Below are 144179 nucleotides of genomic sequence, written 5' to 3'. Positions count from 1 at the left end.
TGGAACAAAAGTTACAGCACATTTGAACAAAGTTGAAAATTAGCCTTCTTTCAGTGAGAGCTGCAGAAAGAAGCAATAAAATTTCACTGAAAGCTGATGATAAAATTTACTTAATATTTCAATGCAAATACTATATATAACTAGTTTAGCATGCTGAGTTCTGCTTGGCAAGCCATGAAAGACTCTTGAAAACCATTTGGAACAAAAGTTACAGCACATTTGAACAAAGTTGAAAATTAGCCTTATTTCAGTGAGAGCTGCAGAAAGAAGCAATAAAACTTCACTGAAAGCTGAAAAAAAGTTTGAGCAAAATTTTTCTTTTTGGTGGAAGATTATATTTTGAGAGGAAGATTTCTTTTATCACAGGAAGATTTTTTTTATCGACATTGGTTTTTTTTGGAGGAAGAATTTTTTTTCGGTTGACAGTGGGAATTCTTTTTTTGAAGGCAAATGAAAACTGCTTCTGAAATCTGCTTTATATTTCAATGCAAATAATTGAAAGTACAACTTGTTTGGAATCCTGAGTTCAGCTTGGCAAGCTGTGAAATACTCTTGAAAACCATTTGGAAAAAAAGTTTTAGCAACACTTTTCTTTTTGGTGGAAGATTATATTTTGAGATGAAGATTTTTTTTAACATAGGAAGAATTTTTTTACAAATTTTTTTTTTTCTGAAGGAAGAATTTTTTTGACGTAACTTTTGTGGGGAACTTTTTTCTTTTCAATGGCATATGTGTTCTTAATATTTCAATACAAACACTATGTACAACTTGTTTGGCATCCTGAGTTCAGCTTGGCAATCTGTGAAAGACTCTTGAAAACCGTTTGGAAAAAAAGTTTGGGCAACATTTTTCTTTTTGGTGGAAGATTATATTTTTAGAGGAAGATTTTTTTTAACATAGGAAGAATTTTTTTACAATTTTTTTTTTTCTGAAGGAAGAATTTTTTTGAGGTGACTTGTGGGGAACTTTTTTTTTTTTTCAATGGCATATGAAAACTGCTACCGAAACGTTCTTCTTATTGCAATGTTTGGCATCCTGAGTTCAGCTTGGCAAGCTGTGAAACACTCTTGAAAACCATTTGGAAAAAAAGTTTGGGCAAAATTTTCCTTTTTGGTGGAAGATTATATTTTGAGAGGAACATTTTTTTTAACATAGGAAGAATTTTTTTACGATTTTTTTTTTTCTGAAGGAAGAATTGTTTTGATGTGACTTTTGTGGTGAACTTTTTTTTTTTTCAATGGCATATGAAAACTGCTACCGAAATGTTCTTCTTATTGCAATGTTTGGCATCCTGAGTTCAGCTTGGCAAGCTGTGAAACACTCTTGAAAACCATTTGGAAAAAAAGTTTGTGCAAAATTTTCCTTTTTGGTGGAAGATTATATTTTGAGAGGAACATTTTTTTTAACATAGGAAGAATTTTTTTACGATTTTTTTTTTTTCTGAAGGAAGAATTTTTTTGAGGTGACTTTTGTGGTGAACTTTTTTTTTTTTCAATGGCATATGAAAACTGCTACCGAAATGTTCTTCTTATTGCAATGTTTGGCATCCTGAGTTCAGCTTGGCAAGCTGTGAAACACTCTTGAAAACTATTTGGAAAAAAAGTTTTAGCAACATTTTTCTTTTTGGTGTAAGATTATATTTTGAGAGGAACATTTTTTTTAACATAGGAAGAATTTTATTACGATTTTTTTTTTTCTGAAGGAAGAATTTTTTTGAGGTGACTGTTGTGGTGAACTTTTTTTTTTTTCAATAGCATATGAAAACTGCTACCGAAATGTTCTTCTTATTGCAATGTTTGGCATCCTGAGTTCAGCTTGGCAAGCTGTGAAAGACTCTTGAAAACCATTTGGAAAAAAAATTTGAGCAAAATTTTTCTTTTTGGTGGAAGATTATACTTTGAGATGAAGATTTTTTTTAACATAGGAAGAATTTTTTTTACTAATTTTTTTTTTTCTGAAGGAAGAATTTTTTTGAGGTGACTGTTGTGGGGAACTTTTTTCTTTTCAATGGCATATGTGTTCTTAATATTTCAATACAAACACTATGTACAACTTGTTTGGCATCCTGAGTTCAGCTTGGCAATCTGTGAAAGACTCTTGAAAACCATTTGGAAAAAAAGTTTGGGCAAAATTTTCCTTTTTGGTGGAAGATTATATTTTGAGAGGAACATTTTTTTTAACATAGGAAGAATTTTTTTACGATTTTTTTTTTCTGAAGGAAGAATTTTTTTGAGGTGACTGTTGTGGTGATTTTTTTTTTTTTTCAATGGCATATGAAAACTGCTACCGAAATGTTCTTCTTATTGCAATGTTTGGCATCCTGAGTTCAGCTTGGCAAGCTGTGAAACACTCTTGAAAACTATTTGGAAAAAAAGTTTTAGCAACATTTTTCTTTTTGGTGTAAGATTATATTTTGAGAGGAACATTTTTTTTAACATAGGAAGAATTTTATTACGATTTTTTTTTTTCTGAAGGAAGAATTTTTTTGAGGTGACTGTTGTGGTGAACTTTTTTTTTTTTCAATAGCATATGAAAACTGCTACCGAAATGTTCTTCTTATTGCAATGTTTGGCATCCTGAGTTCAGCTTGGCAAGCTGTGAAAGACTCTTGAAAACCATTTGGAAAAAAAATTTGAGCAAAATTTTTCTTTTTGGTGGAAGATTATACTTTGAGATGAAGATTTTTTTTAACATAGGAAGAATTTTTTTTACTAATTTTTTTTTTTCTGAAGGAAGAATTTTTTTGAGGTGACTGTTGTGGGGAACTTTTTTCTTTTCAATGGCATATGTGTTCTTAATATTTCAATACAAACACTATGTACAACTTGTTTGGCATCCTGAGTTCAGCTTGGCAATCTGTGAAAGACTCTTGAAAACCATTTGGAAAAAAAGTTTGGGCAAAATTTTCCTTTTTGGTGGAAGATTATATTTTGAGAGGAACATTTTTTTTAACATAGGAAGAATTTTTTTACGATTTTTTTTTTCTGAAGGAAGAATTTTTTTGAGGTGACTGTTGTGGTGATTTTTTTTTTTTTTCAATGGCATATGAAAACTGCTACCGAAATGTTCTTCTTATTGCAATGTTTGGCATCCTGAGTTCAGCTTGGCAAGCTGTGAAACACTCTTGAAAACCATTTGGAAAAAAAGTTTGGGCAAAATTTTCCTTTTTGGTGGAAGATTATATTTTGAGAGGAAGATTTTTTTTAACATAGGAAGAATTTTTTTACGATTTTTTTTTTCTGAAGGAAGAATTTTTTTGAGGTGACTGTTGTGGTGATTTTTTTTTTTTTTCAATGGCATATGAAAACTGCTACCGAAATGTTCTTCTTATTGCAATGTTTGGCATCCTGAGTTCAGCTTGGCAAGCTGTGAAACACTCTTGAAAACCATTTGGAAAAAAAGTTTGGGCAAAATTTTCCTTTTTGGTGGAAGATTATATTTTGAGAGGAAGATTTTTTTTAACATAGGAAGAATTTTTTTACGATTTTTTTTTTTCTGAAAGAAGAATTTTTTTGAGGTGACTGTTGTGGTGAACTTTTTTTTTTTTCAATGGCATATGAAAACTGCTACCGAAATGTTCTTCTTATTGCAATGTTTGGCATCCTGAGTTCAGCTTGGCAAGCTGTGAAAGACTATTGAAAACCATTTGGAAAAAAAGTTTGAGCAAAATTTTTCTTTTTGGTGGAAGATTATATTTTGAGAGGAAGATTTTTTTTAACATAGGAAGAATTTTTTTACGAATTTTTTTTTTTCTGAAGGAAGAATTTTTTTGAGGTGACTGTTGTGGGGAACTTTTTTCTTTTCAATGGCATATGAAAACTGCTACCGAAATGTTCTTCTTATTGCAATGTTTGGCATCCTGAGTTCAGCTTGGCAAGCTGTGTAAGACTCTAGAAAACCATTTGGAAAAAAAGTTTGGGCAACATTTTTCTTTTTGGTGGAAGATTATATTTTGAGAGGAAGATTTTTTTTAACATAAAAAGAATTTTTTTTACGAATTTTTTTTTTTCTGAAGGAAGAATTTTTTTGAGGTGACTGTTGTGGGGAACTTTTTTCTTTTCAATGGCATATGTGTTCTTAATATTTCAATACAAACACTATGTACAACTTGTTTGGCATCCTGAGTTCAGCTTGGCAATCTGTGAAAGACTCTTGAAAACCGTTTGGAAAAAAAGTTTGGGCAACATTTTTCTTTTTGGTGGAAGATTATATTTTTAGAGGAAGATTTTTTTTAACATAGGAAGAATTTTTTTACAATTTTTTTTTTTCTGAAGGAAGAATTTTTTTGAGGTGACTTGTGGGGAACTTTTTTTTTTTTTCAATGGCATATGAAAACTGCTACCGAAACGTTCTTCTTATTGCAATGTTTGGCATCCTGAGTTCAGCTTGGCAAGCTGTGAAACACTCTTGAAAACCATTTGGAAAAAAAGTTTGGGCAAAATTTTCCTTTTTGGTGGAAGATTATATTTTGAGAGGAACATTTTTTTTAACATAGGAAGAATTTTTTTACGATTTTTTTTTTTCTGAAGGAAGAATTGTTTTGATGTGACTTTTGTGGTGAACTTTTTTTTTTTTCAATGGCATATGAAAACTGCTACCGAAATGTTCTTCTTATTGCAATGTTTGGCATCCTGAGTTCAGCTTGGCAAGCTGTGAAACACTCTTGAAAACCATTTGGAAAAAAAGTTTGTGCAAAATTTTCCTTTTTGGTGGAAGATTATATTTTGAGAGGAACATTTTTTTTAACATAGGAAGAATTTTTTTACGATTTTTTTTTTTTCTGAAGGAAGAATTTTTTTGAGGTGACTTTTGTGGTGAACTTTTTTTTTTTTCAATGGCATATGAAAACTGCTACCGAAATGTTCTTCTTATTGCAATGTTTGGCATCCTGAGTTCAGCTTGGCAAGCTGTGAAACACTCTTGAAAACTATTTGGAAAAAAAGTTTTAGCAACATTTTTCTTTTTGGTGTAAGATTATATTTTGAGAGGAACATTTTTTTTAACATAGGAAGAATTTTATTACGATTTTTTTTTTTCTGAAGGAAGAATTTTTTTGAGGTGACTGTTGTGGTGAACTTTTTTTTTTTTCAATAGCATATGAAAACTGCTACCGAAATGTTCTTCTTATTGCAATGTTTGGCATCCTGAGTTCAGCTTGGCAAGCTGTGAAAGACTCTTGAAAACCATTTGGAAAAAAAATTTGAGCAAAATTTTTCTTTTTGGTGGAAGATTATACTTTGAGATGAAGATTTTTTTTAACATAGGAAGAATTTTTTTTACTAATTTTTTTTTTTCTGAAGGAAGAATTTTTTTGAGGTGACTGTTGTGGGGAACTTTTTTCTTTTCAATGGCATATGTGTTCTTAATATTTCAATACAAACACTATGTACAACTTGTTTGGCATCCTGAGTTCAGCTTGGCAATCTGTGAAAGACTCTTGAAAACCATTTGGAAAAAAAGTTTGGGCAAAATTTTCCTTTTTGGTGGAAGATTATATTTTGAGAGGAACATTTTTTTTAACATAGGAAGAATTTTTTTACGATTTTTTTTTTCTGAAGGAAGAATTTTTTTGAGGTGACTGTTGTGGTGATTTTTTTTTTTTTTCAATGGCATATGAAAACTGCTACCGAAATGTTCTTCTTATTGCAATGTTTGGCATCCTGAGTTCAGCTTGGCAAGCTGTGAAACACTCTTGAAAACCATTTGGAAAAAAAGTTTGGGCAAAATTTTCCTTTTTGGTGGAAGATTATATTTTGAGAGGAAGATTTTTTTTAACATAGGAAGAATTTTTTTACGATTTTTTTTTTTCTGAAAGAAGAATTTTTTTGAGGTGACTGTTGTGGTGAACTTTTTTTTTTTTCAATGGCATATGAAAACTGCTACCGAAATGTTCTTCTTATTGCAATGTTTGGCATCCTGAGTTCAGCTTGGCAAGCTGTGAAAGACTATTGAAAACCATTTGGAAAAAAAGTTTGAGCAAAATTTTTCTTTTTGGTGGAAGATTATATTTTGAGAGGAAGATTTTTTTTAACATAGGAAGAATTTTTTTACGAATTTTTTTTTTTCTGAAGGAAGAATTTTTTTGAGGTGACTGTTGTGGGGAACTTTTTTCTTTTCAATGGCATATGAAAACTGCTACCGAAATGTTCTTCTTATTGCAATGTTTGGCATCCTGAGTTCAGCTTGGCAAGCTGTGTAAGACTCTAGAAAACCATTTGGAAAAAAAGTTTGGGCAACATTTTTCTTTTTGGTGGAAGATTATATTTTGAGAGGAAGATTTTTTTTAACATAAAAAGAATTTTTTTTACGAATTTTTTTTTTTCTGAAGGAAGAATTTTTTTGAGGTGACTGTTGTGGGGAACTTTTTTCTTTTCAATGGCATATGTGTTCTTAATATTTCAATACAAACACTATGTACAACTTGTTTAGCATCCTGAGTTCAGCTTGGCAATCTGTGAAAGACTCTTGAAAACCATTTGGAAAAAAAGTTTGGGCAACATTTTTCTGTTTGGTGGAAGATTATATTTTGAGAGGAAGATTTTTTTTAACATAGGAAGAATTTTTTTACAATTTTTTTTTTTTCTGAAGGAAGAATTTTTTTGAGGTGACTGTTGTGGGGAACTTTTTTTTTTTTCAATGGCATATGAAAACTGCTACCGAAATGTTCTTCTTATTGCAATGTTTGGCATCCTCAGTTCAGCTTGGCAAGCTGTGAAACACTCTTGAAAACCATTTGGAAAAAAAGTTTGGGCAAAATTTTCCTTTTTGGTGGAAGATTATATTTTGAGAGGAACATTTTTTTTAACATAGGAAGAATTTTTTTACGATTTTTTTTTTTCTGAAGGAAGAATTTTTTTGAGGTGACTGTTGTGGTGAACTTTTTTTTTTTTCTATGGCATATGAAAACTGCTACCGAAATGTTCTTCTTATTGCAATGTTTGGCATCCTGAGTTCAGCTTGGCAAGCTGTGAAACACTCTTGAAAACCATTTGGAAAAAAAGTTTGGGCAAAATTTTCCTTTTTGGTGGAAGATTATATTTTGAGAGGAAGATTTTTTTTAACATAGGAAGAATTTTTTTACGAATTTTTTTTTTCTGAAAGAAGAATTTTTTTGAGGCGACTGTTGTGGGGAACTTTTTTTTTTCAATGGCATTTGAAAACTGCTACCGAAATGTTCTTCTTATTGCAATGTTTGGAATCCTGAGTTCAGCTTGGCAAGCTGTGAAATACTCTTGAAAACCATTTGGAAAAGAAATTTGAGCAAAATTTTTCTTTTTGGTGGAAGATTATATTTTGAGAGGAAGATTTTTTTTAACATAGGAAGAATTTTTTTACGAATTTTTTTTTTTCTGAAGGAAGAATTTTTTTGAGGTGACTGTTGTGGGGAACTTTTTTCTTTTCAATGGCATATTAAAACTGCTACCGAAATGTTCTTCTTATTGCAATGTTTGGCATCCTGAGTTCAGCTTGGCAAGCTGTGTAAGACTCTAGAAAACCATTTGGAAAAAAAGTTTGGGCAACATTTTTCTTTTTGGTGGAAGATTATATTTTGAGAGGAAGATTTTTTTAACATAAAAAGAATTTTTTTACGAATTTTTTTTTTCTGAAGGAAGACATTTTTTGAGATGAATGTGGGGAACTTTTTTTTTTCAAAGGCAAATGAAAACTGCTTCCAAAATGTTCTTAATATTTCAATACAAACACTATGTACAAGTGTACAAGTGTTTCAATTTCACTGAAAGCTGATGATACAATTGACTTAAGATTTCAATGCAAATACTATATATAACTAGTTTAGCATGCTGAGTTCTGCTTGGCAAGCCATGAAAGACTCTTGAAAACCATTTGGAACAAAAGTTACAGCACATTTGAACAAAGTTGAAAAATTAGCCTTATTTCAGTGAGAGCTGCAGAAAGAAGCAATAAAATTTCACTGAAAGCTGATGATAAAATTGACTTAAGATTTCAATGCAAATACTATATATAACTAGTTTAGCATGCTGAGTTCTGCTTGGCAAGCCATGAAAGACTCTTGAAAACCATTTGGAACAAAAGTTACAGCACATTTGAACAAAGTTGAAAATTAGCCTTATTTCAGTGAGAGCTGCAGAAAGAAGCAATAAAATTTCACTGAAAGCTGATGATAAAATGTACTTAATATTTCAATGCAAATACTATATATAACTAGTTTAGCATGCTGAGTTCTGCTTGCCAAGCCATGAAAGACTCTTGAAAACCATTTGGAACAAAAGTTACAGCACATTTGAACAAAGTTGAAAATTAGCCTTATTTCAGTGAGAGCTGCAGAAAGAAGCAATAAAATTTCACTGAAAGCTGATGATAAAATTGACTTAAGATTTCAATGCAAATACTATATATAACTAGTTTAGCATGCTGAGTTCTGCTTGGCAAGCCATGAAAGACTCTTGAAAACCATTTGGAACAAAAGTTACAGCACATTTGAACAAAGTTGAAAATTAGCCTTATTTCAGTGAGGGCTGCAGAAAGAAGCAATAAAATTTCACTGAAAGCTGATGATAAAATTGACTTAATATTTCAATGCAAATACTATATATAACTAGTTTAGCATGCTGAGTTCTGCTTGGCAAGCCATGAAAGACTCTTGAAAACCATTTGGAACAAAAGTTACAGCACATTTGAACAAAGTTGAAAATTAGCCTTATTTCAGTGAGAGCTGCAGAAAGAAGCAATAAAATTTCACTGAAAGCTGATGATAAAATTGACTTAAGATTTCAATGCAAATACTATATATAACTAGTTTAGCATGCTGAGTTCTGCTTGGCAAGCCATGAAAGACTCTTGAAAACCATTTGGAACAAAAGTTACAGCACATTTGAACAAAGTTGAAAATTAGCCTTATTTCAGTGAGAGCTGCAGAAAGAAGCAATAAAATTTCACTGAAAGCTGATGATAAAATTTACTTAATATTTCAATGCAAATACTATATATAACTAGTTTAGCATGCTGAGTTCTGCTTAGTAAGCCATGAAAGACTCTTGAAAACCATTTGGAACAAAAGTTACAGCACATTTGAACAAAGTTGAAAATTAGCCTTATTTCAGTGAGAGCTGCAGAAAGAAGCAATAAAATTTCACTGAAAGCTGATGATAAAATTTACTTAAGATTTCAATGCAAATACTATATATAACTAGTTTAGCATGCTGAGTTCTGCTTGGCAAGCCATGAAAGACTCTTGAAAACCATTTGGAACAAAAGTTACAGCACATTTGAACAAAGTTGAAAATTAGCCTTATTTCAGTGAGAGCTGCAGAAAGAAGCAATAAAACTTCACTGAAAGCTGATGATAAAATTGACTTAAGATTTCAATGCAAATACTATATATAACTAGTTTAGCATGCTGAGTTCTGCTTGGCAAGCCATGAAAGACTCTTGAAAACCATTTGGAACAAAAGTTACAGCACATTTGAACAAAGTTGAAAATTAGCCTTATTTCAGTGAGAGCTGCAGAAAGAAGCAATAAAATTTCACTGAAAGCTGATGATAAAATTGACTTAATATTTCAATGCAAATACTATATATAACTTGTTTGGCATGTTGAGTTCTGCTTGGCAAGCCATGAAAGACTCTTGAAAACCATTTGGAACAAAAGTTACAGCACATTTGAACAAAGTTGAAAATTAGCCTTATTTCAGTGAGAGCTGCAGAAAGAAGCAATAAAATTTCACTGAAAGCTGATGATAAAATTGACTTAAGATTTCAATGCAAATACTATATATAACTAGTTTAGCATGCTGAGTTCTGCTTGGCAAGCCATGAAAGACTCTTGAAAACCATTTGGAACAAAAGTTACAGCACATTTGAACAAAGTTGAAAATTAGCCTTATTTCAGTGAGCGCTGAACTTAATGAACTTCACTGAAAGCTGAAAAAAAGTTTGAGCAAAATTTTTCTTTTTGGTGGAAGATTATATTTTGAGAGGAAGATTTCTTTTATCACAGGAAGATTTTTTTTATCGACATTGGTTTTTTTTGGAGGAAGAATTTTTTTTCGGTTGACAGTGGGAATTCTTTTTTTGAAGGCAAATGAAAACTGCTTCTGAAATCTGCTTTATATTTCAATGCAAATAATTGAAAGTACAACTTGTTTGGAATCCTGAGTTCAGCTTGGCAAGCTGTGAAATACTCTTGAAAACCATTTGGAAAAAAAGTTTTAGCAACACTTTTCTTTTTGGTGGAAGATTATATTTTGAGAGGAAGATTTTTTTTAACATAGGAAGAATTTTTTTACGATTTTTTTTTTTCTGAAGGAAGAATTTTTTTGAGGCGACTGTTGTGGTGAACTTTTTTTTTTTTTCAATGGCATATGAAAACTGCTACCGAAATGTTCTTCTTATTGCAATGTTCGGCATCCTGAGTTCAGCTTGGCAAGCTGTGAAAGACTCTTGAGAACCATTTGGAAAAAAAGTTTGAGTAAAATTTTTCTTTTTTGTGGAAGATTATATTTTGAGATGAAGATTTTTTTTAACATAGGAAGAATTTTTTTACAAATTTTTTTTTTCTGAAGGAAGAATTTTTTTGACGTGACTTTTGTGGGGAACTTTTTTCTTTTCAATGGCATATGTGTTCTTAATATTTCAATACAAACACTATGTACAACTTGTTTGGCATCCTGAGTTCAGCTTGGCAATCTGTGAAAGACTCTTGAAAACCATTTGGAAAAAAAGTTTGGGCAAAATTTTTCTTTTTGGTGGAAGATTATATTTTGAGAGGAAGATTTTTTTTAACATAGGAAGAATTTTTTTACAATTTTTTTTTTTCTGAAGGAAGAATTTTTTTGAGGTGACTGTTGTGGGGAACTTTTTTTTTTTTTCAATGGCATATGAAAACTGCTACCGAAACGTTCTTCTTATTGCAATGTTTGGCATCCTGAGTTCAGCTTGGCAAGCTGTGAAACACTCTTGAAAACCATTTGGAAAAAAAGTTTGGGCAAAATTTTCCTTTTTGGTGGAAGATTATATTTTGAGAGGAACATTTTTTTTAACATAGGAAGAATTTTTTTACGATTTTTTTTTTCTGAAGGAAGAATTTTTTTGAGGTGACTTTTGTGGTGAACTTTTTTTTTTTTCAATGGCATATGAAAACTGCTACCGAAATGTTCTTCTTATTGCAATGTTTGGCATCCTGAGTTCAGCTTGGCAAGCTGTGAAACACTCTTGAAAACTATTTGGAAAAAAAGTTTTAGCAACATTTTTCTTTTTGGTGTAAGATTATATTTTGAGAGGAAGATTTTTTTTAACATAGGAAGAATTTTATTACGATTTTTTTTTTTCTGAAGGAAGAATTTTTTTGAGGTGACTGTTGTGGTGAACTTTTTTTTTTTTTAATGGCATATGAAAACTGCTACCGAAATGTTCTTCTTATTGCAATGTTTGGCATCCTGAGTTCAGCTTGGAAAGCTGTGAAAGACTCTTGAAAACCATTTGGAAAAAAAATTTGAGCAAAATTTTTCTTTTTGGTGGAAGATTATATTTTGAGATGAAGATTTTTTTTAAAATAGGAAGAATTTTTTTTACGAATTTTTTTTTTTCTGAAGGAAGAATTTTTTTGAGGTGACTGTTGTGGGGAACTTTTTTCTTTTCAATGGCATATGTGTTATTAATATTTCAATACAAACACTATGTACAACTTGTTTGGCATCCTGAGTTCAGCTTGGCAATCTGTGAAAGACTCTTGAAAACCATTTGGAAAAAAAATTTGAGCAAAATTTTTCTTTTTGGTGGAAGATTATATTTTGAGAGGAACATTTTTTTTAACATAGGAAGAATTTTTTTACGATTTTTTTTTTTCTGAAGGAAGAATTTTTTGAGGTGACTGTTGTGGGGAACTTTTTTTTTTTTTCAATGGCATATGAAAACTGCTACCGAAACGTTCTTCTTATTGCAATGTTTGGCATCCTGAGTTCAGCTTGGCAAGCTGTGAAACACTCTTGAAAACCATTTGGAAAAAAAGTTTGGGCAAAATTTTCCTTTTTGGTGGAAGATTATATTTTGAGAGGAACATTTTTTTTAACATAGGAAGAATTTTTTTACGATTTTTTTTTTTCTGAAGGAAGAATTTCTTTGAGGTGACTTTTGTGGTGAACTTTTTTTTTTTTCAATGGCATATGAAAACTGCTACCGAAATGTTCTTCTTATTGCAATGTTTGGCATCCTGAGTTCAGCTTGGCAAGCTGTGAAACACTCTTGAAAACTATTTGGAAAAAAAGTTTTAGCAACATTTTTCTTTTTGGTGTAAGATTATATTTTGAGAGGAACATTTTTTTTAACATAGGAAGAATTTTATTACGATTTTTTTTTTTCTGAAGGAAGAATTTTTTTGAGGTGACTGTTGTGGTGAACTTTTTTTTTTTCAATGGCATATGAAAACTGCTACCGAAATGTTCTTCTTATTGCAATGTTTGGCATCCTGAGTTCAGCTTGGCAAGCTGTGAAAGACTCTTGAAAACCATTTGGAAAAAAAGTTTGAGCAAAATTTTTCTTTTTGGTGGAAGATTATATTTTGAGATGAAGATTTTTTTTAACATAGGAAGAATTTTTTTTACTAATTTTTTTTTTTCTGAAGGAAGAATTTTTTTGAGGTGACTGTTGTGGGGAACTTTTTTCTTTTCAATGGCATATGTGTTCTTAATATTTCAATACAAACACTATGTACAACTTGTTTGGCATCCTGAGTTCAGCTTGGCAAGCTGTGAAACACTCTTGAAAACCATTTGGAAAAAAAGTTTGGGCAAAATTTTCCTTTTTGGTGGAAGATTATATTTTGAGAGGAAGATTTTTTTTAACATAGGAAGAATTTTTTTACGATTTTTTTTTTTCTGAAAGAAGAATTTTTTTGAGGCGACTGTTGTGGGGAACTTTTTTTTTTCAATGGCATATGAAAACTGCTACCGAAATGTTCTTCTTATTGCAATGTTTGGAATCCTGAGTTCAGCTTGGCAAGATGTGAAATACTCTTGAAAACCATTTGGAAAAGAAATTTGAGCAAAATTTTTCTTTTTGGTGGAAGATTATATTTTGAGATGAAGATTTTTTTTAACATAGGAAGAATTTTTTTACGAATTTTTTTTTTTCTGAAGGAAGAATTTTTTTGAGGTGACTTTTGTGGGGAACTTTTTTCTTTTCAATGGCATATTAAAACTGCTACCGAAATGTTCTTCTTATTGCAATGTTTGGCATCCTGAGTTCAGCTTGGCAAGCTGTGAAACACTCTTGAAAACTATTTGGAAAAAAAGTTTTAGCAACATTTTTCTTTTTGGTGGAAGATTATATTTTGAGAGGAAGATTTTTTTTAACATAGGAAGAATTTTATTACGATTTTTTTTTTTCTGAAGGAAGAATTTTTTTGAGGTGACTGTTGTGGTGAACTTTTTTTTTTTCAATGGCATATGAAAACTGCTACCGAAATGTTCTTCTTATTGCAATGTTTGGCATCCTGAGTTCAGCTTGGCAAGCTGTGAAAGACTCTTGAGAACCATTTGGAAAAAAAGTTTGAGTAAAATTTTTCTTTTTTGTGGAAGATTATATTTTGAGATGAAGATTTTTTTTAACATAGGAAGAATTTTTTTACAAATTTTTTTTTTCTGAAGGAAGAATTTTTTTGACGTGACTTTTGTGGGGAACTTTTTTCTTTTCAATGGCATATGTGTTCTTAATATTTCAATACAAACACTATGTACAACTTGTTTGGCATCCTGAGTTCAGCTTGGCAATCTGTGAAAGACTCTTGAAAACCATTTGGAAAAAAAGTTTGGGCAAAATTTTTCTTTTTGGTGGAAGATTATATTTTGAGAGGAAGATTTTTTTTAACATAGGAAGAATTTTTTTACAATTTTTTTTTTTCTGAAGGAAGAATTTTTTTGAGGTGACTGTTGTGGGGAACTTTTTTTTTTTTTCAATGGCATATGAAAACTGCTACCGAAACGTTCTTCTTATTGCAATGTTTGGCATCCTGAGTTCAGCTTGGCAAGCTGTGAAACACTCTTGAAAACCATTTGGAAAAAAAGTTTGGGCAAAATTTTCCTTTTTGGTGGAAGATTATATTTTGAGAGGAACATTTTTTTTAACATAGGAAGAATTTTTTTACGATTTTTTTTTTCTGAAGGAAGAATTTTTTTGAGGTGACTTTTGTGGTGAACTTTTTTTTTTTTCAATGGCATATGAAAACTGCTACCGAAATGTTCTTCTTATTGCAATGTTTGGCATCCTGAGTTCAGCTTGGCAAGCTGTGAAACACTCTTGAAAACTATTTGGAAAAAAAGTTTTAGCAACATTTTTCTTTTTGGTGTAAGATTATATTTTGAGAGGAAGATTTTTTTTAACATAGGAAGAATTTTATTACGATTTTTTTTTTTCTGAAGGAAGAATTTTTTTGAGGTGACTGTTGTGGTGAACTTTTTTTTTTTTTAATGGCATATGAAAACTGCTACCGAAATGTTCTTCTTATTGCAATGTTTGGCATCCTGAGTTCAGCTTGGAAAGCTGTGAAAGACTCTTGAGAACCATTTGGAAAAAAAGTTTGAGTAAAATTTTTCTTTTTTGTGGAAGATTATATTTTGAGATGAAGATTTTTTTTAACATAGGAAGAATTTTTTTACAAATTTTTTTTTTCTGAAGGAAGAATTTTTTTGACGTGACTTTTGTGGGGAACTTTTTTCTTTTCAATGGCATATGTGTTCTTAATATTTCAATACAAACACTATGTACAACTTGTTTGGCATCCTGAGTTCAGCTTGGCAATCTGTGAAAGACTCTTGAAAACCATTTGGAAAAAAAGTTTGGGCAAAATTTTTCTTTTTGGTGGAAGATTATATTTTGAGAGGAAGATTTTTTTTAACATAGGAAGAATTTTTTTACAATTTTTTTTTTTCTGAAGGAAGAATTTTTTTGAGGTGACTGTTGTGGGGAACTTTTTTTTTTTTTCAATGGCATATGAAAACTGCTACCGAAACGTTCTTCTTATTGCAATGTTTGGCATCCTGAGTTCAGCTTGGCAAGCTGTGAAACACTCTTGAAAACCATTTGGAAAAAAAGTTTGGGCAAAATTTTCCTTTTTGGTGGAAGATTATATTTTGAGAGGAACATTTTTTTTAACATAGGAAGAATTTTTTTACGATTTTTTTTTTCTGAAGGAAGAATTTTTTTGAGGTGACTTTTGTGGTGAACTTTTTTTTTTTTCAATGGCATATGAAAACTGCTACCGAAATGTTCTTCTTATTGCAATGTTTGGCATCCTGAGTTCAGCTTGGCAAGCTGTGAAACACTCTTGAAAACTATTTGGAAAAAAAGTTTTAGCAACATTTTTCTTTTTGGTGTAAGATTATATTTTGAGAGGAAGATTTTTTTTAACATAGGAAGAATTTTATTACGATTTTTTTTTTTCTGAAGGAAGAATTTTTTTGAGGTGACTGTTGTGGTGAACTTTTTTTTTTTTTAATGGCATATGAAAACTGCTACCGAAATGTTCTTCTTATTGCAATGTTTGGCATCCTGAGTTCAGCTTGGAAAGCTGTGAAAGACTCTTGAAAACCATTTGGAAAAAAAATTTGAGCAAAATTTTTCTTTTTGGTGGAAGATTATATTTTGAGATGAAGATTTTTTTTAACATAGGAAGAATTTTTTTTACGAATTTTTTTTTTTCTGAAGGAAGAATTTTTTTGAGGTGACTGTTGTGGGGAACTTTTTTCTTTTCAATGGCATATGTGTTATTAATATTTCAATACAAACACTATGTACAACTTGTTTGGCATCCTGAGTTCAGCTTGGCAATCTGTGAAAGACTCTTGAAAACCATTTGGAAAAAAAATTTGAGCAAAATTTTTCTTTTTGGTGGAAGATTATATTTTGAGAGGAACATTTTTTTTAACATAGGAAGAATTTTTTTACGATTTTTTTTTTTCTGAAGGAAGAATTTTTTGAGGTGACTGTTGTGGGGAACTTTTTTTTTTTTTCAATGGCATATGAAAACTGCTACCGAAACGTTCTTCTTATTGCAATGTTTGGCATCCTGAGTTCAGCTTGGCAAGCTGTGAAACACTCTTGAAAACCATTTGGAAAAAAAGTTTGGGCAAAATTTTCCTTTTTGGTGGAAGATTATATTTTGAGAGGAACATTTTTTTTAACATAGGAAGAATTTTTTTACGATTTTTTTTTTTCTGAAGGAAGAATTTCTTTGAGGTGACTTTTGTGGTGAACTTTTTTTTTTTTCAATGGCATATGAAAACTGCTACCGAAATGTTCTTCTTATTGCAATGTTTGGCATCCTGAGTTCAGCTTGGCAAGCTGTGAAACACTCTTGAAAACTATTTGGAAAAAAAGTTTTAGCAAAATTTTCCTTTTTGGTGGAAGATTATATTTTGAGAGGAAGATTTTTTTTAACATAGGAAGAATTTTTTTACGATTTTTTTTTTTCTGAAAGAAGAATTTTTTTGAGGCGACTGTTGTGGGGAACTTTTTTTTTTCAATGGCATATGAAAACTGCTACCGAAATGTTCTTCTTATTGCAATGTTTGGAATCCTGAGTTCAGCTTGGCAAGATGTGAAATACTCTTGAAAACCATTTGGAAAAGAAATTTGAGCAAAATTTTTCTTTTTGGTGGAAGATTATATTTTGAGATGAAGATTTTTTTTAACATAGGAAGAATTTTTTTACGAATTTTTTTTTTTCTGAAGGAAGAATTTTTTTGAGGTGACTTTTGTGGGGAACTTTTTTCTTTTCAATGGCATATTAAAACTGCTACCGAAATGTTCTTCTTATTGCAATGTTTGGCATCCTGAGTTCAGCTTGGCAAGCTGTGAAACACTCTTGAAAACTATTTGGAAAAAAAGTTTTAGCAACATTTTTCTTTTTGGTGGAAGATTATATTTTGAGAGGAAGATTTTTTTTAACATAGGAAGAATTTTATTACGATTTTTTTTTTTCTGAAGGAAGAATTTTTTTGAGGTGACTGTTGTGGTGAACTTTTTTTTTTTCAATGGCATATGAAAACTGCTACCGAAATGTTCTTCTTATTGCAATGTTTGGCATCCTGAGTTCAGCTTGGCAAGCTGTGAAAGACTCTTGAAAACCATTTGGAAAAAAAGTTTGAGCAAAATTTTTCTTTTTGGTGGAAGATTATATTTTGAGATGAAGATTTTTTTTAACATAGGAAGAATTTTTTTTACTAATTTTTTTTTTCTGAAGGAAGAATTTTTTTGAGGTGACTGTTGTGGGGAACTTTTTTCTTTTCAATGGCATATGTGTTCTTAATATTTCAATACAAACACTATGTACAACTTGTTTGGCATCCTGAGTTCAGCTTGGCAAGCTGTGAAACACTCTTGAAAACCATTTGGAAAAAAAGTTTGGGCAAAATTTTCCTTTTTGGTGGAAGATTATATTTTGAGAGGAAGATTTTTTTTAACATAGGAAGAATTTTTTTACGATTTTTTTTTTTCTGAAAGAAGAATTTTTTTGAGGCGACTGTTGTGGGGAACTTTTTTTTTTCAATGGCATATGAAAACTGCTACCGAAATGTTCTTCTTATTGCAATGTTTGGAATCCTGAGTTCAGCTTGGCAAGATGTGAAATACTCTTGAAAACCATTTGGAAAAGAAATTTGAGCAAAATTTTTCTTTTTGGTGGAAGATTATATTTTGAGATGAAGATTTTTTTTAACATAGGAAGAATTTTTTTACGAATTTTTTTTTTTCTGAAGGAAGAATTTTTTTGAGGTGACTTTTGTGGGGAACTTTTTTCTTTTCAATGGCATATTAAAACTGCTACCGAAATGTTCTTCTTATTGCAATGTTTGGCATCCTGAGTTCAGCTTGGCAAGCTGTGAAACACTCTTGAAAACTATTTGGAAAAAAAGTTTTAGCAACATTTTTCTTTTTGGTGGAAGATTATATTTTGAGAGGAAGATTTTTTTTAACATAGGAAGAATTTTATTACGATTTTTTTTTTTCTGAAGGAAGAATTTTTTTGAGGTGACTGTTGTGGTGAACTTTTTTTTTTTCAATGGCATATGAAAACTGCTACCGAAATGTTCTTCTTATTGCAATGTTTGGCATCCTGAGTTCAGCTTGGCAAGCTGTGAAAGACTCTTGAAAACCATTTGGAAAAAAAGTTTGAGCAAAATTTTTCTTTTTGGTGGAAGATTATATTTTGAGATGAAGATTTTTTTTAACATAGGAAGAATTTTTTTTACTAATTTTTTTTTTCTGAAGGAAGAATTTTTTTGAGGTGACTGTTGTGGGGAACTTTTTTCTTTTCAATGGCATATGTGTTCTTAATATTTCAATACAAACACTATGTACAACTTGTTTGGCATCCTGAGTTCAGCTTGGCAAGCTGTGAAACACTCTTGAAAACCATTTGGAAAAAAAGTTTGGGCAAAATTTTCCTTTTTGGTGGAAGATTATATTTTGAGAGGAAGATTTTTTTTAACATAGGAAGAATTTTTTTACGATTTTTTTTTTTCTGAAAGAAGAATTTTTTTGAGGCGACTGTTGTGGGGAACTTTTTTTTTTCAATGGCATATGAAAACTGCTACCGAAATGTTCTTCTTATTGCAATGTTTGGAATCCTGAGTTCAGCTTGGCAAGATGTGAAATACTCTTGAAAACCATTTGGAAAAGAAATTTGAGCAAAATTTTTCTTTTTGGTGGAAGATTATATTTTGAGATGAAGATTTTTTTTAACATAGGAAGAATTTTTTTACGAATTTTTTTTTTTCTGAAGGAAGAATTTTTTTGAGGTGACTTTTGTGGGGAACTTTTTTCTTTTCAATGGCATATTAAAACTGCTACCGAAATGTTCTTCTTATTGCAATGTTTGGCATCCTGAGTTCAGCTTGGCAAGCTGTGTAAGACTCTAGAAAACCATTTGGAAAAAAAGTTTGGGCAACATTTTTCTTTTTGGTGGAAGATTATATTTTGAGAGGAAGATTTTTTTTAACATAAAAAGAATTTTTTTACGAATTTTTTTTTTCTGAAGGAAGACATTTTTTGAGATGAATGTGGGGAACTTTTTTTTTTCAAAGGCAAATGAAAACTGCTTCCAAAATGTTCTTAATATTTCAATACAAACACTATGTACAAGTGTACAAGTGTTTCAATTTCACTGAAAGCTGATGATAAAATTGACTTAAGATTTCAATGCAAATACTATATATAACTAGTTTAGCATGCTGAGTTCTGCTTGGCAAGCCATGAAAGACTCTTGAAAACCATTTGGAACAAAAGTTACAGCACATTTGAACAAAGTTGAAAATTAGCCTTATTTCAGTGGGAGCTGCAGAAAGAAGCAATAAAATTTCACTGAAAGCTGATGATAAAATTGACTTAAGATTTCAATGCAAATACTATATATAACTAGTTTAGCATGCTGAGTTCTGCTTGGCAAGCCATGAAAGACTCTTGAAAACCATTTGGAACAAAAGTTACAGCACATTTGAACAAAGTTGAAAATTAGCCTTATTTCAGTGAGAGCTGCAGAAAGAAGCAATAAAATTTCACTGAAAGCTGATGATAAAATTGACTTAATATTTCAATGCAAATACTATATATAACTAGTTTAGCATGCTGAGTTCTGCTTGGCAAGCCATGAAAGACTCTTGAAAACCATTTGGAACAAAAGTTACAGAACATTTGAACAAAGTTGAAAATTAGCCTTATTTCAGTGGGAGCTGCAGAAAGAAGCAATAAAATTTCACTGAAAGCTGATGATAAAATTGACTTAAGATTTCAATGCAAATACTATATATAACTAGTTTAGCATGCTGAGTTCTGCTTGGCAAGCCATGAAAGACTCTTGAAAACCATTTGGAACAAAAGTTACAGCACATTTGAACAAAGTTGAAAATTAGCCTTATTTCAGTGAGAGCTGCAGAAAGAAGCAATAAAATTTCACTGAAAGCTGATGATAAAATTTACTTAATATTTCAATGCAAATACTATATATAACTAGTTTAGCATGCTGAGTTCTGCTTGGCAAGCCATGAAAGACTCTTGAAAACCATTTGGAACAAAAGTTACAGCACATTTGAACAAAGTTGAAAATTAGCCTTATTTCAGTGAGAGCTGCAGAAAGAAGCAATAAAATTTCACTGAAAGCTGATGATAAAATTGACTTAAGATTTCAATGCAAATACTATATATAACTAGTTTAGCATGCTGAGTTCTGCTTGGCAAGCCATGAAAGACTCTTGAAAACCATTTGGAACAAAAGTTACAGCACATTTGAACAAAGTTGAAAATTAGCCTTATTTCAGTGAGAGCTGCAGAAAGAAGCAATAAAATTTCACTGAAAGCTGATGATAAAATTGACTTAAGATTTCAATGCAAATACTATATATAACTAGTTTAGCATGCTGAGTTCTGCTTGGCAAGCCATGAAAGACTCTTGAAAACCATTTGGAACAAAAGTTACAGCACATTTGAACTAAGTTGAAAATTTGCCTTATTTCAGTGAGAGCTGCAGAAAGAAGCAATAAAATTTCACTGAAAGCTGATGATAAAATTGACTTAAGATTTCAATGCAAATACTATATATAACTAGTTTAGCATGCTGAGTTCTGCTTGGCAAGCCATGAAAGACTCTTGAAAACCATTTGGAACAAAAGTTACAGCACATTTGAACAAAGTTGAAAATTAGCCTTATTTCAGTGAGAGCTGCAGAAAGAAGCAATAAAATTTCACTGAAAGCTGATGATAAAATTGACTTAAGATTTCAATGCAAATACTATATATAACTAGTTTAGCATGCTGAGTTCTGCTTGGCAAGCCATGAAAGACTCTTGAAAACCATTTGGAACAAAAGTTACAGCACATTTGAACAAAGTTGAAAATTAGCCTTATTTCAGTGAGAGCTGCAGAAAGAAGCAATAAAATTTCACTGAAAGCTGATGATAAAATTGACTTAAGATTTCAATGCAAATACTATATATAACTAGTTTAGCATGCTGAGTTCTGCTTGGCAAGCCATGAAAGACTCTTGAAAACCATTTGGAACAAAAGTTACAGCACATTTGAACAAAGTTGAAAATTAGCCTTATTTCAGTGAGAGCTGCAGAAAGAAGCAATAAAATTTCACTGAAAGCTGATGATAAAATTGACTTAATATTTCAATGCAAATACTATATATAACTAGTTTAGCATGCTGAGTTCTGCTTGGCAAGCCATGAAAGACTCTTGAAAACCATTTGGAACAAAAGTTACAGCACATTTGAACAAAGTTGAAAATTAGCCTTATTTCAGTGAGAGCTGCAGAAAGAAGCAATAAAATTTCACTGAAAGCTGATGATAAAATTGACTTAATATTTCAATGCAAATACTATATATAACTAGTTTAGCATGTTGAGTTCTGCTTGGCAAGCCATGAAAGACTCTTGAAAACCATTTGGAACAAAAGTTACAGCACATTTGAACAAAGTTGAAAATTAGCCTTATTTCAGTGAGAGCTGCAGAAAGAAGCAATAAAATTTCACTGAAAGCTGATGATAAAATTGACTTAATATTTCAATGCAAATACTATATATAACTAGTTTAGCATGCTGAGTTCTGCTTGGCAAGCCATGAAAGACTCTTGAAAACCATTTGGAACAAAAGTTACAGCACATTTGAACAAAGTTGAAAATTAGCCTTATTTCAGTGAGAGCTGCAGAAAGAAGCAATAAAATTTCACTGAAAGCTGATGATAAAATTGACTTAAGATTTCAATGCAAATACTATATATAACTAGTTTAGCATGCTGAGTTCTGCTTGGCAAGCCATGAAAGACTCTTGAAAACCATTTGGAACAAAAGTTACAGCACATTTGAACAAAGTTGAAAATTAGCCTTATTTCAGTGAGAGCTGCAGAAAGAAGCAATAAAATTTCACTGAAAGCTGATGATAAAATTGACTTAATATTTCAATGCAAATACTATATATAACTAGTTTAGCATGCTGAGTTCTGCTTGGCAAGCCATGAAAGACTCTTGAAAACCATTTGGAACAAAAGTTACAGCACATTTGAACAAAGTTGAAAATTAGCCTTATTTCAGTGAGAGCTGCAGAAAGAAGCAATAAAATTTCACTGAAAGCTGATGATAAAATTGACTTAATATTTCAATGCAAATACTATATATAACTAGTTTAGCATGCTGAGTTCTGCTTGGCAAGCCATGAAAGACTCTTGAAAACCATTTGGAACAAAAGTTACAGCACATTTGAACAAAGTTGAAAATTAGCCTTATTTCAGTGAGAGCTGCAGAAAGAAGCAATAAAATTTCACTGAAAGCTGATGATAAAATTGACTTAATATTTCAATGCAAATACTATATATAACTAGTTTAGCATGCTGAGTTCTGCTTGGCAAGCCATGAAAGACTCTTGAAAACCATTTGGAACAAAAGTTACAGCACATTTGAACAAAGTTGAAAATTAGCCTTATTTCAGTGAGAGCTGCAGAAAGAAGCAATAAAATTTCACTGAAAGCTGATGATAAAATTTACTTAATATTTCAATGCAAATACTATATATAACTAGTTTAGCATGCTGAGTTCTGCTTGGCAAGCCATGAAAGACTCTTGAAAACCATTTGGAACAAAAGTTACAGCACATTTGAACAAAGTTGAAAATTAGCCTTATTTCAGTGAGAGCTGCAGAAAGAAGCAATAAAATTTCACTGAAAGCTGATGATAAAATTGACTTAATATTTCAATGCAAATACTATATATAACTAGTTTAGCATGCCGAGTTCTGCTTGGCAAGCCATGAAAGACTCTTGAAAACCATTTGGAACAAAAGTTACAGCACATTTGAACAAAGTTGAAAATTAGCCTTATTTCAGTGAGAGCTGCAGAAAGAAGCAATAAAATTTCACTGAAAGCTGATGATAAAATTGACTTAATATTTCAATGCAAATACTATATATAACTAGTTTAGCATGCTGAGTTCTGCTTGGCAAGCCATGAAAGACTCTTGAAAACCATTTGGAACAAAAGTTACAGCACATTTGAACAAAGTTGAAAATTAGCCTTATTTCAGTGAGAGCTGCAGAAAGAAGCAATAAAATTTCACTGAAAGCTGATGATAAAATTGACTTAATATTTCAATGCAAATACTATATATAACTAGTTTAGCATGCTGAGTTCTGCTTGGCAAGCCATGAAAGACTCTTGAAAACCATTTGGAACAAAAGTTACAGCACATTTGAACAAAGTTGAAAATTAGCCTTATTTCAGTGAGAGCTGCAGAAAGAAGCAATAAAATTTCACTGAAAGCTGATGATAAAATTGACTTAATATTTCAATGCAAATACTATATATAACTAGTTTAGCATGTTGAGTTCTGCTTGGCAAGCCATGAAAGACTCTTGAAAACCATTTGGAACAAAAGTTACAGCACATTTGAACAAAGTTGAAAATTAGCCTTATTTCAGTGAGAGCTGCAGAAAGAAGCAATAAAATTTCACTGAAAGCTGATGATAAAATTGACTTAATATTTCAATGCAAATACTATATATAACTAGTTTAGCATGCTGAGTTCTGCTTGGCAAGCCATGAAAGACTCTTGAAAACCATTTGGAACAAAAGTTACAGCACATTTGAACAAAGTTGAAAATTAGCCTTATTTCAGTGAGAGCTGCAGAAAGAAGCAATAAAATTTCACTGAAAGCTGATGATAAAATTGACTTAATATTTCAATGCAAATACTATATATAACTAGTTTAGCATGCTGAGTTCTGCTTGGCAAGCCATGAAAGACTCTTGAAAACCATTTGGAACAAAAGTTACAGCACATTTGAACAAAGTTGAAAATTAGCCTTATTTCAGTGAGAGCTGCAGAAAGAAGCAATAAAATTTCACTGAAAGCTGATGATAAAATTGACTTAATATTTCAATGCAAATACTATATATAACTAGTTTAGCATGCTGAGTTCTGCTTGGCAAGCCATGAAAGACTCTTGAAAACCATTTGGAACAAAAGTTACAGCACATTTGAACAAAGTTGAAAATTAGCCTTATTTCAGTGAGAGCTGCAGAAAGAAGCAATAAAATTTCACTGAAAGCTGATGATAAAATTGACTTAATATTTCAATGCAAATACTATATATAACTAGTTTAGCATGCCGAGTTCTGCTTGGCAAGCCATGAAAGACTCTTGAAAACCATTTGGAACAAAAGTTACAGCACATTTGAACAAAGTTGAAAATTAGCCTTATTTCAGTGAGAGCTGCAGAAAGAAGCAATAAAATTTCACTGAAAGCTGATGATAAAATTTACTTAATATTTCAATGCAAATACTATATATAACTAGTTTAGCATGCTGAGTTCTGCTTGGCAAGCCATGAAAGACTCTTGAAAACCATTTGGAAAAAAAGTTTTAGCAACACTTTTCTTTTTGGTGGAAGATTATATTTTGAGAGGAAGATTTTTTTTAACATAGGAAGAATTTTTTTACGATTTTTTTTTTTCTGAAGGAAGAATTTTTTTGAGGTGACTGTTGTGGTGAACTTTTTTTTTTTTTCAATGGCATATGAAAACTGCTACCGAAATGTTCTTCTTATTGCAATGTTTGGCATCCTGAGTTCAGCTTGGCAAGCTGTGTAACACTCTTGAAAACTATTTGGAAAAAAAGTTTTAGCAACATTTTTCTTTTTGGTGTAAGATTATATTTTGAGAGGAAGATTTTTTTTAACATAGGAAGAATTTTATTACGATTTTTTTTTTTCTGAAGGAAGAATTTTTTTGAGGTGACTGTTGTGGTGAACTTTTTTTTTTTTCAATGGCATATGAAAACTGCTACCGAAATGTTCTTCTTATTGCAATGTTTGGCATCCTGAGTTCAGCTTGGCAAGCTGTGAAAGACTCTTGAAAACCATTTGGAAAAAAAATTTGAGCAAAATTTTTCTTTTTGGTGGAAGATTATATTTTGAGATGAAGATTTTTTTTAACATAGGAAGAATTTTTTTTACGAATTTTTTTTTTTTTCTGAAGGAAGAATTTTTTTGAGGTGACTGTTGTGGGGAACTTTTTTCTTTTCAATGGGATATGTGTTCTTAATATTTCAATACAAACACTATGTACAACTTGTTTGGCATCCTGAGTTCAGCTTGGCAAGCTGTGAAAGACTCTTGAAAACCATTTGGAAAAAAAGTTTGGGCAACATTTTTCTTTTTGGTGGAAGATTATATTTTGAGAGGAAGATTTTTTTTAACATAGGAAGAATTTTTTTACAATTTTTTTTTTTTCTGAAGGAAGAATTTTTTTGAGGTGACGTGAACTTTTTTTTTTTTCAATGGCATATGAAAACTGCTACCGAAATGTTCTTCTTATTGCAATGTTTGGCATCCTGAGTTCAGCTTGGCAAGCTGTGAAACACTCTTGAAAACCATTTGGAAAAAAAGTTTGGGCAAAATTTTCCTTTTTGGTGGAAGATTATATTTTGAGAGGAACATTTTTTTTAACATAGGAAGAATTTTTTTACGAATTTTTTTTTTCTGAAAGAAGAATTTTTTTGAGGCGACTGTTGTGGGGAACTTTTTTTTTTCAATGGCATATGAAAACTGCTACCGAAATGTTCTTCTTATTGCAATGTTTGGAATCCTGAGTTCAGCTTGGCAAGCTGTGTAAGACTCTGGAAAACCATTTGGAAAAGAAATTTGAGCAAAATTTTTCTTTTTGGTGGAAGATTATATTTTGAGATGAAGATTTTTTTTAACATAGGAAGAATTTTTTTACGAATTTTTTTTTTTCTGAAGGAAGAATTTTTTTGAGGTGACTGTTGTGGGGAACTTTTTTCTTTTCAATGGCATATTAAAACTGCTACCGAAATGTTCTTCTTATTGCAATGTTTGGCATCCTGAGTTCAGCTTGGCAAGCTGTGTAAGACTCTAGAAAACCATTTGGAAAAAAAGTTTGGGCAACATTTTTCTTTTTGGTGGAAGATTATATTTTGAGAGGAAGATTTTTTTTAACATAAAAAGAATTTTTTTACGAATTTTTTTTTTCTGAAGGAAGACATTTTTTGAGATGAATGTGGGGAACTTTTTTTTTTCAAAGGCAAATGAAAACTGCTTCCAAAATTTTCTTAATATTTCAATGCAAATACTATATATAACTAGTTTAGTATGCTGAGTTCTGCTTGGCAAGCCATGAAAGACTCTTGAAAACCATTTGGAACAAAAGTTACAGCACATTTGAACAAAGTTGAAAATTAGCCTTATTTCAGTGAGAGCTGCAGAAAGAAGCAATAAAATTTCACTGAAAGCTGATGATAAAATTGACTTAATATTTCAATGCAAATACTATATATAACTAGTTTAGCATGCTGAGTTCTGCTTGGCAAGCCATGAAAGACTCTTGAAAACCATTTGGAACAAAAGTTACAGCACATTTGAACAAAGTTGAAAATTAGCCTTATTTCAGTGAGAGCTGCAGAAAGAAGCAATAAAATTTCACTGAAAGCTGATGATAAAATTGACTTAATATTTCAATGCAAATACTATATATAACTAGTTTAGCATGCTGAGTTCTACTTGGCAAGCTATGAAAGACTCTTGAAAACCATTTGGAACAAAAGTTACAGCACATTTGAACAAAGTTGAAAATTAGCCTTATTTCAGTGAGAGCTGCAGAAAGAAGCAATAAAATTTCACTGAAAGCTGATGATAAAATTGACTTAATATTTCAATGCAAATACTATATATAACTAGTTTAGCATGCTGAGTTCTGCTTGGCAAGCCATGAAAGACTCTTGAAAACCATTTGGAACAAAAGTTACAGAACATTTGAACAAAGTTGAAAATTAGCCTTATTTCAGTGGGAGCTGCAGAAAGAAGCAATAAAATTTCACTGAAAGCTGATGATAAAATTGACTTAAGATTTCAATGCAAATACTATATATAACTAGTTTAGCATGCTGAGTTCTGCTTGGCAAGCCATGAAAGACTCTTGAAAACCATTTGGAACAAAAGTTACAGCACATTTGAACAAAGTTGAAAATTAGCCTTATTTCAGTGAGAGCTGCAGAAAGAAGCAATAAAATTTCACTGAAAGCTGATGATAAAATTTACTTAATATTTCAATGCAAATACTATATATAACTAGTTTAGCATGCTGAGTTCTGCTTGGCAAGCCATGAAAGACTCTTGAAAACCATTTGGAACAAAAGTTACAGCACATTTGAACAAAGTTGAAAATTAGCCTTATTTCAGTGAGAGCTGCAGAAAGAAGCAATAAAATTTCACTGAAAGCTGATGATAAAATTGACTTAAGATTTCAATGCAAATACTATATATAACTAGTTTAGCATGCTGAGTTCTGCTTGGCAAGCCATGAAAGACTCTTGAAAACCATTTGGAACAAAAGTTACAGCACATTTGAACAAAGTTGAAAATTAGCCTTATTTCAGTGAGAGCTGCAGAAAGAAGCAATAAAATTTCACTGAAAGCTGATGATAAAATTGACTTAAGATTTCAATGCAAATACTATATATAACTAGTTTAGCATGCTGAGTTCTGCTTGGCAAGCCATGAAAGACTCTTGAAAACCATTTGGAACAAAAGTTACAGCACATTTGAACTAAGTTGAAAATTTGCCTTATTTCAGTGAGAGCTGCAGAAAGAAGCAATAAAATTTCACTGAAAGCTGATGATAAAATTGACTTAAGATTTCAATGCAAATACTATATATAACTAGTTTAGCATGCTGAGTTCTGCTTGGCAAGCCATGAAAGACTCTTGAAAACCATTTGGAACAAAAGTTACAGCACATTTGAACAAAGTTGAAAATTAGCCTTATTTCAGTGAGAGCTGCAGAAAGAAGCAATAAAATTTCACTGAAAGCTGATGATAAAATTGACTTAAGATTTCAATGCAAATACTATATATAACTAGTTTAGCATGCTGAGTTCTGCTTGGCAAGCCATGAAAGACTCTTGAAAACCATTTGGAACAAAAGTTACAGCACATTTGAACAAAGTTGAAAATTAGCCTTATTTCAGTGAGAGCTGCAGAAAGAAGCAATAAAATTTCACTGAAAGCTGATGATAAAATTGACTTAAGATTTCAATGCAAATACTATATATAACTAGTTTAGCATGCTGAGTTCTGCTTGGCAAGCCATGAAAGACTCTTGAAAACCATTTGGAACAAAAGTTACAGCACATTTGAACAAAGTTGAAAATTAGCCTTATTTCAGTGAGAGCTGCAGAAAGAAGCAATAAAATTTCACTGAAAGCTGATGATAAAATTGACTTAATATTTCAATGCAAATACTATATATAACTAGTTTAGCATGCTGAGTTCTGCTTGGCAAGCCATGAAAGACTCTTGAAAACCATTTGGAACAAAAGTTACAGCACATTTGAACAAAGTTGAAAATTAGCCTTATTTCAGTGAGAGCTGCAGAAAGAAGCAATAAAATTTCACTGAAAGCTGATGATAAAATTGACTTAATATTTCAATGCAAATACTATATATAACTAGTTTAGCATGTTGAGTTCTGCTTGGCAAGCCATGAAAGACTCTTGAAAACCATTTGGAACAAAAGTTACAGCACATTTGAACAAAGTTGAAAATTAGCCTTATTTCAGTGAGAGCTGCAGAAAGAAGCAATAAAATTTCACTGAAAGCTGATGATAAAATTGACTTAATATTTCAATGCAAATACTATATATAACTAGTTTAGCATGCTGAGTTCTGCTTGGCAAGCCATGAAAGACTCTTGAAAACCATTTGGAACAAAAGTTACAGCACATTTGAACAAAGTTGAAAATTAGCCTTATTTCAGTGAGAGCTGCAGAAAGAAGCAATAAAATTTCACTGAAAGCTGATGATAAAATTGACTTAAGATTTCAATGCAAATACTATATATAACTAGTTTAGCATGCTGAGTTCTGCTTGGCAAGCCATGAAAGACTCTTGAAAACCATTTGGAACAAAAGTTACAGCACATTTGAACAAAGTTGAAAATTAGCCTTATTTCAGTGAGAGCTGCAGAAAGAAGCAATAAAATTTCACTGAAAGCTGATGATAAAATTGACTTAATATTTCAATGCAAATACTATATATAACTAGTTTAGCATGCTGAGTTCTGCTTGGCAAGCCATGAAAGACTCTTGAAAACCATTTGGAACAAAAGTTACAGCACATTTGAACAAAGTTGAAAATTAGCCTTATTTCAGTGAGAGCTGCAGAAAGAAGCAATAAAATTTCACTGAAAGCTGATGATAAAATTGACTTAATATTTCAATGCAAATACTATATATAACTAGTTTAGCATGCTGAGTTCTGCTTGGCAAGCCATGAAAGACTCTTGAAAACCATTTGGAACAAAAGTTACAGCACATTTGAACAAAGTTGAAAATTAGCCTTATTTCAGTGAGAGCTGCAGAAAGAAGCAATAAAATTTCACTGAAAGCTGATGATAAAATTGACTTAATATTTCAATGCAAATACTATATATAACTAGTTTAGCATGCTGAGTTCTGCTTGGCAAGCCATGAAAGACTCTTGAAAACCATTTGGAACAAAAGTTACAGCACATTTGAACAAAGTTGAAAATTAGCCTTATTTCAGTGAGAGCTGCAGAAAGAAGCAATAAAATTTCACTGAAAGCTGATGATAAAATTTACTTAATATTTCAATGCAAATACTATATATAACTAGTTTAGCATGCTGAGTTCTGCTTGGCAAGCCATGAAAGACTCTTGAAAACCATTTGGAACAAAAGTTACAGCACATTTGAACAAAGTTGAAAATTAGCCTTATTTCAGTGAGAGCTGCAGAAAGAAGCAATAAAATTTCACTGAAAGCTGATGATAAAATTGACTTAATATTTCAATGCAAATACTATATATAACTAGTTTAGCATGCCGAGTTCTGCTTGGCAAGCCATGAAAGACTCTTGAAAACCATTTGGAACAAAAGTTACAGCACATTTGAACAAAGTTGAAAATTAGCCTTATTTCAGTGAGAGCTGCAGAAAGAAGCAATAAAATTTCACTGAAAGCTGATGATAAAATTGACTTAATATTTCAATGCAAATACTATATATAACTAGTTTAGCATGCTGAGTTCTGCTTGGCAAGCCATGAAAGACTCTTGAAAACCATTTGGAACAAAAGTTACAGCACATTTGAACAAAGTTGAAAATTAGCCTTATTTCAGTGAGAGCTGCAGAAAGAAGCAATAAAATTTCACTGAAAGCTGATGATAAAATTGACTTAATATTTCAATGCAAATACTATATATAACTAGTTTAGCATGCTGAGTTCTGCTTGGCAAGCCATGAAAGACTCTTGAAAACCATTTGGAACAAAAGTTACAGCACATTTGAACAAAGTTGAAAATTAGCCTTATTTCAGTGAGAGCTGCAGAAAGAAGCAATAAAATTTCACTGAAAGCTGATGATAAAATTGACTTAATATTTCAATGCAAATACTATATATAACTAGTTTAGCATGTTGAGTTCTGCTTGGCAAGCCATGAAAGACTCTTGAAAACCATTTGGAACAAAAGTTACAGCACATTTGAACAAAGTTGAAAATTAGCCTTATTTCAGTGAGAGCTGCAGAAAGAAGCAATAAAATTTCACTGAAAGCTGATGATAAAATTGACTTAATATTTCAATGCAAATACTATATATAACTAGTTTAGCATGCTGAGTTCTGCTTGGCAAGCCATGAAAGACTCTTGAAAACCATTTGGAACAAAAGTTACAGCACATTTGAACAAAGTTGAAAATTAGCCTTATTTCAGTGAGAGCTGCAGAAAGAAGCAATAAAATTTCACTGAAAGCTGATGATAAAATTGACTTAATATTTCAATGCAAATACTATATATAACTAGTTTAGCATGCTGAGTTCTGCTTGGCAAGCCATGAAAGACTCTTGAAAACCATTTGGAACAAAAGTTACAGCACATTTGAACAAAGTTGAAAATTAGCCTTATTTCAGTGAGAGCTGCAGAAAGAAGCAATAAAATTTCACTGAAAGCTGATGATAAAATTGACTTAATATTTCAATGCAAATACTATATATAACTAGTTTAGCATGCTGAGTTCTGCTTGGCAAGCCATGAAAGACTCTTGAAAACCATTTGGAACAAAAGTTACAGCACATTTGAACAAAGTTGAAAATTAGCCTTATTTCAGTGAGAGCTGCAGAAAGAAGCAATAAAATTTCACTGAAAGCTGATGATAAAATTGACTTAATATTTCAATGCAAATACTATATATAACTAGTTTAGCATGCCGAGTTCTGCTTGGCAAGCCATGAAAGACTCTTGAAAACCATTTGGAACAAAAGTTACAGCACATTTGAACAAAGTTGAAAATTAGCCTTATTTCAGTGAGAGCTGCAGAAAGAAGCAATAAAATTTCACTGAAAGCTGATGATAAAATTTACTTAATATTTCAATGCAAATACTATATATAACTAGTTTAGCATGCTGAGTTCTGCTTGGCAAGCCATGAAAGACTCTTGAAAACCATTTGGAAAAAAAGTTTTAGCAACACTTTTCTTTTTGGTGGAAGATTATATTTTGAGAGGAAGATTTTTTTTAACATAGGAAGAATTTTTTTACGATTTTTTTTTTTCTGAAGGAAGAATTTTTTTGAGGTGACTGTTGTGGTGAACTTTTTTTTTTTTTCAATGGCATATGAAAACTGCTACCGAAATGTTCTTCTTATTGCAATGTTTGGCATCCTGAGTTCAGCTTGGCAAGCTGTGTAACACTCTTGAAAACTATTTGGAAAAAAAGTTTTAGCAACATTTTTCTTTTTGGTGTAAGATTATATTTTGAGAGGAAGATTTTTTTTAACATAGGAAGAATTTTATTACGATTTTTTTTTTTCTGAAGGAAGAATTTTTTTGAGGTGACTGTTGTGGTGAACTTTTTTTTTTTTCAATGGCATATGAAAACTGCTACCGAAATGTTCTTCTTATTGCAATGTTTGGCATCCTGAGTTCAGCTTGGCAAGCTGTGAAAGACTCTTGAAAACCATTTGGAAAAAAAATTTGAGCAAAATTTTTCTTTTTGGTGGAAGATTATATTTTGAGATGAAGATTTTTTTTAACATAGGAAGAATTTTTTTTACGAATTTTTTTTTTTTTCTGAAGGAAGAATTTTTTTGAGGTGACTGTTGTGGGGAACTTTTTTCTTTTCAATGGGATATGTGTTCTTAATATTTCAATACAAACACTATGTACAACTTGTTTGGCATCCTGAGTTCAGCTTGGCAAGCTGTGAAAGACTCTTGAAAACCATTTGGAAAAAAAGTTTGGGCAACATTTTTCTTTTTGGTGGAAGATTATATTTTGAGAGGAAGATTTTTTTTAACATAGGAAGAATTTTTTTACAATTTTTTTTTTTTCTGAAGGAAGAATTTTTTTGAGGTGACGTGAACTTTTTTTTTTTTCAATGGCATATGAAAACTGCTACCGAAATGTTCTTCTTATTGCAATGTTTGGCATCCTGAGTTCAGCTTGGCAAGCTGTGAAACACTCTTGAAAACCATTTGGAAAAAAAGTTTGGGCAAAATTTTCCTTTTTGGTGGAAGATTATATTTTGAGAGGAACATTTTTTTTAACATAGGAAGAATTTTTTTACGAATTTTTTTTTTCTGAAAGAAGAATTTTTTTGAGGCGACTGTTGTGGGGAACTTTTTTTTTTCAATGGCATATGAAAACTGCTACCGAAATGTTCTTCTTATTGCAATGTTTGGAATCCTGAGTTCAGCTTGGCAAGCTGTGTAAGACTCTGGAAAACCATTTGGAAAAGAAATTTGAGCAAAATTTTTCTTTTTGGTGGAAGATTATATTTTGAGATGAAGATTTTTTTTAACATAGGAAGAATTTTTTTACGAATTTTTTTTTTTCTGAAGGAAGAATTTTTTTGAGGTGACTGTTGTGGGGAACTTTTTTCTTTTCAATGGCATATTAAAACTGCTACCGAAATGTTCTTCTTATTGCAATGTTTGGCATCCTGAGTTCAGCTTGGCAAGCTGTGTAAGACTCTAGAAAACCATTTGGAAAAAAAGTTTGGGCAACATTTTTCTTTTTGGTGGAAGATTATATTTTGAGAGGAAGATTTTTTTTAACATAAAAAGAATTTTTTTACGAATTTTTTTTTTCTGAAGGAAGACATTTTTTGAGATGAATGTGGGGAACTTTTTTTTTTCAAAGGCAAATGAAAACTGCTTCCAAAATTTTCTTAATATTTCAATGCAAATACTATATATAACTAGTTTAGTATGCTGAGTTCTGCTTGGCAAGCCATGAAAGACTCTTGAAAACCATTTGGAACAAAAGTTACAGCACATTTGAACAAAGTTGAAAATTAGCCTTATTTCAGTGAGAGCTGCAGAAAGAAGCAATAAAATTTCACTGAAAGCTGATGATAAAATTGACTTAATATTTCAATGCAAATACTATATATAACTAGTTTAGCATGCTGAGTTCTGCTTGGCAAGCCATGAAAGACTCTTGAAAACCATTTGGAACAAAAGTTACAGCACATTTGAACAAAGTTGAAAATTAGCCTTATTTCAGTGAGAGCTGCAGAAAGAAGCAATAAAATTTCACTGAAAGCTGATGATAAAATTGACTTAATATTTCAATGCAAATACTATATATAACTAGTTTAGCATGCTGAGTTCTACTTGGCAAGCTATGAAAGACTCTTGAAAACCATTTGGAACAAAAGTTACAGCACATTTGAACAAAGTTGAAAATTAGCCTTATTTCAGTGAGAGCTGCAGAAAGAAGCAATAAAATTTCACTGAAAGCTGATGATAAAATTGACTTAATATTTCAATGCAAATACTATATATAACTTGTTTGGCATGTTGAGTTCTGCTTGGCAAGCCATGAAAGACTCTTGAAAACCATTTGGAACAAAAGTTACAGCACATTTGAACAAAGTTGAAAATTAGCCTTATTTCAGTGAGAGCTGCAGAAAGAAGCAATAAAATTTCACTGAAAGCTGATGATAAAATTGACTTAATATTTCAATGCAAATACTATATATAACTAGTTTAGCATGCCGAGTTCTGCTTGGCAAGCCATGAAAGACTCTTGAAAACCATTTGGAACAAAAGTTACAGCACATTTGAACAAAGTTGAAAATTAGCCTTATTTCAGTGAGAGCTGCAGAAAGAAGCAATAAAATTTCACTGAAAGCTGATGATAAAATTGACTTAATATTTCAATGCAAATACTATATATAACTAGTTTAGCATGCTGAGTTCTGCTTGGCAAACCATGAAAGACTCTTGAAAACCATTTGGAACAAAAGTTACAGCACATTTGAACAAAGTTGAAAATTAGCCTTATTTCAGTGAGAGCTGCAGAAAGAAGCAATAAAATTTCACTGAAAGCTGATGATAAAATGTACTTAATATTTCAATGCAAATACTATATATAACTAGTTTAGCATGCTGAGTTCTGCTTGGCAAGCCATGAAAGACTCTTGAAAACCATTTGGAACAAAAGTTACAGCACATTTGAACAAAGTTGAAAATTAGCCTTATTTCAGTGAGAGCTGCAGAAAGAAGCAATAAAATTTCACTGAAAGCTGATGATAAAATTTACTTAATATTTCAATGCAAATACTATATATAACTAGTTTAGCATGCCGAGTTCTGCTTGGCAAGCCATGAAAGACTCTTGAAAACCATTTGGAACAAAAGTTACAGCACATTTGAACAAAGTTGAAAATTAGCCTTATTTCAGTGAGAGCTGCAGAAAGAAGCAATAAAATTTCACTGAAAGCTGATGATAAAATTGACTTAATATTTCAATGCAAATACTATATATAACTAGTTTAGTATGCTGAGTTCTGCTTGGCAAGCCATGAAAGACTCTTGAAAACCATTTGGAACAAAAGTTACAGCACATTTGAACAAAGTTGAAAATTAGCCTTATTTCAGTGAGAGCTGCAGAAAGAAGCAATAAAATTTCACTGAAAGCTGATGATAAAATTGACTTAATATTTCAATGCAAATACTATATATAACTAGTTTAGCATGCTGAGTTCTGCTTGGCAAGCCATGAAAGACTCTTGAAAACCATTTGGAACAAAAGTTACAGCACATTTGAACAAAGTTGAAAATTAGCCTTATTTCAGTGAGAGCTGCAGAAAGAAGCAATAAAATTTCACTGAAAGCTGATGATAAAATTGACTTAATATTTCAATGCAAATACTATATATAACTTGTTTGGCATGTTGAGTTCTGCTTGGCAAGCCATGAAAGACTCTTGAAAACCATTTGGAACAAAAGTTACAGCACATTTGAACAAAGTTGAAAATTAGCCTTATTTCAGTGAGAGCTGCAGAAAGAAGCAATAAAATTTCACTGAAAGCTGATGATAAAATTTACTTAATATTTCAATGCAAATACTATATATAACTAGTTTAGCATGCCGAGTTTTGCTTGGCAAGCCATGAAAGACTCTTGAAAACCATTTGGAACAAAAGTTACAGCACATTTGAACAAAGTTGAAAATTAGCCTTATTTCAGTGAGAGCTGCAGAAAGAAGCAATAAAATTTCACTGAAAGCTGATGATAAAATGTACTTAATATTTCAATGCAAATACTATATATAACTAGTTTAGCATGCTGAGTTCTGCTTGGCAAGCCATGAAAGACTCTTGAAAACCATTTGGAACAAAAGTTACAGCACATTTGAACAAAGTTGAAAATTAGCCTTATTTCAGTGAGAGCTGCAGAAAGAAGCAATAAAACTTCACTGAAAGCTGAAAAAAAGTTTGAGCAAAATTTTTCTTTTTGGTGGAAGATTATATTTTGAGAGGAAGATTTCTTTTATCACAGGAAGATTTTTTTTATCGACATTGGTTTTTTTTGGAGGAAGAATTTTTTTTCGGTTGACAGTGGGAATTCTTTTTTTGAAGGCAAATGAAAACTGCTTCTGAAATCTGCTTTATATTTCAATGCAAATAATTGAAAGTACAACTTGTTTGGAATCCTGAGTTCAGCTTGGCAAGCTGTGAAATACTCTTGAAAACCATTTGGAAAAAAAGTTTTAGCAACACTTTTCTTTTTGGTGGAAGATTATATTTTGAGAGGAAGATTTTTTTTAACATAGGAAGAATTTTTTTACGATTTTTTTTTTCTGAAGGAAGAATTTTTTTGAGGTGACTGTTGTGGTGAACTTTTTTTTTTTTTCAATGGCATATGAAAACTGCTACCGAAATGTTCTTCTTATTGCAATGTTCGGCATCCTGAGTTCAGCTTGGCAAGCTGTGAAAGACTCTTGAGAACCATTTGGAAAAAAAGTTTGAGTAAAATTTTTCTTTTTTGTGGAAGATTATATTTTGAGATGAAGATTTTTTTTAACAGGAAGAATTTTTTTACAAATTTTTTTTTTTCTGAAGGAAGAATTTTTTTGACGTGACTTTTGTGGGGAACTTTTTTCTTTTCAATGGCATATGTGTTCTTAATATTTCAATACAAACACTATGTACAACTTGTTTGGCATCCTGAGTTCAGCTTGGCAATCTGTGAAAGACTCTTGAAAACCATTTGGAAAAAAAGTTTGGGCAAAATTTTTCTTTTTGGTGGAAGATTATATTTTGAGAGGAAGATTTTTTTTAACATAGGAAGAATTTTTTTACAATTTTTTTTTTTCTGAAGGAAGAATTTTTTTGAGGTGACTGTTGTGGTGAACTTTTTTTTTTTTTCAATGGCATATGAAAACTGCTACCGAAACGTTCTTCTTATTGCAATGTTTGGCATCCTGAGTTCAGCTTGGCAAGCTGTGAAACACTCTTGAAAACCATTTGGAAAAAAAGTTTGGGCAAAATTTTCCTTTTTGGTGGAAGATTATATTTTGAGAGGAACATTTTTTTTAACATAGGAAGAATTTTTTTCCGATTTTTTTTTTTCTGAAGGAAGAATTTTTTTGAGGTGACTTTTGTGGTGAACTTTTTTTTTTTTCAATGGCATATGAAAACTGCTACCGAAATGTTCTTCTTATTGCAATGTTTGGCATCCTGAGTTCAGCTTGGCAAGCTGTGAAACACTCTTGAAAACTATTTGGAAAAAATTTTTTAGCAACATTTTTCTTTTTGGTGTAAGATTATATTTTGAGAGGAAGATTTTTTTTAACATAGGAAGAATTTTATTACGATTTTTTTTTTTCTGAAGGAAGAATTTTTTTGAGGTGACTGTTGTGGTGAACTTTTTTTTTTTTCAATGGCATATGAAAACTGCTACCGAAATGTTCTTCTTATTGCAATGTTTGGCATCCTGAGTTCAGCTTGGCAAGCTGTGAAAGACTCTTGAAAACCACTTGGAAAAAAAATTTTAGCAAAATTTTTCTTTTTGGTGGAAGATTATATTTTGAGATGAAGATTTTTTTTAACATAGGAAGAATTTTTTTTACGAATTTTTTTTTTTTTCTGAAGGAAGAATTTTTTTGAGGTGACTGTTGTGGGGAACTTTTTTCTTTTCAATGGGATATGTGTTCTTAATATTTCAATACAAACACTATGTACAACTTGTTTGGCATCCTGAGTTCAGCTTGGCAAGCTGTGAAAGACTCTTGAAAACCATTTGGAAAAAAAGTTTGGGCAACATTTTTCTTTTCGGTGGAAGATTATATTTTGAGAGGAAGATTTTTTTTAACATAGGAAGAATTTTTTTACAATTTTTTTTTTTTCTGAAGGAAGAATTTTTTGAGGTGACTGTTGTGGGGAACTTTTTTTTTTTTTCAATGGCATATGAAAACTGCTACCGAAACGTTCTTCTTATTGCAATGTTTGGCATCCTGAGTTCAGCTTGGCAAGCTGTGAAACACTCTTGAAAACCATTTGGAAAAAAAGTTTGGGCAAAATTTTCCTTTTTGGTGGAAGATTATATTTTGAGAGGAACATTTTTTTTAACATAGGAAGAAATTTTTTACGATTTTTTTTTTTCTGAAGGAAGAATTTTTTTGAGGTGACTGTTGTGGTGAACTTTTTTTTTTTTCAATGGCATATGAAAACTGCTACCGAAATGTTCTTCTTATTGCAATGTTTGGCATCCTGAGTTCAGCTTGGCAAGCTGTGAAAGACTCTTGAAAACCATTTGGAAAAAAAATTTGAGCAAAATTTTTCTTTTTGGTGGAAGATTATATTTTGAGATGAAGATTTTTTTTAACATAGAAAGAATTTTTGTTAAGAATTTTTTTTTTTCTGAAGGAAGAATTTTTTTGAGGTGACTGTTGTGGGGAACTTTTTTCTTTTCAATGGCATATGTGTTCTTAATATTTCAATACAAACACTATGTACAACTTGTTTGGCATCCTGAGTTCAGCTTGGCAATCTGTGAAAGACTCTTGAAAACCATTTGGAAAAAAAGTTTGGGCAACATTTTTCTTTTTGGTGGAAGATTATATTTTGAGAGGAAGATTTTTTTTAACATAGGAAGAATTTTTTTACAATTTTTTTGTTTTCTGAAGGAAGAATTTTTTTGAGGTGACTTGTGGTGAACTTTTTTTTTTTTCAATGGCATATGAAAACTGCTACCGAAATGTTCTTCTTATTGCAATGTTTGGCATCCTGAGTTCAGCTTGGCAAGCTGTGAAACACTCTTGAAAACCATTTGGAAAAAAAGTTTGGGCAAAATTTTCCTTTTTGGTGGAAGATTATATTTTGAGAGGAAGATTTTTTTTAACATAGGAAGAATTTTTTTACGAATTTTTTTTTTCTGAAAGAAGAATTTTTTTGAGGCGACTGTTGTGGGGAACTTTTTTTTTTCAATGGCATATGAAAACTGCTACCGAAATGTTCTTCTTATTGCAATGTTTGGAATCCTGAGTTCAGCTTGGCAAGCTGTGAAATACTCTTGAAAACCATTTGGAAAAGAAATTTGAGCAAAATTTTTCTTTTTGGTGGAAGATTATATTTTGAGATGAAGATTTTTTTTAACATAGGAAGAATTTTTTTACGAATTTTTTTTTTTCTGAAGGAAGAATTTTTTTGAGGTGACTGTTGTGGGGAACTTTTTTCTTTTCAATGGCATATTAAAACTGCTACCGAAATGTTCTTCTTATTGCAATGTTTGGCATCCTGAGTTCAGCTTGGCAAGCTGTGTAAGACTCTAGAAAACCATTTGGAAAAAAAGTTTGGGCAACATTTTTCTTTTTGGTGGAAGATTATATTTTGAGAGGAAGATTTTTTTTAACATAAAAAGAATTTTTTTACGATTTTTTTTTTTCTGAAGGAAGACATTTTTTGAGATGAATGTGGGGAACTTTTTTTTTTCAAAGGCAAATGAAAACTGCTTCCAAAATGTTCTTAATATTTCAATACAAACACTATGTACAAGTGTACATGTGTTTCAATTTCACTGAAAGCTGATGATAAAATTGACTTAAGATTTCAATGCAAATACTATATATAACTAGTTTAGCATGCTGAGTTCTGCTTGGCAAGCCATGAAAGACTCTTGAAAACCATTTGGAACAAAAGTTACAGCACATTTGAACAAAGTTGAAAATTAGCCTTATTTCAGTGAGAGCTGCAGAAAGAAGCAATAAAATTTCACTGAAAGCAATAAAATTTCACTGAAAGCTGATGATAAAATTGACTTAAGATTTCAATGCAAATACTATATATAACTAGTTTAGCATGCTGAGTTCTGCTTGGCAAGCCATGAAAGACTCTTGAAAACCATTTGGAACAAAAGTTACAGCACATTTGAACAAAGTTGAAAATTAGCCTTATTTCAGTGAGAGCTGCAGAAAGAAGCAATAAAATTTCACTGAAAGCTGATGATAAAATTGACTTAAGATTTCAATGCAAATACTATATATAACTAGTTTAGCATGCTGAGTTCTGCTTGGCAAGCCATGAAAGACTCTTGAAAACCATTTGGAACAAAAGTTACAGAAAATTTGAACAAAGTTGAAAATTAGCCTTATTTCAGTGAGAGCTGCAGAAAGAAGCAATAAAATTTCACTGAAAGCTGATGATAAAATTGACTTAAGATTTCAATGCAAATACTATATATAACTAGTTTAGCATGCTGAGTTCTGCTTGGCAAGCCATGAAAGACTCTTGAAAACCATTTGGAACAAAAGTTACAGCACATTTGAACAAAGTTGAAAATTAGGCTTATTTCAGTGAGAGCTGCAGAAAGAAGCAATAAAATTTCACTGAAAGCTGATGATAAAATTGACTTAATATTTCAATGCAAATACTATATATAACTAGTTTAGCATGCTGAGTTCTGCTTGGCAAGCCATGAAAGACTCTTGAAAACCATTTGGAACAAAAGTTACAGAACATTTGAACAAAGTTGAAAATTAGCCTTATTTCAGTGAGAGCTGCAGAAAGAAGCAATAAAATTTCACTGAAAGCTGATGATAAAATGTACTTAATATTTCAATGCAAATACTATATATAACTAGTTTAGCATGCTGAGTTCTGCTTGGCAAGCCATGAAAGACTCTTGAAAACCATTTGGAACAAAAGTTACAGCACATTTGAACAAAGTTGAAAATTAGCCTTATTTCAGTGAGAGCTGCAGAAAGAAGCAATAAAATTTCACTGAAAGCTGATGATAAAATTGACTTAATATTTCAATGCAAATACTATATATAACTAGTTTAGCATGCTGAGTTCTGCTTGGCAAGCCATGAAAGACTCTTGAAAACCATTTGGAACAAAAGTTACAGCACATTTGAACAAAGTTGAAAATTAGGCTTATTTCAGTGAGAGCTGCAGAAAGAAGCAATAAAATTTCACTGAAAGCTGATGATAAAATTGACTTAATATTTCAATGCAAATACTATATATAACTAGTTTAGCATGCTGAGTTCTGCTTGGCAAGCCATGAAAGACTCTTGAAAACCATTTGGAACAAAAGTTACAGCACATTTGAACAAAGTTGAAAATTAGCCTTATTTCAGTGAGAGCTGCAGAAAGAAGCAATAAAATTTCACTGAAAGCTGATGATAAAATTGACTTAATATTTCAATGCAAATACTATATATAACTTGTTTGGCATGTTGAGTTCTGCTTGGCAAGCCATGAAAGACTCTTGAAAACCATTTGGAACAAAAGTTACAGCACATTTGAACAAAGTTGAAAATTAGGCTTATTTCAGTGAGAGCTGCAGAAAGAAGCAATAAAATTTCACTGAAAGCTGATGATAAAATGTACTTAATATTTCAATGCAAATACTATATATAACTAGTTTAGCATGCTGAGTTCTGAGACTTGGCAAGCCATGAAAGACTCTTGAAAACCATTTGGAACAAAAGTTACAGCACATTTGAACAAAGTTGAAAATTAGGCTTATTTCAGTGAGAGCTGCAGAAAGAAGCAATAAAATTTCACTGAAAGCTGATGATAAAATTGACTTAATATTTCAATGCAAATACTATATATAACTTGTTTGGCATGTTGAGTTCTGCTTGGCAAGCCATGAAAGACTCTTGAAAACCATTTGGAACAAAAGTTACAGCACATTTGAACAAAGTTGAAAATTAGCCTTATTTCAGTGAGAGCTGCAGAAAGAAGCAATAAAACTTCACTGAAAGATGAAAAAAAGTTTGAAAAAAATTTTTCTTTTTGGTGGAAGATTATATTTTGAGAGGAAGATTTCTTTTATCACAGGAAGATTTTTTTTATCGACATTGGTTTTTTTTGGAGGAAGAATTTTTTTTCGGTTGACAGTGGGAATTCTTTTTTTGAAGGCAAATAAAAACTGCTTCTGAAATCTGCTTTATATTTCAATGCAAATAATTGAAAGTACAACTTGTTTGGAATCCTGAGTTCAGCTTGGCAAGCTGTGAAATACTCTTGAAAACCATTTGGAAAAAAAGTTTTAGCAACACTTTTCTTTTTGGTGGAAGATTATATTTTGAGAGGAAGATTTTTTTTAACATAGGAAGAATTTTTTTACGATTTTTTTTTTTCTGAAGGAAGAATTTTTTTGAGGCGACTGTTTGGTGAACTTTTTTTTTTTTCAATGGCATATGAAAACTGCTACCGAAATGTTCTTCTTATTGCAATGTTCGGCATCCTGAGTTCAGCTTGGCAAGCTGTGAAAGACTCTTGAGAACCATTTGGAAAAAAAGTTTGAGTAAAATTTTTCTTTTTTGTGGAAGATTATATTTTGAGATGAAGATTTTTTTTAACATAGGAAGAATTTTTTTACAAATTTTTTTTTTTCTGAAGGAAGAATTTTTTTGACGTGACTTTTGTGGGGAACTTTTTTCTTTTCAATGGCATATGTGTTCTTAATATTTCAATACAAACACTATGTACAACTTGTTTGGCATCCTGAGTTCAGCTTGGCAATCTGTGAAAGAGTCTTGAAAACCATTTGGAAAAAAAGTTTGGGCAAAATTTTTCTTTTTGGTGGAAGATTATATTTTGAGAGGAAGATTTTTTTTGACATAGGAAGAATTTTTTTACAATTTTTTTTTTTTTCTGAAGGAAGATTTTTTTTGAGGTGACTGTTGTGGGGAACTTTTTTTTTTTTTCAATGGCATATGAAAACTGCTACCGAAACGTTCTTCTTATGCAATGTTTGGCATCCTGAGTTCAGCTTGGCAAGCTGTGAAACACTCTTGAAAACCATTTGGAAAAAAAGTTTGGGCAAAATTTTCCTTTTTGGTGGAAGATTATATTTTGAGAGGAACATTTTTTTTAACATAGGAAGAATTTTTTTAAGATTTTTTTTTTTCTGAAGGAAGAATTTTTTAGAGGTGACTGTTGTGGTGAACTTTTTTTTTTTTCAATGGCATATGAAAACTGCTACCGAAATGTTCTTCTTATTGCAATGTTTGGCATCCTGAGTTCAGCTTGGCAAGCTGTGAAACACTCTTGAAAACTATTTGGAAAAAAAGTTTTAGCAACATTTTTCTTTTTGGTGTAAGATTATATTTTGAGAGGAAGATTTTTTTTAACATAGGAAGAATTTTATTACGATTTTTTTTTTTTCTGAAGGAAGAATTTTTTTGAGGTGACTTTTGTGGTGAACTTTTTTTTTTTTCAATGGCATATGAAAACTGCTACCGAAATGTTTTTCTTATTGCAATGTTTGGCATCCTGAGTTCAGCTTGGCAAGCTGTGAAAGACTCTTGAAAACCATTTGGAAAAAAAATTTGAGCAAAATTTTTCTTTTTGGTGGAAGATTATATTTTGAGATGAAGACTTTTTTTAACATAGGAAGAATTTTTTTTACGAATTTTTTTTTTTCTGAAGGAAGAATTTTTTTGAGGTGACTTTTGTGGGGAACTTTTTTCTTTTCAATGGCATATGTGTTCTTAATATTTCAATACAAACACTATGTACAACTTGTTTGGCATCCTGAGTTCAGCTTGGCAATCTGTGAAAGACTCTTGAAAACCATTTGGAAAAAAAGTTTGGGCAACATTTTTCTTTTTGGTCGAAGATTATATTTTGAGAGGAAGATTTCTTTTATCACAGGAAGATTTTTTTTATCGACATTGGTTTTTTTTGGAGGAAGAATTTTTTTTCGGTTGACAGTGGGAATTCTTTTTTTGAAGGCAAATAAAAACTGCTTCTGAAATCTGCTTTATATTTCAATGCAAATAATTGAAAGTACAACTTGTTTGGAATCCTGAGTTCAGCTTGGCAAGCTGTGAAATACTCTTGAAAACCATTTGGAAAAAAAGTTTTAGCAACACTTTTCTTTTTGGTGGAAGATTATATTTTGAGAGGAAGATTTTTTTTAACATAGGAAGAATTTTTTTACGATTTTTTTTTTTCTGAAGGAAGAATTTTTTTGAGGCGACTGTTTGGTGAACTTTTTTTTTTTTCAATGGCATATGAAAACTGCTACCGAAATGTTCTTCTTATTGCAATGTTCGGCATCCTGAGTTCAGCTTGGCAAGCTGTGAAAGACTCTTGAGAACCATTTGGAAAAAAAGTTTGAGTAAAATTTTTCTTTTTTGTGGAAGATTATATTTTGAGATGAAGATTTTTTTTAACATAGGAAGAATTTTTTTACAAATTTTTTTTTTTCTGAAGGAAGAATTTTTTTGACGTGACTTTTGTGGGGAACTTTTTTCTTTTCAATGGCATATGTGTTCTTAATATTTCAATACAAACACTATGTACAACTTGTTTGGCATCCTGAGTTCAGCTTGGCAATCTGTGAAAGAGTCTTGAAAACCATTTGGAAAAAAAGTTTGGGCAAAATTTTTCTTTTTGGTGGAAGATTATATTTTGAGAGGAAGATTTTTTTTGACATAGGAAGAATTTTTTTACAATTTATTTTTTTTTCTGAAGGAAGATTTTTTTTGAGGTGACTGTTGTGGGGAACTTTTTTTTTTTTTCAATGGCATATGAAAACTGCTACCGAAACGTTCTTCTTATGCAATGTTTGGCATCCTGAGTTCAGCTTGGCAAGCTGTGAAACACTCTTGAAAACCATTTGGAAAAAAAGTTTGGGCAAAATTTTCCTTTTTGGTGGAAGATTATATTTTGAGAGGAACATTTTTTTTAACATAGGAAGAATTTTTTTAAGATTTTTTTTTTTCTGAAGGAAGAATTTTTTAGAGGTGACTGTTGTGGTGAACTTTTTTTTTTTTCAATGGCATATGAAAACTGCTACCGAAATGTTCTTCTTATTGCAATGTTTGGCATCCTGAGTTCAGCTTGGCAAGCTGTGAAACACTCTTGAAAACTATTTGGAAAAAAAGTTTTAGCAACATTTTTCTTTTTGGTGTAAGATTATATTTTGAGAGGAAGATTTTTTTTAACATAGGAAGAATTTTATTACGATTTTTTTTTTTTCTGAAGGAAGAATTTTTTTGAGGTGACTTTTGTGGTGAACTTTTTTTTTTTTCAATGGCATATGAAAACTGCTACCGAAATGTTTTTCTTATTGCAATGTTTGGCATCCTGAGTTCAGCTTGGCAAGCTGTGAAAGACTCTTGAAAACCATTTGGAAAAAAAATTTGAGCAAAATTTTTCTTTTTGGTGGAAGATTATATTTTGAGATGAAGATTTTTTTTAACATAGAAAGAATTTTTGTTAAGAATTTTTTTTTTTCTGAAGGAAGAATTTTTTTGAGGTGACTTTTGTGGGGAACTTTTTTCTTTTCAATGGCATATGTGTTCTTAATATTTCAATACAAACACTATGTACAACTTGTTTGGCATCCTGAGTTCAGCTTGGCAATCTGTGAAAGACTCTTGAAAACCATTTGGAAAAAAAGTTTGGGCAACATTTTTCTTTTTGGTGGAAGATTATATTTTGAGAGGAAGATTTTTTTTAACATAGGAAGAATTTTTTTACAATTTTTTTTTTTCTGAAGGAAGAATTTTTTTGAGGTGACTTGTGGGGAACTTTTTTTTTTTTTCAATGGCATATGAAAACTGCTACCGAAACGTTCTTCTTATTGCAATGTTTGGCATCCTGAGTTCAGCTTGGCAAGCTGTGAAACACTCTTGAAAACCATTTGGAAAAAAAGTTTGGGCAAAATTTTCCTTTTTTGTGGAAGATTATATTTTGAGAGGAACATTTTTTTTAACATAGGAAGAATTTTTTTACGATTTTTTTTTTTCTGAAGGAAGAATTTTTTTGAGGTGACTGTTGTGGTGAACTTTTTTTTTTTTCAATGGCATATGAAAACTGCTACCGAAATGTTCTTCTTATTGCAATGTTTGGCATCCTGAGTTCAGCTTGGCAAGCTGTGAAACACTCTTGACAACCATTTGGAAAAAAAGTTTGGGCAAAATTTTCCTTTTTGGTGGAAGATTATATTTTGAGAGGAAGATTTTAATTAACATAGGAAGAATTTTTTTATGAATTTTTTTTTTCTGAAAGAAGAATTTTTTTGAGGCGACTGTTGTGGGGAACTTTTTTTTTTCAATGGCATATGAAAACTGCTACCGAAATGTTCTTCTTATTGCAATGTTTGGCATCCTGAGTTCAGCTTGGCAAGCTGTGTAAGACTCTGGAAAACCATTTGGAAAAAAAGTTTGGGCAACATTTTTCTTTTTGGTGGAAGATTATATTTTGAGAGGAAGATTTTTTTTAACATAAAAATACTTTTTTTACGAATTTTTTTTTTCTGAAGGAAGAAATTTTTTGAGATGAATGTGGGGAACTTTTTTTTTTCAAAGGCAAATGAAAACTACTTCCAAAATGTTCTTAATATTTCAATACAAACACTATGTACAAGTGTACAAGTGTTTCAATTTCACTGAAAGCTGATGCTAAAATTGACTTAAGATTTCAATGCAAATACTATATATAACTAGTTTAGCATGCTGAGTTCTGCTTGGCAAGCCATGAAAGACTCTTGAAAACCATTTGGAACAAAAGTTACAGCACATTTGAACAAAGTTGAAAATTAGGCTTATTTCAGTGAGAGCTGCAGAAAGAAGCAATAAAATTTCACTGAAAGCTGATGATAAAATTGACTTAATATTTCAATGCAAATACTATATATAACTAGTTTAGCATGCTGAGTTCTGCTTGGCAAGCCATGAAAGACTCTTGAAAACCATTTGGAACAAAAGTTACAGCACATTTGAACAAAGTTGAAAATTAGCCTTATTTCAGTGAGAGCTGCAGAAAGAAGCAATAAAATTTCACTGAAAGCTGATGCTAAAATTGACTTAAGATTTCAATGCAAATACTATATATAACTAGTTTAGCATGCTGAGTTCTGCTTGGCAAGCCATGAAAGACTCTTGAAAACCATTTGGAACAAAAGTTACAGCACATTTGAACAAAGTTGCAAATTAGCCTTATTTCAGTGAGAGCTGCAGAAAGAAGCAATAAAATTTCACTGAAAGCTGATGATAAAATGTACTTAATATTTCAATGGAAATACTATATATAACTAGTTTAGCATGCTGAGTTCTGCTTAGTAAGCCATGAAAGACTCTTGAAAACCATTTGGAACAAAAGTTACAGCACATTAGAACAAAGTTGAAAATTAGCCTTATATCAGTGAGAGCTGCAGAAAGAAGCAATAAAATTTCACTGAAAGCTGATGATAAAATTGACTTAAGATTTCAATGCAAATACTATATATAACTAGTTTAGCATGCTGAGTTCTGCTTGGCAAGCCATGAAAGACTCTTGAAAACCATTTGGAACAAAAGTTACAGCACATTTGAACAAAGTTGAAAATTAGCCTTATTTCAGTGAGAGCTGCAGAAAGATGCAATAAAATTTCACTGAAAGCTGATGATAAAATTGACTTAATATTTCAATGCAAATACTATATATAACTAGTTTAGCATGCTGAGTTCTGCTTGGCAAGCCATGAAAGACTCTTGAAAACCATTTGGAACAAAAGTTACAGCACATTTGAACAAAGTTGAAAATTAGGCTTATTTCAGTGAGAGCTGCAGAAAGAAGCAATAAAATTTCACTGAAAGCTGATGATAAAATTGACTTAATATTTCAATGCAAATACTATATATAACTAGTTTAGCATGCTGAGTTCTGCTTGGCAAGCCATGAAAGACTCTTGAAAACCATTTGGAACAAAAGTTACAGCACATTTGAACAAAGTTGAAAATTAGCCTTATTTCAGTGAGAGCTGCAGAAAGAAGCAATAAAATTTCACTGAAAGCTGATGATAAAATTGACTTAATATTTCAATTTAAATACTATATATAACTTGTTTGGCATGTTGAGTTCTGCTTGGCAAGCCATGAAAGACTCTTGAAAACCATTTGGAACAAAAGTTACAGCACATTTGAACAAAGTTGAAAATTAGGCTTATTTCAGTGAGAGCTGCAGAAAGAAGCAATAAAATTTCACTGAAAGCTGATGATAAAATTGACTTAATATTTCAATGCAAATACTATATATAACTAGTTTAGCATGCTGAGTTCTGCTTGGCAAGCCATGAAAGACTCTTGAAAACCATTTGGAACAAAAGTTACAGCACATTTGAACAAAGTTGAAAATTAGGCTTATTTCAGTGAGAGCTGCAGAAAGAAGCAATAAAATTTCACTGAAAGCTGATGATAAAATTGACTTAATCTTTCAATGCAAATACTATATATAACTTGTTTGGCATGTTGAGTTCTGCTTGGCAAGCCATGAAAGACTCTTGAAAACCATTTGGAACAAAAGTTACAGCACATTTGAACAAAGTTGAAAATTAGCCTTATTTCAGTGAGAGCTGCAGAAAGAAGCAATAAAACTTCACTGAAAGCTGAAAAAAAGTTTGAAAAATTTTTTTCTTTTTGGTGGAAGATTATATTTTGAGAGGAAGATTTCTTTTATCACAGGAAGATTTTTTTTATCGACATTGGTTTTTTTTGGAGGAAGAATTTTTTTTCGGTTGACAATGGGAATTCTTTTTTTGAAGGCAAATAAAAACTGCTTCTGAAATCTGCTTTATATTTCAATGCAAATAATTGAAAGTACAACTTGTTTGGAATCCTGAGTTCAGCTTGGCAAGCTGTGAAATACTCTTGAAAACCATTTGGAAAAAAAGTTTTAGCGACACTTTTCTTTTTGGTGGAAGATTATATTTTGAGAGGAAGATTTTTTTTAACATAGGAAGAATTTTTTTACGATTTTTTTTTTTCTGAAGGAAGAATTTTTTTGAGGCGACTGTTTGGTGAACTTTTTTTTTTTTCAATGGCATATGAAAACTGCTACCGAAATGTTCTTCTTATTGCAATGTTCGGCATCCTGAGTTCAGCTTGGCAAGCTGTGAAAGACTCTTGAGAACCATTTGGAAAAAAAGTTTGAGTAAAATTTTTCTTTTTTGTGGAAGATTATATTTTGAGATGAAGATTTTTTTTAACATAGGAAGAATTTTTTTACAAATTTTTTTTTTTCTGAAGGAAGAATTTTTTTGACGTGACTTTTGTGGGGAACTTTTTTCTTTTCAATGGCATATGTGTTCTTAATATTTCAATACAAACACTATGTACAACTTGTTTGGCATCCTGAGTTCAGCTTGGCAATCTGTGAAAGAGTCTTGAAAACCATTTGGAAAAAAAGTTTGGGCAAAATTTTTCTTTTTGGTGGAAGATTATATTTTGAGAGGAAGATTTTTTTTGACATAGGAAGAATTTTTTTACAATTTATTTTTTTTTCTGAAGGAAGATTTTTTTTGAGGTGACTGTTGTGGGGAACTTTTTTTTTTTTTCAATGGCATATGAAAACTGCTACCGAAACGTTCTTCTTATGCAATGTTTGGCATCCTGAGTTCAGCTTGGCAAGCTGTGAAACACTCTTGAAAACCATTTGGAAAAAAAGTTTGGGCAAAATTTTCCCTTTTGGTGGAAGATTATATTTTGAGAGGAACATTTTTTTTAACATAGGAAGAATTTTTTTAAGATTTTTTTTTTTCTGAAGGAAGAATTTTTTAGAGGTGACTGTTGTGGTGAACTTTTTTTTTTTTCAATGGCATATGAAAACTGCTACCGAAATGTTCTTCTTATTGCAATGTTTGGCATCCTGAGTTCAGCTTGGCAAGCTGTGAAACACTCTTGAAAACTATTTGGAAAAAAAGTTTTAGCAACATTTTTCTTTTTGGTGTAAGATTATATTTTGAGAGGAAGATTTTTTTTAACATAGGAAGAATTTTATTACGATTTTTTTTTTTTCTGAAGGAAGAATTTTTTTGAGGTGACTTTTGTGGTGAACTTTTTTTTTTCAATGGCATATGAAAACTGCTACCGAAATGTTTTTCTTATTGCAATGTTTGGCATCCTGAGTTCAGCTTGGCAAGCTGTGAAAGACTCTTGAAAACCATTTGGAAAAAAAATTTGAGCAAAATTTTTCTTTTTGGTGGAAGATTATATTTTGAGATGAAGACTTTTTTTAACATAGGAAGAATTTTTTTTACGAATTTTTTTTTTTCTGAAGGAAGAATTTTTTTGAGGTGACTTTTGTGGGGAACTTTTTTCTTTTCAATGGCATATGTGTTCTTAATATTTCAATACAAACACTATGTACAACTTGTTTGGCATCCTGAGTTCAGCTTGGCAATCTGTGAAAGACTCTTGAAAACCATTTGGAAAAAAAGTTTGGGCAACATTTTTCTTTTTGGTGGAAGATTATATTTTGAGAGGAAGATTTTTTTTAACATAGGAAGAATTTTTTTACAATTTTTTTTTTTCTGAAGGAAGAATTTTTTTGAGGTGACTTCTGGGGAACTTTTTTTTTTTTTCAATGGCATATGAAAACTGCTACCGAAACGTTCTTCTTATTGCAATGTTTGGCATCCTGAGTTCAGCTTGGCAAGCTGTGAAACACTCTTGAAAACCATTTGGAAAAAAAGTTTGGGCAAAATTTTCCTTTTTTGTGGAAGATTATATTTTGAGAGGAACATTTTTTTTAACATAGGAAGAATTTTTTTACGATTTTTTTTTTTCTGAAGGAAGAATTTTTTGAGGTGACTGTTGTGGTGAACTTTTTTTTTTTTCAATGGCATATGAAAACTGCTACCGAAATGTTCTTCTTATTGCAATGTTTGGCATCCTGAGTTCAGCTTGGCAAGCTGTGAAACACTCTTGACAACCATTTGGAAAAAAAGTTTGGGCAAAATTTTCCTTTTTGGTGGAAGATTATATTTTGAGAGGAAGATTTTAATTAACATAGGAAGAATTTTTTTATGAATTTTTTTTTTCTGAAAGAAGAATTTTTTTGAGGCGACTGTTGTGGGGAACTTTTTTTTTTCAATGGCATATGAAAACTGCTACCGAAATGTTCTTCTTATTGCAATGTTTGGCATCCTGAGTTCAGCTTGGCAAGCTGTGTAAGACTCTGGAAAACCATTTGGAAAAAAAGTTTGGGCAACATTTTTCTTTTTGGTGGAAGATTATATTTTGAGAGGAAGATTTTTTTTAACATAAAAATACTTTTTTTACGAATTTTTTTTTTCTGAAGGAAGAAATTTTTTGAGATGAATGTGGGGAACTTTTTTTTTTCAAAGGCAAATGAAAACTACTTCCAAAATGTTCTTAATATTTCAATACAAACACTATGTACAAGTGTACAAGTGTTTCAATTTCACTGAAAGCTGATGCTAAAATTGACTTAAGATTTCAATGCAAATACTATATATAACTAGTTTAGCATGCTGAGTTCTGCTTGGCAAGCCATGAAAGACTCTTGAAAACCATTTGGAACAAAAGTTACAGCACATTTGAACAAAGTTGAAAATTAGCCTTATTTCAGTGAGAGCTGCAGAAAGAAGCAATAAAATTTCACTGAAAGCTGATGATAAAATTGACTTAATATTTCAATGCAAATACTATATATAACTAGTTTAGCATGCTGAGTTCTGCTTGGCAAGCCATGAAAGACTCTTGAAAACCATTTGGAACAAAAGTTACAGCACATTTGAACAAAGTTGAAAATTAGCCTTATTTCTGTGAGAGCTGCAGAAAGAAGCAATAAAATTTCACTGAAAGCTGATGATAAAATTGACTTAAGATTTCAATGCAAATACTATATATAACTAGTTTAGCATGCTGAGTTCTGCTTGGCAAGCCATGAAAGACTCTTTAAAACCATTTGGAACGAAAGTTACAGCACATTTGAACAAAGTTGAAAATTAGCCTTATTTCAGTGAGAGCTGCAGAAAGAAGCAATAAAATTTTACTGAAAGCTGATGATAAAATTGACTTAATATTTCAATGCAAATACTATATATAACTTGTTTGGCATGTTGAGTTCTGCTTGGCAAGCCATGAAAGACTCTTGAAAACCATTTGGAACAAAAGTTACAGCACATTTGAACAAAGTTGAAAATTAGCCTTATTTCAGTGAGAGCTGCAGAAAGAAGCAATAAAATTTCACTGAAAGCTGATGATAAAATTGACTTAATATTTCAATGCAAACACTATATATAACTAGTTTAGCATGCTGAGTTCTGCTTGGCAAGCCATGAAAGACTCTTGAAAACCATTTGGAACAAAAGTTACAGCACATTTGAACAAAGTTGAAAATTAGCCTTATTTCAGTGAGAGCTGCAGAAAGAAGCAATAAAATTTCACTGAAAGCTGATGATAAAATTGACTTAATATTTCAATGCAAATACTATATATAACTTGTTTGGCATGTTGAGTTCTGCTTGGCAAGCCATGAAATACTCTTGAAAACCATTTGGAACAAAAGTTACAGCACATTTGAACAAAGTTGAAAATTAGCCTTATTTCAGTGAGAGCTGCAGAAAGAAGCAATAAAATTTCACTGAAAGCTGATGATAAAATTGACTTAATATTTCAATGCAAATACTATATATAACTAGTTTAGCATGCTGAGTTCTGCTTGGCAAGCCATGAAAGACTCTTGAAAACCATTTGGAACAAAAGTTACAGCACATTTGAACAAAGTTGAAAATTAGCCTTATTTCAGTGAGAGCTGCAGAAAGAAGCAATAAAATTTCACTGAAAGCTGATGATAAAATTGACTTAATATTTCAATGCAAATACTATATATAACTAGTTTAGCATGCCGAGTTCTGCTTGGCAAGCCATGAAAGACTCTTGAAAACCATTTGGAACAAAAGTTACAGCACATTTGAACAAAGTTGAAAATTAGCCTTATTTCAGTGAGAGCTGCAGAAAGAAGCAATAAAATTTCACTGAAAGCTGATGATAAAATTGACTTAATATTTCAATGCAAATACTATATATAACTAGTTTAGCATGCTGAGTTCTGCTTGGCAAGCCATGAAAGACTCTTGAAAACCATTTGGAACAAAAGTTACAGCACATTTGAACAAAGTTGAAAATTAGCCTTATTTCAGTGAGAGCTGCAGAAAGAAGCAATAAAATTTCACTGAAAGCTGATGATAAAATTGACTTAATATTTCAATGCAAATACTATATATAACTTGTTTGGCATGTTGAGTTCTGCTTGGCAAGCCATGAAAGACTCTTGAAAACCATTTGGAACAAAAGTTACAGCACATTTGAACAAAGTTGAAAATTAGCCTTATTTCAGTGAGAGCTGCAGAAAGAAGCAATAAAATTTCACTGAAAGCTGATGATAAAATTGACTTAATATTTCAATGCAAATACTATATATAACTTGTTTGGCATGTTGAGTTCTGCTTGGCAAGCCACGAAAGACTCTTGAAAACCATTTGGAACAAAAGTTACAGCACATTTGAACAAAGTTGAAAATTAGCCTTATTTCAGTGAGAGCTGCAGAAAGAAGCAATAAAATTTCACTGAAAGCTGATGATAAAATTGACTTAATATTTCAATGCAAATACTATATATAACTAGTTTAGCATGCTGAGTTCTGCTTGGCAAGCCATGAAAGACTCTTGAAAACCATTTGGAACAAAAGTTACAGCACATTTGAACAAAGTTGAAAATTAGCCTTATTTCAGTGAGAGCTGCAGAAAGAAGCAATAAAATTTCACTGAAAGCTGATGATAAAATTGACTTAATATTTCAATGCAAATACTATATATAACTTGTTTGGCATGTTGAGTTCTGCTTGGCAAGCCATGAAAGATTCTTGAAAACCATTTGGAACAAAAGTTACAGCACATTTGAACAAAGTTGAAAATTAGCCTTATTTCAGTGAGAGCTGCAGAAAGAAGCAATAAAATTTCACTGAAAGCTGATGATAAAATTGACTTAATATTTCAATGCAAATACTATATATAACTAGTTTAGCATGCTGAGTTCTGCTTGGCAAGCCATGAAAGACTCTTGAAAACCATTTGGAACAAAAGTTACAGCATATTTGAACAAAGTTGAAAATTAGCCTTATTTCAGTGAGAGCTGCAGAAAGAAGCAATAAAACTTCACTGAAAGCTGAAAAAAAGTTTGAGCAAAATTTTTCTTTTTGGTGGAAGATTATATTTTGAGAGTAAGATATCTTTTATCACAGGAAGATTTTTTTTATCGACATTGGTTTTTTTTGGAGGAAGAATTTTTTTTCGGTTGACAGTGGGAATTCTTTTTTTGAAGGCAAATGAAAACTGCTTCTGAAATCTGCTTTATATTTCAATGCAAATAATTGAAAGTACAACTTGTTTGGAATCCTGAGTTCAGCTTGGCAAGCTGTGAAATACTCTTGAAAACCATTTGGAAAAAAAGTTTTAGCAACACTTTTCTTTTTGGTGGAAGATTATATTTTGAGAGGAAGATTTTTTTTAACATAGGAAGAATTTTTTTACGATTTTTTTTTTTCTGAAGGAAGAATTTTTTTGAGGTGACTGTTGTGGTGAACTTTTTTTTTTTTTCAATGGCATATGAAAACTGCTACCGAAATGTTCTTCTTATTGCAATGTTCGGCATCCTGAGTTCAGCTTGGCAAGCTGTGAAAGACTCTTGAGAACCATTTGGAAAAAAAGTTTGAGTAAAATCTTTCTTTTTTGTGGAAGATTATATTTTGAGATGAAGATTTTTTTTAACAGGAAGAATTTTTTTACAAATTTTTTTTTTTCTGAAGGAAGAATTTTTTTGACGTGACTTTTGTGGGGAACTTTTTTCTTTTCAATGGCATATGTGTTCTTAATATTTCAATACAAACACTATGTACAACTTGTTTGGCATCCTGAGTTCAGCTTGGCAATCTGTGAAAGACTCTTGAAAACCATTTGGAAAAAAAGTTTGGGCAAAATTTTTCTTTTTGGTGGAAGATTATATTTTGAGAGGAAGATTTTTTTTAACATAGGAAGAATTTTTTTACAATTTTTTTTTTCTGAAGGAAGAATTTTTTTGAGGTGACTGTTGTGGGGAACTTTCTTTTTTTTTCAATGGCATATGAAAACTGCTACCGAAACGTTCTTCTTATTGCAATGTTTGGCATCCTGAGTTCAGCTTGGCAAGCTGTGAAACACTCTTGAAAACCATTTGGAAAAAAAGTTTGGGCAAAATTTTCCTTTTTGGTGGAAGATTATATTTTGAGAGGAAAATGTTTTTTAACATAGGAAGAATTTTTTTACGATTTTTTTTTTTCTGAAGGAAGAATTTTTTTGAGGTGACTTTTGTGGTGAACTTTTTTTTTTTTCAATGGCATATGAAAACTGCTACCGAAATGTTCTTCTTATTGCAATGTTTGGCATCCTGAGTTCAGCTTGGCAAGCTGTGAAACACTCTTGAAAACTATTTGGAAAAAAAGTTTTAGCAACATTTTTCTTTTTGGTGTAAGATTATATTTTGAGAGGAAGATTTTTTTTAACATAGGAAGAATTTTATTACGATTTTTTTTTTTCTGAAGGAAGATTTTTTTTGAGGTGACTGTTGTGGTGAACTTTTTTTTTTTCAATGGCATATGAAAACTGCTACCGAAATGTTCTTCTTATTGCAATGTTTGGCATCCTGAGTTCAGCTTGGCAAGCTGTGAAAGACTCTTGAAAACCATTTGGAAAAAAAATTTGAGCAAAATTTTTCTTTTTGGTGGAAGATTATATTTTGAGATGAAGATTTTTTTTAACATAGGAAGAATTTTTTTTACGAATTTTTTTTTTTCTGAAGGAAGAATTTTTTTGAGGTGACTGTTGTGGGGAACTTTTTTCTTTTCAATGGCATATGTGTTCTTAATATTTCAATACAAACACTATGTACAACTTGTTTGGCATCCTGAGTTCAGCTTGGCAATCTGTGAAAGACTCTTGAAAACCATTTGGAAAAAAAGTTTGGGCAACATTTTTCTTTTTGGTGGAAGATTATATTTTGAGAGGAAGATTTTTTTTAACATAGGAAGAATTTTATTACGATTTTTTTTTTTCTGAAGGAAGAATTTTTTTGAGGTGACTGTTGTGGTGAACTTTTTTTTTTTTCAATGGCATATGAAAACTGCTACCGAAATGTTCTTCTTATTGCAATGTTTGGCATCCTGAGTTCAGCTTGGCAAGCTGTGTAAGACTCTAGAAAACCATTTGGAAAAAAAGTTTGGGCAAAATTTTTCTTTTTGGTGGAAGATTATATTTTGAGATGAAGATTTTTTTTAACATAGGAAGAATTTTTTTTACGAATTTTTTTTTTTCTGAAGGAAGAATTTTTTTGAGGTGACTGTTGTGGGGAACTTTTTTCTTTTCAATGGCATATGTGTTCTTAATATTTCAATACAAACACTATGTACAACTTGTTTGGCATCCTGAGTTCAGCTTGGCAATCTGTGAAAGACTCTTGAAAACCATTTGGAAAAAAAGTTTGGGCAAAATTTTCCTTTTTGGTGGAAGATTATATTTTGAGATGAAGATTTTTTTTAACATAGGAAGAATTTTTTTACGAATTTTTTTTTTTCTGAAGGAAGAATTTTTTTGAGGTGACTGTTGTGGGGAACTTTTTTCTTTTCAATGGCATATTAAAACTGATACCGAAATGTTCTTCTTATTGCAATGTTTGGCATCCTGAGTTCAGCTTGGCAAGCTGTGTAAGACTCTAGAAAACCATTTGGAAAAAAAGTTTGGGCAACATTTTTCTTTTTGGTGGAAGATTATATTTTGAGAGGAAGATTTTTTTTAACATAAAAAGAATTTTTTTACGAATTTTTTTTTTCTGAAGGAAGACATTTTTTGAGATGAATGTGGGGAACTTTTTTTTTTCAAAGGCAAATGAAAACTGCTTCCAAAATGATCTTAATATTTCAATACAAACACTATGTACAAGTGTACAAGTGTTTCAATTTCACTGAAAGCTGATGATAAAATTGACTTAAGATTTCAATGCAAATACTATATATAACTAGTTTAGCATGCTGAGTTCTGCTTGGCAAGCCATGAAAGACTCTTTAAAACCATTTGGAACAAAAGTTACAGCACATTTGAACAAAGTTGAAAATTAGCCTTATTTCAGTGAGAGCTGCAGAAAGAAGCAATAAAATTTTACTGAAAGCTGATGATAAAATTGACTTAATATTTCAATGCAAATACTATATATAACTTGTTTGGCATGTTGAGTTCTGCTTGGCAAGCCATGAAAGACTCTTGAAAACCATTTGGAACAAAAGTTACAGCACATTTGAACAAAGTTGAAAATTAGCCTTATTTCAGTGAGAGCTGCAGAAAGAAGCAATACAATTTCACTGAAAGCTGATGATAAAATTGACTTAATATTTCAATGCAAACACTATATATAACTAGTTTAGCATGCTGAGTTCTGCTTGGCAAGCCATGAAAGACTCTTGAAAACCATTTGGAACAAAAGTTACAGCACATTTGAACAAAGTTGAAAATTAGCCTTATTTCAGTGAGAGCTGCAGAAAGAAGCAATAAAATTTCACTGAAAGCTGATGATAAAATTGACTTAATATTTCAATGCAAATACTATATATAACTTGTTTGGCATGTTGAGTTCTGCTTGGCAAGCCATGAAAGACTCTTGAAAACCATTTGGAACAAAAGTTACAGCACATTTGAACAAAGTTGAAAATTAGCCTTATTTCAGTGAGAGCTGCAGAAAGAAGCAATAAAATTTCACTGAAAGCTGATGATAAAATTGACTTAATATTTCAATGCAAATACTATATATAACTTGTTTGGCATGTTGAGTTCTGCTTGGCAAGCCATGAAAGACTCTTGAAAACCATTTGGAACAAAAGTTACAGCACATTTGAACAAAGTTGAAAATTAGCCTTATTTCAGTGAGAGCTGCAGAAAGAAGCAATAAAATTTCACTGAAAGCTGATGATAAAATTGACTTAATATTTCAATGCAAATACTATATATAACTTGTTTGGCATGTTGAGTTCTGCTTGGCAAGCCATGAAAGACTCTTGAAAACCATTTGGAACAAAAGTTACAGCACATTTGAACAAAGTTGAAAATTAGCCTTATTTCAGTGAGAACTGCAGAAAGAAGCAATAAAATTTCACTGAAAGCTGATGATAAAATTGACTTAATATTTCAATGCAAATACTATATATAACTAGTTTAGCATGCTGAGTTCTGCTTGGCAAGCCATGAAAGACTCTTGAAAACCATTTGGAACAAAAGTTACAGCACATTTGAACAAAGTTGAAAATTAGCCTTATTTCAGTGAGAGCTGCAGAAAGAAGCAATAAAATTTCACTGAAAGCTGATGATAAAATTGACTTAATATTTCAATGCAAACACTATATATAACTAGTTTAGCATGCTGAGTTCTGCTTGGCAAGCCATGAAAGACTCTTGAAAACCATTTGGAACAAAAGTTACAGCACATTTGAACAAAGTTGAAAATTAGCCTTATTTCAGTGAGAGCTGCAGAAAGAAGCAATAAAATTTCACTGAAAGCTGATGATAAAATTGACTTAATATTTCAATGCAAATACTATATATAACTTGTTTGGCATGTTGAGTTCTGCTTGGCAAGCCATGAAAGACTCTTGAAAACCATTTGGAACAAAAGTTACAGCACATTTGAACAAAGTTGAAAATTAGCCTTATTTCAGTGAGAGCTGCAGAAAGAAGCAATAAAATTTCACTGAAAGCTGATGATAAAATTGACTTAATATTTCAATGCAAATACTATATATAACTTGTTTGGCATGTTGAGTTCTGCTTGGCAAGCCATGAAAGATTCTTGAAAACCATTTGGAACAAAAGTTACAGCACATTTGAACAAAGTTGAAAATTAGCCTTATTTCAGTGAGAGCTGCAGAAAGAAGCAATAAAATTTCACTGAAAGCTGATGATAAAATTGACTTAATATTTCAATGCAAATACTATATATAACTAGTTTAGCATGCTGAGTTCTGCTTGGCAAGCCATGAAAGACTCTTGAAAACCATTTGGAACAAAAGTTACAGCATATTTGAACAAAGTTGAAAATTAGCCTTATTTCAGTGAGAGCTGCAGAAAGAAGCAATAAAACTTCACTGAAAGCTGAAAAAAAGTTTGAGCAAAATTTTTCTTTTTGGTGGAAGATTATATTTTGAGAGTAAGATTTCTTTTATCACAGGAAGATTTTTTTTATCGACATTGGTTTTTTTTGGAGGAAGAATTTTTTTTCGGTTGACAGTGGGAATTCTTTTTTTGAAGGCAAATGAAAACTGCTTCTGAAATCTGCTTTATATTTCAATGCAAATAATTGAAAGTACAACTTGTTTGGAATCCTGAGTTCAGCTTGGCAAGCTGTGAAATACTCTTGAAAACCATTTGGAAAAAAAGTTTTAGCAACACTTTTCTTTTTGGTGGAAGATTATATTTTGAGAGGAAGATTTTTTTTAACATAGGAAGAATTTTTTTACGATTTTTTTTTTTCTGAAGGAAGAATTTTTTTGAGGTGACTGTTGTGGTGAACTTTTTTTTTTTTTCAATGGCATATGAAAACTGCTACCGAAATGTTCTTCTTATTGCAATGTTCGGCATCCTGAGTTCAGCTTGGCAAGCTGTGAAAGACTCTTGAGAACCATTTGGAAAAAAAGTTTGAGTAAAATCTTTCTTTTTTGTGGAAGATTATATTTTGAGATGAAGATTTTTTTTAACAGGAAGAATTTTTTTACAAATTTTTTTTTTTCTGAAGGAAGAATTTTTTTGACGTGACTTTTGTGGGGAACTTTTTTCTTTTCAATGGCATATGTGTTCTTAATATTTCAATACAAACACTATGTACAACTTGTTTGGCATCCTGAGTTCAGCTTGGCAATCTGTGAAAGACTCTTGAAAACCATTTGGAAAAAAAGTTTGGGCAAAATTTTTCTTTTTGGTGGAAGATTATATTTTGAGAGGAAGATTTTTTTTAACATAGGAAGAATTTTTTTACAATTTTTTTTTTCTGAAGGAAGAATTTTTTTGAGGTGACTGTTGTGGGGAACTTTCTTTTTTTTTCAATGGCATATGAAAACTGCTACCGAAACGTTCTTCTTATTGCAATGTTTGGCATCCTGAGTTCAGCTTGGCAAGCTGTGAAACACTCTTGAAAACCATTTGGAAAAAAAGTTTGGGCAAAATTTTCCTTTTTGGTGGAAGATTATATTTTGAGAGGAAAATGTTTTTTAACATAGGAAGAATTTTTTTACGATTTTTTTTTTTCTGAAGGAAGAATTTTTTTGAGGTGACTTGTGGTGAACTTTTTTTTTTTTCAATGGCATATGAAAACTGCTACCGAAATGTTCTTCTTATTGCAATGTTTGGCATCCTGAGTTCAGCTTGGCAAGCTGTGAAACACTCTTGAAAACTATTTGGAAAAAAAGTTTTAGCAACATTTTTCTTTTTGGTGTAAGATTATATTTTGAGAGGAAGATTTTTTTTAACATAGGAAGAATTTTATTACGATTTTTTTTTTTCTGAAGGAAGATTTTTTTTGAGGTGACTGTTGTGGTGAACTTTTTTTTTTTCAATGGCATATGAAAACTGCTACCGAAATGTTCTTCTTATTGCAATGTTTGGCATCCTGAGTTCAGCTTGGCAAGCTGTGAAAGACTCTTGAAAACCATTTGGAAAAAAAATTTGAGCAAAATTTTTCTTTTTGGTGGAAGATTATATTTTGAGATGAAGATTTTTTTTAACATAGGAAGAATTTTTTTTACGAATTTTTTTTTTTCTGAAGGAAGAATTTTTTTGAGGTGACTGTTGTGGGGAACTTTTTTCTTTTCAATGGCATATGTGTTCTTAATATTTCAATACAAACACTATGTACAACTTGTTTGGCATCCTGAGTTCAGCTTGGCAATCTGTGAAAGACTCTTGAAAACCATTTGGAAAAAAAGTTTGGGCAACATTTTTCTTTTTGGTGGAAGATTATATTTTGAGAGGAAGATTTTTTTTAACATAGGAAGAATTTTATTACGATTTTTTTTTTTCTGAAGGAAGAATTTTTTTGAGGTGACTGTTGTGGTGAACTTTTTTTTTTTTCAATGGCATATGAAAACTGCTACCGAAATGTTCTTCTTATTGCAATGTTTGGCATCCTGAGTTCAGCTTGGCAAGCTGTGTAAGACTCTAGAAAACCATTTGGAAAAAAAGTTTGGGCAAAATTTTTCTTTTTGGTGGAAGATTATATTTTGAGATGAAGATTTTTTTTAACATAGGAAGAATTTTTTTTACGAATTTTTTTTTTTCTGAAGGAAGAATTTTTTTGAGGTGACTGTTGTGGGGAACTTTTTTCTTTTCAATGGCATATGTGTTCTTAATATTTCAATACAAACACTATGTACAACTTGTTTGGCATCCTGAGTTCAGCTTGGCAATCTGTGAAAGACTCTTGAAAACCATTTGGAAAAAAAGTTTGGGCAAAATTTTCCTTTTTGGTGGAAGATTATATTTTGAGATGAAGATTTTTTTTAACATAGGAAGAATTTTTTTACGAATTTTTTTTTTTCTGAAGGAAGAATTTTTTTGAGGTGACTGTTGTGGGGAACTTTTTTCTTTTCAATGGCATATTAAAACTGATACCGAAATGTTCTTCTTATTGCAATGTTTGGCATCCTGAGTTCAGCTTGGCAAGCTGTGTAAGACTCTAGAAAACCATTTGGAAAAAAAGTTTGGGCAACATTTTTCTTTTTGGTGGAAGATTATATTTTGAGAGGAAGATTTTTTTTAACATAAAAAGAATTTTTTTACGAATTTTTTTTTTCTGAAGGAAGACATTTTTTGAGATGAATGTGGGGAACTTTTTTTTTTCAAAGGCAAATGAAAACTGCTTCCAAAATGATCTTAATATTTCAATACAAACACTATGTACAAGTGTACAAGTGTTTCAATTTCACTGAAAGCTGATGATAAAATTGACTTAAGATTTCAATGCAAATACTATATATAACTAGTTTAGCATGCTGAGTTCTGCTTGGCAAGCCATGAAAGACTCTTGAAAACCATTTGGAACAAAAGTTACAGCACATTTGAACAAAGTTGAAAATTAGCCTTATTTCAGTGAGAGCTGCAGAAAGAAGCAATAAAATTTCACTGAAAGCTGATGATAAAATTTACTTAATATTTCAATGCAAATACTATATATAACTAGTTTAGCATGCTGAGTTCTGCTTGGCAAGCCATGAAAGACTCTTTAAAACCATTTGGAACAAAAGTTACAGCACATTTGAACAAAGTTGAAAATTAGCCTTATTTCAGTGAGAGCTGCAGAAAGAAGCAATAAAATTTTACTGAAAGCTGATGATAAAATTGACTTAATATTTCAATGCAAATACTATATATAACTTGTTTGGCATGTTGAGTTCTGCTTGGCAAGCCATGAAAGACTCTTGAAAACCATTTGGAACAAAAGTTACAGCACATTTGAACAAAGTTGAAAATTAGCCTTATTTCAGTGAGAGCTGCAGAAAGAAGCAATACAATTTCACTGAAAGCTGATGATAAAATTGACTTAATATTTCAATGCAAACACTATATATAACTAGTTTAGCATGCTGAGTTCTGCTTGGCAAGCCATGAAAGACTCTTGAAAACCATTTGGAACAAAAGTTACAGCACATTTGAACAAAGTTGAAAATTAGCCTTATTTCAGTGAGAGCTGCAGAAAGAAGCAATAAAATTTCACTGAAAGCTGATGATAAAATTGACTTAATATTTCAATGCAAATACTATATATAACTTGTTTGGCATGTTGAGTTCTGCTTGGCAAGCCATGAAAGACTCTTGAAAACCATTTGGAACAAAAGTTACAGCACATTTGAACAAAGTTGAAAATTAGCCTTATTTCAGTGAGAGCTGCAGAAAGAAGCAATAAAATTTCACTGAAAGCTGATGATAAAATTGACTTAATATTTCAATGCAAATACTATATATAACTTGTTTGGCATGTTGAGTTCTGCTTGGCAAGCCATGAAAGACTCTTGAAAACCATTTGGAACAAAAGTTACAGCACATTTGAACAAAGTTGAAAATTAGCCTTATTTCAGTGAGAGCTGCAGAAAGAAGCAATAAAATTTCACTGAAAGCTGATGATAAAATTGACTTAATATTTCAATGCAAACACTATATATAACTAGTTTAGCATGCTGAGTTCTGCTTGGCAAGCCATGAAAGACTCTTGAAAACCATTTGGAACAAAAGTTACAGCACATTTGAACAAAGTTGAAAATTAGCCTTATTTCAGTGAGAGCTGCAGAAAGAAGCAATAAAATTTCACTGAAAGCTGATGATAAAATTGACTTAATATTTCAATGCAAATACTATATATAACTTGTTTGGCATGTTGAGTTCTGCTTGGCAAGCCATGAAAGACTCTTGAAAACCATTTGGAACAAAAGTTACAGCACATTTGAACAAAGTTGAAAATTAGCCTTATTTCAGTGAGAGCTGCAGAAAGAAGCAATAAAATTTCACTGAAAGCTGATGATAAAATTGACTTAATATTTCAATGCAAACACTATATATAACTAGTTTAGCATGCTGAGTTCTGCTTGGCAAGCCATGAAAGACTCTTGAAAACCATTTGGAACAAAAGTTACAGCACATTTGAACAAAGTTGAAAATTAGCCTTATTTCAGTGAGAGCTGCAGAAAGAAGCAATAAAATTTCACTGAAAGCTGATGATAAAATTGACTTAATATTTCAATGCAAATACTATATATAACTTGTTTGGCATGTTGAGTTCTGCTTGGCAAGCCATGAAAGACTCTTGAAAACCATTTGGAACAAAAGTTACAGCACATTTGAACAAAGTTGAAAATTAGCCTTATTTCAGTGAGAGCTGCAGAAAGAAGCAATAAAATTTCACTGAAAGCTGATGATAAAATTGACTTAATATTTCAATGCAAATACTATATATAACTAGTTTAGCATGCTGAGTTCTGCTTGGCAAGCCATGAAAGACTCTTGAAAACCATTTGGAACAAAAGTTACAGCATATTTGAACAAAGTTGAAAATTAGCCTTATTTCAGTGAGAGCTGCAGAAAGAAGCAATAAAACTTCACTGAAAGCTGAAAAAAAGTTTGAGCAAAATTTTTCTTTTTGGTGGAAGATTATATTTTGAGAGGAAGATTTCTTTTATCACAGGAAGATTTTTTTTATCGACATTGGTTTTTTTTGGAGGAAGAATTTTTTTTCGGTTGACAGTGGGAATTCTTTTTTTGAAGGCAAATGAAAACTGCTTCTGAAATCTGCTTTATATTTCAATGCAAATAATTGAAAGTACAACTTGTTTGGAATCCTGAGTTCAGCTTGGCAAGCTGTGAAATACTCTTGAAAACCATTTGGAAAAAAAGTTTTAGCAACACTTTTCTTTTTGGTGGAAGATTATATTTTGAGAGGAAGATTTTTTTTAACATAGGAAGAATTTTTTTACGATTTTTTTTTTTCTGAAGGAAGAATTTTTTTGAGGTGACTGTTGTGGTGAACTTTTTTTTTTTTTCAATGGCATATGAAAACTGCTACCGAAATGTTCTTCTTATTGCAATGTTCGGCATCCTGAGTTCAGCTTGGCAAGCTGTGAAAGACTCTTGAGAACCATTTGGAAAAAAAGTTTGAGTAAAATCTTTCTTTTTTGTGGAAGATTATATTTTGAGATGAAGATTTTTTTTAACAGGAAGAATTTTTTTACAAATTTTTTTTTTTCTGAAGGAAGAATTTTTTTGACGTGACTTTTGTGGGGAACTTTTTTCTTTTCAATGGCATATGTGTTCTTAATATTTCAATACAAACACTATGTACAACTTGTTTGGCATCCTGAGTTCAGCTTGGCAATCTGTGAAAGACTCTTGAAAACCATTTGGAAAAAAAGTTTGGGCAAAATTTTTCTTTTTGGTGGAAGATTATATTTTGAGAGGAAGATTTTTTTTAACATAGGAAGAATTTTTTTACAATTTTTTTTTTCTGAAGGAAGAATTTTTTTGAGGTGACTGTTGTGGGGAACTTTCTTTTTTTTTCAATGGCATATGAAAACTGCTACCGAAACGTTCTTCTTATTGCAATGTTTGGCATCCTGAGTTCAGCTTGGCAAGCTGTGAAACACTCTTGAAAACCATTTGGAAAAAAAGTTTGGGCAAAATTTTCCTTTTTGGTGGAAGATTATATTTTGAGAGGAAAATTTTTTTTAACATAGGAAGAATTTTTTTACGATTTTTTTTTTTCTGAAGGAAGAATTTTTTTGAGGTGACTTTTGTGGTGAACTTTTTTTTTTTTCAATGGCATATGAAAACTGCTACCGAAATGTTCTTCTTATTGCAATGTTTGGCATCCTGAGTTTAGCTTGGCAAGCTGTGAAACACTCTTGAAAACTATTTGGAAAAAAAGTTTTAGCAACATTTTTCTTTTTGGTGTAAGATTATATTTTGAGAGGAAGATTTTTTTTAACATAGGAAGAATTTTATTACGATTTTTTTTTTTCTGAAGGAAGATTTTTTTTGAGGTGACTGTTGTGGTGAACTTTTTTTTTTTTCAATGGCATATGAAAACTGCTACCGAAATGTTCTTCTTATTGCAATGTTTGGCATCCTGAGTTCAGCTTGGCAAGCTGTGAAAGACTCTTGAAAACCATTTGGAAAAAAAATTTGAGCAAAATTTTTCTTTTTGGTGGAAGATTATATTTTGAGATGAAGATTTTTTTTAACATAGGAAGAATTTTTTTTACGAATTTTTTTTTTTCTGAAGGAAGAATTTTTTTGAGGTGACTGTTGTGGGGAACTTTTTTCTTTTCAATGGCATATGTGTTCTTAATATTTCAATACAAACACTATGTACAACTTGTTTGGCATCCTGAGTTCAGCTTGGCAATCTGTGAAAGACTCTTGAAAACCATTTGGAAAAAAAGTTTGGGCAACATTTTTCTTTTTGGTGGAAGATTATATTTTGAGAGGAAGATTTTTTTTAACATAGGAAGAATTTTATTACGATTTTTTTTTTTCTGAAGGAAGAATTTTTTTGAGGTGACTGTTGTGGTGAACTTTTTTTTTTTTCAATGGCATATGAAAACTGCTACCGAAATGTTCTTCTTATTGCAATGTTTGGCATCCTGAGTTCAGCTTGGCAAGCTGTGAAAGACTCTTGAAAACCATTTGGAAAAAAAATTTGAGCAAAATTTTTCTTTTTGGTGGAAGATTATATTTTGAGATGAAGATTTTTTTTAACATAGGAAGAATTTTTTTTACGAATTTTTTTTTTTCTGAAGGAAGAATTTTTTTGAGGTGACTGTTGTGGGGAACTTTTTTCTTTTCAATGGCATATGTGTTCTTAATATTTCAATACAAACACTATGTACAACTTGTTTGGCATCCTGAGTTCAGCTTGGCAATCTGTGAAAGACTCTTGAAAACCATTTGGAAAAAAAGTTTGGGCAAAATTTTTCTTTTTGGTGGAAGATTATATTTTGAGAGGAAGATTTTTTTTAACATAGGAAGAATTTTTTTACAATTTTTTTTTTTCTGAAGGAAGAATTTTTTTGAGGTGACTGTTGTGGGGAACTTTTTTTTTTTTTCAATGGCATATGAAAACTGCTACCGAAACGTTCTTCTTATTGCAATGTTTGGCATCCTGAGTTCAGCTTGGCAAGCTGTGAAACACTCTTGAAAACCATTTGGAAAAAAAGTTTGGGCAAAATTTTCCTTTTTGGTGGAAGATTATATTTTGAGAGGAACATTTTTTTTAACATAGGAAGAATTTTTTTACGATTTTTTTTTTTCTGAAGGAAGAATTTTTTTGAGGTGACTGTTGTGGGGAACTTTTTTTTTTTTTCAATGGCATATGAAAACTGCTACCGAAATGTTCTTCTTATTGCAATGTTTGGCATCCTGAGTTCAGCTTGGCAAGCTGTGAAACACTCTTGAAAACCATTTGGAAAAAAAGTTTGGGCAAAATTTTCCTTTTTGGTGGAAGATTATATTTTGAGATGAAGATTTTTTTTAACATAGGAAGAATTTTTTTACGAATTTTTTTTTTTCTGAAGGAAGAATTTTTTTGAGGTGACTGTTGTGGGGAACTTTTTTCTTTTCAATGGCATATTAAAACTGATACCGAAATGTTCTTCTTATTGCAATGTTTGGCATCCTGAGTTCAGCTTGGCAAGCTGTGTAAGACTCTAGAAAACCATTTGGAAAAAAAGTTTGGGCAACATTTTTCTTTTTGGTGGAAGATTATATTTTGAGAGGAAGATTTTTTTTAACATAAAAAGAATTTTTTTACGAATTTTTTTTTTCTGAAGGAAGACATTTTTTGAGATGAATGTGGGGAACTTTTTTTTTTCAAAGGCAAATGAAAACTGCTTCCAAAATGATCTTAATATTTCAACACAAACACTATGTACAAGTGTACAAGTGTTTCAATTTCACTGAAAGCTGATGATAAAATTGACTTAAGATTTCAATGCAAATACTATATATAACTAGTTTAGCATGCTGAGTTCTGCTTGGCAAGCCATGAAAGACTCTTGAAAACCATTTGGAACAAAAGTTACAGCACATTTGAACAAAGTTGAAAATTAGCCTTATTTCAGTGAGAGCTGCAGAAAGAAGCAATAAAATTTCACTGAAAGCTGATGATAAAATTTACTTAATATTTCAATGCAAATACTATATATAACTAGTTTAGCATGCTGAGTTCTGCTTGGCAAGCCATGAAAGACTCTTTAAAACCATTTGGAACAAAAGTTACAGCACATTTGAACAAAGTTGAAAATTAGCCTTATTTCAGTGAGAGCTGCAGAAAGAAGCAATAAAATTTTACTGAAAGCTGATGATAAAATTGACTTAATATTTCAATGCAAATACTATATATAACTTGTTTGGCATGTTGAGTTCTGCTTGGCAAGCCATGAAAGACTCTTGAAAACCATTTGGAACAAAAGTTACAGCACATTTGAACAAAGTTGAAAATTAGCCTTATTTCAGTGAGAGCTGCAGAAAGAAGCAATAAAATTTCACTGAAAGCTGATGATAAAATTGACTTAATATTTCAATGCAAACACTATATATAACTAGTTTAGCATGCTGAGTTCTGCTTGGCAAGCCATGAAAGACTCTTGAAAACCATTTGGAACAAAAGTTACAGCACATTTGAACAAAGTTGAAAATTAGCCTTATTTCAGTGAGAGCTGCAGAAAGAAGCAATAAAATTTCACTGAAAGCTGATGATAAAATTGACTTAATATTTCAATGCAAATACTATATATAACTTGTTTGGCATGTTGAGTTCTGCTTGGCAAGCCATGAAAGACTCTTGAAAACCATTTGGAACAAAAGTTACAGCACATTTGAACAAAGTTGAAAATTAGCCTTATTTCAGTGAGAGCTGCAGAAAGAAGCAATAAAATTTCACTGAAAGCTGATGATAAAATTGACTTAATATTTCAATGCAAATACTATATATAACTAGTTTAGCATGCTGAGTTCTGCTTGGCAAGCCATGAAAGACTCTTGAAAACCATTTGGAACAAAAGTTACAGCACATTTGAACAAAGTTGAAAATTAGCCTTATTTCAGTGAGAGCTGCAGAAAGAAGCAATAAAATTTCACTGAAAGCTGATGATAAAATTGACTTAATATTTCAATGCAAATACTATATATAACTAGTTTAGCATGCTGAGTTCTGCTTGGCAAGCCATGAAAGACTCTTGAAAACCATTTGGAACAAAAGTTACAGCACATTTGAACAAAGTTGAAAATTAGCCTTATTTCAGTGAGAGCTGCAGAAAGAAGCAATAAAATTTCACTGAAAGCTGATGATAAAATTGACTTAATATTTCAATGCAAATACTATATATAACTAGTTTAGCATGCTGAGTTCTGCTTGGCAAGCCATGAAAGACTCTTGAAAACCATTTGGAACAAAAGTTACAGCACATTTGAACAAAGTTGAAAATTAGCCTTATTTCAGTGAGAGCTGCAGAAAGAAGCAATAAAATTTCACTGAAAGCTGATGATAAAATTGACTTAATATTTCAATGCAAATACTATATATAACTTGTTTGGCATCCTGAGTTCAGCTTGGCAATCTGTGAAAGAGTCTTGAAAACCATTTGGAAAAAAAGTTTGGGCAAAATTTTTCTTTTTGGTGGAAGATTATATTTTGAGAGGAAGATTTTTTTTAACATAGGAAGAATTTTTTTACAATTTATTTTTTTTCTGAAGGAAGATTTTTTTTGAGGTGACTGTTGTGGGGAACTTTTTTTTTTTTTCAATGGCATATGAAAACTGCTACCGAAACGTTCTTCTTATGCAATGTTTGGCATCCTGAGTTCAGCTTGGCAAGCTGTGAAACACTCTTGAAAACCATTTGGAAAAAAAGTTTGGGCAAAATTTTCCTTTTTGGTGGAAGATTATATTTTGAGAGGAAGATTTTTTTTAACATAGGAAGAATTTTATTACGATTTTTTTTTTTCTGAAGGAAGAATTTTTTTGAGGTGACTTTTGTGGTGAACTTTTTTTTTTTTCAATGGCATATGAAAACTGCTACCGAAACGTTCTTCTTATGCAATGTTTGGCATCCTGAGTTCAGCTTGGCAAGCTGTGAAACACTCTTGAAAACCATTTGGAAAAAAAGTTTGGGCAAAATTTTCCTTTTTGGTGGAAGATTATATTTTGAGATGAAGATTTTTTTTAACATAGGAAGAATTTTTTTTAAGAATTTTTTTTTTTCTGAAGGAAGAATTTTTTTGAGGTGACTTTTGTGGGGAACTTTTTTCTTTTCAATGGCATATGTGATCTTAATATTTCAATACAAACACTATGTACAACTTGTTTGGCATCCTGAGTTCAGCTTGGCAATCTGTGAAAGACTCTTGAAAACCATTTGGAAAAAAAGTTTGGGCAACATTTTTCTTTTTGGTGGAAGATTATATTTTGAGAGGAAGATTTTTTTTAACATAGGAAGAATTTTTTTACAATTTTTTTTTTTTCTGAAGGAAGAATTTTTTTGAGGTGACTTGTGGGGAACTTTTTTTTTTTTTCAATGGCATATGAAAACTGCAACCGAAACGTTCTTCTTATTGCAATGTTTGGCATCCTGAGTTCAGCTTGGCAAGCTGTGAAACACTCTTGAAAACCATTTGGAAAAAAAGTTTGGGCAAAATTTTCCTTTTTTGTGGAAGATTATATTTTGAGAGGAACATTTTTTTTAACATAGGAAGAATTTTTTTACGATTTTTTTTTTTCTGAAGGAAGAATTTTTTTGAGGTGACTGTTGTGGTGAACTTTTTTTTTTTTCAATGGCATATGAAAACTGCTACCGAAATGTTCTTCTTATTGCAATGTTTGGCATCCTGAGTTCAGCTTGGCAAGCTGTGAAACACTCTTGACAACCATTTGGAAAAAAAGTTTGGGCAAAATTTTCCTTTTTTGTGGAAGATTATATTTTGAGAGGAACATTTTTTTTAACATAGGAAGAATTTTTTTACGATTTTTTTTTTTCTGAAGGAAGAATTTTTTTGAGGTGACTGTTGTGGTGAACTTTTTTTTTTTTCAATGGCATATGAAAACTGCTACCGAAATGTTCTTCTTATTGCAATGTTTGGCATCCTGAGTTCAGCTTGGCAAGCTGTGAAACACTCTTGACAACCATTTGGAAAAAAAGTTTGGGCAAAATTTTCCTTTTTGGTGGAAGATTATATTTTGAGAGGAAGATTTTTTTTAACATAGGAAGAATTTTTTTACGAATTTTTTTTTTCTGAAAGAAGAATTTTTTTGAGGCGACTGTTGTGGGGAACTTTTTTTTTTCAATGGCATATGAAAACTGCTACCGAAATGTTCTTCTTATTGCAATGTTTGGCATCCTGAGTTCAGCTTGGCAAGCTGTGAAACACTCTTGAAAACCATTTGGAAAAAAAGTTTGGGCAAAATTTTCCTTTTTGGTGGAAGATTATATTTTGAGAGGAAGATTTTTTTTAACATAGGAAGAATTTTATTACGATTTTTTTTTTTCTGAAGGAAGAATTTTTTTGAGGTGACTTTTGTGGTGAACTTTTTTTTTTTTCAATGGCATATGAAAACTGCTACCGAAACGTTCTTCTTATGCAATGTTTGGCATCCTGAGTTCAGCTTGGCAAGCTGTGAAACACTCTTGAAAACCATTTGGAAAAAAAGTTTGGGCAAAATTTTCCTTTTTGGTGGAAGATTATATTTTGAGATGAAGATTTTTTTTAACATAGGAAGAATTTTTTTTAAGAATTTTTTTTTTTCTGAAGGAAGAATTTTTTTGAGGTGACTTTTGTGGGGAACTTTTTTCTTTTCAATGGCATATGTGATCTTAATATTTCAATACAAACACTATGTACAACTTGTTTGGCATCCTGAGTTCAGCTTGGCAATCTGTGAAAGACTCTTGAAAACCATTTGGAAAAAAAGTTTGGGCAACATTTTTCTTTTTGGTGGAAGATTATATTTTGAGAGGAAGATTTTTTTTAACATAGGAAGAATTTTTTTACAATTTTTTTTTTTTCTGAAGGAAGAATTTTTTTGAGGTGACTTGTGGGGAACTTTTTTTTTTTTTCAATGGCATATGAAAACTGCAACCGAAACGTTCTTCTTATTGCAATGTTTGGCATCCTGAGTTCAGCTTGGCAAGCTGTGAAACACTCTTGAAAACCATTTGGAAAAAAAGTTTGGGCAAAATTTTCCTTTTTTGTGGAAGATTATATTTTGAGAGGAACATTTTTTTTAACATAGGAAGAATTTTTTTACGATTTTTTTTTTTCTGAAGGAAGAATTTTTTTGAGGTGACTGTTGTGGTGAACTTTTTTTTTTTTCAATGGCATATGAAAACTGCTACCGAAATGTTCTTCTTATTGCAATGTTTGGCATCCTGAGTTCAGCTTGGCAAGCTGTGAAACACTCTTGACAACCATTTGGAAAAAAAGTTTGGGCAAAATTTTCCTTTTTGGTGGAAGATTATATTTTGAGAGGAAGATTTTTTTTAACATAGGAAGAATTTTTTTACGAATTTTTTTTTTCTGAAAGAAGAATTTTTTTGAGGCGACTGTTGTGGGGAACTTTTTTTTTTCAATGGCATATGAAAACTGCTACCGAAATGTTCTTCTTATTGCAATGTTTGGCATCCTGAGTTCAGCTTGGCAAGCTGTGTAAGGCTCTGGAAAACCATTTGGAAAAAAAGTTTGGGCAACATTTTTCTTTTTGGTGGAAGATTATATTTTGAGAGGAAGATTTTTTTTAACATAAAAAGAATTTTTTTACGAATTTTTTTTTTCTGAAGGAAGAAATTTTTTGAGATGAATGTGGGGAACTTTTTTTTTTCAAAGGCAAATGAAAACTGCTTCCAAAATGTTCTTAATATTTCAATACAAACACTATGTACAAGTGTACAAGTGTTTCAATTTCACTGAAAGCTGATGCTAAAATTGACTTAAGATTTCAATGCAAATACTATATATAACTAGTTTAGCATGCTGAGTTCTGCTTGGCAAGCCATGAAAGACTCTTGAAAACCATTTGGAACAAAAGTTACAGCACATTTGAACAAAGTTGAAAATTAGCCTTATTTCAGTGAGAGCTGCAGAAAGAAGCAATACAATTTCACTGAAAGCTGATGATAAAATTGACTTAAGATTTCAATGCAAATACTATATATAACTAGTTTAGCATGCTGAGTTCTGCTTGGCAAGCCATGAAAGACTCTTGAAAACCATTTGGAACAAAAGTTACAGCACATTTGAACAAAGTTGAAAATTAGCCTTATTTCAGTGAGAGCTGCAGAAAGAAGCAATAAAATTTCACTGAAAGCTGATGATAAAATTGACTTAATATTTCAATGCAAATACTATATATAACTAGTTTAGCATGCTGAGTTCTGCTTGGCAAGCCATGAAAGACTCTTGAAAACCATTTGGAACAAAAGTTACAGCACATTTGAACAAAGTTGAAAATTAGCCTTATTTCAGTGAGAGCTGAAGAAAGAAGCAATAAAATTTCACTGAAAGCTGATGATAAAATTTACTTAATATTTCAATGCAAATACTATATATAACTAGTTAAGCATGCTGAGTTCTGCTTGGCAAGCCATGAAAGACTCTTGAAAACCATTTGGAACAAAAGTTACAGCACATTTGAACAAAGTTGAAAATTAGCCTTATTTCAGTGAGAGCTGCAGAAAGAAGCAATAAAACTTCACTGAAAGCTGAAAAAAAGTTTGAGCAAAATTTTTCTTTTTGGTGGAAGATTATATTTTGAGAGGAAGATTTCTTTTATCACAGGAAGATTTTTTTTATCGACATTGGTTTTTTTTGGAGGAAGAATTTTTTTTCGGTTGACAGTGGGAATTCTTTTTTTGAAGGCAAATGAAAACTGCTTCTGAAATCTGCTTTATATTTCAATGCAAATAATTGAAAGTACAACTTGTTTGGAATCCTGAGTTCAGCTTGGCAAGCTGTGAAATACTCTTGAAAACCATTTGGAAAAAAAGTTTTAGCAACACTTTTCTTTTTGGTGGAAGATTATATTTTGAGAGGAAGATTTTTTTTAACATAGGAAGAATTTTTTTACGATTTTTTTTTTTCTGAAGGAAGAATTTTTTTGAGGCGACTGTTGTGGTGAACTTTTTTTTTTTTCAATGGCATATGAAAACTGCTACCGAAATGTTCTTCTTATTGCAATGTTCGGCATCCTGAGTTCAGCTTGGCAAGCTGTGAAAGACTCTTGAGAACCATTTAGAAAAAAAGTTTGAGTAAAATTTTTCTTTTTTGTGGAAGATTATATTTTGAGATGAAGATTTTTTTTAACATAGGAAGAATTTTTTTACAAATTTTTTTTTCTGAAGGAAGAATTTTTTTGACGTGACTTTTGTGGGGAACTTTTTTCTTTTCAATGGCATATGTGTTCTTAATATTTCAATACAAACACTATGTACAACTTGTTTGGCATCCTGAGTTCAGCTTGGCAATCTGTGAAAGACTCTTGAAAACCGTTTGGAAAAAAAGTTTGGGCAAAATTTTTCTTTTTGGTGGAAGATTATATTTTGAGAGGAAGATTTTTTTTAACATAGGAAGAATTTTTTTACAATTTTTTTTTTCTGAAGGAAGAATTTTTTTGAGGTGACTTGTGGGGAACTTTTTTTTTTTTTCAATGGCATATGAAAACTGCTACCGAAACGTTCTTCTTATTGCAATGTTTGGCATCCTGAGTTCAGCTTGGCAAGCTGTGAAACACTCTTGAAAACCATTTGGAAAAAAAGTTTGGGCAAAATTTTCCTTTTTGGTGTAAGATTATATTTTGAGAGGAACATTTTTTTTAACATAGGAAGAATTTTTTTACGATTTTTTTTTTTCTGAAGGAAGAATTTTTTTGATGTGACTTTTGTGGTGAACTTTTTTTTTTTTCAATGGCATATGAAAACTGCTACCGAAATGTTCTTCTTATTGCAATGTTTGGCATCCTGAGTTCAGCTTGGCAAGCTGTGAAACACTCTTGAAAACTATTTGGAAAAAAAGTTTTAGCAACATTTTTCTTTTTGGTGTAAGATTATATTTTGAGAGGAAGATTTTTTTTAACATAGGAAGAATTTTATTACGATTTTTTTTTTTCTGAAGGAAGAATTTTTTTGAGGTGACTGTTGTGGGGAACTTTTTTTTTTTTCATTGGCATATGTGTTCTTAATATTTCAATACAAACACTATGTACAACTTGTTTAGCATCCTGAGTTCAGCTTGGCAATCTGTGAAAGACTCTTGAAAACCATTTGGAAAAAAAGTTTGGGCAACATTTTTCTTTTTGGTGGAAGATTATATTTTGAGAGGAAGATTTTTTTTAACATAGGAAGAATTTTTTTTACAATTTTTTTTTTTTCTGAAGGAAGAATTTTTTTGAGGTGACTGTTGTGGGGAACTTTTTTTTTTTTCAATGGCATATGAAAACTGCTACCGAAACGTTCTTCTTATTGCAATGTTTGGCATCCTGAGTTCAGCTTGGCAAGCTGTGAAACACTCTTGAAAACCATTTGGAAAAAAAGTTTGGGCAAAATTTTCCTTTTTGGTGGAAGATTATATTTTGAGAAGAACATTTTTTTTAACATAGGAAGAATTTTTTTACGATTTTTTTTTTTTCTGAAGGAAAAATTTTTTTGAGTCGACTGTTGTGGTGAACTTTTTTTTTTTTCAATGGCATATGAAAACTGCTACCGAAATGTTCTTCTTATTGCAATGTTTGGCATCCTGAGTTCAGCTTGGCAAGCTGTGAAACACTCTTGAAAACCATTTGGAAAAAAAGTTTGGGCAAAATTTTCCTTTTTGGTGGAAGATTATATTTTGAGAGGAAGATTTTTTTTAACATAGGAAGAATTTTTTTACGAATTTTTTTTTTCTGAAAGAAGAATTTTTTTGAGGCGACTGTTGTGGGGAACTTTTTTTTTTCAATGGCATATGAAAACTGCTACCGAAATGTTCTTCTTATTGCAATGTTTGGAATCCTGAGTTCAGCTTGGCAAGCTGTGAAATACTCTTGAAAACCATTTGGAAAAGAAATTTGAGCAAAATTTTTCTTTTTGGTGGAAGATTATATTTTGAGATGAAGATTTTTTTTAACATAGGAAGAATTTTTTTACGAATTTTTTTTTTTCTGAAGGAAGAATTTTTTTGAGGTGACTGTTGTGGGGAACTTTTTTCTTTTCAATGGCATATTAAAACTGCTACCGAAATGTTCTTCTTATTGCAATGTTTGGCATCCTGAGTTCAGCTTGGCAAGCTGTGTAAGACTCTAGAAAACCATTTGGAAAAAAAGTTTGGGCAACATTTTTCTTTTTGGTGGAAGATTATATTTTGAGAGGAAGATTTTTTTTAACATAAAAAGAATTTTTTTACGAATTTTTTTTTTCTGAAGGAAGACATTTTTTGAGATGAATGTGGGGAACTTTTTTTTTTCAAAGGCAAATGAAAACTGCTTCCAAAATGTTCTTAATATTTCAATACAAACACTATGTACAAGTGTACAAGTGTTTCAATTTCACTGAAAGCTGATGATAAAATTGACTTAAGATTTCAATGCAAATACTATATATAACTAGTTTAGCATGCTGAGTTCTGCTTGGCAAGCCATGAAAGACTCTTGAAAACCATTTGGAACAAAAGTTACAGCACATTTGAACAAAGTTGAAAAATTAGCCTTATTTCAGTGAGAGCTGCAGAAAGAAGCAATAAAATTTCACTGAAAGCTGATGATAAAATTGACTTAAGATTTCAATGCAAATACTATATATAACTAGTTTAGCATGCTGAGTTCTGCTTGGCAAGCCATGAAAGACTCTTGAAAACCATTTGGAACAAAAGTTACAGCACATTTGAACAAAGTTGAAAATTAGCCTTATTTCAGTGAGAGCTGCAGAAAGAAGCAATAAAATTTCACTGAAAGCTGATGATAAAATGTACTTAATATTTCAATGCAAATACTATATATAACTAGTTTAGCATGCTGAGTTCTGCTTGGCAAGCCATGAAAGACTCTTGAAAACCATTTGGAACAAAAGTTACAGCACATTTGAACAAAGTTGAAAATTAGCCTTATTTCAGTGAGAGCTGCAGAAAGAAGCAATACAATTTCACTGAAAGCTGATGATAAAATTGACTTAAGATTTCAATGCAAATACTATATATAACTAGTTTAGCATGCTGAGTTCTGCTTGGCAAGCCATGAAAGACTCTTGAAAACCATTTGGAACAAAAGTTACAGCACATTTGAACAAAGTTGAAAATTAGCCTTATTTCAGTGAGAGCTGCAGAAAGAAGCAATAAAATTTCACTGAAAGCTGATGATAAAATTGACTTAATATTTCAATGCAAATACTATATATAACTAGTTTAGCATGCTGAGTTCTGCTTGGCAAGCCATGAAAGACTCTTGAAAACCATTTGGAACAAAAGTTACAGCAAATTTGAACAAAGTTGAAAATTAGCCTTATTTCAGTGAGAGCTGCAGAAAGAAGCAATAAAATTTCACTGAAAGCTGATGATAAAATTGACTTAATATTTCAATGCAAATACTATATATAACTAGTTTAGCATGCTGAGTTCTGCTTGGCAAGCCATGAAAGACTCTTGAAAACCATTTGGAACAAAAGTTACAGCACATTTGAACAAAGTTGAAAATTAGCCTTATTTCAGTGAGAGCTGCAGAAAGAAGCAATAAAATTTCACTGAAAGCTGATGATAAAATTGACTTAATATTTCAATGCAAATACTATATATAACTAGTTTAGCATGCTGAGTTCTGCTTGGCAAGCCATGAAAGACTCTTGAAAACCATCTGGAACAAAAGTTACAGCACATTTGAACAAAGTTGAAAATTAGCCTTATTTCAGTGAGAGCTGCAGAAAGAAGCAATAAAATTTCACTGAAAGCTGATGATAAAATTGACTTAATATTTCAATGCAAATACTATATATAACTAGTTTAGCATGCTGAGTTCTGCTTGGCAAGCCATGAAAGACTCTTGAAAACCATTTGGAACAAAAGTTACAGCACATTTGAACAAAGTTGAAAATTAGCCTTATTTCAGTGAGAGCTGCAGAAAGAAGCAATACAATTTCACTGAAAGCTGATGATAAAATTTACTTAATATTTCAATGCAAATACTATATATAACTAGTTTAGCATGCTGAGTTCTGCTTAGTAAGCCATGAAAGACTCTTGAAAACCATTTGGAACAAAAGTTACAGCACATTTGAACAAAGTTGAAAATTAGCCTTATTTCAGTGAGAGCTGCAGAAAGAAGCAATAAAATTTCACTGAAAGCTGATGATAAAATTGACTTAATATTTCAATGCAAATACTATATATAACTCAGTTTAGGATGCTGAGTTCTGCTTGGCAAGCCATGAAAGACTCTTGAAAACCATTTGGAACAAAAGTTACAGCACATTTGAACAAAGTTGAAAATTAGCCTTATTTCAGTGAGAGCTGCAGAAAGAAGCAATAAAATTTCACTGAAAGCTGATGATAAAATGTACTTAATATTTCAATGCAAATACTATATATAACTAGTTTAGCATGCTGAGTTCTGCTTGGCAAGCCATGAAAGACTCTTGAAAACCATTTGGAACAAAAGTTACAGCACATTTGAACAAAGTTGAAAATTAGCCTTATTTCAGTGAGAGCTGCAGAAAGAAGCAATACAATTTCACTGAAAGCTGATGATAAAATTGACTTAAGATTTCAATGCAAATACTATATATAACTAGTTTAGCATGCTGAGTTCTGCTTGGCAAGCCATGAAAGACTCTTGAAAACCATTTGGAACAAAAGTTACAGCACATTTGAACAAAGTTGAAAATTAGCCTTATTTCAGTGAGAGCTGCAGAAAGAAGCAATAAAATTTCACTGAAAGCTGATGATAAAATTGACTTAATATTTCAATGCAAATACTATATATAACTAGTTTAGCATGCTGAGTTCTGCTTGGCAAGCCATGAAAGACTCTTGAAAACCATTTGGAACAAAAGTTACAGCACATTTGAACAAAGTTGAAAATTAGCCTTATTTCAGTGAGAGCTGCAGAAAGAAGCAATACAATTTCACTGAAAGCTGATGATAAAATTTACTTAATATTTCAATGCAAATACTATATATAACTAGTTTAGCATGCTGAGTTCTGCTTAGTAAGCCATGAAAGACTCTTGAAAACCATTTGGAACAAAAGTTACAGCACATTTGAACAAAGTTGAAAATTAGCCTTATTTCAGTGAGAGCTGCAGAAAGAAGCAATAAAATTTCACTGAAAGCTGATGATAAAATTGACTTAATATTTCAATGCAAATACTATATATAACTAGTTTAGCATGCTGAGTTCTGCTTGGCAAGCCATGAAAGACTCTTGAAAACCATTTGGAACAAAAGTTACAGCACATTTGAACAAAGTTGAAAATTAGCCTTATTTCAGTGAGAGCTGCAGAAAGAAGCAATAAAATTTCACTGAAAGCTGATGATAAAATTGACTTAATATTTCAATGCAAATACTATATATAACTAGTTTAGCATGCTGAGTTCTGCTTGGCAAGCCATGAAAGACTCTTGAAAACCATTTGGAACAAAAGTTACAGCACATTTGAACAAAGTTGAAAATTAGCCTTATTTCAGTGAGAGCTGCAGAAAGAAGCAATACAATTTCACTGAAAGCTGATGATAAAATTTACTTAATATTTCAATGCAAATACTATATATAACTAGTTTAGCATGCTGAGTTCTGCTTAGTAAGCCATGAAAGACTCTTGAAAACCATTTGGAACAAAAGTTACAGCACATTTGAACAAAGTTGAAAATTAGCCTTATTTCAGTGAGAGCTGCAGAAAGAAGCAATAAAATTTCACTGAAAGCTGATGATAAAATTGACTTAATATTTCAATGCAAATACTATATATAACTAGTTTAGCATGCTGAGTTCTGCTTGGCAAGCCATGAAAGACTCTTGAAAACCATTTGGAACAAAAGTTACAGCACATTTGAACAAAGTTGAAAATTAGCCTTATTTCAGTGAGAGCTGCAGAAAGAAGCAATAAAATTTCACTGAAAGCTGATGATAAAATGTACTTAATATTTCAATGCAAATACTATATATAACTAGTTTAGCATGCTGAGTTCTGCTTGGCAAGCCATGAAAGACTCTTGAAAACCATTTGGAACAAAAGTTACAGCACATTTGAACAAAGTTGAAAATTAGCCTTATTTCAGTGAGAGCTGCAGAAAGAAGCAATACAATTTCACTGAAAGCTGATGATAAAATTGACTTAAGATTTCAATGCAAATACTATATATAACTAGTTTAGCATGCTGAGTTCTGCTTGGCAAGCCATGAAAGACTCTTGAAAACCATTTGGAACAAAAGTTACAGCACATTTGAACAAAGTTGAAAATTAGCCTTATTTCAGTGAGAGCTGCAGAAAGAAGCAATAAAATTTCACTGAAAGCTGATGATAAAATTGACTTAATATTTCAATGCAAATACTATATATAACTAGTTTAGCATGCTGAGTTCTGCTTGGCAAGCCATGAAAGACTCTTGAAAACCATTTGGAACAAAAGTTACAGCACATTTGAACAAAGTTGAAAATTAGCCTTATTTCAGTGAGAGCTGCAGAAAGAAGCAATACAATTTCACTGAAAGCTGATGATAAAATTTACTTAATATTTCAATGCAAATACTATATATAACTAGTTTAGCATGCTGAGTTCTGCTTAGTAAGCCATGAAAGACTCTTGAAAACCATTTGGAACAAAAGTTACAGCACATTTGAACAAAGTTGAAAATTAGCCTTATTTCAGTGAGAGCTGCAGAAAGAAGCAATAAAATTTCACTGAAAGCTGATGATAAAATTGACTTAATATTTCAATGCAAATACTATATATAACTAGTTAAGGATGCTGAGTTCTGCTTGGCAAGCCATGAAAGACTCTTGAAAACCATTTGGAACAAAAGTTACAGCACATTTGAACAAAGTTGAAAATTAGCCTTATTTCAGTGAGAGCTGCAGAAAGAAGCAATAAAATTTCACTGAAAGCTGATGATAAAATGTACTTAATATTTCAATGCAAATACTATATATAACTAGTTTAGCATGCTGAGTTCTGCTTTGCAAGCCATGAAAGACTCTTGAAAACCATTTGGAACAAAAGTTACAGCACATTTGAACAAAGTTGAAAATTAGCCTTATTTCAGTGAGAGCTGCAGAAAGAAGCAATAAAATTTCACTGAAAGCTGATGATAAAATTGACTTAATATTTCAATGCAAATACTATATATAACTAGTTTAGCATGCTGAGTTCTGCTTGGCAAGCCATGAAAGACTCTTGAAAACCATTTGGAACAAAAGTTACAGCACATTTGAACAAAGTTGAAAATTAGCCTTATTTCAGTGAGAGCTGCAGAAAGAAGCAATACAATTTCACTGAAAGCTGATGATAAAATTGACTTAATATTTCAATGCAAATACTATATATAACTAGTTTAGCATGCTGAGTTCTGCTTGGCAAGCCATGAAAGACTCTTGAAAACCATTTGGAACAAAAGTTACAGCACATTTGAACAAAGTTGAAAATTAGCCTTATTTCAGTGAGAGCTGCAGAAAGAAGCAATAAAATTTCACTGAAAGCTGATGATAAAATGTACTTAATATTTCAATGCAAATACTATATATAACTAGTTTAGCATGCTGAGTTCTGCTTGGCAAGCCATGAAAGACTCTTGAAAACCATTTGGAACAAAAGTTACAGCACATTTGAACAAAGTTGAAAATTAGCCTTATTTCAGTGAGAGCTGCAGAAAGAAGCAATACAATTTCACTGAAAGCTGATGATAAAATTGACTTAAGATTTCAATGCAAATACTATATATAACTAGTTTAGCATGCTGAGTTCTGCTTGGCAAGCCATGAAAGACTCTTGAAAACCATTTGGAACAAAAGTTACAGCACATTTGAACAAAGTTGAAAATTAGCCTTATTTCAGTGAGAGCTGCAGAAAGAAGCAATAAAATTTCACTGAAAGCTGATGATAAAATTGACTTAATATTTCAATGCAAATACTATATATAACTAGTTTAGCATGCTGAGTTCTGCTTGGCAAGCCATGAAAGACTCTTGAAAACCATTTGGAACAAAAGTTACAGCACATTTGAACAAAGTTGAAAATTAGCCTTATTTCAGTGAGAGCTGCAGAAAGAAGCAATACAATTTCACTGAAAGCTGATGATAAAATTTACTTAATATTTCAATGCAAATACTATATATAACTAGTTTAGCATGCTGAGTTCTGCTTAGTAAGCCATGAAAGACTCTTGAAAACCATTTGGAACAAAAGTTACAGCACATTTGAACAAAGTTGAAAATTAGCCTTATTTCAGTGAGAGCTGCAGAAAGAAGCAATAAAATTTCACTGAAAGCTGATGATAAAATTGACTTAATATTTCAATGCAAATACTATATATAACTAGTTTAGGATGCTGAGTTCTGCTTGGCAAGCCATGAAAGACTCTTGAAAACCATTTGGAACAAAAGTTACAGCACATTTGAACAAAGTTGAAAATTAGCCTTATTTCAGTGAGAGCTGCAGAAAGAAGCAATAAAATTTCACTGAAAGCTGATGATAAAATGTACTTAATATTTCAATGCAAATACTATATATAACTAGTTTAGCATGCTGAGTTCTGCTTGGCAAGCCATGAAAGACTCTTGAAAACCATTTGGAACAAAAGTTACAGCACATTTGAACAAAGTTGAAAATTAGCCTTATTTCAGTGAGAGCTGCAGAAAGAAGCAATACAATTTCACTGAAAGCTGATGATAAAATTGACTTAAGATTTCAATGCAAATACTATATATAACTAGTTTAGCATGCTGAGTTCTGCTTGGCAAGCCATGAAAGACTCTTGAAAACCATTTGGAACAAAAGTTACAGCACATTTGAACAAAGTTGAAAATTAGCCTTATTTCAGTGAGAGCTGCAGAAAGAAGCAATACAATTTCACTGAAAGCTGATGATAAAATTGACTTAATATTTCAATGCAAATACTATATATAACTAGTTTAGCATGCTGAGTTCTGCTTGGCAAGCCATGAAAGACTCTTGAAAACCATTTGGAACAAAAGTTACAGCAAATTTGAACAAAGTTGAAAATTTGCCTTATTTCAGTGAGAGCTGCAGAAAGAAGCAATAAAATTTCACTGAAAGCTGATGATAAAATTTACTTAATATTTCAATGCAAACACTATATATAACTAGTTTAGCATGCTGAGTTCTGCTTGGCAAGCCATGAAAGACTCTTGAAAACCATTTGGAACAAAAGTTACAGCACATTTGAACAAAGTTGAAAATTTGCCTTATTTCAGTGAGAGCTGCAGAAAGAAGCAATAAAATTTCACTGAAAGCTGATGATAAAATTTACTTAATATTTCAATGCAAACACTATATATAACTAGTTTAGCATGCTGAGTTCTGCTTGGCAAGCTGTGAAATACTCTTGAAAACCATTTGGAAAAAAAGTTTTAGCAACACTTTTCTTTTTGGTGGAAGATTATATTTTGAGAGGAAGATTTTTTTTAACATAGGAAGAATTTTTTTACGATTTTTTTTTTTCTGAAGGAAGAATTTTTTTGAGGCGACTGTTGTGGTGAACTTATTTTTTTTTCAATGGCATATGAAAACTGCTACCGAAATGTTCTTCTTATTGCAATGTTCGGCATCCTGAGTTCAGCTTGGCAAGCTGTGAAAGACTCTTGAGAACCATTTGGAAAAAAAGTTTGAGTAAAATTTTTCTTTTTTGTGGAAGATTATATTTTGAGATGAAGATTTTTTTTAACATAGGAAGAATTTTTTTACAAATTTTTTTTTTTCTGAAGGAAGAATTTTTTTGACGTAACTTTTGTGGGGAACTTTTTTCTTTTCAATGGCATATGTGTTCTTAATATTTCAATACAAACACTATGTACAACTTGTTTGGCATCCTGAGTTCAGCTTGGCAATCTGTGAAAGACTCTTGAAAACCGTTTGGAAAAAAAGTTTGGGCAACATTTTTCTTTTTGGTGGAAGATTATATTTTGAGAGGAAGATTTTTTTTAACATAGGAAGAATTTTTTTACAATTTTTTTTTTTCTGAAGGAAGAATTTTTTTGAGGTGACTTGTGGGGAACTTTTTTTTTTTTTCAATGGCATATGAAAACTGCTACCGAAACGTTCTTCTTATTGCAATGTTTGGCATCCTGAGTTCAGCTTGGCAAGCTGTGAAACACTCTTGAAAACCATTTGGAAAAAAAGTTTGGGCAAAATTTTCCTTTTTGGTGTAAGATTATATTTTGAGAGCAACATTTTTTTTAACATAGGAAGAATTTTATTACGATTTTTTTTTTTCTGAAGGAAGAATTTTTTTGAGGTGACTGTTGTGGTGAACTTTTTTTTTTTTCAATGGCATATGAAAACTGCTACCGAAATGTTCTTCTTATTGCAATGTTTGGCATCCTGAGTTCAGCTTGGCAAGCTGTGAAAGACTATTGAAAACCATTTGGAAAAAAAATTTGAGCAAAATTTTTCTTTTTGGTGGAAGATTATATTTTGAGATGAAGATTTTTTTTAACATAGGAAGAATTTTTTTTACGAATTTTTTTTTTTCTGAAGGAAGAATTTTTTTGAGGTGACTGTTGTGGGGAACTTTTTTCTTTTCAATGGCATATGTGTTCTTAATATTTCAATACAAACACTATGTACAACTTGTTTAGCATCCTGAGTTCAGCTTGGCAATCTGTGAAAGACTCTTGAAAACCATTTGGAAAAAAAGTTTGGGCAACATTTTTCTGTTTGGTGGAAGATTATATTTTGAGAGGAAGATTTTTTTTAACATAGGAACAATTTTTTTACAATTTTTTTTTTTTCTGAAGGAAGAATTTTTTTGAGGTGACTGTTGTGGGGAACTTTTTTTTTTTTCAATGGCATATGAAAACTGCTACCGAAACGTTCTTCTTATTGCAATGTTTGGCATCCTGAGTTAAGCTTGGCAAGCTGTGAAACACTCTTGAAAACCATTTGGAAAAAAAGTTTGGGCAAAATTTTCCTTTTTGGTGGAAGATTATATTTTGAGAGGAAGATTTTTTTTAACATAGGAAGAATTTTTTTACGAATTTTTTTTTTCTGAAAGAAGAATTTTTTTGAGGCGACTGTTGTGGGGAACTTTTTTTTTTCAATGGCATATGAAAACTGCTACCGAAATGTTCTTCTTATTGCAATGTTTGGAATCCTGAGTTCAGCTTGGCAAGCTGTGAAATACTCTTGAAAACCATTTGGAAAAGAAATTTGAGCAAAATTTTTCTTTTTGGTGGAAGATTATATTTTGAGAGGAAGATTTTTTTTAACATAAAAAGCATTTTTTTACGAATTTTTTTTTTCTGAAGGAAGACATTTTTTGAGATGAATGTGGGGAACTTTTTTTTTTCAAAGGCAAATGAAAACTGCTTTCAAAATGTTCTTAATATTTCAATGCAAACACTATGTACAAGTGTACAAGTGTTTCAATTTCACTGAAAGCTGATGCTAAAATTGACTTAAGATTTCAATGCAAATACTATATATAACTAGTTTAGCATGCTGAGTTCTGCTTGGCAAGCCATGAAAGACTCTTGAAAACCATTTGGAACAAAAGTTACAGCACATTTGAACAAAGTTGAAAATTAGCCTTATTTCAGTGAGAGCTGCAGAAAGAAGCAATAAAACTTCACTGAAAGCTGAAAAAAAGTTTGAGCAAAATTTTTCTTTTTGGTGGAAGATTATATTTTGAGAGGAAGATTTCTTTTATCACAGGAAGATTTTTTTTATCGACATTGGTTTTTTTTGGAGGAAGAATTTTTTTTCGGTTGACAGTGGGAATTCTTTTTTTGAAGGCAAATGAAAACTGCTTCTGAAATCTGCTTTATATTTCAATGCAAATAATTGAAAGTACAACTTGTTTGGAATCCTGAGTTCAGCTTGGCAAGCTGTGAAATACTCTTGAAAACCATTTGGAAAAAAAGTTTTAGCAACACTTTTCTTTTTGGTGGAAGATTATATTTTGAGAGGAAGATTTTTTTTAACATAGGAAGAATTTTTTTACGATTTTTTTTTTTCTGAAGGAAGAATTTTTTTGAGGTGACTGTTGTGGTGAACTTTTTTTTTTTTTCAATGGCATATGAAAACTGCTACCGAAATGTTCTTCTTATTGCAATGTTCGGCATCCTGAGTTCAGCTTGGCAAGCTGTGAAAGACTCTTGAGAACCATTTGGAAAAAAAGTTTGAGTAAAATTTTTCTTTTTTGTGGAAGATTATATTTTGAGATGAAGATTTTTTTTAACAGGAAGAATTTTTTTACAAATTTTTTTTTTTCTGAAGGAAGAATTTTTTTGACGTGACTTTTGTGGGGAACTTTTTTCTTTTCAATGGCATATGTGTTCTTAATATTTCAATACAAACACTATGTACAACTTGTTTGGCATCCTGAGTTCAGCTTGGCAATCTGTGAAAGACTCTTGAAAACCATTTGGAAAAAAAGTTTGGGCAAAATTTTTCTTTTTGGTGGAAGATTATATTTTGAGAGGAAGATTTTTTTTAACATAGGAAGAATTTTTTTACAATTTTTTTTTTTCTGAAGGAAGAATTTTTTTGAGGTGACTGTTGTGGGGAACTTTTTTTTTTTTTCAATGGCATATGAAAACTGCTACCGAAACGTTCTTCTTATTGCAATGTTTGGCATCCTGAGTTCAGCTTGGCAAGCTGTGAAACACTCTTGAAAACCATTTGGAAAAAAAGTTTGGGCAAAATTTTCCTTTTTGGTGGAAGATTATATTTTGAGAGGAAGATTTTTTTTAACATAGGAAGAATTTTTTTACGAATTTTTTTTTTCTGAAAGAAGAATTTTTTCGAGGCGACTGTTGTGGGGAACTTTTTTTTTTCAATGGCATATGAAAACTGCTACCGAAATGTTCTTCTTATTGCAATGTTTGGAATCCTGAGTTCAGCTTGGCAAGCTGTGAAATACTCTTGAAAACCATTTGGAAAAGAAATTTGAGCAAAATTTTTCTTTTTGGTGGAAGATTATATTTTGAGAGGAAGATTTTTTTTAACATAAAAAGCATTTTTTTACGAATTTTTTTTTTCTGAAGGAAGACATTTTTTGAGATGAATGTGGGGAACTTTTTTTTTTCAAAGGCAAATGAAAACTGCTTCCAAAATGTTCTTAATATTTCAATGCAAACACTATGTACAAGTGTACAAGTGTTTCAATTTCACTGAAAGCTGATGCTAAAATTGACTTAAGATTTCAATGCAAATACTATATATAACTAGTTTAGCATGCTGAGTTCTGCTTGGCAAGCCATGAAAGACTCTTGAAAACCATTTGGAACAAAAGTTACAGCACATTTGAACAAAGTTGAAAATTAGCCTTATTTCAGTGAGAGCTGCAGAAAGAAGCAATAAAACTTCACTGAAAGCTGAAAAAAAGTTTGAGCAAAATTTTTCTTTTTGGTGGAAGATTATATTTTGAGAGGAAGATTTCTTTTATCACAGGAAGATTTTTTTTATCGACATTGGTTTTTTTTGGAGGAAGAATTTTTTTTCGGTTGACAGTGGGAATTCTTTTTTTGAAGGCAAATGAAAACTGCTTCTGAAATCTGCTTTATATTTCAATGCAAATAATTGAAAGTACAACTTGTTTGGAATCCTGAGTTCAGCTTGGCAAGCTGTGAAATACTCTTGAAAACCATTTGGAAAAAAAGTTTTAGCAACACTTTTCTTTTTGGTGGAAGATTATATTTTGAGAGGAAGATTTTTTTTAACATAGGAAGAATTTTTTTACGATTTTTTTTTTTCTGAAGGAAGAATTTTTTTGAGGTGACTGTTGTGGTGAACTTTTTTTTTTTTTCAATGGCATATGAAAACTGCTACCGAAATGTTCTTCTTATTGCAATGTTCGGCATCCTGAGTTCAGCTTGGCAAGCTGTGAAAGACTCTTGAGAACCATTTGGAAAAAAAGTTTGAGTAAAATTTTTCTTTTTTGTGGAAGATTATATTTTGAGATGAAGATTTTTTTTAACAGGAAGAATTTTTTTACAAATTTTTTTTTTTCTGAAGAAAGAATTTTTTTGACGTGACTTTTGTGGGGAACTTTTTTCTTTTCAATGGCATATGTGTTCTTAATATTTCAATACAAACACTATGTACAACTTGTTTGGCATCCTGAGTTCAGCTTGGCAATCTGTGAAAGACTCTTGAAAACCATTTGGAAAAAAAGTTTGGGCAAAATTTTTCTTTTTGGTGGAAGATTATATTTTGAGAGGAAGATTTTTTTTAACATAGGAAGAATTTTTTTACAATTTTTTTTTTTCTGAAGGAAGAATTTTTTTGAGGTGACTGTTGTGGGGAACTTTTTTTTTTTTTCAATGGCATATGAAAACTGCTACCGAAACGTTCTTCTTATTGCAATGTTTGGCATCCTGAGTTCAGCTTGGCAAGCTGTGAAACACTCTTGAAAACCATTTGGAAAAAAAGTTTGGGCAAAATTTTCCTTTTTGGTGGAAGATTATATTTCGAGAGGAAATTTTTTTTTAACATAGGAAGAATTTTTTTACGATTTTTTTTTTTCTGAAGGAAGAATTTTTTTGAGGTGACTTTTGTGGTGAACTTTTTTTTTTTTCAATGGCATATGAAAACTGCTACCGAAATGTTCTTCTTATTGCAATGTTTGGCATCCTGAGTTCAGCTTGGCAAGCTGTGAAACACTCTTGAAAACTATTTGGAAAAAAAGTTTTAGCAACATTTTTCTTTTTGGTGTAAGATTATATTTTGAGAGGAAGATTTTTTTTAACATAGGAAGAATTTTATTACGATTTTTTTTTTTCTGAAGGAAGAATTTTTTTGAGGTGACTGTTGTGGGGAACTTTTTTCTTTTCAATGGCATATGTGTTCTTAATATTTCAATACAAACACTATGTACAACTTGTTTGGCATCCTGAGTTCAGCTTGGCAATCTGTGAAAGACTCTTGAAAACCATTTGGAAAAAAAGTTTGGGCAACATTTTTCTTTTTGGTGGAAGATTATATTTTGAGAGGAAGATTTTTTTTAACATAGGAAGAATTTTTTTACAATTTTTTTTTTTCTGAAGGAAGAATTTTTTTGAGGTGACTGTTGTGGGGAACTTTTTTTTTTTTTCAATGGCATATGAAAACTGCTACCGAAACGTTCTTCTTATTGCAATGTTTGGCATCCTGAGTTCAGCTTGGCAAGCTGTGAAACACTCTTGAAAACCATTTGGAAAAAAAGTTTGGGCAAAATTTTCCTTTTTGGTGGAAGATTATATTTTGAGAGGAACATTTTTTTTAACATAGGAAGAATTTTTTTACGATTTTTTTTATTCTGAAGGAAGAATTTTTTTGAGGTGACTGTTGTGGGGAACTTTTTTCTTTTCAATGGCATATTAAAACTGCTACCGAAATGTTCTTCTTATTGCAATGTTTGGCATCCCGAGTTCAGCTTGGCAAGCTGTGTAAGACTCTAGAAAACCATTTGGAAAAAAAGTTTGGGCAACATTTTTCTTTTTGGTGGAAGATTTTATTTTGAGAGGAAGATTTTTTTTAACATAAAAAGAATTTTTTTACGAATTTTTTTTTTCTGAAGGAAGACATTTTTTGAGATGAATGTGGGGAACTTTTTTTTTTCAAAGGCAAATGAAAACTGCTTCCAAAATGATCTTAATATTTCAATACAAACACTATGTACAAGTGTACAAGTGTTTCAATTTCACTGAAAGCTGATGATAAAATTGACTTAAGATTTCAATGCAAATACTATATATAACTAGTTTAGCATGCTGAGTTCTGCTTGGCAAGCCAAGAAAGACTCTTGAAAACCATTTGGAACAAAAGTTACAGCACATTTGAACAAAGTTGAAAATTAGCCTTATTTCAGTGAGAGCTGCAGAAAGAAGCAATAAAATTTCACTGAAAGCTGATGATAAAATTGACTTAATATTTCAATGCAAATACTATATATAACTAGTTTGGCATGCTGAGTTCTGCTTGGCAAGCCATGAAATACTCTTGAAAACCATTTGGAACAAAAGTTACAGCACATTTGAACAAAGTTGAAAATTAGCCTTATTTCAGTGAGAGCTGCAGAAAGAAGCAATAAAATTTCACTGAAAGCTGATGATAAAATTGACTTAATATTTCAATGCAAATACTATATATAACTTGTTTGGCATGTTGAGTTCTGCTTGGCAAGCCATGAAAGACTCTTGAAAACCATTTGGAACAAAAGTTACAGCACATTTGAACAAAGTTGAAAATTAGCCTTATTTCAGTGAGAGCTGCAGAAAGAAGCAATAAAATTTCACTGAAAGCTGATGATAAAATTGACTTAATATTTCAATGCAAATACTATATATAACTAGTTTAGCATGCTGAGTTCTGCTTGGCAAGCCATGAAAGACTCTTGAAAACCATTTGGAACAAAAGTTACAGCACATTTGAACAAAGTTGAAAATTAGCCTTATTTCAGTGAGAGCTGCAGAAAGAAGCAATAAAATTTCACTGAAAGCTGATGATAAAATTGACTTAATATTTCAATGCAAATACTATATATAACTAGTTTAGCATGCTGAGTTCTGCTTGGCAAGCCATGAAAGACTCTTGAAAACCATTTGGAACAAAAGTTACAGCACATTTGAACAAAGTTGAAAATTAGCCTTATTTCAGTGAGAGCTGCAGAAAGAAGCAATAAAATTTCACTGAAAGCTGATGATAAAATTTACTTAATATTTCAATGCAAATACTATATATAACTAGTTTAGCATGCCGAGTTCTGCTTGGCAAGCCATGAAAGACTCTTGAAAACCATTTGGAACAAAAGTTAGAGCACATTTGAACAAAGTTGAAAATTAGCCTTATTTCAGTGAGAGCTGCAGAAAGAAGCAATAAAATTTCACTGAAAGCTGATGATAAAATTGACTTAATATTTCAATGCAAATACTATATATAACTAGTTTAGCATGCCGAGTTCTGCTTGGCAAGCCATGAAAGACTCTTGAAAACCATTTGGAACAAAAGTTACAGCACATTTGAACAAAGTTGAAAATTAGCCTTATTTCAGTGAGAGCTGCAGAAAGAAGCAATAAAATTTCACTGAAAGCTGATGATAAAATTGACTTAATATTTCAATGCAAATACTATATATAACTAGTTTAGCATGCCGAGTTCTGCTTGGCAAGCCATGAAAGACTCTTGAAAACCATTTGGAACAAAAGTTACAGCACATTTGAACGAAGTTGAAAATTAGCCTTATTTCAGTGAGAGCTGCAGAAAGAAGCAATAAAATTTCACTGAAAGCTGATGATAAAATTGACTTAATATTTCAATGCAAATACTATATATAACTAGTTTAGCATGCTGAGTTCTGCTTGGCAAGCCATGAAAGACTCTTGAAAACCATTTGGAACAAAAGTTACAGCACATTTGAACAAAGTTGAAAATTAGCCTTATTTCAGTGAGAGCTGCAGAAAGAAGCAATAAAATTTCACTGAAAGCTGATGATAAAATTGACTTAATATTTCAATGCAAATACTATATATAACTAGTTTGGCATGCTGAGTTCTGCTTGGCAAGCCATGAAAGACTCTTGAAAACCATTTGGAACAAAAGTTACAGCACATTTGAACAAAGTTGAAAATTAGCCTTATTTCAGTGAGAGCTGCAGAAAGAAGCAATAAAATTTCACTGAAAGCTGATGATAAAATTGACTTAATATTTCAATGAAAATACTATATATAACTTGTTTGGCATGTTGAGTTCTGCTTGGCAAGCCATGAAAGACTCTTGAAAACCATTTGGAACAAAAGTTACAGCACATTTGAACAAAGTTGAAAATTAGCCTTATTTCAGTGAGAGCTGCAGAAAGAAGCAATAAAATTTCACTGAAAGCTGATGATAAAATTGACTTAATATTTCAATGCAAATACTATATATAACTAGTTTAGCATGCTGAGTTCTGCTTGGCAAGCCATGAAAGACTCTTGAAAACCATTTGGAACAAAAGTTACAGCACATTTGAACAAAGTTGAAAATTAGCCTTATTTCAGTGAGAGCTGCAGAAAGAAGCAATAAAATTTCACTGAAAGCTGATGATAAAATTGACTTAATATTTCAATGAAAATACTATATATAACTTGTTTGGCATGTTGAGTTCTGCTTGGCAAGCCATGAAAGACTCTTGAAAACCATTTGGAACAAAAGTTACAGCACATTTGAACAAAGTTGAAAATTAGCCTTATTTCAGTGAGAGCTGCAGAAAGAAGCAATAAAATTTCACTGAAAGCTGATGATAAAATTGACTTAATATTTCAATGCAAATACTATATATAACTAGTTTAGCATGCCGAGTTCTGCTTGGCAAGCCATGAAAGACTCTTGAAAACCATTTGGAACAAAAGTTACAGCACATTTGAACAAAGTTGAAAATTAGCCTTATTTCAGTGAGAGCTGCAGAAAGAAGCAATAAAATTTCACTGAAAGCTGATGATAAAATGTACTTAATATTTCAATGCAAATACTATATATAACTAGTTTAGCATGCTGAGTTCTGCTTGGCAAGCCATGAAAGACTCTTGAAAACCATTTGGAACAAAAGTTCTAGCACATTTGAACAAAGTTGAAAATTAGCCTTATTTCAGTGAGAGCTGCAGAAAGAAGCAATAAAACTTCACTGAAAGCTGAAAAAAAGTTTGAGCAAAATTTTTCTTTTTGGTGGAAGATTATATTTTGAGAGGAAGATTTCTTTTATCACAGGAAGATTTTTTTTATCGACATTGGTTTTTTTTGGAGGAAGAATTTTTTTTCGGTTGACAGTGGGAATTCTTTTTTTGAAGGCAAATGAAAACTGCTTCTGAAATCTGCTTTATATTTCAATGCAAATAATTGAAAGTACAACTTGTTTGGAATCCTGAGTTCAGCTTGGCAAGCTGTGAAATACTCTTGAAAACCATTTGGAAAAAAAGTTTTAGCAACACTTTTCTTTTTGGTGGAAGATTATATTTTGAGAGGAAGATTTTTTTTAACATAGGAAGAATTTTTTTACGATTTTTTTTTTTCTGAAGGAAGAATTTTTTTGAGGTGACTGTTGTGGTGAACTTTTTTTTTTTTTCAATGGCATATGAAAACTGCTACCGAAATGTTCTTCTTATTGCAATGTTCGGCATCCTGAGTTCAGCTTGGCAAGCTGTGAAAGACTCTTGAGAACCATTTGGAAAAAAAGTTTGAGTAAAATCTTTCTTTTTTGTGGAAGATTATATTTTGAGATGAAGATTTTTTTTAACAGGAAGAATTTTTTTACAAATTTTTTTTTTTCTGAAGGAAGAATTTTTTTGACGTGACTTTTGTGGGGAACTTTTTTCTTTTCAATGGCATATGTGTTCTTAATATTTCAATACAAACACTATGTACAACTTGTTTGGCATCCTGAGTTCAGCTTGGCAATCTGTGAAATACTCTTGAAAACCATTTGGAAAAAAAGTTTGGGCAAAATTTTTCTTTTTGGTGGAAGATTATATTTTGAGAGGAAGATTTTTTTTAACATAGGAAGAATTTTTTTACAATTTTTTTTTTTCTGAAGGAAGAATTTTTTTGAGGTGATTGTTGTGGGGAACTTTTTTTTTTTTCAATGGCATATGAAAACTGCTACCGAAACGTTCTTCTTATTGCAATGTTTGGCATCCTGAGTTCAGCTTGGCAAGCTGTGAAACACTCTTGAAAACCATTTGGAAAAAAAGTTTGGGCAAAATTTTCCTTTTTGGTGGAAGATTATATTTTGAGAGGAACATTTTTTTTAACATAAGAAGAATTTTTTTACGATTTTTTTTTTTCTGAAGGAAGAATTTTTTTGAGGTGACTTTTGTGGTGAACTTTTTTTTTTTTCAATGGCATATGAAAACTGCTACCGAAATGTTCTTCTTATTGCAATGTTTGGCATCCTGAGTTCAGCTTGGCAAGCTGTGAAACACTCTTGAAAACTATTTGGAAAAAATTTTTTAGCAACATTTTTCTTTTTGGTGTAAGATTATATTTTGAGAGGAAGATTTTTTTTAACATAGGAAGAATTTTATTACGATTTTTTTTTTTCTGAAGGAAGAATTTTTTTGAGGTGACTGTTGTGGTGAACTTTTTTTTTTTTCAATGGCATATGAAAACTGCTACCGAAGTGTTCTTCTTATTGCAATGTTTGGCATCCTCAGTTCAGCTTGGCAAGCTGTGAAACACTCTTGAAAACTATTTGGAAAAAAAGTTTTAGCAACATTTTTCTTTTTGGTGGAAGATTATATTTTGAGATGAAGATTTTTTTTAACATAGGAAGAATTTTTTTTACGAATTTTTTTGTTCTGAAGGAAGAATTTTTTTGAGGTGACTGTTGTGGGGAACTTTTTTCTTTTCAATGGCCTATGTGTTCTTAATATTTCAATACAAACACTATGTACAACTTGTTTGGCATCCTGAGTTCAGCTTGGCAATCTGTGAAAGACTCTTGAAAACCATTTGGAAAAAAAGTTTGGGCAACATTTTTCTTTTTGGTGGAAGATTATATTTTGAGAGGAAGATTTTTTTTAACATAAGAAGAATTTTTTTACGATTTTTTTTTTTCTGAAGGAAGAATTTTTTTGAGGTGACTGTTGTGGTGAACTTTTTTTTTTTCAATGGCATATGAAAACTGCTACCGAAATGTTCTTTTTATTGCAATGTTTGGCATCCTGAGTTCAGCTTGGCAAGCTGTGAAACACTCTTGAAAACCATTTGGAAAAAAAGTTTGGGCAAAATTTTCCTTTTTGGTGGAAGATTATATTTTGAGAGGAAGATTTTTTTTAACATAAAAAGAATTTTTTTACGAATTTTTTTTTTCTGAAGGAAGACATTTTTTGAGATGAATGTGGGGAACTTTTTTTTTTCAAAGGCAAATGAAAACTGCTTCCAAAATGTTCTTAATATTTCAATGCAAACACTATGTACAAGTGTACAAGTGTTTCAATTTCACTGAAAGCTGATGCTAAAATTGACTTAAGATTTCAATGCAAATACTATATATAACTAGTTTAGCATGCTGAGTTCTGCTTGGCAAGCCATGAAAGACTCTTGAAAACCATTTGGAACAAAAGTTACAGCACATTTGAACAAAGTTGAAAATTAGCCTTATTTCAGTGAGAGCTGCAGAAAGAAGCAATAAAACTTCACTGAAAGCTGAAAAAAAGTTTGAGCAAAATTTTTCTTTTTGGTGGAAGATTATATTTTGAGAGGAAGATTTCTTTTATCACAGGAAGATTTTTTTTATCGACATTGGTTTTTTTTGGAGGAAGAATTTTTTTTCGGTTGACAGTGGGAATTCTTTTTTTGAAGGCAAATGAAAACTGCTTCTGAAATCTGCTTTATATTTCAATGCAAATAATTGAAAGTACAACTTGTTTGGAATCCTGAGTTCAGCTTGGCAAGCTGTGAAATACTCTTGAAAACCATTTGGAAAAAAAGTTTTAGCAACACTTTTCTTTTTGGTGGAAGATTATATTTTGAGAGGAAGATTTTTTTTAACATAGGAAGAATTTTTTTACGATTTTTTTTTTTCTGAAGGAAGAATTTTTTTGAGGTGACTGTTGTGGTGAACTTTTTTTTTTTTTCAATGGCATATGAAAACTGCTACCGAAATGTTCTTCTTATTGCAATGTTCGGCATCCTGAGTTCAGCTTGGCAAGCTGTGAAAGACTCTTGAGAACCATTTGGAAAAAAAGTTTGAGTAAAATTTTTCTTTTTTGTGGAAGATTATATTTTGAGATGAAGATTTTTTTTAACAGGAAGAATTTTTTTACAAATTTTTTTTTTTCTGAAGGAAGAATTTTTTTGACGTGACTTTTGTGGGGAACTTTTTTCTTTTCAATGGCATATGTGTTCTTAATATTTCAATACAAACACTATGTACAACTTGTTTGGCATCCTGAGTTCAGCTTGGCAATCTGTGAAAGACTCTTGAAAACCATTTGGAAAAAAAGTTTGGGCAAAATTTTTCTTTTTGGTGGAAGATTATATTTTGAGAGGAAGATTTTTTTTAACATAGGAAGAATTTTTTTACAATTTTTTTTTTTCTGAAGGAAGAATTTTTTTGAGGTGACTGTTGTGGGGAACTTTTTTTTTTTTTCAATGGCATATGAAAACTGCTACCGAAACGTTCTTCTTATTGCAATGTTTGGCATCCTGAGTTCAGCTTGGCAAGCTGTGAAACACTCTTGAAAACCATTTGGAAAAAAAGTTTGGGCAAAATTTTCCTTTTTGGTGGAAGATTATATTTCGAGAGGAAATTTTTTTTTAACATAGGAAGAATTTTTTTACGATTTTTTTTTTTCTGAAGGAAGAATTTTTTTGAGGTGACTTTTGTGGTGAACTTTTTTTTTTTTCAATGGCATATGAAAACTGCTACCGAAATGTTCTTCTTATTGCAATGTTTGGCATCCTGAGTTCAGCTTGGCAAGCTGTGAAACACTCTTGAAAACTATTTGGAAAAAAAGTTTTAGCAACATTTTTCTTTTTGGTGTAAGATTATATTTTGAGAGGAAGATTTTTTTTAACATAGGAAGAATTTTATTACGATTTTTTTTTTTCTGAAGGAAGAATTTTTTTGAGGAGACTGTTGTGGTGAACTTTTTTTTTTTTCAATGGCATATGAAAACTGCTACCGAAATGTTCTTCTTATTGCAATGTTTGGCATCCTGAGTTCAGCTTGGCAAGCTGTGAAAGACTCTTGAAAACCATTTGGAAAAAAAATTTGAGCAAAATTTTTCTTTTTGGTGGAAGATTATATTTTGAGATGAAGATTTTTTTTAACATAGGAAGAATTTTTTTTACGAATTTTTTTTTTTCTGAAGGAAGAATTTTTTTGAGGTGACTGTTGTGGGGAACTTTTTTCTTTTCAATGGCATATGTGTTCTTAATATTTCAATACAAACACTATGTACAACTTGTTTGGCATCCTGAGTTCAGCTTGGCAATCTGTGAAAGACTCTTGAAAACCATTTGGAAAAAAAGTTTGGGCAACATTTTTCTTTTTGGTGGAAGATTATATTTTGAGAGGAAGATTTTTTTTAACATAGGAAGAATTTTTTTACAATTTTTTTTTTTCTGAAGGAAGAATTTTTTTGAGGTGACTGTTGTGGGGAACTTTTTTTTTTTTTCAATGGCATATGAAAACTGCTACCGAAACGTTCTTCTTATTGCAATGTTTGGCATCCTGAGTTCAGCTTGGCAAGCTGTGAAACACTCTTGAAAACCATTTGGAAAAAAAGTTTGGGCAAAATTTTCCTTTTTGGTGGAAGATTATATTTTGAGAGGAACATTTTTTTTAACATAGGAAGAATTTTTTTACGATTTTTTTTTTTCTGAAGGAAGAATTTTTTTGAGGTGACTGTTGTGGGGAACTTTTTTCTTTTCAATGGCATATTAAAACTGCTACCGAAATGTTCTTCTTATTGCAATGTTTGGCATCCCGAGTTCAGCTTGGCAAGCTGTGTAAGACTCTAGAAAACCATTTGGAAAAAAAGTTTGGGCAACATTTTTCTTTTTGGTGGAAGATTATATTTTGAGAAGAAGATTTTTTTTAACATAAAAAGAATTTTTTTACGAATTTTTTTTTTCTGAAGGAAGACATTTTTTGAGATGAATGTGGGGAACTTTTTTTTTTCAAAGGCAAATGAAAACTGCTTCCAAAATGATCTTAATATTTCAATACAAACACTATGTACAAGTGTACAAGTGTTTCAATTTCACTGAAAGCTGATGATAAAATTGACTTAAGATTTCAATGCAAATACTATATATAACTAGTTTAGCATGCTGAGTTCTGCTTGGCAAGCCAAGAAAGACTCTTGAAAACCATTTGGAACAAAAGTTACAGCACATTTGAACAAAGTTGAAAATTAGCCTTATTTCAGTGAGAGCTGCAGAAAGAAGCAATAAAATTTCACTGAAAGCTGATGATAAAATTGACTTAATATTTCAATGCAAATACTATATATAACTAGTTTGGCATGCTGAGTTCTGCTTGGCAAGCCATGAAATACTCTTGAAAACCATTTGGAACAAAAGTTACAGCACATTTGAACAAAGTTGAAAATTAGCCTTATTTCAGTGAGAGCTGCAGAAAGAAGCAATAAAATTTCACTGAAAGCTGATGATAAAATTGACTTAATATTTCAATGCAAATACTATATATAACTTGTTTGGCATGTTGAGTTCTGCTTGGCAAGCCATGAAAGACTCTTGAAAACCATTTGGAACAAAAGTTACAGCACATTTGAACAAAGTTGAAAATTAGCCTTATTTCAGTGAGAGCTGCAGAAAGAAGCAATAAAATTTCACTGAAAGCTGATGATAAAATTGACTTAATATTTCAATGCAAATACTATATATAACTAGTTTAGCATGCTGAGTTCTGCTTGGCAAGCCATGAAAGACTCTTGAAAACCATTTGGAACAAAAGTTACAGCACATTTGAACAAAGTTGAAAATTAGCCTTATTTCAGTGAGAGCTGCAGAAAGAAGCAATAAAATTTCACTGAAAGCTGATGATAAAATTGACTTAATATTTCAATGCAAATACTATATATAACTAGTTTAGCATGCTGAGTTCTGCTTGGCAAGCCATGAAAGACTCTTGAAAACCATTTGGAACAAAAGTTACAGCACATTTGAACAAAGTTGAAAATTAGCCTTATTTCAGTGAGAGCTGCAGAAAGAAGCAATAAAATTTCACTGAAAGCTGATGATAAAATTTACTTAATATTTCAATGCAAATACTATATATAACTAGTTTAGCATGCCGAGTTCTGCTTGGCAAGCCATGAAAGACTCTTGAAAACCATTTGGAACAAAAGTTACAGCACATTTGAACAAAGTTGAAAATTAGCCTTATTTCAGTGAGAGCTGCAGAAAGAAGCAATAAAATTTCACTGAAAGCTGATGATAAAATTGACTTAATATTTCAATGCAAATACTATATATAACTAGTTTAGCATGCTGAGTTCTGCTTGGCAAGCCATGAAAGACTCTTGAAAACCATTTGGAACAAAAGTTACAGCACATTTGAACAAAGTTGAAAATTAGCCTTATTTCAGTGAGAGCTGCAGAAAGAAGCAATAAAATTTCACTGAAAGCTGATGATAAAATTGACTTAATATTTCAATGCAAATACTATATATAACTAGTTTGGCATGCTGAGTTCTGCTTGGCAAGCCATGAAAGACTCTTGAAAACCATTTGGAACAAAAGTTACAGCACATTTGAACAAAGTTGAAAATTAGCCTTATTTCAGTGAGAGCTGCAGAAAGAAGCAATAAAATTTCACTGAAAGCTGATGATAAAATTGACTTAATATTTCAATGAAAATACTATATATAACTTGTTTGGCATGTTGAGTTCTGCTTGGCAAGCCATGAAAGACTCTTGAAAACCATTTGGAACAAAAGTTACAGCACATTTGAACAAAGTTGAAAATTAGCCTTATTTCAGTGAGAGCTGCAGAAAGAAGCAATAAAATTTCACTGAAAGCTGATGATAAAATTGACTTAATATTTCAATGCAAATACTATATATAACTAGTTTAGCATGCCGAGTTCTGCTTGGCAAGCCATGAAAGACTCTTGAAAACCATTTGGAACAAAAGTTACAGCACATTTGAACAAAGTTGAAAATTAGCCTTATTTCAGTGAGAGCTGCAGAAAGAAGCAATAAAATTTCACTGAAAGCTGATGATAAAATGTACTTAATATTTCAATGCAAATACTATATATAACTAGTTTAGCATGCTGAGTTCTGCTTGGCAAGCCATGAAAGACTCTTGAAAACCATTTGGAACAAAAGTTCTAGCACATTTGAACAAAGTTGAAAATTAGCCTTATTTCAGTGAGAGCTGCAGAAAGAAGCAATAAAACTTCACTGAAAGCTGAAAAAAAGTTTGAGCAAAATTTTTCTTTTTGGTGGAAGATTATATTTTGAGAGGAAGATTTCTTTTATCACAGGAAGATTTTTTTTATCGACATTGGTTTTTTTTGGAGGAAGAATTTTTTTTCGGTTGACAGTGGGAATTCTTTTTTTGAAGGCAAATGAAAACTGCTTCTGAAATCTGCTTTATATTTCAATGCAAATAATTGAAAGTACAACTTGTTTGGAATCCTGAGTTCAGCTTGGCAAGCTGTGAAATACTCTTGAAAACCATTTGGAAAAAAAGTTTTAGCAACACTTTTCTTTTTGGTGGAAGATTATATTTTGAGAGGAAGATTTTTTTTAACATAGGAAGAATTTTTTTACGATTTTTTTTTTTCTGAAGGAAGAATTTTTTTGAGGTGACTGTTGTGGTGAACTTTTTTTTTTTTTCAATGGCATATGAAAACTGCTACCGAAATGTTCTTCTTATTGCAATGTTCGGCATCCTGAGTTCAGCTTGGCAAGCTGTGAAAGACTCTTGAGAACCATTTGGAAAAAAAGTTTGAGTAAAATCTTTCTTTTTTGTGGAAGATTATATTTTGAGATGAAGATTTTTTTTAACAGGAAGAATTTTTTTACAAATTTTTTTTTTTCTGAAGGAAGAATTTTTTTGACGTGACTTTTGTGGGGAACTTTTTTCTTTTCAATGGCATATGTGTTCTTAATATTTCAATACAAACACTATGTACAACTTGTTTGGCATCCTGAGTTCAGCTTGGCAATCTGTGAAATACTCTTGAAAACCATTTGGAAAAAAAGTTTGGGCAAAATTTTTCTTTTTGGTGGAAGATTATATTTTGAGAGGAAGATTTTTTTTAACATAGGAAGAATTTTTTTACAATTTTTTTTTTTCTGAAGGAAGAATTTTTTTGAGGTGATTGTTGTGGGGAACTTTTTTTTTTTTCAATGGCATATGAAAACTGCTACCGAAACGTTCTTCTTATTGCAATGTTTGGCATCCTGAGTTCAGCTTGGCAAGCTGTGAAACACTCTTGAAAACCATTTGGAAAAAAAGTTTGGGCAAAATTTTCCTTTTTGGTGGAAGATTATATTTTGAGAGGAACATTTTTTTTAACATAAGAAGAATTTTTTTACGATTTTTTTTTTTCTGAAGGAAGAATTTTTTTGAGGTGACTTTTGTGGTGAACTTTTTTTTTTTTCAATGGCATATGAAAACTGCTACCGAAATGTTCTTCTTATTGCAATGTTTGGCATCCTGAGTTCAGCTTGGCAAGCTGTGAAACACTCTTGAAAACTATTTGGAAAACATTTTTTAGCAACATTTTTCTTTTTGGTGTAAGATTATATTTTGAGAGGAAGATTTTTTTTAACATAGGAAGAATTTTATTACGATTTTTTTTTTTCTGAAGGAAGAATTTTTTTGAGGTGACTGTTGTGGTGAACTTTTTTTTTTTTCAATGGCATATGAAAACTGCTACCGAAGTGTTCTTCTTATTGCAATGTTTGGCATCCTCAGTTCAGCTTGGCAAGCTGTGAAACACTCTTGAAAACTATTTGGAAAAAAAGTTTTAGCAACATTTTTCTTTTTGGTGGAAGATTATATTTTGAGATGAAGATTTTTTTTAACATAGGAAGAATTTTTTTTACGAATTTTTTTGTTCTGAAGGAAGAATTTTTTTGAGGTGACTGTTGTGGGGAACTTTTTTCTTTTCAATGGCCTATGTGTTCTTAATATTTCAATACAAACACTATGTACAACTTGTTTGGCATCCTGAGTTCAGCTTGGCAATCTGTGAAAGACTCTTGAAAACCATTTGGAAAAAAAGTTTGGGCAACATTTTTCTTTTTGGTGGAAGATTATATTTTGAGAGGAAGATTTTTTTTAACATAAGAAGAATTTTTTTACGATTTTTTTTTTTCTGAAGGAAGAATTTTTTTGAGGTGACTGTTGTGGTGAACTTTTTTTTTTTCAATGGCATATGAAAACTGCTACCGAAATGTTCTTTTTATTGCAATGTTTGGCATCCTGAGTTCAGCTTGGCAAGCTGTGAAACACTCTTGAAAACCATTTGGAAAAAAAGTTTGGGCAAAATTTTCCTTTTTGGTGGAAGATTATATTTTGAGAGGAAGATTTTTTTTAACATAAAAAGAATTTTTTTACGAATTTTTTTTTTCTGAAGGAAGACATTTTTTGAGATGAATGTGGGGAACTTTTTTTTTTCAAAGGCAAATGAAAACTGCTTCCAAAATGTTCTTAATATTTCAATGCAAACACTATGTACAAGTGTACAAGTGTTTCAATTTCACTGAAAGCTGATGCTAAAATTGACTTAAGATTTCAATGCAAATACTATATATAACTAGTTTAGCATGCTGAGTTCTGCTTGGCAAGCCATGAAAGACTCTTGAAAACCATTTGGAACAAAAGTTACAGCACATTTGAACAAAGTTGAAAATTAGCCTTATTTCAGTGAGAGCTGCAGAAAGAAGCAATAAAACTTCACTGAAAGCTGAAAAAAAGTTTGAGCAAAATTTTTCTTTTTGGTGGAAGATTATATTTTGAGAGGAAGATTTCTTTTATCACAGGAAGATTTTTTTTATCGACATTGGTTTTTTTTGGAGGAAGAATTTTTTTTCGGTTGACAGTGGGAATTCTTTTTTTGAAGGCAAATGAAAACTGCTTCTGAAATCTGCTTTATATTTCAATGCAAATAATTGAAAGTACAACTTGTTTGGAATCCTGAGTTCAGCTTGGCAAGCTGTGAAATACTCTTGAAAACCATTTGGAAAAAAAGTTTTAGCAACACTTTTCTTTTTGGTGGAAGATTATATTTTGAGAGGAAGATTTTTTTTAACATAGGAAGAATTTTTTTACGATTTTTTTTTTTCTGAAGGAAGAATTTTTTTGAGGTGACTGTTGTGGTGAACTTTTTTTTTTTTTCAATGGCATATGAAAACTGCTACCGAAATGTTCTTCTTATTGCAATGTTCGGCATCCTGAGTTCAGCTTGGCAAGCTGTGAAAGACTCTTGAGAACCATTTGGAAAAAAAGTTTGAGTAAAATTTTTCTTTTTTGTGGAAGATTATATTTTGAGATGAAGATTTTTTTTAACAGGAAGAATTTTTTTACAAATTTTTTTTTTTCTGAAGGAAGAATTTTTTTGACGTGACTTTTGTGGGGAACTTTTTTCTTTTCAATGGCATATGTGTTCTTAATATTTCAATACAAACACTATGTACAACTTGTTTGGCATCCTGAGTTCAGCTTGGCAATCTGTGAAAGACTCTTGAAAACCATTTGGAAAAAAAGTTTGGGCAAAATTTTTCTTTTTGGTGGAAGATTATATTTTGAGAGGAAGATTTTTTTTAACATAGGAAGAATTTTTTTACAATTTTTTTTTTTCTGAAGGAAGAATTTTTTTGAGGTGACTGTTGTGGGGAACTTTTTTTTTTTTTCAATGGCATATGAAAACTGCTACCGAAACGTTCTTCTTATTGCAATGTTTGGCATCCTGAGTTCAGCTTGGCAAGCTGTGAAACACTCTTGAAAACCATTTGGAAAAAAAGTTTGGGCAAAATTTTCCTTTTTGGTGGAAGATTATATTTCGAGAGGAAATTTTTTTTTAACATAGGAAGAATTTTTTTACGATTTTTTTTTTTCTGAAGGAAGAATTTTTTTGAGGTGACTTTTGTGGTGAACTTTTTTTTTTTTCAATGGCATATGAAAACTGCTACCGAAATGTTCTTCTTATTGCAATGTTTGGCATCCTGAGTTCAGCTTGGCAAGCTGTGAAACACTCTTGAAAACTATTTGGAAAAAAAGTTTTAGCAACATTTTTCTTTTTGGTGTAAGATTATATTTTGAGAGGAAGATTTTTTTTAACATAGGAAGAATTTTATTACGATTTTTTTTTTTCTGAAGGAAGAATTTTTTTGAGGAGACTGTTGTGGTGAACTTTTTTTTTTTTCAATGGCATATGAAAACTGCTACCGAAATGTTCTTCTTATTGCAATGTTTGGCATCCTGAGTTCAGCTTGGCAAGCTGTGAAAGACTCTTGAAAACCATTTGGAAAAAAAATTTGAGCAAAATTTTTCTTTTTGGTGGAAGATTATATTTTGAGATGAAGATTTTTTTTAACATAGGAAGAATTTTTTTTACGAATTTTTTTTTTTCTGAAGGAAGAATTTTTTTGAGGTGACTGTTGTGGGGAACTTTTTTCTTTTCAATGGCATATGTGTTCTTAATATTTCAATACAAACACTATGTACAACTTGTTTGGCATCCTGAGTTCAGCTTGGCAATCTGTGAAAGACTCTTGAAAACCATTTGGAAAAAAAGTTTGGGCAACATTTTTCTTTTTGGTGGAAGATTATATTTTGAGAGGAAGATTTTTTTTAACATAGGAAGAATTTTTTTACAATTTTTTTTTTTCTGAAGGAAGAATTTTTTTGAGGTGACTGTTGTGGGGAACTTTTTTTTTTTTTCAATGGCATATGAAAACTGCTACCGAAACGTTCTTCTTATTGCAATGTTTGGCATCCTGAGTTCAGCTTGGCAAGCTGTGAAACACTCTTGAAAACCATTTGGAAAAAAAGTTTGGGCAAAATTTTCCTTTTTGGTGGAAGATTATATTTTGAGAGGAACATTTTTTTTAACATAGGAAGAATTTTTTTACGATTTTTTTTTTTCTGAAGGAAGAATTTTTTTGAGGTGACTGTTGTGGGGAACTTTTTTCTTTTCAATGGCATATTAAAACTGCTGCCGAAATGTTCTTCTTATTGCAATGTTTGGCATCCCGAGTTCAGCTTGGCAAGCTGTGTAAGACTCTAGAAAACCATTTGGAAAAAAAGTTTGGGCAACATTTTTCTTTTTGGTGGAAGATTATATTTTGAGAAGAAGATTTTTTTTAACATAAAAAGAATTTTTTTACGAATTTTTTTTTTCTGAAGGAAGACATTTTTTGAGATGAATGTGGGGAACTTTTTTTTTTCAAAGGCAAATGAAAACTGCTTCCAAAATGATCTTAATATTTCAATACAAACACTATGTACAAGTGTACAAGTGTTTCAATTTCACTGAAAGCTGATGATAAAATTGACTTAAGATTTCTATGCAAATACTATATATAACTAGTTTAGCATGCTGAGTTCTGCTTGGCAAGCCAAGAAAGACTCTTGAAAACCATTTGGAACAAAAGTTACAGCACATTTGAACAAAGTTGAAAATTAGCCTTATTTCAGTGAGAGCTGCAGAAAGAAGCAATAAAATTTCACTGAAAGCTGATGATAAAATTGACTTAATATTTCAATGCAAATACTATATATAACTAGTTTGGCATGCTGAGTTCTGCTTGGCAAGCCATGAAATACTCTTGAAAACCATTTGGAACAAAAGTTACAGCACATTTGAACAAAGTTGAAAATTAGCCTTATTTCAGTGAGAGCTGCAGAAAGAAGCAATAAAATTTCACTGAAAGCTGATGATAAAATTGACTTAATATTTCAATGCAAATACTATATATAACTTGTTTGGCATGTTGAGTTCTGCTTGGCAAGCCATGAAAGACTCTTGAAAACCATTTGGAACAAAAGTTACAGCACATTTGAACAAAGTTGAAAATTAGCCTTATTTCAGTGAGAGCTGCAGAAAGAAGCAATAAAATTTCACTGAAAGCTGATGATAAAATTGACTTAATATTTCAATGCAAATACTATATATAACTAGTTTAGCATGCTGAGTTCTGCTTGGCAAGCCATGAAAGACTCTTGAAAACCATTTGGAACAAAAGTTACAGCACATTTGAACAAAGTTGAAAATTAGCCTTATTTCAGTGAGAGCTGCAGAAAGAAGCAATAAAATTTCACTGAAAGCTGATGATAAAATTGACTTAATATTTCAATGCAAATACTATATATAACTAGTTTAGCATGCTGAGTTCTGCTTGGCAAGCCATGAAAGACTCTTGAAAACCATTTGGAACAAAAGTTACAGCACATTTGAACAAAGTTGAAAATTAGCCTTATTTCAGTGAGAGCTGCAGAAAGAAGCAATAAAATTTCACTGAAAGCTGATGATAAAATTTACTTAATATTTCAATGCAAATACTATATATAACTAGTTTAGCATGCCGAGTTCTGCTTGGCAAGCCATGAAAGACTCTTGAAAACCATTTGGAACAAAAGTTACAGCACATTTGAACAAAGTTGAAAATTAGCCTTATTTCAGTGAGAGCTGCAGAAAGAAGCAATAAAATTTCACTGAAAGCTGATGATAAAATTGACTTAATATTTCAATGCAAATACTATATATAACTAGTTTAGCATGCTGAGTTCTGCTTGGCAAGCCATGAAAGACTCTTGAAAACCATTTGGAACAAAAGTTACAGCACATTTGAACAAAGTTGAAAATTAGCCTTATTTCAGTGAGAGCTGCAGAAAGAAGCAATAAAATTTCACTGAAAGCTGATGATAAAATTGACTTAATATTTCAATGCAAATACTATATATAACTAGTTTAGCATGCTGAGTTCTGCTTGGCAAGCCATGAAAGACTCTTGAAAACCATTTGGAACAAAAGTTACAGCACATTTGAACAAAGTTGAAAATTAGCCTTATTTCAGTGAGAGCTGCAGAAAGAAGCAATAAAATTTCACTGAAAGCTGATGATAAAATTGACTTAATATTTCAATGAAAATACTATATATAACTTGTTTGGCATGTTGAGTTCTGCTTGGCAAGCCATGAAAGACTCTTGAAAACCATTTGGAACAAAAGTTACAGCACATTTGAACAAAGTTGAAAATTAGCCTTATTTCAGTGAGAGCTGCAGAAAGAAGCAATAAAATTTCACTGAAAGCTGATGATAAAATTGACTTAATATTTCAATGCAAATACTATATATAACTAGTTTAGCATGCTGAGTTCTGCTTGGCAAGCCATGAAAGACTCTTGAAAACCATTTGGAACAAAAGTTACAGCACATTTGAACAAAGTTGAAAATTAGCCTTATTTCAGTGAGAGCTGCAGAAAGAAGCAATAAAATTTCACTGAAAGCTGATGATAAAATTGACTTAATATTTCAATGAAAATACTATATATAACTTGTTTGGCATGTTGAGTTCTGCTTGGCAAGCCATGAAAGACTCTTGAAAACCATTTGGAACAAAAGTTACAGCACATTTGAACAAAGTTGAAAATTAGCCTTATTTCAGTGAGAGCTGCAGAAAGAAGCAATAAAATTTCACTGAAAGCTGATGATAAAATTTACTTAATATTTCAATGCAAATACTATATATAACTAGTTTAGCATGCCGAGTTCTGCTTGGCAAGCCATGAAAGACTCTTGAAAACCATTTGGAACAAAAGTTACAGCACATTTGAACAAAGTTGAAAATTAGCCTTATTTCAGTGAGAGCTGCAGAAAGAAGCAATAAAATTTCACTGAAAGCTGATGATAAAATGTACTTAATATTTCAATGCAAATACTATATATAACTAGTTTAGCATGCTGAGTTCTGCTTGGCAAGCCATGAAAGACTCTTGAAAACCATTTGGAACAAAAGTTACAGCACATTTGAACAAAGTTGAAAATTAGCCTTATTTCAGTGAGAGCTGCAGAAAGAAGCAATAAAACTTCACTGAAAGCTGAAAAAAAGTTTGAGCAAAATTTTTCTTTTTGGTGGAAGATTATATTTTGAGAGGAAGATTTCTTTTATCACAGGAAGATTTTTTTTATCGACATTGGTTTTTTTTGGAGGAAGAATTTTTTTTCGGTTGACAGTGGGAATTCTTTTTTTGAAGGCAAATGAAAACTGCTTCTGAAATCTGCTTTATATTTCAATGCAAATAATTGAAAGTACAACTTGTTTGGAATCCTGAGTTCAGCTTGGCAAGCTGTGAAATACTCTTGAAAACCATTTGGAAAAAAAGTTTTAGCAACACTTTTCTTTTTGGTGGAAGATTATATTTTGAGAGGAAGATTTTTTTTAACATAGGAAGAATTTTTTTACGATTTTTTTTTTTCTGAAGGAAGAATTTTTTTGAGGTGACTGTTGTGGTGAACTTTTTTTTTTTTTCAATGGCATATGAAAACTGCTACCGAAATGTTCTTCTTATTGCAATGTTCGGCATCCTGAGTTCAGCTTGGCAAGCTGTGAAAGACTCTTGAGAACCATTTGGAAAAAAAGTTTGAGTAAAATCTTTCTTTTTTGTGGAAGATTATATTTTGAGATGAAGATTTTTTTTAACAGGAAGAATTTTTTTACAAATTTTTTTTTTTCTGAAGGAAGAATTTTTTTGACGTGACTTTTGTGGGGAACTTTTTTCTTTTCAATGGCATATGTGTTCTTAATATTTCAATACAAACACTATGTACAACTTGTTTGGCATCCTGAGTTCAGCTTGGCAATCTGTGAAATACTCTTGAAAACCATTTGGAAAAAAAGTTTGGGCAAAATTTTTCTTTTTGGTGGAAGATTATATTTTGAGAGGAAGATTTTTTTTAACATAGGAAGAATTTTTTTACATTTTTTTTTTTTCTGAAGGAAGAATTTTTTTGAGGTGATTGTTGTGGGGAACTTTTTTTTTTTTCAATGGCATATGAAAACTGCTACCGAAACGTTCTTCTTATTGCAATGTTTGGCATCCTGAGTTCAGCTTGGCAAGCTGTGAAACACTCTTGAAAACCATTTGGAAAAAAAGTTTGGGCAAAATTTTCCTTTTTGGTGGAAGATTATATTTTGAGAGGAACATTTTTTTTAACATAAGAAGAATTTTTTTACGATTTTTTTTTTTCTGAAGGAAGAATTTTTTTGAGGTGACTTTTGTGGTGAACTTTTTTTTTTTTCAATGGCATATGAAAACTGCTACCGAAATGTTCTTCTTATTGCAATGTTTGGCATCCTGAGTTCAGCTTGGCAAGCTGTGAAACACTCTTGAAAACTATTTGGAAAAAAATTTTTAGCAACATTTTTCTTTTTGGTGTAAGATTATATTTTGAGAGGAAGATTTTTTTTAACATAGGAAGAATTTTATTACGATTTTTTTTTTTCTGAAGGAAGAATTTTTTTGAGGTGACTGTTGTGGTGAACTTTTTTTTTTTTCAATGGCATATGAAAACTGCTACCGAAGTGTTCTTCTTATTGCAATGTTTGGCATCCTCAGTTCAGCTTGGCAAGCTGTGAAACACTCTTGAAAACTATTTGGAAAAAAAGTTTTAGCAACATTTTTCTTTTTGGTGGAAGATTATATTTTGAGATGAAGATTTTTTTTAACATAGGAAGAATTTTTTTTACGAATTTTTTTGTTCTGAAGGAAGAATTTTTTTGAGGTGACTGTTGTGGGGAACTTTTTTCTTTTCAATGGCCTATGTGTTCTTAATATTTCAATACAAACACTATGTACAACTTGTTTGGCATCCTGAGTTCAGCTTGGCAATCTGTGAAAGACTCTTGAAAACCATTTGGAAAAAAAGTTTGGGCAACATTTTTCTTTTTGGTGGAAGATTATATTTTGAGAGGAAGATTTTTTTTAACATAAGAAGAATTTTTTTACGATTTTTTTTTTTCTGAAGGAAGAATTTTTTTGAGGTGACTGTTGTGGTGAACTTTTTTTTTTTCAATGGCATATGAAAACTGCTACCGAAATGTTCTTTTTATTGCAATGTTTGGCATCCTGAGTTCAGCTTGGCAAGCTGTGAAACACTCTTGAAAACCATTTGGAAAAAAAGTTTGGGCAAAATTTTCCTTTTTGGTGGAAGATTATATTTTGAGAGGAAGATTTTTTTTAACATAAAAAGAATTTTTTTACGAATTTTTTTTTTCTGAAGGAAGACATTTTTTGAGATGAATTTGGGGAACTTTTTTTTTTCAAAGGCAAATGAAAACTGCTTCCAAAATGTTCTTAATATTTCAATACAAACACTATGTACAAGTGTACAAGTGTTTCAATTTCACTGAAAGCTAATGATAAAATTGACTTAAGATTTCAATGCAAATACTATATATAACTAGTTTAGCATGCTGAGTTCTGCTTGGCAAGCCATGAAAGACTCTTGAAAACCATTTGGAACAAAAGTTACAGCACATTTGAACAAAGTTGAAAATTAGCCTTATTTCAGTGAGAGCTGCAGAAAGAAGCAATAAAATTTCACTGAAAGCTGATGATAAAATTGACTTAAGATTTCAATGCAAATACAATATATAACTAGTTTAGCATGCTGAGTTCTGCTTGGCAAGCCATGAAAGACTCTTGAAGACCATTTGGAACAAAAGTTACAGCACATTTGAACAAAGTTGAAAATTAGCCTTATTTCAGTGAGAGCTGCAGAAAGAAGCAATAAAATTTCACTGAAAGCTGATGATAAAATTGACTTAATATTTCAATGCAAATACTATATATAACTAGTTTAGCATGCTGAGTTCTGCTTGGCAAGCCATGAAAGACTCTTGAAAACCATTTGGAACAAAAGTTACAGCACATTTGAACAAAGTTGAAAATAAGCCTTATTTCAGTGAGAGCTGCAGAAAGAAGCAATAAAATTTCACTGAAAGCTGATGATAAAATTGACTTAATATTTCAATGCAAATACTATATATAACTAGTTTTGCATGCTGTGTTCTGCTTGGCAAGCCATGAAAGACTCTTGAAAACCATTTGGAACAAAAGTTACAGCACATTTGAACAAAGTTGAAAATTAGCCTTATTTCAGTGAGAGCTGCAGAAAGAAGCAATAAAATTTCACTGAAAGCTGATGATAAAATTTACTTAATATTTCAATGCAAATACTATATATAACTAGTTTAGCATGCTGAGTTCTGCTTGGCAAGCCATGAAAGACTCTTGAAAACCATTTGGAACAAAAGTTACAGCACATTTGAACAAAGTTGAAAATTAGCCTTATTTCAGTGAGAGCTGCAGAAAGAAGCAATAAAATTTCACTGAAAGCTGATGATAAAATTGACTTAATATTTCAATGCAAATACTATATATAACTTGTTTGGCATGTTGAGTTCTGCTTGGCAAGCCATGAAAGACTCTTGAAAACCATTTGGAACAAAAGTTACAGCACATTTGAACAAAGTTGAAAATTAGCCTTATTTCAGTGAGAGCTGCAGAAAGAAGCAATAAAATTTCACTGAAAGCTGATGATAAAATTGACTTAATATTTCAATGCAAATACTATATATAACTAGTTTAGCATGCTGAGTTCTGCTTGGCAAGCCATGAAAGACTCTTGAAAACCATTTGGAACAAAAGTTACAGCACATTTGAACAAAGTTGAAAATTAGCCTTATTTCAGTGAGAGCTGCAGAAAGAAGCAATAAAACTTCACTGAAAGCTGAAAAAAAGTTTGAGCAAAATTTTTCTTTTTGGTGGAAGATTATATTTTCAGAGGAAGATTTCTTTTATCACAGGAAGATTTTTTTTATCGACATTGGTTTTTTTTGGAGGAAGAATTTTTTTTCGGTTGACAGTGGGAATTCTTTTTTTGAAGGCAAATGAAAACTGCTTCTGAAATCTGCTTTATATTTCAATGCAAATAATTGAAAGTACAACTTGTTTGGAATCCTGAGTTCAGCTTGGCAAGCTGTGAAATACTCTTGAAAACCATTTGGAAAAAAAGTTTTAGCAACACTTTTCTTTTTGGTGGAAGATTATATTTTGAGAGGAAGATTTTTTTTAACATAGGAAGAATTTTTTTACGATTTTTTTTTTCTGAAGGAAGAATTTTTTTGAGGTGACTGTTGTGGTGAACTTTTTTTTTTTTTCAATGGCATATGAAAACTGCTACCGAAATGTTCTTCTTATTGCAATGTTCGGCATCCTGAGTTCAGCTTGGCAAGCTGTGAAAGACTCTTGAGAACCATTTGGAAAAAAAGTTTGAGTAAAATTTTTCTTTTTTGTGGAAGATTATATTTTGAGATGAAGATTTTTTTTAACATAGGAAGAATTTTTTTACAAATTTTTTTTTTTCAGAAGGAAGAATTTTTTTGATGTGACTTTTGTGGGGAACTTTTTTCTTTTCAATGGCATATGTGTTCTTAATATTTCAATACAAACACTATGTACAACTTGTTTGGTATCCTGAGTTCAGCTTGGCAATCTGTGAAATACTCTTGAAAAGCATTTGGAAAAAAAGTTTGGGCAAAATTTTTCTTTTTGGTGGAAGATTATATTTTGAGAGGAAGATTTTTTTTAACATAGGAAGAATTTTTTTACAATTTTTTTTTCTGAAGGAAGAATTTTTTTGAGGTGACTGTTGTGGGGAACTTTTTTTTTTTTTCAATGGCATATGAAAACTGCTACCGAAATGTTCTTCTTATTGCAATGTTTGGCATCCTGAGTTCAGCTTGGCAAGCTGTGAAACACTCTTGAAAACTATTTGGAAAAAAAGTTTTAGCAACATTTTTGTTTTTGGTGTAAGATTATATTTTGAGAGGAAGATTTTTTTTAACATAGGAAGAATTTTATTACGATTTTTCTTTTTCTGAAGGAAGAATTTTTTTGAGGTGACTGTTGTGGTGAACTTTTTTTTTTTTCAATGGCATATGAAAACTGCTACCGAAATGTTCTTCTTATTGCAATGTTTGGCATCCTGAGTTCAGCTTGGCAAGCTGTGAAACACTCTTGAAAACTATTTGGAAAAAAAGTTTTAGCAACATTTTTCTTTTTGGTGTAAGATTATATTTTGAGAGGAAGATTTTTTTTAACATAGGAAGAATTTTATTACGATTTTTTTTTTTCTGAAGGAAGAATTTTTTTGAGGTGACTGTTGTGGGGAACTTTTTTCTTTTCAATGGCCTATGTGTTCTTAATATTTCAATACAAACACTATGTACAACTTGTTTGGCATCCTGAGTTCAGCTTGGCAATCTGTGAAAGACTCTTGAAAACCATTTGGAAAAAAAGTTTGGGCAACATTTTTCTTTTTGGTGGAAGATTATATTTTGAGAGGAAGATTTTTTTTAACATAGGAAGAATTTTTTTACAATTTTTTTTTTTCTGAAGGAAGAATTTTTTTGAGGTGACTGTGGGGAACTTTTTTTTTTTTTCAATGGCATATGAAAACTGCTACCGAAACGTTCTTCTTATTGCAATGTTTGGCATCCTGAGTTCAGCTTGGCAAGCTGTGAAACACTCTTGAAAACCATTTGGAAAAAAAGTTTGGGCAAAATTTTCCTTTTTGGTGGAAGATTATATTTTGAGAGGAACATTTTTTTTAACATAGGAAGAATTTTTTTACGATTTTTTTTTTTCTGAAGGAAGAATTTTTTTGAGGTGACTGTTGTGGTGAACTTTTTTTTTTTTCAATGGCATATGAAAACTGCTACCGAAATGTTCTTTTTATTGCAATGTTTGGCATCCTGAGTTCAGCTTGGCAAGCTGTGAAACACTCTTGAAAACCATTTGGAAAAAAAGTTTGGGCAAAATTTTCCTTTTTGGTGGAAGATTATATTTTGAGAGGAAGATTTTTTTTAACATAAAAAGAATTTTTTTACGAATTTTTTTTTTCTGAAGGAAGACATTTTTTGAGATGAATGTGGGGAACTTTTTTTTTCAAAGGCAAATGAAAACTGCTTCCAAAATGTTCTTAATATTTCAATACAAACACTATGTACAAGTGTACAAGTGTTTCAATTTCACTGAAAGCTGATGATAAAATTGACTTAAGATTTCAATGCAAATACTATATATAACTAGTTTAGCATGCTGAGTTCTGCTTGGCAAGCCATGAAAGACTCTTGAAAACCATTTGGAACAAAAGTTACAGCACATTTGAACAAAGTTGAAAATTAGCCTTATTTCAGTGAGAGCTGCAGAAAGAAGCAATAAAATTTCACTGAAAGCTGATGATAAAATTGACTTAAGATTTCAATGCAAATACTATATATAACTAGTTTAGCATGCTGAGTTCTGCTTGGCAAGCCATGAAAGACTCTTGAAAACCATTTGGAACAAAAGTTACAGCACATTTGAACAAAGTTGAAAATTAGCCTTATTTCAGTGAGAGCTGCAGAAAGAAGCAATAAAATTCCACTGAAAGCTGATGATAAAATTGACTTAATATTTCAATGCAAATACTATATATAACTAGTTTAGCATGCTGAGTTCTGCTTGGCAAGCCATGAAAGACTCTTGAAAACCATTTGGAACAAAAGTTACAGCACATTTGAACAAAGTTGAAAATTAGCCTTATTTCAGTGAGAGCTGCAGAAAGAAGCAATAAAATTTCACTGAAAGCTGATGATAAAATTGACTTAATATTTCAATGCAAATACTATATATAACTAGTTTTGCATGCTGAGTTCTGCTTGGCAAGCCATGAAAGACTCTTGAAAACCATTTGGAACAAAAGTTACAGCACATTTGAACAAAGTTGAAAATTAGCCTTATTTCAGTGAGAGCTGCAGAAAGAAGCAATAAAATTTCACTGAAAGCTGATGATAAAATGTACTTAATATTTCAATGCAAATACTATATATAACTAGTTTAGCATGCTGAGTTCTGCTTGGCAAGCCATGAAAGACTCTTGAAAACCATTTGGAACAAAAGTTACAGCACATTTGAACAAAGTTGAAAATTAGCCTTATTTCAGTGAGAGCTGCAGAAAGAAGCAATAAAATTTCACTGAAAGCTGATGATAAAATTGACTTAAGATTTCAATGCAAATACTATATATAACTTGTTTGGCATGTTGAGTTCTGCTTGGCAAGCCATGAAAGACTCTTGAAAACCATTTGGAACAAAAGTTACAGCACATTTGAACAAAGTTGAAAATTAGCCTTATTTCAGTGAGAGCTGCAGAAAGAAGCAATAAAATTTCACTGAAAGCTGATGATAAAATTTACTTAATATTTCAATGCAAATACTATATATAACTAGTTTAGCATGCTGAGTTCTGCTTAGTAAGCCATGAAAGACTCTTGAAAACCATTTGGAACAAAAGTTACAGCACATTTGAACAAAGTTGAAAATTAGCCTTATTTCAGTGAGAGCTGCAGAAAGAAGCAATACAATTTCACTGAAAGCTGATGATAAAATTGACTTAATATTTCAATGCAAATACTATATATAACTAGTTTAGCATGCTGAGTTCTGCTTGGCAAGCCATGAAAGACTCTTGAAAACCATTTGGAACAAAAGTTACAGCACATTTGAACAAAGTTGAAAATTAGCCTTATTTCAGTGAGAGCTGCAGAAAGAAGCAATAAAATTTCACTGAAAGCTGATGATAAAATTGACTTAATATTTCAATGCAAATACTATATATAACTAGTTTAGCATGCTGAGTTCTGCTTGGCAAGCCATGAAAGACTCTTGAAAACCATTTGGAAAAAAAGTTTGGGCAAAATTTTTCTTTTTGGTGGAAGATTATATTTTGAGAGGAAGATTTTTTTTAACATAGGAAGAATTTTTTTACAATTTTTTTTTTCTGAAGGAAGAATTTTTTTGAGGTGACTTTTGTGGGGAACTTTTTTTTTTTTTCAATGGCATATGAAAACTGCTACCGAAATGTTCTTCTTATTGCAATGTTAGGCATCCTGAGTTCAGCTTGGCAAGCTGTGAAACACTCTTGAAAACCATTTGGAAAAAAAGTTTGGGCAAAATTTTCCTTTTTGGTGGAAGATTATATTTTGAGAGGAACATTTTTTTTAACATAAGAAGAATTTTTTTACGATTTTTTTTTTCTGAAGGAAGAATTTTTTTGAGGTGACTTTTGTGGTGAACTTTTTTTTTTTTCAATGGCATATGAAAACTGCTACCGAAATGTTCTTCTTATTGCAATGTTTGGCATCCTGAGTTCAGCTTGGCAAGCTGTGAAACACTCTTGAAAACCATTTGGAAAAAAAGTTTTAGCAACATTTTTCTTTTTGGTGTAAGATTATATTTTGAGAGGAAGATTTTTTTTAACATAGGAAGAATTTTTTTACGATTTTTTTTTTTCTGAAGGAAGAATTTTTTTGAGGTGACTGTTGTGGTGAACTTTTTTTTTTTTCAATGGCATATGAAAACTGCTACCGAAATGTTCTTTTTATTGCAATGTTTGGCATCCTGAGTTCAGCTTGGCAAGCTGTGAAACACTCTTGAAAACCATTTGGAAAAAAAGTTTGGGCAAAATTTTCCTTTTTGGTGGAAGATTATATTTTGAGAGGAAGATTTTTTTTAACATAAAAAGAATTTTTTTACGAATTTTTTTTTTCTGAAGGAAGACATTTTTTGAGATGAATGTGGGGAACTTTTTTTTTTCAAAGGCAAATGAAAACTGCTTCCAAAATGTTCTTAATATTTCAATACAAACACTATGTACAAGTGTACAAGTGTTTCAATTTCACTGAAAGCTGATGATAAAATTGACTTAAGATTTCAATGCAAATACTATATATAACTAGTTTAGCATGCTGAGTTCTGCTTGGCAAGCCATGAAAGACTCTTGAAAACCATTTGGAACAAAAGTTACAGCACATTTGAACAAAGTTGAAAATTAGCCTTATTTCAGTGAGAGCTGCAGAAAGAAGCAATAAAATTTCACTGAAAGCTGATGATAAAATTGACTTAATATTTCAATGCAAATACTATATATAACTAGTTTAGCATGCTGAGTTCTGCTTGGCAAGCCATGAAAGACTCTTGAAAACCATTTGGAACAAAAGTTACAGCACATTTGAACAAAGTTGAAAATTAGCCTTATTTCAGTGAGAGCTGCAGAAAGAAGCAATAAAACTTCACTGAAAGCTGAAAAAAAGTTTGAGCAAAATTTGACTTTTTGGTGGAAGATTATATTTTGAGAGGAAGATTTCTTTTATCACAGGAAGATTTTTTTTATCGACATTGGTTTTTTTTGGAGGAAGAATTTTTTTTCGGTTGACAGTGGGAATTCTTTTTTTGAAGGCAAATGAAAACTGCTTCTGAAATCTGCTTTATATTTCAATGCAAATAATTGAAAGTACAACTTGTTTGGAATCCTGAGTTCAGCTTGGCAATCTGTGAAATACTCTTGAAAACCATTTGGAAAAAAAGTTTGGGCAAAATTTTCCTTTTTGGTGGAAGATTATATTTTGAGAGGAACATTTTTTTTAAGATAAGAAGAATTTTTTTACGATTTTATTTTTTCTGAAGGAAGAATTTTTTTGAGGTGACTTTTGTGGTGAACTTTTTTTTTTTTCAATGGCATATGAAAACTGCTACCGAAATGTTCTTCTTATTGCAATGTTTGGCATCCTGAGTTCAGCTTGGCAAGCTGTGAAACACTCTTGAAAACTATTTGGAAAAAAAGTTTTAGCAACATTTTTCTTTTTGGTGTAAGATTATTTTTTGAGAGGAAGATTTTTTTTAACATAGGAAGAATTTTATTACGATTTTTTTTTTTCTGAAGGAAGAATTTTTTTGAGGTGACTGTTGTGGTGAACTTTTTTTTTTTTCAATGGCATATGAAAATTGCTACCGAAATGTTCTTCTTATTGCAATGTTTGGCATCCTGAGTTCAGCTTGGCAAGCTGTGAAACACTCTTGAAAACTATTTGGAAAAAAAGTTTTAGCAACATTTTTCTTTTTGGTGTAAGATTATATTTTGAGAGGAAGATTTTTTTTAACATAGGAAGAATTTTATTACGATTTTTTTTTTTCTGAAGGAAGAATTTTTTTGAGGTGACTGTTGTGGTGAACTTTTTTTTTTCAATGGCATATGAAAACTGCTACCGAAATGTTCTTCTTATTGCAATGTTTGGCATCCTGAGTTCAGCTTGGCAAGCTGTGAAAGACTCTTGAAAACCATTTGGAAAAAAAATTTGAGCAAAATTTTTCTTTTTGGTGGAAGATTATATTTTGAGATGAAGATTTTTTTTAACATAGGAAGAATTTTTTTTACGAATTTTTTTTTTTCTGAAGGAAGAATTTTTTTGAGGTGACTGTTGTGGGGAACTTTTTTCTTTTCAATGGCCTATGTGTTCTTAATATTTCAATACAAACACTATGTACAACTTGTTTGGCATCCTGAGTTCAGCTTGGCAATCTGTGAAAGACTCTTGAAAACCATTTGGAAAAAAAGTTTGGGCAAAATTTTTCTTTTTGGTGGAAGATTATATTTTGAGAGGAAGATTTTTTTTAACATAGGAAGAATTTTTTTACAATTTTTTTTTTTCTGAAGGAAGAATTTTTTTGAGGTGACTGTTGTGGGGAACTTTTTTTTTTTTTCAATGGCATATGAAAACTGCTACCGAAACGTTCTTCTTATTGCAATGTTTGGCATCCTGAGTTCAGCTTGGCAAGCTGTGAAACACTCTTGAAAACCATTTGGAAAAAAAGTTTGGGCAAAATTTTCCTTTTTGGTGGAAGATTATATTTTGAGAGGAACATTTTTTTTAACATAGGAAGAATTTTTTTACGATTTTTTTTTTCTGAAGGAAGAATTTTTTTGAGGTTACTGTTGTGGTGAACTTTTTTTTTTTCAATGGCATATGAAAACTGCTACCGAAATGTTCTTCTTATTGCAATGTTTGGCATCCTGAGTTCAGCTTGGCAAGCTGTGAAACACTCTTGAAAACCATTTGGAAAAAAAGTTTGGGCAAAATTTTCCTTTTTGGTGGAAGATTATATTTTGAGATGAAAATTTTTTTTAACATAGGAAGAATTTTTTTACGAATTTTTTTTTTTCTGAAGGAAGAATTTTTTTGAGGTGACTGTTGTGGGGAACTTTTTTCTTTTCAATGGCATATTAAAACTGCTACCGAAATGTTCTTCTTATTGCAATGTTTGGCATCCTGAGTTCAGCTTGGCAAGCTGTGTAAGACTCTAGAAAACCATTTGGAAAAAAAGTTTGGGCAACATTTTTCTTTTTGGTGGAAGATTATATTTTGAGAGGAAGATTTTTTTTTAACATAAAAAGAATTTTTTTACGATTTTTTTTTTTCTGAAGGAAGACATTTTTTGAGATGAATGTGGGGAACTTTTTTTTTTCAAAGGCAAATGAAAACTGCTTCCAAAATGTTCTTAATATTTCAATACAAACACTATGTACAAGTGTACAAGTGTTTCAATTTCACTGAAAGCTGATGATAAAATTGACTTAAGATTTCAATGCAAATACTATATATAACTAGTTTAGCATGCTGAGTTCTGCTTGGCAAGCCATGAAAGACTCTTGAAAACCATTTGGAACAAAAGTTACAGCACATTTGAACAAAGTTGAAATTTAGCCTTATTTCAGTGAGAGCTGCAGAAAGAAGCAATAAAATTTCACTGAAAGCTGATGTTAAAATTGACTTAATATTTCAATGCAAATACTATATATAACTAGTTAAGCATGCTGAGTTCTGCTTGGCAAGCCATGAAAGACTCTTGAAAACCATTTGGAACAAAAGTTACAGCACATTTGAACAAAGTTGAAAATTAGCCTTATTTCAGTGAGAGCTGCAGAAAGAAGCAATAAAATTTCACTGAAAGCTGATGATAAAATTGACTTAATATTTCAATGCAAATACTATATATAACTAGTTTAGCATGCTGAGTTCTGCTTGGCAAGCCATGAAAGACTCTTGAAAACCATTTGGAACAAAAGTTACAGCACATTTGAACAAAGTTGAAAATTAGCCTTATTTCAGTGAGAGCTGCAGAAAGAAGCAATAAAATTTCACTGAAAGCTGATGATAAAATTGACTTAATATTTCAATGCAAATACTATATATAGCTTGTTTGGCATGTTGAGTTCTGCTTGGCAAGCCATGAAAGACTCTTGAAAACCATTTGGAACAAAAGTTACAGCACATTTGAACAAAGTTGAAAATTAGCCTTATTTCAGTGAGAGCTGCAGAAAGAAGCAATAAAATTTCACTGAAAGCTGATGATAAAATTGACTTAATATTTCAATATACTATATATAACTTGTTTGGCATGTTGAGTTCTGCTTGGCAAGCCATGAAAGACTCTTGAAAACCATTTGGAACAAAAGTTACAGCACATTTGAACAAAGTTGAAAATTAGCCTTATTTCAGTGAGAGCTGCAGAAAGAAGCAATAAAATTTCACTGAAAGCTGATGATAAAATTGACTTAATATTTCAATGCAAATACTATATATAACTAGTTTAGCATGCTGAGTTCTGCTTGGCAAGCCATGAAAGACTCTTGAAAACCATTTGGAACAAAAGTTACAGCACATTTGAACAAAGTTGAAAATAAGCCTTATTTCAGTGAGAGCTGCAGAAAGAAGCAATAAAATTTCACTGAAAGCTGATGATAAAATTGACTTAATATTTCAATGCAAATACTATATATAACTAGTTTAGCATGCTGAGTTCTGCTTGGCAAGCCATGAAAAACTCTTGAAAACCATTTGGAACAAAAGTTACAGCACATTTGAACAAAGTTGAAAATTAGCCTTATTTCAGTGAGAGCTGCAGAAAGAAGCAATAAAATTTCACTGAAAGCTGATGATAAAATTGACTTAATATTTCAATGCAAATACTATATATAACTTGTTTGGCATGTTGAGTTCTGCTTGGCAAGCCATGAAAGACTCTTGAAAACCATTTGGAACAAAAGTTACAGCACATTTGAACAAAGTTGAAAATTAGCCTTATTTCAGTGAGAGCTGCAGAAAGAAGCAATAAAATTTCACTGAAAGCTGATGATAAAATTTACTTAATATTTCAATGCAAATACTATATATAACTAGTTTAGCATGCTGAGTTCTGCTTAGTAAGCCATGAAACACTCTTGAAAACCATTTGGAACAAAAGTTACAGCACATTTGAACAAAGTTGAAAATTAGCCTTATTTCAGTGAGAGCTGCAGAAAGAAGCAATAAAATTTCACTGAAAGCTGATGATAAAATTGACTTAATATTTCAATGCAAATACTATATATAACTTGTTTGGCATGTTGAGTTCTGCTTGGCAAGCCATGAAAGACTCTTGAAAACCATTTGGAACAAAAGTTACAGCACATTTGAACAAAGTTGAAAATTAGCCTTATTTCAGTGAGAGCTGCAGAAAGAAGCAATAAAATTTCACTGAAAGCTGATGATAAAATTGACTTAATATTTCAATGCAAATACTATATATAACTAGTTTAGCATGCTGAGTTCTGCTTGGCAAGCCATGAAAGACTCTTGAAAACCATTTGGAACAAAAGTTACAGCACATTTGAACAAAGTTGAAAATAAGCCTTATTTCAGTGAGAGCTGCAGAAAGAAGCAATAAAATTTCACTGAAAGCTGATGATAAAATTGACTTAATATTTCAATGCAAATACTATATATAACTAGTTTAGCATGCTGAGTTCTGCTTGGCAAGCCATGAAAAACTCTTGAAAACCATTTGGAACAAAAGTTACAGCACATTTGAACAAAGTTGAAAATTAGCCTTATTTCAGTGAGAGCTGCAGAAAGAAGCAATAAAATTTCACTGAAAGCTGATGATAAAATTGACTTAATATTTCAATGCAAATACTATATATAACTTGTTTGGCATGTTGAGTTCTGCTTGGCAAGCCATGAAAGACTCTTGAAAACCATTTGGAACAAAAGTTACAGCACATTTGAACAAAGTTGAAAATTAGCCTTATTTCAGTGAGAGCTGCAGAAAGAAGCAATAAAATTTCACTGAAAGCTGATGATAAAATTTACTTAATATTTCAATGCAAATACTATATATAACTAGTTTAGCATGCTGAGTTCTGCTTAGTAAGCCATGAAACACTCTTGAAAACCATTTGGAACAAAAGTTACAGCACATTTGAACAAAGTTGAAAATTAGCCTTATTTCAGTGAGAGCTGCAGAAAGAAGCAATAAAATTTCACTGAAAGCTGATGATAAAATTGACTTAATATTTCAATGCAAATACTATATATAACTTGTTTGGCATGTTGAGTTCTGCTTGGCAAGCCATGAAAGACTCTTGAAAACCATTTGGAACAAAAGTTACAGCACATTTGAACAAAGTTGAAAATTAGCCTTATTTCAGTGAGAGCTGCAGAAAGAAGCAATAAAATTTCACTGAAAGCTGATGATAAAATTGACTTAATATTTCAATGCAAATACTATATATAACTAGTTTAGCATGCTGAGTTCTGCTTGGCAAGCCATGAAAGACTCTTGAAAACCATTTGGAACAAAAGTTACAGCACATTTGAACAAAGTTGAAAATAAGCCTTATTTCAGTGAGAGCTGCAGAAAGAAGCAATAAAATTTCACTGAAAGCTGATGATAAAATTGACTTAATATTTCAATGCAAATACTATATATAACTAGTTTAGCATGCTGAGTTCTGCTTGGCAAGCCATGAAAAACTCTTGAAAACCATTTGGAACAAAAGTTACAGCACATTTGAACAAAGTTGAAAATTAGCCTTATTTCAGTGAGAGCTGCAGAAAGAAGCAATAAAATTTCACTGAAAGCTGATGATAAAATTGACTTAATATTTCAATGCAAATACTATATATAACTTGTTTGGCATGTTGAGTTCTGCTTGGCAAGCCATGAAAGACTCTTGAAAACCATTTGGAACAAAAGTTACAGCACATTTGAACAAAGTTGAAAATTAGCCTTATTTCAGTGAGAGCTGCAGAAAGAAGCAATAAAATTTCACTGAAAGCTGATGATAAAATTTACTTAATATTTCAATGCAAATACTATATATAACTAGTTTAGCATGCTGAGTTCTGCTTAGTAAGCCATGAAACACTCTTGAAAACCATTTGGAACAAAAGTTACAGCACATTTGAACAACGTTGAAAATTAGCCTTATTTCAGTGAGAGCTGCAGAAAGAAGCAATAAAATTTCACTGAAAGCTGATGATAAAATTGACTTAATATTTCAATGCAAATACTATATATAACTAGTTTAGCATGCTGAGTTCTGCTTGGCAAGCCATGAAAGACTCTTGAAAACCATTTGGAACAAAAGTTACAGCACATTTGAACAAAGTTGAAAATTAGCCTTATTTCAGTGAGAGCTGCAGAAAGAAGCAATAAAATTTCACTGAAAGCTGATGATAAAATTGACTTAATATTTCAATGCAAATACTATATATAACTAGTTTAGCATGCTGAGTTCTGCTTGGCAAGCCATGAAAGACTCTTGAAAACCATTTGGAACAAAAGTTACAGCACATTTGAACAAAGTTGAAAATTAGCCTTATTTCAGTGAGAGCTGCAGAAAGAAGCAATAAAATTTCACTGAAAGCTGATGATAAAATTGACTTAATATTTCAATGCAAATACTATATATAACTTGTTTAGCATGCTGAGTTCTGCTTGGCAAGCCATGAAAGACTCTTGAAAACCATTTGGAACAAAAGTTACAGCACATTTGAACAAAGTTGAAAATTAGCCTTATTTCAGTGAGAGCTGCAGAAAGAAGCAATAAAATTTCACTGAAAGCTGATGATAAAATTGACTTAATATTTCAATGCAAATACTATATATAACTTGTTTGGCATGTTGAGTTCTGCTTGGCAAGCCATGAAAGACTCTTGAAAACCATTTGGAACAAAAGTTACAGCACATTTGAACAAAGTTGAAAATTAGCCTTATTTCAGTGAGAGCTGCAGAAAGAAGCAATAAAATTTCACTGAAAGCTGATGATAAAATTGACTTAAGATTTCAATGCAAATACTATATATAACTTGTTTGGCATGTTGAGTTCTGCTTGGCAAGCCATGAAAGACTCTTGAAAACCATTTGGAACAAAAGTTACAGCACATTTGAACAACGTTGAAAATTAGCCTTATTTCAGTGAGAGCTGCAGAAAGAAGCAATAAAATTTCACTGAAAGCTGATGATAAAATTTACTTAATATTTCAATGCAAATACTATATATAACTTGTTTGGCATGTTGAGTTCTGCTTGGCAAGCCATGAAAGACTCTTGAAAACCATTTGGAACAAAAGTTACAGCACATTTGAACAAAGTTGAAAATTAGCCTTATTTCAGTGAGAGCTGCAGAAAGAAGCAATAAAATTTCACTGAAAGCTGATGATAAAATTGACTTAATATTTCAATGCAAATACTATATATAACTAGTTTAGCATGCTGAGTTCTGCTTGGCAAGCCATGAAAGACTCTTGAAAACCATTTGGAACAAAAGTTACAGCACATTTGAACAAAGTTGAAAATAAGCCTTATTTCAGTGAGAGCTGCAGAAAGAAGCAATAAAATTTCACTGAAAGCTGATGATAAAATTGACTTAATATTTCAATGCAAATACTATATATAACTAGTTTAGCATGCTGAGTTCTGCTTGGCAAGCCATGAAAAACTCTTGAAAACCATTTGGAACAAAAGTTACAGCACATTTGAACAAAGTTGAAAATTAGCCTTATTTCAGTGAGAGCTGCAGAAAGAAGCAATAAAATTTCACTGAAAGCTGATGATAAAATTGACTTAATATTTCAATGCAAATACTATATATAACTTGTTTGGCATGTTGAGTTCTGCTTGGCAAGCCATGAAAGACTCTTGAAAACCATTTGGAACAAAAGTTACAGCACATTTGAACAAAGTTGAAAATTAGCCTTATTTCAGTGAGAGCTGCAGAAAGAAGCAATAAAATTTCACTGAAAGCTGATGATAAAATTGACTTAATATTTCAATGCAAATACTATATATAACTAGTTTAGCATGCTGAGTTCTGCTTGGCAAGCCATGAAAGACTCTTGAAAACCATTTGGAACAAAAGTTACAGCACATTTGAACAAAGTTGAAAATTAGCCTTATTTCAGTGAGAGCTGCAGAAAGAAGCAATAAAATTTCACTGAAAGCTGATGATAAAATTGACTTAATATTTCAATGCAAATACTATATATAACTTGTTTAGCATGCTGAGTTCTGCTTGGCAAGCCATGAAAGACTCTTGAAAACCATTTGGAACAAAAGTTACAGCACATTTGAACAAAGTTGAAAATTAGCCTTATTTCAGTGAGAGCTGCAGAAAGAAGCAATAAAATTTCACTGAAAGCTGATGATAAAATTGACTTAATATTTCAATGCAAATACTATATATAACTTGTTTGGCATGTTGAGTTCTGCTTGGCAAGCCATGAAAGACTCTTGAAAACCATTTGGAACAAAAGTTACAGCACATTTGAACAAAGTTGAAAATTAGCCTTATTTCAGTGAGAGCTGCAGAAAGAAGCAATAAAATTTCACTGAAAGCTGATGATAAAATTGACTTAAGATTTCAATGCAAATACTATATATAACTTGTTTGGCATGTTGAGTTCTGCTTGGCAAGCCATGAAAGACTCTTGAAAACCATTTGGAACAAAAGTTACAGCACATTTGAACAACGTTGAAAATTAGCCTTATTTCAGTGAGAGCTGCAGAAAGAAGCAATAAAATTTCACTGAAAGCTGATGATAAAATTTACTTAATATTTCAATGCAAATACTATATATAACTAGTTTAGCATGCTGACTTCTGCTTAGTAAGCCATGAAAGACTCTTGAAAACCATTTGGAACAAAAGTTACAGCACATTTGAACAACGTTGAAAATTAGCCTTATTTCAGTGAGAGCTGCAGAAAGAAGCAATAAAATTTCACTGAAAGCTGATGATAAAATTGACTTAATATTTCAATGCAAATACTATATATAACTAGTTTAGCATGCTGAGTTCTGCTTAGTAAGCCATGAAAGACTCTTGAAAACCATTTGGAACAAAAGTTACAGCACATTTGAACAACGTTGAAAATTAGCCTTATTTCAGTGAGAGCTGCAGAAAGAAGCAATAAAATTTCACTGAAAGCTGATGATAAAATTGACTTAATATTTCAATGCAAATACTATATATAACTAGTTTAGCATGCTGAGTTCTGCTTGGCAAGCCATGAAAGACTCTTGAAAACCATTTGGAACAAAAGTTACAGCACATTTGAACAACGTTGAAAATTAGCCTTATTTCAGTGAGAGCTGCAGAAAGAAGCAATAAAATTTCACTGAAAGCTGATGATAAAATTTACTTAATATTTCAATGCAAATACTATATATAACTAGTTTAGCATGCTGAGTTCTGCTTGGCAAGCCATGAAAGACTCTTGAAAACCATTTGGAACAAAAGTTACAGCACATTTGAACAAAGTTGAAAATTAGCCTTATTTCAGTGAGAGCTGCAGAAAGAAGCAATAAAATTTCACTGAAAGCTGATGATAAAATTGACTTAATATTTCAATGCAAATACTATATATAACTTGTTTGGCATGTTGAGTTCTGCTTGGCAAGCCATGAAAGACTCTTGAAAACCATTTGGAACAAAAGTTACAGCACATTTGAACAAAGTTGAAAATTAGCCTTATTTCAGTGAGAGCTGCAGAAAGAAGCAATAAAATTTCACTGAAAGCTGATGATAAAATTTACTTAATATTTCAATGCAAATACTATATATAACTAGTTTAGCATGCTGACTTCTGCTTAGTAAGCCATGAAAGACTCTTGAAAACCATTTGGAACAAAAGTTACAGCACATTTGAACAACGTTGAAAATTAGCCTTATTTCAGTGAGAGCTGCAGAAAGAAGCAATAAAATTTCACTGAAAGCTGATGATAAAATTGACTTAATATTTCAATGCAAATACTATATATAACTAGTTTAGCATGCTGAGTTCTGCTTGGCAAGCCATGAAAGACTCTTGAAAACCATTTGGAACAAAAGTTACAGCACATTTGAACAAAGTTGAAAATTAGCCTTATTTCAGTGAGAGCTGCAGAAAGAAGCAATAAAATTTCACTGAAAGCTGATGATAAAATTGACTTAAGATTTCAATGCAAATACTATATATAACTAGTTTAGCATGCTGAGTTCTGCTTGGCAAGCCATGAAAGACTCTTGAAAACCATTTGGAACAAAAGTTACAGCACATTTGAACAAAGTTGAAAATTAGCCTTATTTCAGTGAGAGCTGCAGAAAGAAGCAATAAAATTTCACTGAAAGCTGATGATAAAATTGACTTAATATTTCAATGCAAATACTATATATAACTTGTTTGGCATGTTGAGTTCTGCTTGGCAAGCCATGAAAGACTCTTGAAAACCATTTGGAACAAAAGTTACAGCACATTTGAACAAAGTTGAAAATTAGCCTTATTTCAGTGAGAGCTGCAGAAAGAAGCAATAAAATTTCACTGAAAGCTGATGATAAAATTTACTTAATATTTCAATGCAAATACTATATATAACTAGTTTAGCATGCTGAGTTCTGCTTGGCAAGCCATGAAAGACTCTTGAAAACCATTTGGAACAAAAGTTACAGCACATTTGAACAAAGTTGAAAATTAGCCTTATTTCAGTGAGAGCTGCAGAAAGAAGCAATAAAATTTCACTGAAAGCTGATGATAAAATTGACTTAATATTTCAATGCAAATACTATATATAACTTGTTTGGCATGTTGAGTTCTGCTTGGCAAGCCATGAAAGACTCTTGAAAACCATTTGGAACAAAAGTTAGAGCACATTTGAACAACGTTGAAAATTAGCCTTATTTCAGTGAGAGCTGCAGAAAGAAGCAATAAAATTTCACTGAAAGCTGATGATAAAATTGACTTAATATTTCAATGCAAATACTATATATAACTAGTTTAGCATGCTGAGTTCTGCTTGGCAAGCCATGAAAGACTCTTGAAAACCATTTGGAACAAAAGTTACAGCACATTTGAACAAAGTTGAAAATTAGCCTTATTTCAGTGAGAGCTGCAGAAAGAAGCAATAAAATTTCACTGAAAGCTGATGATAAAATTGACTTAATATTTCAATGCAAATACTATATATAACTAGTTTAGCATGCTGAGTTCTGCTTGGCAAGCCATGAAAGACTCTTGAAAACCATTTGGAACAAAAGTTACAGCACATTTGAACAAAGTTGAAAATTAGCCTTATTTCAGTGAGAGCTGCAGAAAGAAGCAATAAAATTTCACTGAAAGCTGATGATAAAATTGACTTAAGATTTCAATGCAAATACTATATATAACTAGTTTAGCATGCTGAGTTCTGCTTGGCAAGCCATGAAAGACTCTTGAAAACCATTTGGAACAAAAGTTACAGCACATTTGAACAAAGTTGAAAATTTGCCTTATTTCAGTGAGAGCTGCAGAAAGAAGCAATAAAATTTCACTGAAAGCTGATGATAAAATTGACTTAATATTTCAATGCAAATACTATATATAACTTGTTTGGCATGCTGAGTTCTGCTTGGCAAGCCATGAAAGACTCTTGAAAACCATTTGGAACAAAAGTTACAGCACATTTGAACAAAGTTGAAAATTAGCCTTATTTCAGTGAGAGCTGCAGAAAGAAGCAATAAAATTTCACTGAAAGCTGATGATAAAATTTACTTAATATTTCAATGCAAATACTATATATAACTAGTTTAGCATGCTGACTTCTGCTTAGTAAGCCATGAAAGACTCTTGAAAACCATTTGGAACAAAAGTTACAGCACATTTGAACAACGTTGAAAATTAGCCTTATTTCAGTGAGAGCTGCAGAAAGAAGCAATAAAATTTCACTGAAAGCTGATGATAAAATTGACTTAATATTTCAATGCAAATACTATATATAACTAGTTTAGCATGCTGAGTTCTGCTTGGCAAGCCATGAAAGACTCTTGAAAACCATTTGGAACAAAAGTTACAGCACATTTGAACAAAGTTGAAAATTAGCCTTATTTCAGTGAGAGCTGCAGAAAGAAGCAATAAAATTTCACTGAAAGCTGATGATAAAATTGACTTAATATTTCAATGCAAATACTATATATAACTAGTTTAGCATGCTGAGTTCTGCTTGGCAAGCCATGAAAGACTCTTGAAAACCATTTGGAACAAAAGTTACAGCACATTTGAACAAAGTTGAAAATTAGCCTTATTTCAGTGAGAGCTGCAGAAAGAAGCAATAAAATTTCACTGAAAGCTGATGATAAAATTGACTTAATATTTCAATACAAATACTATATATAACTTGTTTGGCATGTTGAGTTCTGCTTGGCAAGCCATGAAAGACTCTTGAAAACCATTTGGAACAAAAGTTACAGCACATTTGAACAAAGTTGAAAATTAGCCTTATTTCAGTGAGAGCTGCAGAAAGAAGCAATAAAATTTCACTGAAAGCTGATGATAAAATTGACTTAAGATTTCAATGCAAATACTATATATAACTAGTTTAGCATGCTGAGTTCTGCTTGGCAAGCCATGAAAGACTCTTGAAAACCATTTGGAACAAAAGTTACAACACATTTGAACAAAGTTGAAAATTAGCCTTATTTCAGTGAGAGCTGCAGAAAGAAGCAATAAAATTTCACTGAAAGCTGATGATAAAATTGACTTAATATTTCAATGCAAATACTATATATAACTAGTTTAGCATGCTGAGTTCTGCTTGGCAAGCCATGAAAGACTCTTGAAAACCATTTGGAACAAAAGTTACAGCACATTTGAACAAAGTTGAAAATTAGCCTTATTTCAGTGAGAGCTGCAGAAAGAAGCAATAAAACTTCACTGAAAGCTGAAAAAAAGTTTGAGCAAAATTTTTCTTTTTGGTGGAAGATTATATTTTGAGAGGAAGATTTCTTTTATCACAGGAAGATTTTTTTTATCGACATTGGTTTTTTTTGGAGGAAGAATTTTTTTTCGGTTGACAGTGGGAATTCTTTTTTTGAAGGCAAATGAAAACTGCTTCTGAAATCTGCTTTATATTTCAATGCAAATAATTGAAAGTACAACTTGTTTGGAATCCTGAGTTCAGCTTGGCAAGCTGTGAAATACTCTTGAAAACCATTTGGAAAAAAAGTTTTAGCAACACTTTTCTTTTTGGTGGAAGATTATATTTTGAGAGGAAGATTTTTTTTAACAGGAAGAATTTTTTTACAATTTTTTTTTTTCTGAAGGAAGAATTTTTTTGAGGTGACTGTTGTGGTGAACTTTTTTTTTTTTTCAATGGCATATGAAAACTGCTACCGAAATGTTCTTCTTATTGCAATGTTCGGCATCCTGAGTTCAGCTTGGCAAGCTGTGAAAGACTCTTGAGAACCATTTGGAAAAAAATTTTGAATAAAATTTTTCTTTTTTGTGGAAGATTATATTTTGAGATGAAGATTTTTTTTAACATAGGAAGAATTTTTTTACAAATTTTTTTTTTTCAGAAGGAAGAATTTTTTTGATGTGACTTTTGTGGGGAACTTTTTTCTTTTCAATGGCATATGTGTTCTTAATATTTCAATACAAACACTATGTACAACTTGTTTGGCATCCTGAGTTCAGCATGGCAATCTGTGAAATACTCTTGAAAACCATTTGGAAAAAAAGTTTGGGCAAAATTTTCCTTTTTGGTGGAAGATTATATTTTGAGAGGAACATTTTTTTTAACATAAGAAGAATTTTTTTACGATTTTTTTTTTTCTGAAGGAAGAATTTTTTTGAGGTGACTTTTGTGGTGAACTTTTTTTTTTCAATGGCATATGAAAACTGCTACCGAAATGTTCTTCTTATTGCAATGTTTGGCATCCTGAGTTCAGCTTGGCAAGCTGTGAAACACTCTTGAAAACTATTTGGAAAAAAAGTTTTAGCAACATTTTTCTTTTTGGTGTAAGATTATTTTTTGAGAGGAAGATTTTTTTTAACATAGGAAGAATTTTATTACGATTTTTTTTTTTCTGAAGGAAGAATTTTTTTGAGGTGACTGTTGTGGTGAACTTTTTTTTTTTTCAATGGCATATGAAAATTGCTACCGAAATGTTCTTCTTATTGCAATGTTTGGCATCCTGAGTTCAGCTTGGCAAGCTGTGAAACACTCTTGAAAACTATTTGGAAAAAAAGTTTTAGCAACATTTTTCTTTTTGGTGTAAGATTATATTTTGAGAGGAAGATTTTTTTTAACATAGGAAGAATTTTATTACGATTTTTTTTTTTCTGAAGGAAGAATTTTTTTGAGGTGACTGTTGTGGTGAACTTTTTTTTTTTCAATGGCATATGAAAACTGCTACCGAAATGTTCTTCTTATTGCAATGTTTGGCATCCTGAGTTCAGCTTGGCAAGCTGTGAAAGACTCTTGAAAACCATTTGGAAAAAAAATTTGAGCAAAATTTTTCTTTTTGGTGGAAGATTATATTTTGAGATGAAGATTTTTTTTAACATAGGAAGAATTTTTTTTACGAATTTTTTTTTTTCTGAAGGAAGAATTTTTTTGAGGTGACTGTTGTGAGGAACTTTTTTCTTTTCAATGGCCTATGTGTTCTTAATATTTCAATACAAACACTATGTACAACTTGTTTGGCATCCTGAGTTCAGCTTGGCAATCTGTGAAAGACTCTTGAAAACCATTTGGAAAAAAAGTTTGGGCAAAATTTTTCTTTTTGGTGGAAGATTATATTTTGAGAGGAAGATTTTTTTTAACATAGGAAGAATTTTTTTAGAATTTTTTTTTTTCTGAAGGAAGAATTTTTTTGAGGTGACTGTTGTGGGGAACTTTTTTTTTTTTTCAATGGCATATGAAAACTGCTACCGAAACGTTCTTCTTATTGCAATGTTTGGCATCCTGAGTTCAGCTTGGCAAGCTGTGAAACACTCTTGAAAACCATTTGGAAAAAAAGTTTGGGCAAAATTTTCCTTTTTGGTGGAAGATTATATTTTGAGAGGAACAATTTTTTTTAAAATAGGAAGAATTTTTTTACGATTTTTTTTTTCTGAAGGAAGAATTTTTTTGAGGTGACTGTTGTGGTGAACTTTTTTTTTTTTCAATGGCATATGAAAACTGCTACCGAAATGTTCTTCTTATTGCAATGTTTGGCATCCTGAGTTCAGCTTGGCAAGCTGTGAAACACTCTTGAAAACCATTTGGAAAAAAAGTTTGGGCAAAATTTTCCTTTTTGGTGGAAGATTATATTTTGAGATGAAGATTTTTTTTAACATAGGAAGAATTTTTTTACGAATTTTTTTTTTTCTGAAGGAAGAATTTTTTTGAGGTGACTGTTGTGGGGAACTTTTTTCTTTTCAATGGCATATTAAAACTGCTACCGAAATGTTCTTCTTATTGCAATGTTTGGCATCCTGAGTTCAGCTTGGCAAGCTGTGTAAGACTCTAGAAAACCATTTGGAAAAAAAGTTTGGGCAACATTTTTCTTTTTGGTGGAAGATTATATTTTGAGAGGAAGATTTTTTTTTAACATAAAAAGAATTTTTTTACGAATTTTTTTTTTCTGAAGGAAGACATTTTTTGAGATGAATGTGGGGAACTTTTTTTTTTCAAAGGCAAATGAAAACTGCTTCCAAAATGTTCTTAATATTTCAATACAAACACTATGTACAAGTGTACAAGTGTTTCAATTTCACTGAAAGCTGATGATAAAATTGACTTAAGATTTCAATGCAAATACTATATATAACTAGTTTAGCATGCTGAGTTCTGCTTGGCAAGCCATGAAAGACTCTTGAAAACCATTTGGAACAAAAGTTACAGCACATTTGAACAAAGTTGAAAATTAGCCTTATTTCAGTGAAAGCTGCAGAAAGAAGCAATAAAATTTCACTGAAAGCTGATGATAAAATTGACTTAAGATTTCAATGCAAATACTATATATAACTAGTTTAGCATGCTGAGTTCTGCTTGGCAAGCCATGAAAGACTCTTGAAAACCATTTGGAACAAAAGTTACAGCACATTTGAACAAAGTTGAAAATTAGCCTTATTTCAGTGAGAGCTGCAGAAAGAAGCAATAAAATTTCACTGAAAGCTGATGATAAAATTTACTTATTATTTCAATGCAAATACTATATATAACTAGTTTAGCATGCTGAGTTCTGCTTGGCAAGCCATGAAAGACTCTTGAAAACCATTTGGAACAAAAGTTACAGCACATTTGAACAAAGTTGAAAATTAGCCTTATTTCAGTGAGAGCTGCAGAAAGAAGCAATAAAATTTCACTGAAAGCTGATGATAAAATTGACTTAAGATTTCAATGCAAATACTATATATAACTAGTTTAGCATGCTGAGTTCTGCTTGGCAAGCCATGAAAGACTCTTGAAAACCATTTGGAACAAAAGTTACAGCACATTTGAACAAAGTTGAAAATAAGCCTTATTTCAGTGAGAGCTGCAGAAAGAAGCAATAAAATTTCACTGAAAGCTGATGATAAAATTGACTTAATATTTCAATGCAAATACTATATATAACTAGTTTAGCATGCTGAGTTCTGCTTGGCAAGCCATGAAAGACTCTTGAAAACCATTTGGAACAAAAGTTACAGCACATTTGAACAAAGTTGAAAATTAGCCTTATTTCAGTGAGAGCTGCAGAAAGAAGCAATAAAATTTCACTGAAAGCTGATGATAAAATTGACTTAATATTTCAATGCAAATACTATATATAACTTGTTTGGCATGTTGAGTTCTGCTTGGCAAGCCATGAAAGACTCTTGAAAACCATTTGGAACAAAAGTTACAGCACATTTGAACAAAGTTGAAAATTAGCCTTATTTCAGTGAGAGCTGCAGAAAGAAGCAATAAAATTTCACTGAAAGCTGATGATAAAATTTACTTAATATTTCAATGCAAATACTATATATAACTAGTTTAGCATGCTGAGTTCTGCTTAGTAAGCCATGAAAGACTCTTGAAAACCATTTGGAACAAAAGTTACAGCACATTTGAACAACGTTGAAAATTAGCCTTATTTCAGTGAGAGCTGCAGAAAGAAGCAATAAAATTTCACTGAAAGCTGATGATAAAATTGACTTAATATTTCAATGCAAATACTATATATAACTAGTTTAGCATGCTGAGTTCTGCTTAGTAAGCCATGAAAGACTCTTGAAAACCATTTGGAACAAAAGTTACAGCACATTTGAACAACGTTGAAAATTAGCCTTATTTCAGTGAGAGCTGCAGAAAGAAGCAATAAAATTTCACTGAAAGCTGATGATAAAATTGACTTAATATTTCAATGCAAATACTATATATAACTAGTTTAGCATGCTGAGTTCTGCTTGGCAAGCCATGAAAGACTCTTGAAAACCATTTGGAACAAAAGTTACAGCACATTTGAACAAAGTTGAAAATTAGCCTTATTTCAGTGAGAGCTGCAGAAAGAAGCAATAAAATTTCACTGAAAGCTGATGATAAAATTGACTTAATATTTCAATGCAAATACTATATATAACTAGTTTAGCATGCTGAGTTCTGCTTGGCAAGCCATGAAAGACTCTTGAAAACCATTTGGAACAAAAGTTACAGCACATTTGAACAAAGTTGAAAATTAGCCTTATTTCAGTGAGAGCTGCAGAAAGAAGCAATAAAATTTCACTGAAAGCTGATGATAAAATTGACTTAATATTTCAATGCAAATACTATATATAACTTGTTTGGCATGTTGAGTTCTGCTTGGCAAGCCATGAAAGACTCTTGAAAACCATTTGGAACAAAAGTAACAGCACATTTGAACAAAGTTGAAAATTAGCCTTATTTCAGTGAGAGCTGCAGAAAGAAGCAATAAAATTTCACTGAAAGCTGATGATAAAATTTACTTAATATTTCAATGCAAATACTATATATAACTAGTTTAGCATGCTGAGTTCTGCTTAGTAAGCCATGAAAGACTCTTGAAAACCATTTGGAACAAAAGTTACAGCACATTTGAACAAAGTTGAAAATTAGCCTTATTTCAGTGAGAGCTGCAGAAAGAAGCAATAAAATTTCACTGAAAGCTGATGATAAAATTGACTTAATATTTCAATACAAATACTATATATAACTTGTTTGGCATGTTGAGTTCTGCTTGGCAAGCCATGAAAGACTCTTGAAAACCATTTGGAACAAAAGTTACAGCACATTTGAACAAAGTTGAAAATTAGCCTTATTTCAGTGAGAGCTGCAGAAAGAAGCAATAAAATTTCACTGAAAGCTGATGATAAAATTGACTTAAGATTTCAATGCAAATACTATATATAACTAGTTTAGCATGCTGAGTTCTGCTTGGCAAGCCATGAAAGACTCTTGAAAACCATTTGGAACAAAAGTTACAGCACATTTGAACAAAGTTGAAAATTAGCCTTATTTCAGTGAGAGCTGCAGAAAGAAGCAATAAAATTTCACTGAAAGCTGATGATAAAATTGACTTAATATTTCAATGCAAATACTATATATAACTAGTTTAGCATGCTGAGTTCTGCTTGGCAAGCCATGAAAGACTCTTGAAAACCATTTGGAACAAAAGTTACAGCACATTTGAACAAAGTTGAAAATTAGCCTTATTTCAGTGAGAGCTGCAGAAAGAAGCAATAAAACTTCACTGAAAGCTGAAAAAAAGTTTGAGCAAAATTTTTCTTTTTGGTGGAAGATTATATTTTGAGAGGAAGATTTCTTTTATCACAGGAAGATTTTTTTTATCGACATTGGTTTTTTTTGGAGGAAGAATTTTTTTTCGGTTGACAGTGGGAATTCTTTTTTTGAAGGCAAATGAAAACTGCTTCTGAAATCTGCTTTATATTTCAATGCAAATAATTGAAAGTACAACTTGTTTGGAATCCTGAGTTCAGCTTGGCAAGCTGTGAAATACTCTTGAAAACCATTTGGAAAAAAAGTTTTAGCAACACTTTTCTTTTTGGTGGAAGATTATATTTTGAGAGGAAGATTTTTTTTAACAGGAAGAATTTTTTTACAATTTTTTTTTTTCTGAAGGAAGAATTTTTTTGAGGTGACTGTTGTGGTGAACTTTTTTTTTTTTTCAATGGCATATGAAAACTGCTACCGAAATGTTCTTCTTATTGCAATGTTCGGCATCCTGAGTTCAGCTTGGCAAGCTGTGAAAGACTCTTGAGAACCATTTGGAAAAAAATTTTGAATAAAATTTTTCTTTTTTGTGGAAGATTATATTTTGAGATGAAGATTTTTTTTAACATAGGAAGAATTTTTTTACAAATTTTTTTTTTTCAGAAGGAAGAATTTTTTTGATGTGACTTTTGTGGGGAACTTTTTTCTTTTCAATGGCATATGTGTTCTTAATATTTCAATACAAACACTATGTACAACTTGTTTGGCATCCTGAGTTCAGCATGGCAATCTGTGAAATACTCTTGAAAACCATTTGGAAAAAAAGTTTGGGCAAAATTTTCCTTTTTGGTGGAAGATTATATTTTGAGAGGAACATTTTTTTTAACATAAGAAGAATTTTTTTACGATTTTTTTTTTTCTGAAGGAAGAATTTTTTTGAGGTGACTTTTGTGGTGAACTTTTTTTTTTCAATGGCATATGAAAACTGCTACCGAAATGTTCTTCTTATTGCAATGTTTGGCATCCTGAGTTCAGCTTGGCAAGCTGTGAAACACTCTTGAAAACTATTTGGAAAAAAAGTTTTAGCAACATTTTTCTTTTTGGTGTAAGATTATTTTTTGAGAGGAAGATTTTTTTTAACATAGGAAGAATTTTATTACGATTTTTTTTTTTCTGAAGGAAGAATTTTTTTGAGGTGACTGTTGTGGTGAACTTTTTTTTTTTTCAATGGCATATGAAAATTGCTACCGAAATGTTCTTCTTATTGCAATGTTTGGCATCCTGAGTTCAGCTTGGCAAGCTGTGAAACACTCTTGAAAACTATTTGGAAAAAAAGTTTTAGCAACATTTTTCTTTTTGGTGTAAGATTATATTTTGAGAGGAAGATTTTTTTTAACATAGGAAGAATTTTATTACGATTTTTTTTTTTCTGAAGGAAGAATTTTTTTGAGGTGACTGTTGTGGTGAACTTTTTTTTTTTCAATGGCATATGAAAACTGCTACCGAAATGTTCTTCTTATTGCAATGTTTGGCGTCCTGAGTTCAGCTTGGCAAGCTGTGAAAGACTCTTGAAAACCATTTGGAAAAAAAATTTGAGCAAAATTTTTCTTTTTGGTGGAAGATTATATTTTGAGATGAAGATTTTTTTTAACATAGGAAGAATTTTTTTTACGAATTTTTTTTTTTCTGAAGGAAGAATTTTTTTGAGGTGACTGTTGTGAGGAACTTTTTTCTTTTCAATGGCCTATGTGTTCTTAATATTTCAATACAAACACTATGTACAACTTGTTTGGCATCCTGAGTTCAGCTTGGCAATCTGTGAAAGACTCTTGAAAACCATTTGGAAAAAAAGTTTGGGCAAAATTTTTCTTTTTGGTGGAAGATTATATTTTGAGAGGAAGATTTTTTTTAACATAGGAAGAATTTTTTTAGAATTTTTTTTTTTCTGAAGGAAGAATTTTTTTGAGGTGACTGTTGTGGGGAACTTTTTTTTTTTTTCAATGGCATATGAAAACTGCTACCGAAACGTTCTTCTTATTGCAATGTTTGGCATCCTGAGTTCAGCTTGGCAAGCTGTGAAACACTCTTGAAAACCATTTGGAAAAAAAGTTTGGGCAAAATTTTCCTTTTTGGTGGAAGATTATATTTTGAGAGGAACAATTTTTTTTAACATAGGAAGAATTTTTTTACGATTTTTTTTTTCTGAAGGAAGAATTTTTTTGAGGTGACTGTTGTGGTGAACTTTTTTTTTTTTCAATGGCATATGAAAACTGCTACCGAAATGTTCTTCTTATTGCAATGTTTGGCATCCTGAGTTCAGCTTGGCAAGCTGTGAAACACTCTTGAAAACCATTTGGAAAAAAAGTTTAGGCAAAATTTTCCTTTTTGGTGGAAGATTATATTTTGAGATGAAGATTTTTTTTAACATAGGAAGAATTTTTTTACGAATTTTTTTTTTTCTGAAGGAAGAATTTTTTTGAGGTGACTGTTGTGGGGAACTTTTTTCTTTTCAATGGCATATTAAAACTGCTACCGAAATGTTCTTCTTATTGCAATGTTTGGCATCCTGAGTTCAGCTTGGCAAGCTGTGTAAGACTCTAGAAAACCATTTGGAAAAAAAGTTTGGGCAACATTTTTCTTTTTGGTGGAAGATTATATTTTGAGAGGAAGATTTTTTTTTAACATAAAAAGAATTTTTTTACGAATTTTTTTTTTCTGAAGGAAGACATTTTTTGAGATGAATGTGGGGAACTTTTTTTTTTCAAAGGCAAATGAAAACTGCTTCCAAAATGTTCTTAATATTTCAATACAAACACTATGTACAAGTGTACAAGTGTTTCAATTTCACTGAAAGCTGATGATAAAATTGACTTAAGATTTCAATGCAAATACTATATATAACTAGTTTAGCATGCTGAGTTCTGCTTGGCAAGCCATGAAAGACTCTTGAAAACCATTTGGAACAAAAGTTACAGCACATTTGAACAAAGTTGAAAATTAGCCTTATTTCAGTGAAAGCTGCAGAAAGAAGCAATAAAATTTCACTGAAAGCTGATGATAAAATTGACTTAAGATTTCAATGCAAATACTATATATAACTAGTTTAGCATGCTGAGTTCTGCTTGGCAAGCCATGAAAGACTCTTGAAAACCATTTGGAACAAAAGTTACAGCACATTTGAACAAAGTTGAAAATTAGCCTTATTTCAGTGAGAGCTGCAGAAAGAAGCAATAAAATTTCACTGAAAGCTGATGATAAAATTTACTTATTATTTCAATGCAAATACTATATATAACTAGTTTAGCATGCTGAGTTCTGCTTGGCAAGCCATGAAAGACTCTTGAAAACCATTTGGAACAAAAGTTACAGCACATTTGAACAAAGTTGAAAATTAGCCTTATTTCAGTGAGAGCTGCAGAAAGAAGCAATAAAATTTCACTGAAAGCTGATGATAAAATTGACTTAAGATTTCAATGCAAATACTATATATAACTAGTTTAGCATGCTGAGTTCTGCTTGGCAAGCCATGAAAGACTCTTGAAAACCATTTGGAACAAAAGTTACAGCACATTTGAACAAAGTTGAAAATAAGCCTTATTTCAGTGAGAGCTGCAGAAAGAAGCAATAAAATTTCACTGAAAGCTGATGATAAAATTGACTTAATATTTCAATGCAAATACTATATATAACTAGTTTAGCATGCTGAGTTCTGCTTGGCAAGCCATGAAAGACTCTTGAAAACCATTTGGAACAAAAGTTACAGCACATTTGAACAAAGTTGAAAATTAGCCTTATTTCAGTGAGAGCTGCAGAAAGAAGCAATAAAATTTCACTGAAAGCTGATAATAAAATTGACTTAATATTTCAATGCAAATACTATATATAACTTGTTTGGCATGTTGAGTTCTGCTTGGCAAGCCATGAAAGACTCTTGAAAACCATTTGGAACAAAAGTTACAGCACATTTGAACAAAGTTGAAAATTAGCCTTATTTCAGTGAGAGCTGCAGAAAGAAGCAATAAAATTTCACTGAAAGCTGATGATAAAATTTACTTAATATTTCAATGCAAATACTATATATAACTAGTTTAGCATGCTGAGTTCTGCTTAGTAAGCCATGAAAGACTCTTGAAAACCATTTGGAACAAAAGTTACAGCACATTTGAACAACGTTGAAAATTAGCCTTATTTCAGTGAGAGCTGCAGAAAGAAGCAATAAAATTTCACTGAAAGCTGATGATAAAATTGACTTAATATTTCAATGCAAATACTATATATAACTTGTTTGGCATGTTGAGTTCTGCTTGGCAAGCCATGAAAGACTCTTGAAAACCATTTGGAACAAAAGTAACAGCACATTTGAACAAAGTTGAAAATTAGCCTTATTTCAGTGAGAGCTGCAGAAAGAAGCAATAAAATTTCACTGAAAGCTGATGATAAAATTTACTTAATATTTCAATGCAAATACTATATATAACTAGTTTAGCATGCTGAGTTCTGCTTAGTAAGCCATGAAAGACTCTTGAAAACCATTTGGAACAAAAGTTACAGCACATTTGAACAAAGTTGAAAATTAGCCTTATTTCAGTGAGAGCTGCAGAAAGAAGCAATAAAACTTCACTGAAAGCTGAAAAAAAGTTTGAGCAAAATTTTTCTTTTTGGTGGAAGATTATATTTTGTGAGGAAGATTTCTTTTATCAAAGGAAGATTTTTTTTATCGACATTGGTTTTTTTTGGAGGAAGAATTTTTTTTCGGTTGACACTGGGAATTCTTTTTTTGAAGGCAAATGAAAACTGCTTCTGAAATCTGCTTTATATTTCAATGCAAATAATTGAAAGTACAACTTGTTTGGAATCCTGAGTTCAGCTTGGCAAGCTGTGAAATACTCTTGAAAACCATTTGGAAAAAAAGTTTTAGCAACACTTTTCTTTTTGGTGGAAGATTATATTTTGAGAGGAAGATTTTTTTTAACATGGGAAGAATTTTTTTCCGATTTTTTTTTTTCTGAAGGAAGAATTTTTTTGAGGTGACTGTTGTGGTGAACTTTTTTTTTTTTTCAATGTTATATGAAAACTGCTACCGAAATGTTCTTCTTATTGCAATGTTCGGCATCCTGAGTTCAGCTTGGCAAGCTGTGAAAGACTCTTGAAAACCATTTGGAAAAAAAGTTTGAGCAAAATTTATCTTTTTGGTGGAAGATTATATTTTGAGATGAAGATTTTTTTTAACATAGGAAGAATTTTTTTACAAATTTTTTTTTTTCTGAAGGAAGAATTTTTTTGACGTGACTGTTGTGGGGAACTTTTTTCTTTTCAATGGCATATGTGTTCTTAATATTTCAATACAAACACTATGTACAACTTGTTTGGCATCCTGAGTTCAGCTTGGCAATCTGTGAAAGACTCTTGAAAACCATTTGGAAAAGAAATTTGAGCAAAATTTTCCTTTTTGGTGGAAGATTATATTTTGAGAGGAACATTTTTTTTAACATAAAAAGAATTTTTTTACGATTTTTTTTTTTGAAGCAAGAATTTTTTTGAGGTGACTGTTGTGGTGAACTTTTTTTTTTTTCAATGGCATATGAAAACTGCAACCGAAATGTTCTTCTTATTGCAATGTTTGGCATCCTGAGTTCAGCTTGGCAAGCTGTGAAACACTCTTGAAAACCATTTGGAAAAAAAGTTTTAGCAACATTTTTCTTTTTGGTGTAAGATTATATTTTGAGAGGAAGATTTTTTTTAACATAGGAAGAATTTTTTTAAGATTTTTTTTTTTCTGAAGGAAGAATTTTTTTGAGGTGACTGTTGTGGTGAACTTTTTTTTTTTCAATGGCATATGAAAACTGCTACCGAAATGTACTTCTTATTGCAATGTTTGGCATCCTGAGTTCAGCTTGGCAAGCTGTGAAAGACTCTTGAAAACCATTTGGAAAAGAAATTTGAGCAAAATTTTTCTTTTTGGTGTAAGATTATATTTTGAGATGGAGATTTTTTTTAACATAGGAAGAATTTTTTTACGAATTTTTTTTTTTCTGAAGGAAGAATTTTTTTGAGGCGACTGTTGTGGGGAACTTTTTTTTTTCAATGGCATATGAAAACTGCTACCGAAATGTTCTTCTTATTGCAATGTTTGGCATCCTGAGTTCAGCTTGGCAAGCTGTGAAATACTCTTGAAAACCATTTGGAAAAAAAATTTGAGCAAAATTTTTCTTTTTGGTGGAAGATTATATTTTGAGATGAAGATTTTTTTTAACATAGGAAGAATTTTTTTACGAATTTTTTTTTTTCTGAAGGAAGAATTTTTTTGAGGCGACTGTTGTGGGGAACTTTTTTTTTTCAATGGCATATGAAAACTGCTACCGAAATATTCTTCTTATTGCAATGTATGGAATCCTGAGTTCAGCTTGGCAAGCTGTGAAATACTCTTGAAAACCATTTGGAAAAGAAATTTGAGCAAAATTTTTCTTTTTGGTGGAAGATTATATTTTGAGAGGAAGATTTTTTTTAACATAAGAAGAATTTTTTTACGAATTTTTTTTTTCTGAAAGAAGAATTTTTTTGAGGCGACTGTTGTGGGGAACTTTTTTTTTTCAATGGCATATGAAAACTGCTGCCGAAATGTTCTTCTTATTGCAATGTTTGGAATCCTGAGTTCAGCTTGGCTAGCTGTGAAATACTCTTGAAAATCATTTGGAAAAGAAATTTGAGCAAAATTTTTCTTTTTGGTGGAAGATTATATTTTGAGATGAAGATTTTTTTTAACAGGAAGAATTTTTTTACGAATTTTTTTTTTCTGAAGGAAGAATTTTTTTGAGGCGACTGTTGTGGGGAACCTTTTTTTTTCAATGGCATATGAAAACTGCTACCGAAATGTTCTTCTTATTGCAATGTTTGGAATCAAGAGTTCAGCTTGGCAAGCTGTGAAATACTCTTGAAAACCATTTGGAAAAGAAATTTGAGCAACATTTTTCTTTTTGGTGGAAGATTATATTTTGAGAGGAAGATATTTTTTAACATAAAAATAACTTTTTTACGAATTTTTTTTTCTGAAGGAAGAAATTTTTTGAGATGAATGTTGTGGGGAACTTTTTTTTTTCAAAGGCAAATGAAAACTGCTTCCAAAATGTTCTTAATATTTCAATACAAACACTATGTACAAGTGTACAAGTGTTTCAATTTCACTGAAAGCTGATGATAAAATTGACTTAATATTTCAATGCAAATACTATATATAACTAGTTTAGCATGCTGAGTTCTTCTTGGCAAGCCATGAAAGACTCTTGAAAACCATTTGGAACAAAAGTTACAGCACATTTGAACAAAGTTGAAAATTAGCCTTATTTCAGTGAGAGCTGCAGAAAGAAGCAATAAAATTTTACTGAAAGCTGATGATAAAATTGACTTAATATTTCAATGCAAATACTATATATAACTAGTTTAGCATGCTGAGTTCTGCTTGGCAAGCCATGAAAGACTCTTGAAAACCATTTGGAACAAAAGTTACAGCACATTTGAACAAAGTTGAAAATTAGCCTTATTTCAGTGAGAGCTGCAGAAAGAAGCAATAACATTTCACTGAAAGCTGATGATAAAATTGACTTAATATTTCAATGCAAATACTATATATAACTAGTTTAGCATGCTGAGTTCTGCTTGGCAAGCCATGAAAGACTCTTGAAAACCATTTGGAACAAAAGTTACAGCACATTTGAACAAAGTTGAAAATTAGCCTTATTTCAGTGAGAGCTGCAGAAAGAAGCAATAAAATTTCACTGAAAGCTGATGATAAAATTGACTTAATATTTCAATGCAAATACTATATATAACTAGTTTAGCATGCTGAGTTCTGCTTGGCAGGCCATGAAAGACTCTTGAAAACCATTTGGAACAAAAGTTACAGCACATTTGAACAAAGTTGAAAATTAGCCTTATTTCAGTGAGAGCTGCAGAAAGAAGCAATAAAATTTCACTGAAAGCTGATGATAAAATTGACTTAATATTTCAATGCAAATACTATATATAACTAGTTTAGCATGCTGAGTTCTGCTTGGCAAGCCATGAAAGACTCTTGAAAACCATTTGGAACAAAAGTTACAGCACAATTGAACAAAGTTGAAAATTAGCCTTATTTCAGTGAGAGCTGCAGAAAGAAGCAATACAATTTCACTTAAGGCTGATGATAAAATTGACTTAATATTTTAATGCAAATACTATATATAACTAGTTTAGCATGCTGAGTTCTGCTTGGCAAGCCATGAAAGACTCTTGAAAACCATTTGGAACAAAGGTTACAGCACATTTGAACAAAGTTGAAAATTAGCCTTATTTCAGTGAGAGCTGCAGAAAGAAGCAATAAAATTTCACTGAAAGCTGATGATAAAATTGACTTAATATTTCAATGCAAATACTATATATAACTAGTTTAGCATGCTGAGTTCTGCTTGGCAAGCCATGAAAGACTCTTGAAAACCATTTGGAACAAAAGTTACAGCACATTTGAACAAAGTTGAAAATTAGCCTTATTTCAGTGAGAGCTGCAGAAATAAGCAATAAAATTTCACTTAAGGCTGATGATAAAATTGACTTAATATTTCAATGCAAATACTATATATAACTAGTTTAGCATGCTGAGTTCTGCTTGGCAAGACATGAAAAACTCTTGAAAACCATTTGGAACAAAAGTTACAGCACATTTGAACAAAGTTGAAAATTAGCCTTATTTCAGTGAGAGCTGCAGAAAGAAGCAATAAAATTTCACTGAAAGCTGATGATAAAATTGACTTAATATTTCAATGCAAATACTATATATAACTAGTTTAGCATGCTGAGTTCTGCTTGGCAAGCCATGAAAGACTCTTGAAAACCATTTGGAACAAAAGTTACAGCACATTTGAACAAAGTTGAAAATTAGCCTTATTTCAGTGAGAGCTGCAGAAAGAAGCAATAAAATTTCACTGAAAGCTGATGATAAAATTGACTTAACCCCTTAACGCCTGGTGTCACAAATATGCAACAAACTGTTTTAGTCAGTCAACCAGCCGAGATAGCATCTGCATTCCCCCAATGCCGGTTAGTGCATATTCGCTACGGACCTAGGAACATTCGACAAGCAGTTGTTTCCCGTGGGACCGCAAAGTGACGGACCTGTTAACTCTTTATGCACAAGGATACATCCGGTTATGCTGCTCACGATAGGAGTTGGGGAAGTTCAATCCTGTGATAATTTTAAGGTAAGTTGTGGTTAGATAAAAATACTCACATGCTTATTGTGTGCTTATACACTTGACGTAATGAGGTGAAATGTGTGTGATTCGTATTTTTGAAGTTATTATCATATTTAGCTTTGTAGCATATTAGCGACAGTAGGCCGTTAGCCTAATGCTAACCACTAACCAGCGCTATTTAGTAAAACTCTTTTTGGGCGGCTTATCTAGGGAATCCACTGTATTTTGCTAAGTTATTTCAGATAATCATTATACTGACACTACGCTGGGATGTGAATACAACTGCCATTTATTTTTATGCAGACCTGAATGAAAGCCTCCGTTTTTTACGGCAAGCGCGCAAGCGCGCAACCGCGCGTAAGGGCACTCCCACAAGACAGTGAGGATAGTTGTCTGAGTGACAGTGCAGGCAGCGATGAGGAATATGTGCCAAGGCCAGGTGATGAGAGCAGCAGTGAAAGGGACAGGAGCAGCAGTGATGAGGATGTTGC

The sequence above is a fragment of the Ammodytes marinus genome, assembly GCF_949987685.1.
Source record: "Ammodytes marinus genome assembly, chromosome: 10".
Classification (NCBI taxonomy): domain Eukaryota; kingdom Metazoa; phylum Chordata; class Actinopteri; order Uranoscopiformes; family Ammodytidae; genus Ammodytes; species Ammodytes marinus.
The sequence above is the reverse complement of the archived record's forward strand: the minus strand, read 5'-3'. Positions refer to the sequence as shown.